Below are 144,179 nucleotides of genomic sequence, written 5' to 3' on the forward strand. Positions count from 1 at the left end.
AAGACACGCACCCTATCAACTTCCCGATGGAGTTGACGCACCACTTCTCCACACACCCTAAAAATTTGAGCTTTCCATGTGTTTTCCAAATATTTTTGGTCGCAACAATTTCCCAACAGAGTTAGCGCACCCTAAAAAATATTTTAATCCACGCATCCACTCCAACTTCCCAAGGAAGTTGATGTACCACTTCTTCAACAAACACACCCGAAAAATTGGTGCTTTTTCCTATGTCGCACCCCGTAAATGTTCCAACAGAGTTGACGCACCCCCACTTACCTAGAAACACCCTTAAAAAAATAATAATTAATTAAAAATATATTTCCCAAATATTTTAAGCCATGCATTCTGTCTGATTCCTGATGGAGCTGAAGCACCGTTTCTTCAACAGTGTTGAAGATGTGTGTGTTGATGTGTGTCAATATACACATCTTAAGAAAAAGGTGCTTTTCGCCACCGTACGCCACCTCTTCCCCAACACACCTTACAGATATATAGAAGGGTGATTTTCCTCAGAATTTAACCCACATCCCCTTTCAACATGCAGATAGTGTTGACATTATGCCCTGGTTTAAGATGATAATTCTGTCAAAGTTGGCGCACTCCCCCCCCCCCCCAGGCACACGTATAAAACTTTACAAACTTATACGCACACCCAATTCAACATCATAATAGAGTTGGTGCAAGCAAATATGCATTTCCTAAATGTTTTCAGCAAACCACTCTCTTGAGTTTGCGCACCCCCTAACCAGCCATGCCTTCTGAATGGAGGCCTTGCCTTAGGTTTAAAGCCATGCACCACCTTCCAAATCCCAACCAAGATGGCGCACCCATCTCCCCACACATACACCATCTAAAAAAGGGTGTTTTCCACAGCCTTTGTGGAACATTTTATGCCATACACTGCCTTCAAAATCCCAAAAGAAAAGGCGCACCACCTTTTCCTCCTTACACTCCACTTGTACTCCGCATGAATTCCTGCTCCTCATGTACCCAATGATGATGACTACGTGAAGCCTTTTGATCGCCTCCAATGCATTATTCATATATCAATTTATCAGTAAAAATCACCAGTGTGAGGCAGAAATAAATAAAAAAAACAGCTCAAAAAGGATATATATGCTTATTTTTCTTCTTCTTATTCCAAGATTGGGCAGAAGAAGGAAGAGGAGGGGCAGTTTGACTGGTGGTGTGCATCCCAATCAATCAGCGGCTGAGTGCTGAGGGCTTCACTGTCTGAATTCAAGTGCACCAAATAGCCTCTAATGCAGCATCGTCAAGGCAGTACAAAGCAAATCCCCGCGCTCGTCTTTTAACTGTAAGCAAAGGCACAATGATTAAAGGTTTTAATGGAGGCGCTCCCTTTGGTAATATAACGCACACCTCTCCTCATGCTGATGCGAGATTGATATGCTCTGATGAAATGAAATAGGATGCCTGCATTTCCCAGGTGTCTGATTATAGCACATGTGAGTTATTACAGGATGGCGGTGTCAGGTGTGATCGTGGTCAAGCTCTAATTCTCCCCAATGTCTCTTTTTTGTTTTTGTTTCCAAGGGGAGTAAATATGACTTTGCTTGCATTGTGTTAAGCAGTAAATTTGGTCTGGCATGAAGTAAGGCATAACTAATAAAAAGCAGTGCAAGCATACCAGATTGTTGGCGCACCCCCTCATTTCCAAACACACCCACACAAAGTGTACTTCCCAAAACATTTTAAAGTGGAAGTCAACCTTATATATTTCTTGACAATAATGTGTTATATGTGACCCCACTAATCATAAACGTGGCATTCTGATTAATATTACATTTGTGAAATAAGAGTTATGAAGCAAAATCCAGCCATTTTTATCCATCTCAGGGGGCGGCCATTTTGTCACTTGCTGTCGACTGAAGATGACATCAATGTTGCTCAGGGCTCAGTCAACGACCAATCACAGCTCACCTGTTTTCTGAAGCTGAGCTGTGATTGGTTGTTACCTCGGACCTGAGCAACATTGACGTTATCTTCGGTCGACAGCAAGTGACAAAATGGCCGCCCCCTGAGATGGATAAAAACGGCTGGATTTTGCTGCTCAACTCATATTCCACTGACACAATATTAACCAGAATACCATGTTTAGACTAGTGGGGCTGCATAGAACACATTATTGTCAAGATTTTTTTTTGGGGGGGGGGTAAACTTTTCCTTTAAGTAAGTCACACCATTCAATTTACAACTCTGTATACAGAGTTGCTGCACCACCTTTCTCCCCAACACAAGGTAATAACTCTATTTTGGGCTCATTCACATCTATTTTGAGTGTAATTTCACTGTCGACCACTAGATAGCAGCACACTATGTAGTTTGAGATGGTAGTTTGTGTTGAAAATTATTCAATATCATCCTCTGTAATCCAGATTTTTACGCCTACGATATGTCGCAAACCGATAGTGTCTTCCCCATGCGCACCCTCCAAGCAGGTCTTCTTTATCAGCTTTCCCCAAAAGTTTAACGCACCCCCTCTAAACTAAACCCCCTGAAAAAAAAAACCTTCCCCACCCTATTCCAAACATTTTAAGTCACACACTATTTTCAACATCCGGGCAAGGTTGGCGCACCACATCTTGTTCACCCTTTTCAACAACTTTCTTATAGAGTTGGCGCACCACTTCTTCCTAACACACACCCTAAAAATATATATATTTCTAGCCCTTTCCTACTTATTTTAAGCCACGTCTTTCTGACAAAAACCTCAATTAGAGTGCCTTTCACATACGCACCACCGTTTGGCACCCGTGCACTCAACATACCCCCACACCTCCTACTGTCGATTTGACCTCGGTCTTCTTTTACCTTAAACGTTGACAGTTAGGGATCCTTTTAAAATACATAGGATTCTTCACATGAATAATAACTTTCTCTAATACCATTTGGGCACGTGTTAAGAAACATGATCTCATTTCACCTTCGAACTCAACTGTCATTCAAATATCATAGAATTTGTTGCTGCGACTCAGACCGCTAATGCAAAAATACTAAAGAACCTCAGTGGACTTCATAGACTTCGAACGGCCATGACATGACACATTTGCACGTACCAGCTGGCTTAATTGTGATGTCTGCGGATCTCACAGAGACCAATTAGTAGAGTAAAGTTTATTCAAAACACATGAGAGCTTTTTAGTGGTTCTTCTTGGCAGTTTAAAGCGGCGAGGTGAGTGTCTTGAATGCAAGCCAGAAAACATCCACTGATGCTTTTTAGGTACTGTGAAATAATACCTGGGCTTCCCCCCCCCCCCCCCCCCTGTATTATCATTGGAATAGTAAACTGCAAATACACTCACTGGTCTCAGAAAATAGTTAAGTGGTCATCAAAATCAGAATAATCTTTAATGGCGAGGAATATTAAAAAAAGCACACACAAGAAATTTGTCTGTGGCACTATGAGCTGAAATAGTATCGCAGTAACAAGCAACTATGACAAACAAAGAATGTGTCTCTTAAATATATCAAGCCTTTATGTAATGTTGGGGTCCCATTTGTGCTGCAGTGCCAACCAATGACGGCTGTTGACGGAAGTTGACTAGCTGCACTCAATACAGTAAAATTGTATCAGTATACACACATGATGTAATGCATTTACACACATATGGAAGAGAAAAATATTAGGGGATATGTGTGAAATATAATTATATATAATTAAATAAAATGACATAATAATTGATGCCAAATATTTAATCAAATAAGACAGAAATATTTAAAAAAAAAAACAAAACAAAAAAAAACATGATTTTCCACGATTTTATAAAATACTGTTTAAAATGTGGATACAATTATTTTTAATTGAATATTATCATTAAATGCATTTGTACACGTACGGCACTGTAATAAACTCTTTCACCCCCTAATAAAGGTGAATTTTAATTCAAGCTCTGGCCTTCCTTTGTGAAGCTTGCATGATCTCCCTGTGGGTTTCCATCTCCCGCTTATGACGGTCTTTGAAATATTCAGAATTGTAGGTGCCCGGTGACCAGTCCAGGGTGTACCCCATTTCTTTCCTAAAGTCAGCTGTGACTCTAAATTGAAGATAAGCAGAATAGAATAATGGCAATAATGTTATGAATAAATATGAAAATGTATTATTTCATCTTCTTTCACTGATGCGCTGCAGTGGACCAACCTCCCCCCCGGACAGCACGCCTGGTCCAGAGGAAAGGCGTCTCCATGGCGACCGAGACAATGACGGGACACATGGGTTCATATAGGAGGGGAAGCTCCGCATGTTAAGAGCGTGTTTGTGTTTAGAAAAGGTGAGAGCACAGCCATCTTTTTTTTTTTGGGTTTTACCTAAATTATACATGCCTATGCAGTGTTATATTAGCCATCTAGTGACTCTAGTGTTATAATGGTTCTTGATTCTTATGACTATGAATAATTTAATAAGGTGTATTATTACACATGTGGATAGAGAACACAGACATTTGTAAAAGATTATGCCCAGTGGTATCCACTGCTGTCATCTGCCATTGCGGTTGTTTACTACTTTACATTTAGAGATAGATAGATAGATAGATAGATAGATAGATAGATAGATAGATAGATAGATAGATAGATAGATAGATAGATAGATAGATAGATAGATAGATAGATAGATAGATAGATAGATAGATAGTTTCACTGTACTAAACAGCCAGTGCTTGCCAGAAATTCCTGACGCTCCTTCAGTGTTGTTGCAATTTTGGAGGGACGTCCAGTTCACATTACAGAATGTTTTTACTCTTGTTTTTCAAGCTGCAACTAGAATAGGAAAATAGAACCTAAACAATAGCCAACAATAGTTAAATTAATCAATATTCATCATACTTATATTTGTAAAAGCAACATTTTGTATTGGCTCACGTTACAATGTGCATTGTGCCTCGTGCTCATGGGCTGTTCATTTACAGTGAAACAGCGACCTCATTTGGAAAAAGGGAGTCATTACAATTTCTTGCCATACACAAGTTATGAAAAATTGTGAAAGCAACTTGCACTTATTGACCCTCACTGTTAGTAAATGTAATAGTGTGCTTTCAAACTATATCCTTGGTGGATAATAAATGATAAAAGAGTTATAGTCTGTTCCATTTTAACACAGGGATGTATTGTTTCCTCTCTTAAAAAAAACTTTATAGCAAAAAGAAGAAAAACAGTTATAAGTAATTTGTTTCTAATTTTAAGAAATTTATATGTCAAGAGAACATTTCTCTTGGCAAGACAACATAGTTTCCTCCATACCGTCACCCTTCCACTACCAAAAATGTCTTAAATATGAAGTTATACTGCACACTATAGAATCACTGCAATTTATAATTAAATCTCAAATTGAAAAAACCCAAACTATGATTTTAAGATTTAAAAATACATCAAAAATGCAAATGTTCTTACACAAAAACTGCCTGGTAAGAAGAAATATTTTTTTGCAAACAAATACAATGTTTCCATGATTTTTAATACTTAATCTTGTTAAGATTTTACTTTTGGCGGTCAAAACATCCGCTGCTTTAATGCGACTCTTTGCAGTTTACCTTTGAATTCAGAGTCATGAACAGAGAGGCGGTGTCATCAGGGATTAGAATAATCCCACCCATTGGTTCGGAGAGGAAGCTTGATTGACTGGTCAGAGGCGTGGACTACATGAGATTTAACCAGCCATACTGTCCCGTGTATGTACTATAATCCACTAGACCTTTTGCCTTTTTAGACACTAAATTGCTTTTTTTTTTTTTTTTTTGCACACCCCCGCAACCCTGCGAGACCTTCCCTCGTACGTTTGACGTGTTTGAGGCCGCGCGGCCAAGCTGCTCTCTGGAGGAGAAGGTAAGAAGATTATGTCTCTGTCTATAAATCGACTTTGCATCGCCCTCTTTTTTTTTAGGCCTGTTTCACTGAAGTGTAGTAAGGATGCATGGTAGTTATTATCAGGGACATTTCAGCATATGATCAAAACATTTTAATAGCAGGTATTTTAATGGCAGGTGTTTCTTTAGCCCACCATTGTCAGAAGCCTGAACTAAACGTGCATCACAGCGCATTGCAATCCTCAAAAATTGACAACAAAAAAAAGCCCCCTAGAGGCCGTAAGCAGCATAAGAGGTGATATCCAGCAATCTGGTTTAACTACTGAAAACCCAAAAGTCATTATAGCACCAGTTAATTCTTTCAGTATAAAACGAATCCCCATTCCATGACAATATGACAATATGATTATGCAGTATACACACCTAACCGTATCTTATGGTACGGTACTGTACCCGTTATACCATATCATGATGTCTTATCGCATTATATTGTATGAAATGCATATGGGATGACATCAGAGTAATCAGAGTGACTATAATACAATATTATTATTATTTTTTATCATTGCATTTGACCATATTCTATTGCATTGTACAGTATTGGATGGCATTGCATCGAATCGTAGGGGATGGTATCACATCATACTGCATTGTTTGTTATTGAATCATGTTGCATCTTGCTATATCGTATCTATCCCTTGCGACAGGCTAAAGAGAGAAGGTGCATCGAATATCACGATGGCTGGTCAGTACGAATACCGCCTTACGACAACACTTGATTATTGTCACCTTCCTAAAATAATGGCCCAAAGTCGTTTTATTCAGTTTTTTTTTTTACGGAACTAAATACTGATTATACTATATGTAATACTGTTTTTTTCTCCATAGGTTTGGCACATTTCTTGAAACTGAAATTACATTTTCAAAATACCATGGACAAATCCCAAAACCGCATTAGAATTGGTGTCAACTGAATGGCATTTCTCATTGCTTTCATCAAATTGCCAATGTCTTAGTACATGTCTCAATTGCCTCAGTAGATCTGTGCAAATGGTTGTGGATATTTACCCTACAGTTAGCACACAATGTGCCCACTTTTAGCACACTTTCCAAATGAATAAATGTTGCAGATCGAACTGGATTAGTTGTTTTTCAGTCTAATGGTTGTCCTCTCCAAAACACGTCAGCAGGATATCAGTGTGTGAGTCATAATATGCAAAATCATCTGATCAATTGTCAAAATTAGTCAAGCATATAATATATAAATCCCATATATGAATTTCATAAAAAAATTGATCAATTCTTGACAGCAATTAATAGTCAGGTAAAAGTAGAACTTGATTTAAAAAAAAAAGAAGAGTTTCTTACATCTCAGTAAACCAATGGGATAATGTGAATTTCCATCTGTTGCTAATGAACTGACGTAAGTCTGTTTAGCCAAATGAGCTTGCAGTTTTGAAAATGTCATTTTAGTTTCAAGAAATGTGCCAAACCTATGGAGAAAAAAACATAATAATACAATTTTCAGGGTAGAATTGAATGATTTGTTTCACTAAAGCATGCAGTGGATTTTGGTGGCCGGCGTCCTGAGGAGATGTCAAAACAAGACTTGGGCCATTATTTTAAGACGTGTTTCTCCTCTCATTCCTTTTTTTTTTTTCTCCTCTCATTCCTATTGCTTGCGCTCGTCTTTAACATCTATTTCGCAGAGCCCAACTTCCCGCCGCTGCCCGGCTTCATTCCGCTCAAGCCTTGCTTCTACCAGGACTTTGAAGAGATCCCCGATCAACACCGCAGCTTGTGCAAGAAAATGTACCACCTGTGGATGCGTGAGTAAATGTTTCAAGAGCTTCATTTAAGAGATTTAATCATCCCGATTTGCTGCCTTCTCCACTCGTGATAAGTGGGAGATGCTTTACAAGTGTACTCCAGAAATAATAGCCTGTCCACACACAGTGCTTTTTTTAAAAAATTTTTTTTTAATGCGCTTCAATTTATTTGTTAACGAGCCACCGGGCTGAGCAGATGGCCTTTTTTGAGCTGGGGAGGTTGGCGGGGGCATTTAAGAATAGAATTATGTAACTTTTTGGGGGGTTTCGCTTTCATCGTTTTTATGACACCACCGTGAACAAGCGGTGCAAAAAGATTGCCTATAAAGCTTTTACGCTGCAGCAATCTGACAGCCTGAGTTACATTTAAAGCTATGCTAAGGCGTTGTTAGTTCTGCGGTGAAAAAATGATGCAACTCTACGTAAGCTTTATACAGTTTGACTCTAAAGATTGAACACTAGCCACACACAAAAACAGCAGAAATGACAGCAGTCCATATTCTGCGATGAATGTTGCAACAAAGCCAAGAAAAATATTCTCGATGAAATGATGTATGCAGTGAAGTCAAAAGTTTTGTCCTGCTTGTCCTGCGTCTTATCTTCTTTAAAGGAGTCAACCTAAAAAAAAAAGTTTTTTTGACAATATGTTCTATGCAGTCCCACTAGTCTTAACATGACATTCTTTTTTTTCTTCTTCTTCTTTTTTTTTTGTATGTGTGCGAGTATGTGCGTGAGTATATGTGCGTGCATGTGAGTGTGTGCTCATTAATTCACCTAAAACCTATTAAAAATCCCATACCGTTCACCTGAACCGAATAATTCCGAATCCAACTAGAGTCGTGAGGTTGTCAGGAGACCCGAGGAAGGATCAAAGAAAATAAAGGAACATCACCAGACATCACCTACTACACACCAGGTTACCAACCAGAATCTTTCACCAACCCATGAAAAATCTAAATTCCAACAAATCAGGGAGACCTCAATAGACCAAAGGAAAGACTAAAGAAAGGAAGGAAGGATAGATGAAGCATCTCAGGTTGATCTCAGGTAACAACCAATCCAAGGCACAGCTTTAGAAAACAGGTGAGCTGTGATTGGTTGTTGCCTTAGCCCTTAGCAACATTTGTCATCTTTAGTTGACAGCAAGTGGCAAAATTGCTGCATTTGAATTCATAACTCATATCCCAAAAACGCAATATTAATCAGAATGTCATGTTTCGACTAGCGAGGTCACATATAACGTATTATATTGTCGAGAAATGTTTAAGGTTGACTTCCTTTTTAATTCCTTTTCAAATTTTTTTTTTAGTCAACAGCGCCACCCTGGCTGTCAATCTCGTGGGCTGCTTCGCATGGATGTTCGGAGGAGGCGGCGTGACCAACTTCGGCCTGTCAATCATATGGCTGCTCATGTTCACGCCCTGCTCATATGTGTGCTGGTTCCGGCCAATTTACAAGGCTTTCAGGTAGAGATGCACTCTTCTGTAGACCGCTGCAAATTAGGACCACATCATCTGAATTGAAACATATGTATGTAATAATATATAAGGTCAGAGGGCGGCACTGCCTCGCATGCCTACCCTGACCGCACATCTCTGGCCGCTTTGACCTTAAAGCCAAAATGCCTACTAGAAGTTGTAGGTCAAAGTGTCCTACTACAGTGAGAAACGTCATGCACTAGTTGAAGGTAGTATAGAGGAAGAATGTTCCTAAAAATACTTTATTATTCTACTAGTACACTTTTGTTGTTCTACTAGTGCATTAGTGCAAGTGATTGGATATCCAGTATATCCAATTCCTACTCATAAGATTTTCAATACTGGTCTTAAAGTGTATCTGCAGTGGGGTGTTAAGCCCGCTGTAGTCCAGTAGGGGACATTCGTGTATAAATTTCAAATTTCAGAAACATATCACAGCAAGTCAGACATGAATGCCATCAGGCGAAAATGTACATATTACACAAATGCACTTGCAACAATAAACCTCTCAATCATATTTCCCCCTCAGGAGTGACAGCTCGTTCAATTACATGCTGTTCTTCTTCGTGTTCATGGCTCAAGTGGGCATCAGCATCATTCAAAGCATCGGCATCCCGGGATGGGGAGTGTGGTAAGAGACGGGAAAAAAGGAACCTGGTTTTAAATTAAATTAACGCCTGAAAAATATAAAAGTAAATATTTGGTGAATAAAAAAAAACTTTTTAAAATTATAATGTATTTGACAACAGTTTATTTAATACTTCTTTTTTTTTTTTACTTTGACTTAAATTATTAATAAATATTTTTTATAATAAAGTTCACATTTAATAATCAGTCATAACCAACAACAACTACTACTACTACTACTTATATTACCGCTTTAACAACTTCTATTACCATTACACTGTATAATGGTAAAATGTGTTTGATTAAAGAACAATAATAAAAATTCAATTGATTGTTCATATATAATGAAATAAAACATATTTTATGATACATAAAAAATTACAATAATAAAAATGTAAAGATACAGGAAAAATATGAACAAAAATAAGCAAAAATTATATTAATAATATGAATATTTTAAAATTACAATTTAAATAAACAAATGATAATTGAGATGATAAACAAAAAACTAAAGACCAAATCACCGGAAGAAAAAGACTGCGATAATTTCAATAAAATAATAATAAATGCCCGATAAATAAATAATAAATAAACCCAAGAGAGCTCAGAGAGTACAAAGTAAAAAAAAAAACTGTACTGCAATAAATGAAGGTAGAAAAAATAGACAAATACTAATTCTTAAATGACAAATCTAAACTTTATTCATTGCGGCCAAAGGGCTTAATGCGATTGCGTGCCGCAAACGTCATCTGAAAATGTATATAGCAGACCCTATAATCTTCTTTCGTGTATGAAACAGGCATTTTCCACAAAGCCTGTCGCCGCCATTAACATGACAGTGATGGACCATTAGGAATTAGCCTGCTAGACGCTTTATGACGGCTGTTATTAGATTTTTAGAGGCTGTTAACGAGCGCTTGACTCGGCCCGACGCCCGCAAATGAATCTCGTGACCACGACAGCCTTCATAAACTTTCGAAATGTCACCACGGGCGCTTTGGATGCACACCTGTATGCACGAAGTGCTGCAAAGTTTTTCATCCGCTGCTACTTTTAAGGCCGCTAAATGATCGGCATTTAATATCCAGATGGCCAAGTGGGTGCTGGCGGTGATAATATTGTCTTATAGCGAACCATGAGTCATTTTTATGAGTGACACATCTTTTTTGTCTCCCTTTTAGCGGCTGGTTGGCCACAATCTCCTTCTTCAGTTACAATATATTCATAGCTCTGGTTATGTTGGTGCCTACCGTCATGTTCACCGCTGTCGCCTCGCTGTCCTTCATCTCCCTGACTAAGGTAGTAACGCGCAACGTTTTTTCAAGCTTTTTTTTTTTTAGATGCATTTTGACATTTTTGTGTTATGAGCAACTGAAATGCTGAAGGGTGCGACAATTATTTATCAGCGCTAAATAAGGACCATGTATTTCCTAACCTACGACAGCGTAATAGGGCTACATATAAATATATATATATTTTTTTTTTATAGCGTGGGGGCAATATTCCGAGAAACAAACTCGTACATTTATAAAGTAGCACAGAGGATCAAGCATTTAAGTTAATTTGTTGAAAGGTATACAGTATTTACTTGTACAGTTATGTTTCCAGAATTATTACTTACATATTCATACATTTTGGTGTTTTTTTTGTACAAGTAGCTAAGTTGATGTGTCGAATCTGCTGCTCTCCGTCATTCATTTGCATTTACCTAAAGTATGCTAGCGTCTGATTGGTTAGTGTTTAGTCAGCTGATCAGGAAGTGTTGTCGCTGCCGTGTATGACGAGTATAGTTTAAATTAAGAATGAATGCATCTCCATCCTGCCTTTTCATTTTATAAACAGTGTCCCGTTAACACCAACGAATCCCCATATTAGACTATAGCTAAGCTACGTGTATTTGTTGTAAGTTTCTGAGTTTTTTACATTTAGTTATTTATCTATATTTTTATTTAAATATATATATATAAATCTTTATAAAGTGGCAAATTTGCGAGTTTTTTTTTCCTTGCAAATTTTCCACTTTGTAAGAGGAAAATTTGTGACTATAAAAATCAGGTTAGTAAGACGGCGTATTAGAGCCACGTATTTTTTTTTTTCAGAGGGGGTGTAATATTCTGAGAAAAATGTGCAAGTTTTCTATGTGCATACTAACCTGACGTATGACAAAAATTCTATTTTAAATAAAGACTAAAAATGAGTGTGTACGTGCTCATTTGGTAAATTTGGTAAATTTTTCACAAAAATCAACTCACTTAAAATTTCAATATTATTGAGGTACTATGTTTGTCTTGCATATCATTCTAAATCCGCCAAAAATGTTTAGGCCTGACATTGTTGTACAGTATAGGGCAGTATAAAACCTAGTGTAAGCGCAACTCAGAGTTTTAAATAGAGTGAGTTTGGCCAATCGTGCTCTGATAGATCACGCTGTGATTGGTCAACTGCTGGTCACATGACATATGGACGCCATCTTGTTACCCTGCCGAAACCGAGTTGGCCAAACTCTCTATATACGGCTCTGGCGCAACTAAGACACGTCTGCCATCTAGAGGTGAATGATGATATTACATCTTAAAACTACAGTCGATCCCTGCACCGGCACCTACGGATCTGCATATTTACAGATTTCTTTCCCATATTTTGGATTTGTCTCCATTTATTGTGGAAAATGCATATTGATTGTGCAACAGCGTTTTATTTTTTTTTTTTAAAGAATTATTTGGGTTTGCAAAAAAAAAAAGAAGAATTATTTAGGTTTGCAAAAAAATAAAATTACTGGTCCAATGTAGCCTAAGAGCCCACGGACCAGCAGTTGCTCAACAATGTGTTATTTATAGCATAGCTCGCAGTCCTGCTTCATTCATGCTTTTGACAAAATACTCCAAGAATCACTTAACTGTTTTGACATGACTTGGTTTTGGATCAGCGGTTCTCTCTCATGCCCATGAGCCACTTCTCCACAGATTCACAACTTCTACCGCGGGAGTGGTGGCAGCATGACCAAAGCGCAGGAAGAGTGGACCACGGGTGCCTGGAAGAACCCTCACGTCCAGCAGGCCGCCCAGCAGGCCGCCATCGGGGCGGCCAGCGGCGCCATGCAGGATCAGTACTCGGCCCCGCAGTACGACAACCAGATGTAAGATGCAGATGACGCAGCGGCGATGCGACCGTCGGGGGCCAAAGTTTGAACAGTAGCCTCGTCCATTAGCTAGCTTGAATTTGAAATGAACGATTTAGCGTGTTTTCAAGCTATTTCATCATTTGGAATAAAAACATTTGTCATCTTTTATAAGGTTCACTGTAATCACAAATAACATACCCCAAAAAAAAGAAAAAAATGCATTATTATATTGATAATTTTACTATTGATTTATGTGTATGACTGGCTGTGAACTTGTAGATATGACATAAACCAAAGAAAAGTTACGATTTAGTAGTATTTTGCACTATATATGGTGAGAAAACGGCTGCAAGATTTTTTTGCTGTTATCTCAGGATGATATCATGTGATTTCTATGCAGTTTGCCACTTTTTTATGCTGTGAAATTAATTAATAGTTCAAAGGAAATATATAGGTCTACACTGAAAATAATCACAATAGCTCAATAATAATGTCACAAAATTATAAGCATGAGGTCATAAAGTCAAACTACTGCAAATCTAATGTTGTAATTGATAGATGAGAATATTTGTAATACTAATAGTAGAGGAAAAGTCACATGTTTAAAAGAAAAAATATTAATATTAAAGATAATGCAAGTCAAACTGAGAGTCAGTTCAAAATATACAAATTAAGTTGTAATATTGTGATAGTTTTTTTTTAATGATAAAAATGACAAAACGGAAGTAAAATATTCAGATTTTTTTTAACTTAAAGTAATGACAAAAATGTTCAAGAAAAAAAATGATAAAGTTGTATTTTTAAATGAATTGACATGATTTTCCCAGTCAAAAGTCACATTTTTACATATAATATTAAGAAAAGTAGTCATATAAAATTAAAACAGTCAATAATCAAGAGAATTAAGTAACACTGAGAAGAACACGAGAATAAACACGTAATATATATATATATATATATATATATATATATATATATATATATATATATATATATATATATATATATATATATATATATATATGTTTATTTATTGTATATGTTGTGTTTAAAAAATATATATATCTCGAGTCAGTTTTATTTTTATGGGTTTTTTGGTAGTAATTTTCAGGGGTTGTGGTCTTTTTGGTGTGGCCCTTTGAACTGTGAACAGTGGGAAGAAAATATGCATTATTGCAGGTGGTGTTTTCAATTAATCCTATTAAGTACATATCTTAAGTAAGCATTTGATGTAGTTCATTACGAAAATCGTGGGATTTTTTTTTTTAATTATTATTTATTATAGTTTGTGATGTATTTTAAAGTCACAGACAGTAGAACAGTGGACCTGCCTCTTGCTATGTGCCTGTTTCACCACAGGGAGGCGCTAAGGGATTTAGTATGAAATAAAATAATAATAAAAAAGCTTGATGAATACAGTTATTTTTATCCTTCACCAGCAAATGTCTCATTGCATGTGATTGCTTTACTTTTCCCGTTTGTTTTCCTCTACTATTTGCATTCTGATGCAGCCCAACCTTGTTTGTAGATTATTTATTCATTTTAGTTTTTTTCCTAATTTTATTATTATTATAATTCTAATTGCATTGGACTGTGCAGGTGTATTTAATGAAGTGTCCACTCATGCACATTACTACACTATTACTACTACTCATACACCCATCAAAGGCTAAAAAAAAAAAATATATATATATATATATATATATATACTGTACTGTGCATTGATTATGTGGGAGTCTCCTCTCTCAGTCTAGTGAAATAATTAAACAACACGGCGATGACATTTTACTGCAGCGGGTATTCCCACAGGAGCCAAGCAGCGCTTTAATTGCCACACACACACACACACACACACACACACACTGAAACCTCCAGAGCCAAATTGATGACAGCTTCAGGTAAACAGGACAGCTTGTCAGTGGGAGAAAATAGTCGCAGATTAATACAAATCAAGAATGCGCAAGTGCATTTCTTTAATGGTTGTCCATTGAGTGGGTGACTTCAACGCACAAGGTGCATTCTTGTTATAACAAAATCCTCATTTAATGTTAAACTCCCTGTAAAGTGGAACTTCTAAATTTGACACAACGGAGTGTTGGTAACCAGTGCCACCATGATGATTAAAAAAAATGAGGCTACAAAAAAAAATCTCGTTATTTCTCCGCTCTCAAACGTGCCGCTGAATGTGAAACCACGCCGCCTGTTGTGAAATATTGATTAATCTTGCTACTTTACTCCCCATACACACGGCCATGTGATTGAGCCATGAAAATATCGGGCCTGTCGTCGCGGAGCTTTGCTAGCCACCAGCTAGCGGCTAGCGAGCTAACACACTTAGCCTAGAAATTCGCAACTGCACCTGCTAACCTAATCACGGATGTGAAGATGGCATTCAAGTTTGTGTACAGTGTGGGATTCCCTTGCAAATCACTGGGCAAAAAAAAAAAAAAAAAAATCAGGAACTGAGTACTTCATAGAAGTTCCCATATGTTTTCAGCAATTATCTTCAAACATGTATAATGTATTTCAGCAAAAAATTCTGAATTCACTTCACGGGGTATTTAATTCTGTAAATCCATGGTGTGTTTTTTTTTTTTTTTATGAAAACATGCTAACACCTGATATGGTAACTGAGCAAGATAGCATCTTAAGTACAAAGCACTAAAATAGGTTTTTACAGAGCCGTATATAAGCTCTGGGTTTTTAAGAACTATTTCTAGTTAGAATTTAAAAAAAATAATAACTTGCTAAAAGTTGGTATGCTATTTTGCTAATATGCTAACAGTTTGTAGGCTATCCTTATAAGTTAGTTTGTTAGTTAGCAGTTCATCTGCTAGCAAGAAAATCAATACAAGACTTGTGCATGAGGAGCAATGGATGACAAGGGTCTTCTGGATTTACCTTTTAGGGAAGGAGATAAGTTTTAGGCAACAACACGCTGAGGATAGTAAAAAAACAGGCCACTGAAGTAAACTAGAGTTTGGAGCATGAAAGTGCAGTATCCAGAGCTAACATAGTAAGCTATCGCTACCATGCACGTTTATCTCTAATGCTAGTATGTAGCGTAGCTGTGTGTCCTCTTGAAAAACAAGTAGTGGTTTCAATATGCCAATCAGCCTTTTTTTTCCACAGCACAATAGTATGATAATGCTTTATTTACATGACAGTGATAGTATTTAGCTAAAGAGTGCTGTAATGTCCACATAGGATCATTTAGAAACACAAGCTAATGTATTGCCAACATTGAGCACACGAAATCCATGGTTTCCATTGATAACCGGCCATAAAAAATTAAATAAAAAATATTTTGGTCTTAAAGAACTCAATGTACATTACTACCCAACTGTGATTCCCAAATGGATGACAGAGGACAATGAAAAATTAGGTTTCGCTAAAGCACTCACTGATGCACTCACATCATGTTGCATCATTAAACTCAATGATACATTTTAAGATTTTAAAAGTTTGGGATATTTTGCAGCATGGTGGATACTCAAAAAATCTACTTCAGAACAACCAGAAGTTCTTTGTACATTGTTAATTCCAACCACTGACAGGGCAGAAGTAGGCCTACCTTCAAAATCAGTTTCCTGTTTTTGCTCTTAATTCCTCTCTGTCAAAGCAAGAACCCTATGATCTTTCAAAGGCACTCATATGTGATTGCTCCACAGGGATGCTACAAAGTCGCCTTGCCACAGTTATTTAGCTCTACTTTTTTGCTTTCAGTACAAAATAAGCCCACATAAGTTGTTGCCTTAATGGAGAGCTCATAAAGTTAATGGGAGTCAACAGTGAGGTAATTATGGTTTTTCGTTTCAATTGCATAGTGGCTGTCAAAGAGTGTTCTTTTCTTCATGATCTGTCAAAAGCAGATTTAAGGAGGCTGGGAGGGAAGGCTACAAAAGGGCAAGGTAAGTAGCGGTAGTGATGGTTCAGGGTATTTTCCCCTTCTAAAATGGTCATGTATGACCTTAAGCTGACAGAGTACAGAGGAGCTTTTTGTTGTTGGTCCCAGGGGAGATGTGGATAGAGTGCTCTTTCATGCGGTTGAACAAACACGCACGTTGCCGTCTGGACAACGTCGGTCGGGTGTGTACCTCACACAGGCATGTATTGAAGCTCTCGTAAGAGTCGCATGTGAGCGCAATGCAGGCCGGCATCCGGTGGGTGACGTGAGTGGTATGAGGAAGACTAGCGCTGTGTCCTCATGCACACGGGAACTTTTTAAATGGAAATTTCTCCCACTCTGCAACCATTTGTGTCCCAATCTATGGCAGCAGTCAGACTTCATCCGACACAGGTCACCACTCAGCTTCAGTAAGATGCTAGCTGTAAAATTGTCAACTGCGTGACCTGCACTTCCAATGGCCCACCATTGGTGACTGATCCCATGACTTGAGGAACTAGCAGGTTATAACATCTAGGGCAGGGGTCACTCCGGTCCTCAAGTGCCCCTATCCTGTGTGTTTTAGATGTTCTCCATAGATACCAATGGGGTATATGCCACGGAGGAGGCGGGACCTTCGACTTCCGGGGTTTCACACATCAGCTTTGTTCCCGGTTCCGGTTTACGACGTGTGGGCCGCATCCCGGTACTTGCGCTTTTGCCTTTGTGTCCATCGGTTGCGCGTTCCTGTCGACGGGTGCGAGTGTGTCTCAGTTGTCTGAAGCATTTCAAAGAGCTGAGACACCCTGGGCGGGAGCGCGCGGTTGGAGGCGCAGAGGTGCGGGTGCGAGTGGCCGGAAACTGCGCTGAAGTGTGAAACCCGGAAGTGGGAAGTCCGTGGCACCTACCCCATAAACCCAATTCTAAAGATTAGGATTGTTATCAGGTTTCTGCAGAACTTGCTAACGAGCTGATTACTGGAATCAGATACTTGCGGGATAGGGGCCTTTGAGGACCTGATCTAGGGTGTCCAGGGATATTTAATGTCTTGGAGAAAATTAAAGGCTGGCAAAATAGTAAATAGTGGCTATCCTGTCAGCCTCACAGTCAGGAGATATCTTTTCTCCCAGTATGCAGATTCCGTGGCCCCAAAACATGCATTTGATGTTTGTTAAAGACTCTGAACTGTCCAAAAGTGTGACTCTGAGTTTATGGTTAAATGGTTTGTTGACATGTTCCTTGCGAACGACTGGCAACTAGTTCCAGAATGTACTCCGCCTTTTGCCGGAAGTCAGCTAGCATAGCCACTGTTTTCTGTTACCAGTGATGTAATGTATCTGAGGAAGACAAGAGCCTTGTCCTCACATAAACAGGTTTGGGGAATCCAGGTCCAGAAAGTGAAAACCCTGCCACAGGTGCTTCTATTCAACTGGCAGGTAAACGAGCTCAACCCCATCTGTTGAGTAGAAGCACCTGTGGCTAAAGCCAAACTACGCTATTTCAGGGTTTTTACTTTCTGGTCCTGGATTGGTGTCCCATCCATTGATACCTTTGCAGGTGTTCCCGAATGACTCATCGCGAAACCCAGCCTGGACTGGTCAGCAGTTAGTCAAATTCCAAATATCAGCTATGTCAATCACTCTCAGAAAACCAAATTATCCTCTTCGTTGGAAAAAGACCAGACTGAACTGACTGTGGACTTGGAGCACAACCAAACTATATCTTCAAAGATGAGTTTCCCCCCCAAAAAATCATATTAGACGAATGATTAAAAACACAGCGGACCTGTAGAACATGAGTGATTTGGCAGTTGAAGTATGGGAGTCTCCCAAGAAAATCAACGTTGGTTGTCAAGTACGCTCTTAATCGTGTTTCCTTACTAGTGCTGGGATTACATTATCGTGAACATCATACAATTCCACAAATCTCTCAAAATTCTGTGCCAGAGTATCTTTACTAAGGAGTGGTGGGGGTGGAAGGGATCTCTGCATGCCGCCAGACGCTAAAGGAGGGCTCGCCCAGCTGTTTGGAAGGGGGCCATGTTAGTCATCCACTGCAAAGAAGGGGTGCCGCTGCCAGCCTGTGTAATCACTGATCTCATGATGAGAGTCGTCCCCCTCTGACAGGAAATGATTCTGGTGAAATACTGTCTTTTCCTGTCAGCGAGTGGTTGGGGTGTTGGAACAGCGGTCCCCGTGGTTGCCTCCATCATCGACACTCCCATTGGAACCTGCGAGTTGCGGATGCTGTTTTTGCCCTCAAAGGATATCCTCCAATCCTCTCTGCTCAGATAGGAGAATCCATTTTGAATCATCCCATCATAAATATCCTTAAAGCAAGGATTCCCCAGCCGGGTGCAAGCACCCTTAGAGGTGTGTGAGTGCCCACTGGGCGTGCGGCATGTTACAAAGGCCATGGTGCCCTGGAATAGTAATTAAATATCTACAGGATAAAAACAGTACCTTGTAAAGTGGTTGGTTGTGAATATTCTCCCCCATTTCATTCTCAGAGCATTGAATCGATCACAACTGGACTGTTCTGGTTTTCTTAGAAGACACGTCACCTCCTGGTCCAACTTGGAGTTTAAATAGTCTGGCTGGTGCAGTCAAACCCCCCCACTAAGAACAGTCTTTGTGATCGATTCTACCTTCCTGAGGGTTGTAACCGAGTGAGTTTTTGTTCTGGACCTCTCAAAGATTCCCACCAGGATGCACGTGCTTGCTCGGGGGCCGCATAAAGTCGAAACCCAAAGGTTGTTGGCTCGATCCTCAGCCCTTGTGACCATGTGGAATTGTCCTTGAGTAAGATTCTGACCGTCCAGTTGCTGCATCATCAGTAGCTTAACTCATTCACTCCCAGCCATTTTCACTGAAGCAACCCCCTTCGCTCCTGGCTGTTTTACTGGATTTCGACTAATTTTTGCAAGGCCCACAGAATATTGTGTTATACTGCTATAAAAACATAGAACATACCAAGAGAAAGATTAGAGTCTCTTCTTTCATCAGGATTTTTTTTTTTTTAGATTTGTATCTGTTTCCGTTTTGCAGCAATTAGCATTAGAGTATAGCTAAGTTTCATTATTATTCGCAAACCTATTAAAAACACTGGGGAAAAGAGCTTGTTGCAACATGGCCCTGGTTGATCTCTTATACTCTGCTGAAACCTGGTAACCATTTTTTTTTAATAACTACCATTGCTTTAAGTGACCTCTTCAGATCAGAAGCTGCATCAAAGCCTTCTGTATGCTCAAGCATAAAAAAAAACATAAAAATATGTTTTTGGGACCATGGCAATTTTAAAATAGAATGTGTTTACACGTTTTTAGGAGCAAATGAATTAATGAGGAGACATTGTTAAAGTGCTTTGTATACCTTAGATAGAAAATGTCGATTAAAATTTACTATTTAGCCCAATTGCAAACAACGGTGAATTTCGGGCAAGTTGAGGCTTCCGGAAAAACAAAACAATTCTAAAAGGGCCTTACTACTGCCTTATGCTAAGGCCCTTGTGACAGAAAATTACCTAATTAGTCAAAAGAACAAAAAACAAAAGTTTGAGATCCGAGTAAATTATGTTAAGAACTTGGAAAGAGAAATGCTGAAACATAATGTGTTAAGACACTCAAAATTTTGTTTTAGTGAACAATAAAATAAGCAACAAGAACCCTGAATAGAAGAAAAATTGCAATAAAATAGAAAATACAATACCCAAAATGCATATTAGCTGCCTTGAAGGAAAAGTGTTTAATTCATAGAATTTATGGCAACTGGAAGACATACTCCATAAAACTGGTGAAGGAGGAAAAAGGAGGGAATTAAGTTGTCTTTGTTATGAGGCCCACCGACTGTCTGGCTGAAGGCGGACACAGCCAGCAGCTCCTACCTCCACCATGCAACGATGAGTTTATTCCTGCAGAAATGGGAGAGTCACTCCTTTGCATCTTTATTCTCATAATTAGGTCGCAAAGCCAAGATGAATGCAGCCAGAAGATGAATTACCTGCGGCCTTGGTCCAGAGCCTCACAGTCTTTAGTTGCAAAAAGTAGCCCTTGAGTCCCGATTTTTATTTTTATTTTTTTGGCAAAGACGAGTACAGAAAATGGAGGGGCAGAGCCCTGATACAAAACTGGAAAAAAAACGGAATTTAGAGACGTAATATCAAAAATTGTCCAAATTCTCGAAATTTCAGCCTCTCAAGTAGTCCTAAAGGAAAACAGACGGATTATCTTTGAACTAAATCAAAATAAGACATTAGCAAATATCTGCTTTAACTTTGGAGCCAATACAAGAGCCCAAACCAGTAACTGAATCGTATTTTTTGGGGGGGACGGGGTTACATTTTGTCAAGAAGGCAAAGTTTGGTGGAGGACCCAGTTGCAGGGCAAGGAGGCAAAGGTGATGTACAAAAAAGGACTTTAATTACTACAAAACAAAAGCGAACTCCAAATGGCAAGAGAAAACAAAACATTGGGGGTCAACAACAAGGCAAAAACTGGTAGCATGACGGGAGGAAAATGACAATGAACTGACACAGACAGAGGGGAGACAGGAGACTAAATACACACACGCTAATGACACAACAAGACACACCTGGGGCAAGACACAAGCGGCTGAGGGCACTGATTGGTTCACACGAGGATGGGCGGGATTACACTTAACAAGACCAAGGGAGACACACAAGGGAAAACAGAACCCAAACATGACACATTTTCTGTTCTGTTTTTGACTAAAGGGATGGCAATTTAAACATATATATATATATATGTATATATATATATATAATTAAATTAATCGACAAATATTCAACACAAGTCGGGTTTCCATCCAATTCTTTCAAAATTTTTAAGCGAATTTACTGAAAATGCGCAAAACGGACATACGAATTATGCCCGTTTCCATCTGTTCTTCTTTTGCAAATATTGAGAGGAGACTCCGCCGCTGTAGGTGGCAGTATACACCATAGATCCACCAGTAATTAAAAAGAAGAAGAAAAACAGGAAGCGACTGCGCCATGCGATGACGTCGTATGAGTTTGCTTTTGTAATTCTTGATCAACTGTAGCATTTCTTTGCTTACTTTATCGTCCGACATTGCTTTGGGACTACAAACGTACGTGTGATGTAATATCCGGTCAAAACGGGCGACGTGTATCAGGTCTTGTTCGCAAAACCTGTTTCCATAGCCCAAAATTTTCCCTTTTTTCGATACCCTTCAAAATCCACCCCCTCGAAGCGTAAAAACTTTGTTTTGCAAATTTTGGGTACTTTTTCAAATTTTTATCGTTTCCATTCAGTTTTATTTTCGCATTTCTGGAAACCCCACTACATTCAGTTATCAAAATAATCATTAGCTGCAGCTCTAATGTAATTGATGACACCACAAAATATTTATAATAGCCTAAAATAATTTAAAGTGTAAATATGTCACAAATTATGATCTCAAAACAGTATATCATTTCAAACTAATCTTAAAAGTAAAGAGTTTATTATTTCCTTTGGTAGCGATGTCATGCTTTCCTTTAGACGGAGATTTGGCGCCATCTTTCGGCAACTTTCAGAAATAGCACAAAAACAACCAAATCTCTAAATTGGGCACTAAGGTACTGCCGGAACACCGTTCCACCTCGTTGTTTCGCCGTGGCTTCGCAATGATTGACAAGCTCGAGTTGGAAAGTAACAGGTGACTCCTCGCGTTCCTCTGATTTTTTTCCTCGCTAACAGAATTCCCGGGCAGTTTGCGCCGTCAGTGACATCCCTGCTGCGGAGGTACGCTTGCGAGATCTAATCAGTCTCGCTTCGCCACTCTTGATCCTCTTTTGCAATTACGCTTGCAGCTGCAAAACGCTTGTTGCTTTACATAGGTTGTCTGAAATGCGGGTGTTGTGGCGACATGTGGCTCGCTGGGGGGGGGGGGGGGGGGATGATTAGTCTCTGAAGATCTGTGGTTTAACAGCAAGCAGATAACATTTCCTACCCAAAGCCAAGAGTATTTAAGCATGTAACAGGAAGGAGTCTGTTGTTGTAGCGTGTGGATTGTTGATTTTGAGCTTAGATTTCTGCTACAATCAGTGGTGAGTTTGTATTTGGGGCAAGTGTATCAGTGCCCCACCAGATGCCGCAGCAAACAGGGGCATCTTGTTCCTAGGTTCCGAGAACAATATCTGATACTGTATCTAATTAGACCAATCTAAGAAGAGATTTCACGTAACGTTGGTGCAAGGATATTTGTAGGTTTTTTTGGAATTGTTTTTCCTCACAGCCCCGGTTATTTGAAACCGGTGAACGTTTACAAGGAGCTCAGCGTACAATCTGTTAACTGCAAATTAGACTTTCTGAAGTTTAGTTAAGACATTTTAGTGGGCAACCAGTTTTGGTTTACATTACGGCTACTGGCATGTGAACATTTTTCAGCTTTGTTTTGACCAAAAAAACAATCAGGTGTTTGCTCTTGCAAAAAAAGACAAAAACTTATGAGCTGTTTGGATTTTACATCTGAAGCTGCCCAGAAGCTGTTGCTACTTGTAACTACTTTGTTTATGTAATTATTAATTAAATTATTTATTTATCTTTATGCTGACCAGTGTTATCGTCATTCGTGTTATGGGTTATGGAGGACCAAAACTGCCAAAATTAAAAATAAATAAATGACTAAATAAATAAATGAATAAAAAAATTTGTAATTATGTTTATTGTTTAAACACAACCTGTGCTACCTTTAACGTAGCCATCCGCTGTCATGCTAAAGGCTCATCTATGGTTAAAATTAATAGTGCGATTAATCTGTGTTAATTCATGATTAATGCAATAATTTTTTGTGATTAATTAATCAGTTACTGCTTTAACTTTGACAGCACTAATATATATATATATATATATGTGTTGTTTTTATTTCCATTTATATTTATTTATATTTTTTATATTTAATTTTTTTAATAAATTTTTTATATCAGTTTTTATTTTCACTTTTATTTATTTAGTCATTTATTCATTTTTTGTGTTGGCAGTTTTGGTCCTCCATAGTGTGTAAGCTTATTTTTTGGACTCATATCGTCACTCTCTTAAAAAGAATTGCCTAAGTCATTTGTTTTGGGCAAAAATAATTGTTTTTGCCAAAATCATCTCTTAATGATGCAGATGGTTAAATTTTTTTGCGTTTCCTGACAAATCAGAAAAAAATACTTTGGCAAATATTTTAAGAAGGTGTCGATATAGAAAAACATTCACCCTCCATGTACGGATAATTTAGTTTGTATCTTTTCCAATCTTAACTGTTATTAATACTGCACAGCATGACGTGCCTTTTTTTGGGACTGTTTTAAAACACAACATTTACACTACGCTTTGATGATAAAAAGTCAGATTGAAAGTGGCCCCATTAGGACTGCAGCATTACCATACGTAAATAAATTGTCCCAGTGGCAATATTCACGCACGTCATATTAATAACAGACAACTAATAAAAGAAAAGTGTAAACATCACTCAGGAGGTATGAAAATACATTTCACTTTTTTTTTTTTTTTTTGGAGAGCTCAGTATTGTTCATTCGGTAATTTTACCGATTTGACATGTCATCATCATTGCTCTCCTTTATTATTTTTTATTTATTTATTTTTATTTTGCATGTAGGTGAGTATGTGTATGTGCGTGTGTGCGTGTGAGTGTGTGTGTATTCATTAGTTCACCTAAAACCTATTAAAAAATCCCGTACCGTTCACCTAAACCGAACACTTCCAGCCAGAGTCGTGAGGCCGTCAGGAGACCCGAGGAAGGACCAAAGAAAAGAAAGGAAAGTGAAATCCAGCACCGACCCAACACCACCCACCAGAGTCCTTCACCAACCCCAGAGACATCTAAATTCCAACAAATCAGGGAGACCTCAAGAGACCAAAGGAGAGACTGAGGAAAGGAAGGAAGGACAGACGAAGCAGAAAATACATTTCAATCTAATCTAAGCAAGAAGAAAAACGGACTCATGTAACTAAATTATGTTCTTGTAGTATTTGTAGGCAGAAGTATGTTATTGACTGCGACAACTATCAATTATAATACGCAGAAGATGTAGAATGTAAATTGTTGTTTTGGCAATGTCGTCTTTGATAAATGTGACTCGCATGGCATGCGGCAAATGTCATACTGCAGCGCCGTCCCAAATCCTGTACAGGCTTGAACCGCTAGTTCAAGCAGGCAAATATCAAAAGGCTCTCCGCATAATCCTCTGGTCGTCTTCGCTCCCGCGTTCAGATTGCAGCGCTGATCTGTACTTCAGGTCTCCCGCTGCTCCAGTTTTCCCAGAGACCACGCTGGCACTGGCATCCCTGGCACTGTGCATTATGTATATCGCGTATCTTTGCAACGCAGTGGGTGTCTGCTGGGTTTTGGCTCTGCACGCGCCTTGGGCAAATTTTCCTTTGCACTTTGCTCAAGCACATGCTGTCCCCTTTCACCCTGCCTTTTGCTACGTTTGCACATGCTGCTAATTTGTTTATACAGCCCAAACTTAAAGGATTCACGTGATGAAAAACAGTTCCCAGTTAATAACGTGTTCTAGAGACTTTCATCGTGGCCTTGACTAACCTTCGCATGGGGATGTTCTGTGTAATCCATTTTGATTCACTACAAGATATGTGTTCAAAAAAGATTACATTTTGCTGCTGTACCTAATGAAGTGTCGAGTGATCAGTGTTGAGAGGGTTACTTTACTTTAAAAACAGTTACTACTAGTACAGTTACTAGTTTAAAAATATAGTCAGTAACAAAATCCAAGTAATTTATTTTTACAGTAATGTAACTTGATTACTTGTAATTGCTTTTGGATTACACTAATGCAAAATATGCTAATGAAGACAAAATAAATATCACTACAATATAGGGTGTCAAAATTAGTGCTCAAATTTTTTGTTAATTTTAAAGTTCCTTTAATGCCACAATTTTTTTTAACGAGTGATTAATGATCGCTCCTTACTTGCAAAGCCTGTACTGGGGGAATTCCAGTCGCAACGCAGCAGACATGTCCACGTCGAATGTAATAATAATTCATATATTTGTGGAGACTGGGGTCAAGTTGTGCAGAATTTCACAAGTTACTTCATGTTAAGGATTAGATAGCAAAAAGATAAATGCACTGAGCTGTCACCAACGTCTTACAAATGCAATTATGCCACCTAGTGACAGAAAAAATGACCTTAACACAAATCAATATCACTCTCATTTTTTGTTGTTGTTTTTTTTACAGTACAGGGCATCTTTTCAATGTTAAATAAATTTGAGTAATTATTATGAAATTAATGTATCAAATGACTAAAAGATGCAGCCATGTTTCTATTAGTTTAACATTTGTTGAGTATGAAAACTTCTATTATTTTATTGTACATTTAGAACAGATATAAAAATTGCGATTAATCGTGAGTTAACTATCGAAGTCATGCGATTAATTACGATTACAAATTTTAATTGCCTAACAAACCGATTACAATATAATATGCTCATACTGCAGGTCAATTCTAATTGTTTTGTCCATATGATATTTTTTCCCTGGAATGTGAACAGTATAATTAAAAAATGTTCGAATTCAACCCACGACTCATTCACATGAGGATGTAAATCAGTATCCGGTTGCCCAAAATGTTAAAATAAATGTACATACGTTATCCCATATTTACTCTTATAGTATTGCAAAGCATTACTCGTGCTATTGCAGGTTTAAAAACAAAGAACTGTGCCCTTAATCACAAGATAGCGGCTGAAACACTTTGCGGATGAACTGTTAAACTTTGACTGTTGAAACCTTCAGCGCCGAAGAAAGACAAGTCCGTATTATTATCCGCACCATGACTCATATCCGTGATGGTTGCTGCTGTGTTTTCCCCCAACTTTTAGAGCAGCAATGACTGTGTAACCAGGGACCGCCCTAAAAGAAATTAAAGGACACGGCTGGGCAGAATGTGCTTCAGAGCGGTAGGAGACTGTAACTGTGCACATCTCTGTCTGTTCTCCTCGTGAGCAAAAAAAATCTAAGTCTGATGTCATCCTTCCTTGTCTGTTGTTTATTAAATGTTCTAGGTTGACTGAACCTGACACAAAACTCTGTTATATTTTTCTCGGTTAACGTTAACCTGACTCAAAACTGAAAAAACAAAACATCAGGGAAACAAGTAACGCTGGTACATGTATTCCGTTCCTCCCCAAACTCAGTTGGAGAGGGAGCAAGAGATGACTTGTCATTGTTTTTTGACGTTCTGCATCACAAATCCTTGTTTGTAGCATTTTATTTTATCCCATGATCGCACACAAATTCTGATAACCCATAAAACACATAGATTCAACAAATGCAATAGTTACAACTGTATCAAAACTAAACCATCATTTAAGTCAGTCATGCATCAGTGGAATATTTGCTTATACATTCTTCCAAAAAAGAAACAAGGCATAGATGACCATATGTGCCACCTGACCAGTGTTGGTAGTTGAAGACAGTGTAAACGCACAACAATCGTGAGCCTTGTTATCGAGAGAGCACCTTCTTTTTAAAACACTGGAATGTGCATGCTAGGCTAGTAACTGATGATGTAAAATAAACCATACACTGCTCACAAATGTACAACTGTTCAATCGATCCCTACATACGGAATCCTAGAGATTGTGTAATGTGCCTTAATAGGTGCTGCTGTTTTGGTTGGCAAAATAAGTTCAAATTGATTATTCAATGTTCACAAATAGTGACCCGGATAGTTTGTTAACTCAACTGCAGATAGACAAAAGTGTCCGAGAACCAAAACTGTACTTAGATGAGCATTTTTGAAACAGTTACTTGAGGAATTTTGATGTCCATAAATCGCACCTTGGCAGAGCAGAAAGTGTTTTAGTTGTAAATGCTTTATTTGTATTATTTTTTTGTATCTAGAAAATCACTACAGTCTATAAACCAATGTCGTGGCAGCTATTTTTTTCCGACTGCCCACCTAAACCATTTTTTCCCCTTTAAATTAGCCTTATGGGCCGTGACAAATATCACTATGACGGCGTATTAGTGCCACATATAAATATCTATTTTTTTAAAGGGCGGGGGCAATATTCAGAGAAAAAAAATAGCAAAAGTCGCAAATTTGCCACTTTATACAGCGGCAAATTTGTGCGAAAAAAACTTGTAAATTTGCGACTTAATAAAGTGGCAAATTTGCGACTTTATACAAAGTAGCAGATTGGCAAGAAATAAACTCAAAAATGGACGAGAAGTACACGTAGCTATAGTCTAATGTGAGGATTCGTTGGTTGTTAATGGGTCACTGTTTATAAAATGAAAAGGCAGGATGGAGACGGATTCATTCTTAATTTAAACTTTACTCGTCATACACGGCAGCTGGAGCGTCAACACTTCCTGATCCCCTATCAGCTGACTAACCAATCAGAAGCTAGCATACTTTAGGTAAATGCAAGTGAATGACGGAGAGCAGCACATTCGACACATCAACTTAGCTACTTGTACAAAAAAAAAAAAAGTATGACTAATATGAATAATAATTCTGGAAACATAAATGTATAAGTAAATATTTATTTTAACAAATTAACTTAAATGCTTGATCCTCAGGGTGTGGACCTTCGTAAAGCGAGGCGTCTTTGTCAGTACCCAACGCTTCAAAGTGCAAATGCTTAACATGATATAGTTAAAGCCATTACTATCTCCATATTTGAAAACCCGACCAAAAAGTATTGGCACAAATATCCGAGTAGTACGCTACGTGTATTTCTCGTAAGTTTCAAATCTGCCACTTTATAAAGTCGCACATTTACGAGTTTCGTTCTTGCATATTTGGCCTTTTACAATATGGCAAATTTGCGGCTTTAGAAAGTGGAAAATTTTTGAGTTTTTTTCTTGGAATATCCTCTAAAAAAATGTATTTATATGTGGCCCTAATACGCTGTCGTACTTTTAATATATGCTGCGGGCCGCTGAAAAATGGATGGCGGGCTGCAAACATCGCCAAAGCCGTTGTTTGGACACCACTGATAAACAGCGATTTTTATTCCTTTGAAGGATAATGCGCCAAATTGTTAAACAATTAATGTAGACACCTACTTGAGGAAATACGGTATGTGTATTTTTGAATCATGCTATCTATAAACTGGTAATTGGAAACAGGGAGTTTTTAATTGCGAGACGGGATCTACTTGAGTAACTACCACAAGTAGGAAAGGACAAATTGATGCATGGACGCTGAAAAATTAAAAGAAGTATCGCCATGACATTTGGCAAGATGAGTTCCACACAATCCCAGTCCAGTCTGACCCACTGTAACAACCCCCCCCCCCCCCCCAAAAAAAAGACAATTTCTAAGCCTATGTGCATCTTTTAGAGACCCAATTTTCACATCATCCTTATTTTCCATCACTGGCCCACTTCATTTTTTATTCATGGTTCAAACAGGAACTCTGCAGGTAGGGAGTGTGACCTGACGGCACACACCTATTAAAATCAATACTTCCACAGAGTCTGGAAGCAAAAATACCAGGATGATATCAGCATGAGGAGTCTGCTGGGATGTGGAAGTTGATTCATAGCATAATAACATTCGTAGCTAACAAAAATGCATTGTACAATATGGTCACTTAAAACAGGTGATTTTTTAAAATTTTTTATGGGTTAAATCAGATTTGGTTATTTATATGTTGTGACACTATGAGATTTTATTTGATTTTAGAATTTGCATGACGTTGACGATCAAATACTCTGTAGGGGGGAGGGGGGGGGGGGGCGCAATGTTGTCCAGGTAGGTTGCCCACCCCTGTCTTAAAACCAACACCAACCTATTGAATCAGTGCCAAAAGCGGATCCCACTTCTTCTCCCCGATGGGTTCCGAAAATTTGAAAAAAATAAAAATAAAACAGCAAAGACAAACAAACAACTACAGCGAGCTGACAAGTCCCATTCACATTCCAATGGAAGAGCAGTCAGGGTCACTTGAGTGCGGTGATTCGTTTGGTCTTCCAGTGCCTGATCAAGACCTGCAAAGGAAGCAGAGGATCCGATCAGTGTGGAGAACATGGACTCATTTCCTTCCTCCATTTCCTTCCTTGGAATGTATTCTTTTATGTTTGGGGGACAAATTGAAAACAAATACCAAACGTGGATGGAATGCCAGAATAGAATGAGACTGAATAAAAACAAAACTTTATGGAGCAACCACCTGTCAGTTTTCATCTTCTCCACATAATGTCTCCTAGGCGCTGCTGTTTTGGTTAGCAACATAGTTGAAACGGGCTTAGCAGTTAATGCTGTAATATCCGCGTATCAACAACGTAGAGACATTTCATATACAGTAGTCAGGTTTTCCAATCAATAGAATGACATTTTTTAAGCCAATTTACTGAAAATGCGCAAAACGGACATGCGACTTATGCCCGTTTCCATCTGTTCTTCTTTTGCAAATATTGAGAGGGGACTCCGCCGCTGTAGGTGGCGCTATACACCACAGAGATGTATCTAAAATAGCATTAATATTCGCTTTTTTAATTAATTCCAAAAATATATTTTTCGTCATCCCGCCGAACATACCTTACACTTTATTGTCCGAAAAAGTACGCGTGACGTAATATCCGGTCAAAACGTACGACACATATCCGGTCTTGCCAGCAGTTATTCGCAAAAAAAAACTTGTTTCCATAGCCAAAATTCGCATTTGCCTTTTTTTTCAATACGCTTCAAAATCCACCCCCTACAAACGTAAAAACTTTTTGGCAAATTTTGGGCCCTTTTTAGAATTTCTAGCCGGCTCGTTCCCATTCAGTTTTATTTTTGGATTTTTTATATTTCTTGAAAATTCTAATAAAAATAGGTGGATGGAAACCCCACTAGTGACCCCAAGTGAGAAACAAGTGGAAGAGATTGAACCTGATAGAACGTCGTTGAGATTTGAGGCTTGCAAAAATTGTGTGAATTTAAACAGCACCCTCTAAAATCAATTGATCATCCAAATTTGAGGGATTATCCAACGACAGCAGTTTGGGGTGGAACATAACATGCTTGTTTGAAATTTTCAGTATGATGCAGCTGAGTAATGTTTCCGTATAGACGTGCAACTTTTGCCACACACGTACTCCGTAAACAAATACAGTGCAGCTGATTGCTGTTAACATGCTTTTGGCAGTACGGTACTTCAAACTTGACAACAGCATCACATGACCGTAATGAATTTGAAGCTGCATTTACAGTGAGGATGTTTCGAATGGTAATTTGTAGCATGAATAATAAATCGACATTTTGTGAATTAGCGTAGACAGGATGACTATAGAAATGACCTCAATTTAAGTAGATGGCTTCACATAAAGAAATTCTCTTTTTTATATAATGGAGGTCATGCCCCGCACATCTGCTTCTGCAATTTTGACTAATTTCTCTGCAAAGTGAGCAATTGCGTCCACTTTTCTTTAATCTAAGACGGGAAATGCTTTAGCGAGCATATTTCTAAGTTTGGCACTTTGTGCATCTTCTGTAGTGCTAATCGAGCTGGAGAAAAGTTCATCACCCCTGCATCTTCCAGGCGGGAAAAGAATGTGTAAAGTTTCAGAGGCCATTAATCTTAATTGAAGAATGAGAACATAATTTGTTAAATCATCAAATAGTTTGGCTGGGGAAGCCATTAAGTTCACTAATAAGTCGTAAGTAATTTGATACACTTTGATGCTCTTCATTGAGCTGCCATAAAATAAGCGCCATTTCTATACTGTGCTTCAGTGGAAGGTGACATGATGTGAAACCTAATTTACAGTCCTCGCTCCCAGGACAAAACATTAGGGATACCATCTGTGGACATCCAATTTAAGTAAAGACAAAAAAAAATAAAAAAATCCATGAAATAACCAGCCCCCTTGAAATTGCTGCAAATTGTGCACGCGTTATTCTCGTTGTTATTCTGAGGCCAAACATATCGCTAATAATACCGCAGTTGTGTTCATCCTGGTGAAAAATTACATCTCATGAATGAACCCTCAAATTGGACTGTTGGCTCCCACCGATCATCCAAATACTTTTTAATTTTACAACATTGCTTTCAATTTGCATATCTACCATGAACTTCAAATTCACTTCACATGAATTGTAACGTGCCAGTGACATTGTTAATGTTATTGTACAAATCAAGACCCTAGTATGTTTCCCCCCCCTCAAGTAATGATGGGTCAACGTATGGCTTCAAGACATTGAGTAAAGTTGATTTTCTGAGTACCGATCAATTTGGACTTACTGCGCAAGCTGGCATTTGGTTGTCGTAACAAAGCGTCCCGTGTAGTGGATGTTACACCTGACCACATTGTTGGTAAAATCCGATTCCATCACCAAAAATTTGGGGTTGACCTTGAGCTAAAAACAAAAAAAACATAAATGAGATTTGAGTTTTAAAAAAAAATGGCGGAGTCCCACTCACTTCTTACCTTTAGTATGTAGTTTCCAGGCTGTATATCCGTGATGTCGATCCATTGACAGTCAATGTCGGCATTGTAAGTATCATAGCAGCCTGGGCTCAGACCCTGAAAAAACAGTCCCTTTGGATGTTAAGTGTAATCGTTATGCTAGCTAAAACTTTTTTTCTCGCTTGTTACGACTTGTTCCGCTAACATCATTAATTGTTATAACAGTTGTTTACGACAATTTGTATCATAATTATCTCTATCATTTGTGTAACGTGCTCCTTTGGATGTTAAGTGTAAGAGTTTTGCTAGCTAAAACTACTGATTAGCCTCAAGTGAAGGTGGTTTGCTAACAGAAGCAACAATTTTTTCGCTTGTTACGACTTGTTCCGCCAACATCATTAATTGTTATAACAGTTGTTTATGACAATTTATATCATAATTATCTCTATCATTTGTGTAACATGCTCCTTTGGATGTTAAGAGCAATAGATTTGCTAGCTAAAACTACTGATTAGCCTCAAGTGAAGGTGGTTTGCTAACAGAAGCAACAATTTTTTCGCTTGTTACGACTTGTTCCGCCAACATCATTAATTGTTATAACAGTTGTTTATGACAATTTATATCATAATTATCTCTATTATTTGTGTAACATGCTCCTTTGGATGTTAAGTGTAATAGTTTTGCTGGCTAAAACTACTGATTAGCCTTAAGTGAAGGTGGTTTTCTAAGAGAAGCAAAAACATTTCTCGCTTGTTCCGACTTGTTCCGCTAGCATCATTAATTGTTATAATAGTTGTTTACAATAATTTGTATTATTATCATTTGTGTAACGTGCTTCTTTAGACGTTAAGTGTAATAGTTAGGCTATAGCATGCTAGCAATAACTACTGAGTAGCCTCAATTGAAGGTGGTTTGCTTGCGCTGAATAAGTGAACTGAATACGGTCATTTATGTAACTTTGGTTACTTGCTTTGTGTTGCTAACAACCACAATAAATTAATTAGTGGTTTATTGGTTTCCCACCTTCTTATGACATCTTTCGACGGAGCCGTCATTTATCTGCGGTTTGATTAACTGCTGCATTACCTGAGTCTGCGAGGTACACGCATAACGCTTCAGGTGTCCGAAGTCGCATGTGGTGTCCTCCAGACAAAAACTGGCCTTGTGTCCTTCTGCCACTTTGCGACCCGAGCTGACCTCCAACAGGTCGTAGTGGCTGAACTCATCCATGCTGTGATAGTGCCTGCGGCAGGAAAAAGAGAGGGGGAAAAAAGAGCGGAGGCAAACAACAGTCATGTGAGTTTGAGTTCGGCTCATTCCAGAGAAACTCTGATGTTTGTGTAAATATCATGAAATCATGTGCTAGTGTTTGTGTGTGTAATGCCGTGCCGTGCCGTGCACACATGAACAGGATCTCTCACGGCCAAGGGAGGTTAATTAATAACAAATCAACACGTTACGTATGTCGCAAATGAAAAATAAGCGTGTATGAGGGAAGCTATTTATTTGTACAAGCTGTACATGTAAATTATACAAGCGGTTTATTTGTGTGTATTTCGGTGAACCAAACTAAAGTTTGATTCTTTAAATCCAAGTCGGCATGTATTACTCTTCTCTCTGTGACTTTGCTTTCCGTTTAGGAAGATTAGCTTGTTACGACTTGTTATATATACATACATATATTATTACTAACTTATTTTTTCACTGTGATGTGATGAAGTTAATTAATTCCCAATCATCCCTAATGAAATTTATTTGCAATGACACTTCAGAGGCCTTCCTAATGTATGAAAGTACGAGGCGCATTGCCAAGTGACATTCGTGTGAGTGAGTAAAAATACCGTTAAATTTCGATACAAAGGGCATTATGGAACACACTGTATGTTTAAAATAAACATGATGCGTAATGAAACAGAATATTTCTTTCAATTTAATTATAACTGTTTTGATTTGTTATAACTATTTAGAATTGGACAAAATTGCTGTGATTTACTCAGTATAGTTTTGTATAATTCTCTGTCACTTTAAATTCCTACTAAGCAAATGTATTGAGACATCATAGTGACCAATGGGGGCGTAGTCATGTGACTTTGGGAGGTAACGTTTTGAAGGACAAAGGATATTAGCCACAAGCGGGGGGCAGGGGAACTGGACAGTCGAGAATTCAAGATGGCGCGGGTGGTTGCCATTTTCTCCTGTCCGGCGATGTCGTGAATAAATGTGAAGAAAATGCCTGAATTCACTGATCTCATGTATGTTTATTAATCAACGGCATGAACACGCAAATGGTAAGAATCCGCCAATTGCAACAGTAATAAAATTGATGTTTATTACTACTTGGCATAATTGCGGTGAGGTAAGTGCTTAGGACTCTTAAAGTCACACAAACTGAGATTGTGAAAATATTATTATTATATTGCATGTTTTTATGGGAACGGTTGTTAATAGACCCAAAGGACGACTTGGAAAGCAAGTCGTAGTCAACGGGGTGACCATTTCTGCACTCAATTTTTCCAATGGTGACCTCCCCGTGTGGTATAAACACGTCCCTTGTTATCAACACGTTGCATGAAATTCTAATGAATGTGTTCCATTGTCGGGTGTCCATAAACCAGCAATAAGCAATCATTTATAGCACGTGAGATGCTACATACAAAGTATTATTTACATATATTGCTTGAAAAAAAACTTATCATTGGAAAGAAGTACCTTGCCTAAAGTGGGTCCCCCTAGGATTCTTGGATCCACTCTCAGACTACATATAAGCTCTGGAAAATGCGACGTTGGAAGGATACGGAGCAGATAGCTTATAATCATAATATACAAAGCATTCAAAGCCCTCATTGTTAGTCATGAGAATGTTTTCCATCGGCAGGTCACAGCTCGGAGGTTGCTTTGACTATTTTTTCTTACCATTGACCTGACACTCCATGCAGCATATGAAGACATACTGTACGTACGTACCAGCGGCCATGAACCCTAAATGTCACATAGCTGCAGGCCACAAGACGCTTGGTGGAAGGAAGATGGAGAATGTTGGTTTTGCTCCGGGGCATCAACTCTCATAGCAAAATTGAACAATAGTGGCACTTTAAATGGAAAAATAATTGGTGATGACTCCTTCCAAAAAGTATTAGTAACAGTGAGGCCAATTACTTTACATTTGAAGGAGACAATAAACATTTCTGTTTTGTTGCCCGTTGTCCCATGACAATGTTTATTCATACACAAAATAATGTTTAATGTTTACGTCACAATCATTTTTCTAGTTTTGCCCGTGAAAACTATATTTAGAGCTGAGAGGTTTTCAACCAAGAAAGCAACAGTTGTAGACAACAGAAATACCCCAAAACAATTAAAAGTAGCAGCTACAACTTCCAGATGTTACACCAAAGGATGCAAACTAACGAGCAAGATGAATGCCAGGCTGGAATTTGCCAAGAAGTACAGCGAGAAAAACCTTCAAAATTCCTTGAGAAAGTTTGATGGACTGACGAGACTATGATAAACTTTTACGAAAAGAGTGGAAAAAGGCTAAAGCTTTCAGCTCATGATCCATAACATACAAGCTTTGAAACCTCAGTGACTTGCTTGGCTCTTTGACTTCTGGGAATGTGCTCACTAATTTTCATTGATGATGTAATACATCAAGGAAACAGCAAAAAGGAACTCAGACGTCTACAGAAACATTTTGTCGGGCAGTACAAAGGCAGATTTAGCTGCCAAACGTTCATCAGCGACAAGAAATGGATTGAGCCAGGCCTTTTTCCAGACTTATAGTGTCTATTTATTTATTTTATTTTATTTTTTTAGCTAAAGGGGAGACTGAAGGGAATGAATCTTCCAATCTAGATTGCCAGGTGATCTAGATTGCCGTAGCCAGTGATGATCATGATATTATCCAGTATGCCTTGCTAATGCTAATTAGCGCGCTACTCGCGGCACTTTTACCACTCAAGAGAACGGCTATTCATACAAAATGCTTCAGGAATGTATACAGAGAAGCATGATAACATTACTCACCGGCATATTATGCTCTTGCTACGCTGCAAAAAAAGCAACTTTTATTGGAATAACTTGTTATGACTTTTTCCTTCTACTCTAATGTGGCTACAACTTAACAGTGTATCAAAATGCACGGAACCACATGCCACTGAGTGGCCAACTCGTGTACAATATGAACAGCGCTCCCAATAAAGGCACACACAAACAAGGGCAAGATAGTATGGAATAATTTAAATCAAATTAATTTGGGGACATTTAAAATCTATTCTGAATCGCACTAAATGATAATCACGATTCTTATGAGAATCAATTTTTGGGGCGCAACCCTAGAAAAATATTCAGGTGCATTGCACACTGTGCGGTTGACACGTGTTATCTAGCTTCAAAAACACTACCAATATTATTATTTAATTTTTTTTCTTTAATGTGAAAAGAAGGCACCCTTCCATCACCAACTCTCTATAAAGACTCAGTCATTCAAAAATTGTAGAAAGCTAAAGCATTTTATCAGTGATATTGTGTTAAGAAACATGCGTGAGAATAAAGTTGCCATCTGGAGAGCTTATTGAATAGAAATGCAGGCCAGCAGAGTTTATAGTAGGAGATTGTGAAAGAGATTCCTTTCATAAGCAAACACTGTGCCCTAGTAACCCACATTCCCGCTGTGGCACTCGAGCAGCTATGTGATCGGGTGTCACGGATTGACAGCAAAAAAAATAAAGTTTTTTTTTTCTCCAAAAAAAAAAAAGATTGATTTGTCAAGTCAGTCAGTGGAATGATTGCCTTGGCTTGCTGCCTCCTGGGAGCCGCCGCCGCCATGTGTCAATGCCGACTGACAAATAAAAAAAACAACAACACTGCCAATCTCTTAATGGCTGCTCGCATTCCTCCTCCGTGAAGACGGTCAGGCAGAGTCTTGGCAAGACCGTCGACGTGGAATATACCGTCATAAAAATGAGAGCAATAACACCCCCCACCCCTCCCCTACCGAATTCACACGGAATTCCTGAGTGACATTCAATTTGTTTCTCCGGGGGCCTCGCCGAGCCAAGTCAAACATTTCCACGGAGGGAGCTAAGGACGCCGGTAATATGTCTTTATTGCACATGGCGTACAGGAATCTGCCTTTGTGTTCTCACACGGGATTTGTAAGGGACTCACCTAGATGTCAAAACAAGAATTCTTTTGATGGTGAGCCAACTACGTTAATGGAGGTAACCACGGTCAAAGCTTCATGGACAGAATGTCACGACCAAGGCATACTTCTCCTATTTTTTTTTAGGATATATGACTCTAGAATCTAGAGTCTAGCTGATGAAAGTAGTCTTTGACAATGATGCCTTGAGATACAGATGAGCCGACTTGTGACTATTTCGAGATAGATAAGAGCGCTGTAAACTCAACTGAAATCGCTTTACAACAAGCAGCAGTTTGGCCGATAATAACTAAACGTGAAACAAAAAGGATTACACACATTTTTAAAACGATCACATAACTTTGCTTTTAAGTCCACTAGCTTAATGCTAATACATAATAGGAAAGCCCACAGAGGGGCTAACGAATAGCATCAATGTGCTGTATGCGGCAGTCTTAGGATTAGTAGTGCAACGGATCACAAAAGTCACGGTTCGGATCGGATCACAAATTTGAGTCACAAATCGGATTGTTTTTCGGATCAGCAAAAAAAAAAAAGAAAGATAAATAGTACTTTTTCTTCATTTATTTCGTAAAATGCTTTTCCCCATTAAAAAACAAATCAATTCAAAATGTTTAATGTAGCCGTTTAGGATTTAGGAACACAACTTTAAGTGCAATATGAGGCAGAAACATTCTTATTTTATAAATGGTCCATGTGTAAAATAACAAGGTACTAAGGACTTAAAGTGTTCCTAAAATCTAAACGGCTATGTTTGACATCTTGAGTTGAACTCGTTGGTAATGCTAACAGCTAGCTGCTAGCCACTTACGTCGAAAACTTCTGCCGTATCTTACAATGACGGTGTAATTAATTAGCGGTTTCTTAGCGTCCTAAATTAGCGATTGAATATGAGTTTGGGATAGCGTTGTGTTGATGTTGGTCACAAACATTATTTATTTTGAAGTTAGCCTGAGCGTAAGCGTTGTGTTGCGTTGAGTACGTTTCAGCTTCCTTGACATGTCTGAATGGTGTCCACTGTGATTGCGCACTTTGTTGTTGTTTCTGCCACCCTTCCAAACGATCCGCGGATCATGTGCAATTCGAACCGTGGGGCCTGATCCGAACAGTGATGACACCAATGCACCACTACTTATGATACTTTGAACAACAAATAAACGTGCTTACTGATGGCAACTGTGCCACTCCCAGGTGTGGTGCGGCCTGTTGGGCATGAAGTCAGCAGTGCCCTTGTTCTTCACCCTCTGCGGGAATCGCAGCAGCACTCGGACATCGTAGTCGTTGGTCTCCGGTGCGTACGCAGAGCTGAAGGATAGTGGAAAGGAAAAAAAATGGTTTATTTGTTTCTCATGACAAGACCTGGTAAGGTTCACAGATGGGATGGCACATAATTCATCGCGCAGACTACATGCATTTCATCGCAAGCCACTCAGATGATATACACTCTTCTTACAAGATTCACAAAAACAACGAGGCGCGACCTCGACCGCGGAAGATCCCAGCCATTCATCTTGCGGCGCTTGTTTCATTGGGAATGTACGGCAAATTACGGCTTCCCATCTGGCGGTGATTGCCGCAAACTCAGACAGGATATGAAAGGGCTTTGAGGGATGGCTGGTGATCTTCCTGTCGTCATCTCACTGGTGTCCTCAGTGGAGAGTCAGGCAAAAGGATGAGCTTTTTGGGTTCACACATGCCATTGACTTAATCAATTAAGAGGCCTAAGCCAATTTTATACATCGACTTTGTGTTTCTTGCTAAAATGCCAAAATTGCAAATTGTCTTGAGACATTGCAAGCATTTTTGTTTAGAAGTAAATGTAATGATATTTAACACAAACATTTTTTACTGGCATATGTTTTCAAAACTACCGGTAGTTATTAATCAATTTGTTGTGTAAATGTGTTATGAGGTGGTCAGACAGACCTCCGAAGGAAACCCAAACTTATCCCAATCTTATCTTATCTTAAGATAAGATAAGATAAGATAAGATATACAGTGGCCCGCGACAAATAAGAATTTGACACCCCTAGCTGAGGCAAAAAAGAGAACACGTTAGAGTAACCCATAAGTCTAGGTCTAGGATAACTGCTTCGAAAAATTGCCCCCCCCCCCACACACACACACACACAATTTTTTTTTTTCCAGGTGTAGCAATTTTTCTTATTAGTTTTGCTGTGTTTTGTTCAACCTCTAAAATGTATACATCCCCGCCACTATAAACACCCTTGCAAAATGTGCGGTAATTTTTTTGTGTCAATTGGCCAAAAACGCCCGAAGACACGCTAAATAACCTAAATAACCATAATCATATTTTTTTTTCCACAGGAGTCGTGATTGTTATTCTGAAATTTGCATTGTAAATGGTTATTTCCGGTTTTGTGATAACACTTTTGTTTTACGTGTGCACTTCCTGTTTAGCGCAGTTTGCGCATAATTTAGATGTCTAGATAATTTATGATGATTAATGTTTATTATTAGAACTTGTGTTGTTACTTGTTTAGTGTAGAATGTGAACGATTTTTACTAATTATCTACATGTTTTTTATTTTTTATTTTATTTTTTTTAAGTTTTACGGTGATACACAGTTTAAAAAAAAGTGTGGATAAACATTAAATTACACACACACACACAGGACATCAATTTACCTCGATAGGCATTTTTCCTCAGCAGCACAGCGCAGTGAGTACATGCGAGCTCTCTGAATGTATGTCGAAGCCTGGACATAGTTGGCATCTGGAACTAGGTCAGGCAAACCTGATGAATGAAGAAAAAGTCACGTATATCAATCAATCAAGAATGTCATGTTTCAAAACATTGTGTGGCTAGAAATACAAGGTCGTAAATGACGGCATCTTGACGTCATGAATTTTTATCATTTATATAAATATATAAAGTTTTGTTGTTTTACCTAATGGTGAGGTAGGAAAATGAGTCAAAACATGAGGGGTAGGACTAGATAAGTTTTTAACTTCTTCCTTTTCTTCCTTCCTATTCTTGTTTTTTAATTTTTTTTTACTCAAATTATATTTCATACTTGTAATGTGTTTTATGTTTTTTTATGTTTATATGCTAAATAAACCAACCAACCAAACAAACACAAAATAACAATCAAAGCCAAAAATGTCAAATACTTTTATGAACATAACACTTTTTAGCCTAATCCAAATAAAACCTCGACCTGCGCTTTACTCTTCATTAATGCCATGCGTTAAACATACTGGCCGCGGGCCAGAACTGGACCTCAGAGGGGGTCCAATGCGGCCCTTGGGAATTATTAAAAAGGGGGCTGGTATGTTTGTTAACTCCGGCTGGGCTTTGCTGTTGTCAGACTGCCTATTTTTTCTCGTTCTACACCAAGACTTGTGTGCAAGCTTTTAATTCATTCCAAAGAGTTGTCAAGTCAACTTTATTTGTATATCCCCTAATAGCAGAAGAGTCTCAAAGGCTCAGAGTTGACAAAGATCGGTGACATCCCCTGATGATTCTGGAACAAATAATTCCAAATTAATAATTAACCTCAATGGGAAAAAGTTGTTTTGAAATCCGAAAAAAATTGGATTATGTTCAACTTTCCACATCTTTCCACAATCTTTCCACATTGATCTTGTACACGTGTATGTATGATAGTTAAAAATGTTAAAAAGCTACTTAGGAAATTGTCTGTAAATGTTTTATGCTGGTGATAGTTTGACTCTGGAACAAATTAATTCAAATTCCTTTACTTTCAATGGGAAAATTGTTTTGAAATCCTCTCAAATTGCAAGTCAACCATCTTCGAGATGCCATTGAAGAAATCAAGGTCTACCGTGACAAGCTATCTGACACGGATCATCTTTTCCAATCTTTCTGCAATCCAGCCCTTTCCGGCCCCATCCTATATTTGTCATCAATTTTTAATTCCCTGGCATTTATGAAAGCGCTGATGGAGGACACGAGGGGGCAACAGCGACGGGGTCAACGGTTCAAGAATGGGTCGCGATGCAGACAGCCTTTGGCCGCTAATTACCGTACATTCCCGATGATTATCACGCGTTTCTAATGAGATGCTCCATCGGCCTTTCCAGACCAAGGGTGAGTTTGGGGTGATTGAGCCAAAGGGTCGGATTTTGTATTTGTGCGTAATATCGTCCCAAAAGGGAACATAACACACACTAAGCCTCTAACTAAATGCAACTTATTATGAATATCAGGCCGATGCGTTATGCAGATGACGTTATGCTGCCTCAGCTAATGTGATGTGATCTTCCCTGATGCTCGTTTTTAAAAGGAACCTGCCACCTGAGGTTAACCTTTAATGAAGCATGTGTAGGTTGATGAGTTCTATCTTCGGGGGGATGAAGCTCTACTTGGAAACATGTAAGCTGGTGTACGTGAGGGCTTATTGCCATTCAGCGTGAGGTTTTCATACTTTAGTCAAGAGCTGCGGGAGAAGAATGAACATGTCGAAGAAAAACAACAGTAATCTCACAGTACTGCTGTCAGTTTTTTGTTTTGTTTTAAAGTGGGCCACTGACAAGTTTGTGTGAATGTTACAACAGCAAAGTTTGATTTGTTTGTCTATCCGAAACTTCAGAGGAGAATAAAACAGTCTTGTGTATTTATTTATATAAAAAGAGACTTTAAGGGGATACTGAGAGGAGCAAGAAAAGTGTAGCTAGCAGTGCTATCTCATCAAAATGGTTTTGGTATGGCACGCTTGAAACACGGCTAACCAGGTACTAAAAACAGTACCTCATAGTCCTGAGTTTTGCCAAAGAAAAAGGTTCCAAACTTGAAACCATAAATGCTTACAAAATAACAGTTGGTATGCTAACATATATAGCAAGATAGCAACCTAAAGAGCAGGCATGTTGTAAAATCCTTATGGATATGCCTTTTCTTTTTCTTTTTTTTTACTGGGGTTGCTATCTTCTTGTATGCTAACAACTGTTAGCATGTTAACATTTAAATCATTCTTGAAACCATAAATGCTAACATAATAACCGTTGGTATGCTAACATATATAGAAAAATAGCAACCTAAAAAAGTGGACATGTAAAATCCTCATGGATCTGCCTTTTCATTTTTTGTGTACTGAGGTTGCTATCTTCTTGTATGCGTGCGTGATTGGCAACGCTGTGATTGGTCAACTGCTGGTCACATGACATACGGACGCCATCTTGTTACCCTGCTGAAACCGAGCCAAACTCTCTCTATATACGGCTGTGCTGTCAGCACATTAACATTTAAACTTCTCATTTGAAACTGTACACAACTTTTTGTATATCATTTTTAATCATGTGATCAGTATTCGTCGGCCAGGAAGAGATAGGTAGGATTTTCTATTCAAACACTCAATAAACACCGAAACAAAACAAAGTGTCAATCTTCAACATGATGGTGCATGACATGGGAAAACTAGCTATACGCTAGCATACCAAATGTTAGCATTTTAACAGCTTTCATTTCTAATAGTACCTACGACAGGGCAAGATGTAAAATCCATTTCTTTCTCTTTGTACTTATGTACTGTAGCTAGCTAGCTAATATAGGGTGACCAATGTCCTCTTTTGTTTTAATTTTTTGGAATAAATAAATTCATGAAAATGACCGTTTTTTATTGTGCGACAAATGGAAGGTGGATTGCACCATGTTATTACTGGTACACATTTTACCAGTACTCTTTGATTATCTATGATGCGTTTTTGCTTTATTTTATTTTTTTTAAAGGTTTATAAAAGCGGTATCTAGACTGACTTAACAAATGTTTGTGGTATGTTTATAGGAACCGCATAAGAAGTTTTGACATGTTGTGTTTGCTCAGTGTTTAGCATGCAGGTGACTTTAAAAGGGCTTTGGCTCGCTCGCTTCTTACGCAAACATCCTTTCTCAGCGCTCACTCGCCGTGTGAGGCCGATGTAGTAGGACAGGGCACACTTCCTGGGGCAGACCATGTAAACATTGTAAGAACCGTGTGAGACCACCACACTTTTGCTTTTTCGCTCTCTCTCCCTCTTTTCCACCCAAGAAAAGACTTTGTTCTCTGCCCCCGCTAATCTTTCGAAATGAGAAATTGGGTCTCTTTTATAGGGATGAAGTGTTTGGAGGGACCAAAGCTGATCGGCTCTCAACAGCATGACAATGCCACATATTACGCTCTAAGTGGGGCACGCTTTGGAGACCTTGCCAGGCATTTTATATACGGAAGAAGTTGTAAAAAGGACGTGCAGGCCTGCCTTTAAGATACTTTTAAGCTAAAGACGATGAGCCGCAGAGAAACGACACATCAGAGTATTTCACATTTATTGAGGTCAAATTAAAGACGAACAAGTGACTCATCGTTTAGCACAGCTTTCACAGCACACTGTGTAGCCTTGTAAATGATAGGAAATAAAATAAGGTTTACTGTTTCAGTAGATGGCATACCAACTGTTTGCATGTCAGGATTTTATCATTTCTCAAATGTACTCAAATTCGACAGCCAGACATGATATAATCTCCTCTTCAATTCACCTTTGTACTTTATTGTAGTCATGATGATGTCCATCTGTTAGCTGCTAACCGATGGACATCATCAATTTGATACAATTCTAAAAATGTTGATATGCTAACAGTTAGCATATCAACATTTTATAATTGTATTAATTCTTATACTAATTCATACTAGGCTATGAGATATGATGAAAAGTAGACAGATTGCTATTTTTATTCTGCTATACGTTGATTTCTTCTTATTAGCATACCAACAGTTAGCCTTTTAGCATTTCATCAATCTCATCACGAAGAAGAAGAAACGGGCGACAATAAGGAAGGTGCGGATATTATTAGAGACTGATGGCATTCATCGATTGCACCTGTGCATTTCAGCGACAGGGACACTCCGTGCCACAGGTGCGAAGGCAGGTGGCAAGCTGGGTTTCTCGCTTATGCTTAAAACCTGTAAAGTTGCATTTTTTGATTGGCTGTTAGATTAATGCTGTGGCGTCGTTGACTGGCGTGTCAAATTTGTTGCACCGGTTTACGACGGTCGGCTACTCATGAAAACTAGTGGCGGGACGGCGCACACTGCATGACATTTCAATCGTCTTGTCTGCAATGCTCTGTATGCAACGGACCTTGGTTAGACATCATCAACCTAGTGTATCATTAGTAGTCCTCTTCTGTACTATCATGTGATAACTAATGAGCCAAATAACATGGAATGCTTTGCAGCAGCCTTAATGAATTAATCAGTGCCAATTATTGTCTCATTATTCTTTGGCATGCTGGCCAGTGGCTTTGTTTATGAATACTTTATTTGAGGAAGTGTAGTGGATAGTGTGTATTTTTAAACACACAAACACAACTTTGCTTATTTTCATTCAGGAACTGAAGTGTTTATGAATTTGATGCTAATATAAAAACACTGATTTGCAATGAGGGTTGGGACTAAATTAAAATATCGAACTGTTATCTTATGCAATTGTCAGATTCAACAGCAACAGATGAACGCTACATTGAAGCAGAAGTCAACCTCCCAAAATAGTATTTACAATACAGTATGTTCCATGAGGTCCTACTAGTCTAAACACGGTATTCTGATTAATCTTGCATTTGTGGATTATTAATGAAATAGCAAAATCTGCCCGTTTTTATCCACCTCAGTAGGCGGCCATTTTGCCACTTGCTCAGGGCTCAGTTAATGACCAATCAAGGCTCATCTTGCAAATGTCACATGACCAAGCTCAGAAAACAGGTGAGTACTTTTTTGGAATACTTGAACCTGAACTTGAACTTTCATTGTGGAATACCCACTTAAGTTGAGTTTGAGACAACTGCTCTAAGTGTTTCTGATAAGCAACACAATTCAATGTTCGCAAAATTGTTGTGTTAAGATGGGGGTATTTGTCTTGGCTAAGCCCGCTACATGTGCCGCACGAACATCCCACCCACATCAACAAGTGTAATTTTTGGACACCTAATGAAGTGCTGCCTCCAAGAGTGAAAAGACATGGTCTTACTCTCATTACGGTTGCGCATTCTATTCTTCACACTGCGGGCTAGTAGTAAGAGCTCTCCTTATCCCAACCCTGTGAGTTGTAGTCTACATTGGCTCTGCTGTATTGGCGGGACAAGCAGTGGCTCATTTGCATGAGTTGGGACTGGAAAGTGATAGTATGTTAAGTGTGCTGGGGACATCTGGGAACTATTTTGAATTGCAAAAAAAAAAGCACAATGTCTCCTTTAATACAAACGCAGCAGACACCCTGTACCTGTCATAATGAGTGTTTTTGATGACTTGGTTTTGATGAGATTTTGTTTTGTCATATTTTCCTTTTTATGTCTTGTCTTGCCTGTTTTTTTCGCTCCAGCTAACACATTTCTTGTCCAAATGTGCGTCAGATTGTCTCGTCAGTTCATTTGTAACTAGCTCTCTAGCCTCTGGTTTCTTTGTCTTTGTGGGTTTCATTGTTTCTCGTTTCTGTTGTTGTCATCAGTCACGTTTGAGTCATGTCGTTTCCTATTGCGGTGAGGTTATACCCAGTTTTCGTTGAATCTTGTTATTACGTTGAATCTTCTTTTTATTTATTTAATTAATTAATTTATTTTTTAAATAAATACATTTGTCTTGAGATTACTCCTCCTTGGTCTTGCCTCCAACACCAAGAAAACCTTCAGTTTGTGACAGTCCCAGCACTATAACAGCATCATTGTTTTCCGCAAAGCAGCAATTACAAGCATAACTCCTCTGTTGCTCCCTTAACCTAACAAACTGGGCCAGAGTGACGACTGAGCTAGCTAAGACATCTGTACGCATGAAGTCATTTAGCGCTGTGAGCTCGTTGGGTGCTGAATGAATGAAGCTTTTGCGAGCATGAGGGAAGACCAGAACAAAAATCTGTAATGTTAATGCTGAGCGTTAACAGCCCTCTGCGTTGAACATATTGGAAATTTCACGTCATATGTGCCTCGGTAGAAAAAACAAGTTTATCTTAAGTACTGTTTGTTGTTCAACTGAAGGCTCTTTTACATCCCAAGACTCTTGCCGGGACTTTCCATATCACCCTTTCTTGTGGGGAGTGGTGATTCGCTGTATAAACCACCCCCTCTCGTCCCAACCCACCCCTTTCGAACCTTGTTTACTCTCTCTTGTCCCCAAATGCAGGAGGGAGCCCCACCTTTCACCAGACGCGATGAGGTCACCATCGCCGTTAGCAAACTGCACGTGAAGCACACAGAACCCCACTCACATGCAAACAGTGCTTCTTGTGTGCTGGGCTTTCTTAAAAAAAAAACGACACAAGCAGCTTGAAATGAATTTGCACCCCATTTTCCTCTTAAAAAAAGTCATGCTGACTCTTACAAAGATTGCTTAAGACATCTGATAAACATGTTCAAAGATGATGATTGCATATTTAAGAGGGCGGAGAGAGCGAGTGCTCAACTTTTGCATCATTCAAATTCCTTTAAGGAATTGCGACGAGAAATGGAAAAATCCCCGCCGTGGCTGCAAGTGAAGTATTAGTCTGCTTGACTCTGAAATATTTAAAAAACTTAAGAGTCTTCTGCAAACCCCTAACTCTCTCTGGAGAGCCAACTTCCAGAACCAGATGTGTATATTAGTCATTTTTGTAAACTATTCCAAGTGCAAAAAAATAAAAAGCAGATTATTTTACCTCTTTGCTCTTGTTGATATACGCTCCCGACGTTTGTTTGCTCAATGGCGGAGTTTGGAGAGATTCTGCCAGGTGGGACAGGCTGCAGGAAGGGAGACTGCGGTCTTGCAAATGGTGGGAACTGCTCATACTGAGGACTCCGTACTGGTGCTTGGCCCGCCGTTCCCGGCTGGTCCACTCTGCTTTCGGGGACAGAGGCGGCGGGGTCCTCGTTGAACAGACTGTGGGTGTATCTGCGGTCCAGGCCATCCGATAACGATGGCTGGGCGGCCTGTGCAGGCACCGCAGGGTTGGACCCGTAGCTGTAAGACTGGTAGAAATGATAACCGTCATCTGTGAATTCAGGTTGCGAGCCAGGCAGTACCGGGCCCGCACCGTACCCCATTCCGGTGTACCCCTGTCCTCCGGCGTACGATCCGCCGGCGTAACCCCCTCCGGGAACTGGTTGAAAGGGCGGCTCATAGCTCCTGTATGGTCCCTCATAACTGGGCTCAAAAGGTAGAGGTTGGTAGACGGGCTGTTGAGGAACGGGATACTGAGGGTAGGACGGTATGTTATACGGCGATGAAGGGTAGGAAGATGAGGAGCCTGTGGATTGTCTGACCCGAGTGCCGGAGGACCCCTGGAAGGGTAATCCACCTGATTGCCTCCAGTTATCAGGCACTTGCCCGAAACCGAAAGGATGCCTGGCTTGTCCGCGGATAGTCTCAGAGGATCCCCGCGAAGGCGCTTGTCTGCGGACGTTTCCACCTTGAGGTCTACGGGATGACCGAGGGCGGGTGTCAGCAACCACTACTCGGTGATCTTGGTCCTCCGTGCCGGTCCCGGCGGGAACGTATTCGGACCCACTGTTAAGCAGGCTGAATACTTGACCGTTGTTCTCCCACTGGATCACCTGCCGCCACGGGGCGGCTGAGCCGTCCTGTCTGGAGGTCCGACTCTGACTCTGGGCCTGCCCCGATCCCGCCAGGACGAACACTAAACAAACAACAGGCAGCATTGTAACTTGTGACTCAAAACACCTGTAGCGCTGTCAAAAAAACATGAGTGTCCTGTTTCCTGGGGTTGGTGTGTCGGCAGCCTTGAGGTGATGCAGGGCTTCTGCTCAGGCACATCTGCAGCTCTTTTCCTGACAAGCGAGAGGAAGGTGAAAGACGTGGTAGTCTGTCCAACGTCAGACGTTCCTGCCTGCCTGCTGCACCGCTGCAAGTTTCTATTTGCCTGATTGCTTACAATGAGCTGTGAAAAAAATCTGAAAAGTTTTTTTTTCTCTTCTCTTTTTTTAAGGAGAGGTCCCACATGGCCCTAGTGCTAGTGATGTTTCCTGGCCTGCAGCAGGCCAGCCCTCCGTGAGGCCTCCAGAATCAACATTACCATCTGCAAAGGCATGTACTGTAAAATACACCTCACTTCTCACAACTTCTTGGACTGTTCACATTGTGGCGTATGGACAGGCATATACACATATGCGAGCAACAGGTGTTTTATATGGCTGCTATTGCTCTATTGCTTTACCTTTTAAACTTATACCACAATAATGACGAGCAGATGTGAGGCTTTAATTGGTAACAGTGAGCATTCTGTCATAGAGAGCGGGTATACTTACACAATGAACACATGGTTGGAGCACGTTGCTAAGGGAAAGGAAACAAGCAGTGAGTCCTTAGGAGTCCTACACGAACAGGACATTTTAAAAATGCACAATTTACTAAGAATGGGCCTTAAAATGCTTTACCTAGTTTGCTTTACATCAACATGTGACACATTTTGCAACATCAAACTCACCTTTAACTGAATATTTTCTATTACAAAAGAAATATTCTGTACATGTGTTGCCAAATGCATCTCTTCAAAATTCCGCTTTTGCCTGCACTCATTTAAATTTGTAGGCACCCAAGACAATAATTGGGCTACAGATTATTAAATGTATGTTTTATTCTCCATCTCTTATTTCTCCTCTTTTCTATTATATGTACTCCTTCTACATAGTGCCCCCTAGTGTTCATAGTGAGGCACCACATAACTGAAATACCTTGTGTTACAGCTAGAAAAACATGCAGTTAAGATATGAAAATGTTTTTAATGACATGTTGTTACTCTTAAAATATTATATTTAAGTAAAACCTGTGGCATGTTCATGAAAAAAAAAAAAAATCCGGGTTTTCATCTCTTTTTTTTTTTAAAGAAAACTAATTTCCATCACAATTTCAGTCATGTAATGCAATCAGTGCTTGCTATCAGCAAGTACTCAAATGTGTATTACTGCCAACGTTATAACATTAACAGTTTTTGGATTTTTGTTATTATTATTTTTTACTTAATAAAATATATTCCATATGAACTTTATTTTTCCTCTAAATTGACTTATTTTCTAATACTATTTATACTTAGAGTTGTTTCCCCCTAAAAAATATTGTATTCATAAAATTAAGAATAGAATATATTTTTAACATTCCCAAATTAACATTTATTAAATGCATATTACAATTTAATTATACAAAGTGCATGAAATGTATTTATTATTATTACGTAAGACATTTTATTTCAGTACAAGTAGATTGCAAATATAACAATAAAATAGAAAAATGTTGTCGTATAGTTATAGTGGATGGGCCCTGTTTAAAGTGGGAAGTGTGTTCTCTCCTCCCATATCCTGACACACAGACAGCAGTGCCACAAAAACTCCTCCACCCCTCAATACCCCCCTATCACAAACATACACACATGCCCACACACACACAAACACACACGTACACAAAAGACCCCCTGAGCCTGTGAGCTGAGACACGGTTGTAGCCCAAAGTGGTACTGCATGCACTCGAAACGTTCATTTGCACAAATGTTCAGAGACGAGTCATTAGTCGGCATGCTCACGTGGGATTGGAAACAAGCTGAAATGCACGCAGGCAGAGAAAAAAAAATACAATCCACTCCTCTGTTATCAAAGTCAGCAGTTTAGAAGGTGTTTTCCTTGGACGCCACTGGCCACACAGCGATGTCACACGCCCAAGAAAGGGCAACATTCCTACAGGCCTTAACATTCCCTTTGTGTCCCATAGAAACGCGGCACTTGAGTGCATTTGGTCAAGGGAAAATAACGTGTTTCGAGCTATGGATAATCTGTATTTAATTACATTTCAATGGTTTTTAATTGGATATTTTTCTGTAGCTGACAAAGACATACAGTAATTAAATAAAAACACTCCCTTTAACAAGTTCAGGCTTGGCAGAGGTAACAAAACATGTAAACTTGAATTCTTGTCTGACGTATAGACATTAATGAACTTTTATGTTTAATTATGTTATATGCAGAATTCAGTCAAGAGAAAATACATACGACTTGAATGACTTTTTACACCAAACATCAACAGTGGTTATTGTGACTGAAGAACCATTGTAGAAAATGGTTAAGGTTATTCAATTTTGCGGCATGTTTTCAATGGCAACAGTGGAGGCTTTTAAAAGGTCATAGTTTTGCATTCAAGCCATAATACAACAGGAGTGACACGTGCTTATTGTTTCAGTTGCAAGACACCCTTGCAGTAAAGATGTGAACTGTCGCTGCATGCTTTGAATGCTTTGGAAAATGTTGCCCCTCCCACCCATCACATACACATTTTTATTTTTTTTTTTTACATACACACAATTATCCATTATCCAAAAGCCACACAAAAATGTGTCAGTTTAGCACAAATTATCCATAGGATCTCTAAATGATTCAAAATGTAGCATTCTAAAGCTCCAATTTTGATTGCCTGTTAGCGCAATACTACGAAAACAACTTGCTAATTATCAAAGTGGTAGTGCTGTGCAATTATAATGTGGTTCTGTATGTTTCTATATAAAGCAAATCAGAGAGACAAGGTGTAAGATTAGCAGAAAATTGGTTTAAATCGTGACAGTTTTCCCACTTCACGTACACGTTCATAAGCCAGATAGCTTCAACAAAGTGTACGCATTTCCTTCGAGCTCGTTTGCATGCATGTCAAAGCCTTGTTTTTCTTTCTCGTTTAGCAATTAATGATACTCAAAGATGTTTTTTTCTGGTGATACAGCTTGGGGCTTTTTATTTCTTTTGCACCCCCCTCCCCTTTTCTCCATGCTTAATTACAGATTGATCCCAGAGGATTTTTCTCCAGCAAAAGAAAACTGCTGTGAGAGACACTGGGAATGTCTTGAGATGCTGTCAGTGGAACATTCCAGTGAGATTTGCAGAGTTTTTTTCCCCTTCTTTTTGTGCGTGTTGCTTCCGCCGCCTCTGCTGCCGTGTGCCTTGTCACGTCGTGCTTCTGAGAAGTACTCTGAAAAGAGCGCTTTTAATGGGAGTGACTGTGCAGAATGGGATGAAAGCCCAGAGTAGGGAAGCCGAATGCGACTATTGTGGAATGTTACTTAAGCTCAAACGTCCTTGAGGTGGCTTGATTTGGGGGCTGGTGCTTTAAGAATAAGTTATTTCTTTGTGTTTTTTTTACAATGTTTACTAGGAAGGACAAAACTTGACAAGGGGTTTTGAAGGAACTCGAAGTGGCTAGCACTAGCAGTTAACGTTAGAGGGCTAATTTCCATACCGACAGTCAACTCCCAGCCTTAAAATGACAGCACGACACTGAAATGCTTTTCCACACAGTCAAGCTTCTACGCTAGTCAGTCAGCTAGCACTAGCAGCTAATTTCAGAAGACTAGCTAGAGTCAAATTTCCGGCGAGATTTGTTTATTTACCTTGATTGGGCATCAAAGTGTAATGATAAAGCACACTTTTACTACAGTAACATGCTATAATCAAAAATAAAACACAAATTAAAGTCCCCTTTAAAAAAAAAAAAAATACAATTATAGCAAATTTCCCCTTCTCTGGCTCATCTCTATACAGCAAGTGTCTAGCATTAGCACTAGCTAAGCATAATCATCCCCGTAGAGACTATTAGTCAATTCCTGGCTCAATAAGGCACTGTAAGTTAGCGGGCTAGTTAGCTGTTGCACAGTCAGCCTGTTGCTAGCGCTAGCAGCTAATGTTAGCCACTAATTCCCATGGCAACCAGGCAGTCAACTGAATGTTGAGTCAGGACTCAAACATGACAGAAGAGCACTGAAATGCTCCTTCGCGCAGTTAGCAAGCGAACTAATTAGTCAGCCATTAGCTAAGACAAGGTAGGGTTAAAGGACTAATTTCCGCGCTGACTAGCAGTGAAATCTTAAACGCAAAGACGCAATGATAAAACGCACGCTATCACTATCACACTAGACAGTGTGCTAGTCAAGCAACCTATGAAGAACCAAGCTAACATTATTAACTATATTCTCATGGCAACAGTCAACGTCGAATGCTGTCTGTTGCACAGACCAAATATACTCCTTTCAACGATTCATAATGCTACACTTCAGACAGCTTTGTGATGAACAAATCTGTGTTTTACATCTGAATTCAGTATGTAATGTATTTTTGTTAACAATCTTCTGAAAATGTCAATTCAAAGACTGGAACCTTGTGCGGCAAACAATATTCAGGTCATGTTTCTTTTATCATTATTAAACTTCAAGTAATATCGTGCCATTAATTGTGAGCCACCATTGAGGTAATCTGTAGGTCATCTTAATTTATGCAACAAAAAAAAAAAATCTGACTTGATTGTTGTAGCAATGGCAGCCAATGTTGCAGATGTTATTCCACACTCAATTCCCTTCTGCAGTGTTCTCTGCTTACCGTTCGGCTTTGATGTGTTACTTTTAGTGACACAATGTTTTTGTTCATGGTATCTTTGCAAGCATAGTGAAAGAATGCAAGAATAGGAATAAAGAATGCAGACATTCAGACGTCCAGACAATTGAATTAAGGCACCATTGCTACGTTAATAACACATACGACTAAAGCAACATTGGCATATTCAAGGACAACATATGCTAAAATCTTATTTCTCTTAACATGCTTGCCAGTAAAAAAGAGGAAAAAAATGAAGTCATCACTTGTCTCAAGGTCGCTTGTTATGAAAGGAGACGGGTGGCAATGGCCGCACCGCAAAAACGCGCGACCTTCCCTTGACTCTTTTCTACTTTCATCTGCTTTGCTCACTGTCGCACCAAATAGCCACTTATTATTACTTCCATCCAGCGTTGCTGCGTCTCAAGCCGCTGATTGCAAACACATTGGGGGCCATTCCGCTCACGTCCGCACCCTTTTGAAGTCCTCACCTGCTTTGCATTAATTTCATTTTCATTCAAGGAGAGTCATCAGGCACCTGCGCTCCGGAGTGCAAACGCCCCTCAGCGCGTAAGATAACTCTAATGTGTTCAAATGGACCTTGTGATCTCTCTTCAACGAGATTTAAAGTGACGGTTTGTTCTGTTGAGAATGAGCGCGGAAAACTGATTTAGTGTTCCAGGTGTGTTTGCAAATCTTCTGAGAGCTGTTGGCCAAGTTACTAACAAAATCAAATATATTATACTTATGTGAGTTGATTTAATGGGCAGCACAGTAGACTAGTGGTTTGCACGTTCTGGTTGCATGTTTGAATCTCTTGTTGAGCATTCCTGTAACATCTCACCGTGCTTCCGTAGATTTTCTGCAAGCGCTGATTAGTATTTAACCAAGGAGCTGCTTGAAAAATGACCGGACGTTCAGGAAACTCTCAAAATTCCGACGGACAGTCTGTTCCTGATGGTGATAACTCAAATAGTATCCAAAGTACTGTTAAACCAAACAGAAAGGCTGGACTTAGACAGACACCCTAGTCTCAGTGAGAGGAGCAATACATTCTGACTTTGACTAGACTTGTGGAGGATTTATAAAATATCCTTTGCGAAATGTTTTATAGTTCAGAAAAAAAGTGAACATCTGGTCACCACAAGGTTAAAATACATTGCAACTTGCTGGACTGTGATTTTAACAGGGAAAATATCTAATATCATGTTATTTGTACATGCCTTACATCACTGTGTTACAACAAAAAGTGAACGTTACTACGGAGATCCTGCTGCCATGATGTCAATATGTGTAATGGCCAGAGTTCAACTTCGGGAAAGGCAGTAAAAGCAGATAAAAGGCTCGGTATGCTGGGAACTCGTAAGAAAAGATAATAACCTGCCCCACTGTACACATTTTTGCAACTGGCCGTGCAAAACCCCAAGACTGACCCCACCCGTACTGCTTTGTACAGTAACCCAATGTTGAGTCAATTAAACTGTGCCTCTGAGAACCACTCCTGGCCCCCAATGCACGATCGAGCCAAGATTGTCCTGATTGTTCCCATGAGATTGTTTTGGACGCATTTCATTGCTTACATCTTTGCTAATCTTACTGGAATCAGATGGATTGTAAAGAAAGGCAGAAATTCAGTTGAAATGTGACTAACACACCATATATTTATTGGAATAGTCTGTAATTGTGGGGAGAATAACAAAAAAAATATGTCAACCTTTATTTGGACATCATACTAAAAAGATTGGAGGGAAAGCAAAAAGGAGGGGCTGCTGACGGCAGTACTTTCCATAGTGCTGTGATAGCCCTGTAGCTTTTTTTTGTTGTCTTGCTGCACTGATATTCACATTTCGTTGATGCCGTTCCAAAAACGCTTGATAGCCTGTCAAAAGTATATTACTTGAGATGCATTTTTTGGGCTAGACTGGACACATGAAACCCATACACATCTAACCGGTAAATAGATATCTAAATGGTGGAAAGGTAAACAACTTTTAAATACATATTCGTGATATCAGGCTCGCGTCGACACGGTATATCTGATCCGTCTGTTATCTGCTAACGTGATGCTGCAGTTACCCGTATCCGCATTTGGAAGAGGCCTAACTTCGATCGGAGGATATCCGTGACGTATATCTGAATAGTTCAAGTGACACAATTCAGTTTTTTTTTTCCCCAAGTGGCCCAATTCGGATATGCATCATGGCAGCATGAGTATATTGAGTCAGATCTTCAGATGGGAATCAGGCCTCTACTAAATGATGTGTCGGACATATGCAAATGTTCAGCATATTCACACAGATCATATGTTCCCGGTCAATTTAAGATGGACGTCACTTGAAGTGCACTGCTTAGTACAGAGGGTCCTCGAGTTACGTCCGAATTTTCGACAACCCCTAGGTGTTATTGTGACCATTTTTTGGCTTTTTGTTGGTTCTGACCAAGCCATTTCAAAATAAAATACTGCCCACGGGTTAAGTTGGATTTCACCGTTTAAGTCGATATTTACATCAAAATATTTAGTGCAGTAATTTTTAAAAATATTTGCACCACAGAGAAAGGCCGCAACCAATATTTCGTGACATTCATTGCTGACGGACGGCAGAGCGAAGCTAATTCAAACTTAAACACGGAAATATGATGCACCTGATGGCGAGCCGACCTGCTCGAAGGACGCCTGTTGCTAGAGGTAGCAACAACACAACTTCAAATAACTTTAAAATGGTGCGATTACTGTGGAAACGAAAAGGAAGGTGCTATGGACGAGGCACTTAAAGTCGAAACGACGTAGGTCACGTACGACAACTCGAGGACTCCCTGTACAAGGTAGATGCCACGGAGTTCCGACTTCCGGGTTTCACACATGAGCGTCGTTTCCGGCCACTGATGGCTGCGTTCCAACACTCGCACCCCCCCTGCCCCCCCCCCCCAACCCCGAGTTCCCGTCCATCTCTGAAATGCTTCGGACAACTGAGACAGAAACACTACACACACGCACTCGTCGACGGGAACGCGCAACCGAGAGGCACAGAGGTGTAAGCGCAAGAACAGGGACGCGGCCCACACGTCGCAAACAGGAAACGGAAACAAAGCTGATGTGTGAAAACCAGGAAGTCCGACGTCCCGCCTCTTCCGTGGCATATACCCTATTGTGCATGTACACTGATACAAACACCTGCTATGAATGTAATTTACAGCAAAATCAAAGTGTTAAATACCGTCTAAATTTGCTGCATTTAAGGTGTGCGTTTCGTTAAATGAACAAAATAATTGCCAATGGTGGACAGTGGACTAATGCCAAGGTTACCCTCATCTAAATCAATTGAGGTAAAGCCTGTATACCATTTGCGGGGCAATCGTTGATGAGTGCTTGCAAAGGCAGAGAATGTTGATTTCTCGTCAGGCTTGGTTCAAGGTTGCAACATTCGCTAAAGATTTTCTAAACATTCTCCATGTTCAAAATCTCCTACTCCTACTAAGCTATTGAAACTGTTGGCGATCTGGAGAACGTTTATCGACCTTGAACAAACTCTGATGAGAAATCAACATTAGCTACCTTCGCAAACTCAATATTTGCCCCTCAGTGGGATATGGGTTCAAGAGTCTAATATTTGTCTTGTTTATGTCTTACTGTATACTTCCACAACCAATCCAGGAAGTGGTCTCCCTGCCACTTGGTGCCCGTTGGGATTGTCTCCAGCAATTAACGACAAGTATGAAAAATGAATAAACGGATGTTTACTTCCACATTGTCACTGCATGATGTTAACATTTGCGGAGTTTGGGTGTCTGCACATGTGGCTTGTTTCATGTGTTCCTTCAGTGGAAACACAGCCACATCAAACAAAAAAATCGGATTTTGGCATTAAATTAGAAGAGAGCACTTGGACCTTCAGTATAAATTCAGCGTTGACATCCACTTCTTTTACATGATATCGCTCGTCTAATGTGTTTGCACGAGTACAGATTTGCGACCAGTAACCCTTAGCTCAGACTCAAACTACAAAGGCAGGGGGCGGGAGGATAGGGGCTAATTTGAGTTTGCCTTCATCATGACAGCATACTCCGATGCAGACGGCTCAACCTCAGGGAAGGACAACGAGGCAATACCCAATCTAAATCGGAGATTATAATGCAAACAGCCCTGCGGGGTTCGCTAATGGCTAAGGTGAACCCGAGAAGCGGCTACGATTCCGATTCAGGAATACCAATTAGGTCTCTCAGGGACGCGGCTATGGATGGCGGGGTAGCGGCTACGGCTGGATTAGTAAAACCTAAAAGAAACGAGGGAAGTCAAGATTAGGGATCTCGTAAAATTCCATTGTCATTTAGCTTTGTGAGGAAAAAGGAGGAAAGTCTGCAAACGTGCCAGTGAGCCCCTTTCATTGAGCTCAGAAAGGGTCCACTCCACAGATGTCCTGTTTCGTCCACGCCCCAGAGAAGTGTGGCCTACCCCCTTGTCCTCCAAGCTGATCACTCCACTCCACTCCCTCCCCATTTTTAAACGTTCTCCAAACGACACAACAAGGTCCTGGTAATCAGATATACCGACAAAGACAGACAACAACCGCATCGAAAATCATCTCACATCTCCGCTTGATAGTGTTCAAGGAGAAAAGAGTCAAACACACAAAAGGAATAGAGTGAATCCGTGGCTATTCACAGTTTACCATTATCGAGCTTAGCCTCTTCATGTTTTTTCAATGAAACATAACATATCTATTCTTGACTGTGTTTATTTTTGTGCTCTTTTTGTCAGTCCCCACAGTGCACTCTAAAAACAGTTGGGTCAAAAATAAACCGACTATGGGTCAAAAAGTGGACTGATCTTCTACTTGGGTCTATTTGACCCAACTTTGCGTTGAGAAATGGATCTTTTAGTGTAAAACAGCTCATAAAAATTTGGTCAGATCCTTTACTTGGGTCAAAAAATTGGGGCATTTTGTATAAAACAACCCATAAAGTGGATCGGTCCATTTTTGATCCATAATTGGGTTACTTTTCACACAACTGTTTTTAGAGTCCCATGTCACAAAATCTCCCTGCAGCACGCTGACTAAGTTTACATGCAGTCAATATTCGGGTTAAGGTTCGACTTCCGGTTTCTGAATCAATCGAGGTAACACGTTTACATGCGTGCCGAAAAGTTACTCCCGTCTACATGCTCATTTGTGCTTGATTGGAATAACCCGTTCGGACCGCGACGCACAAACAACATAATTATGTAAATAACGTAATTTCCGCTTTTAACTTACTATACATTCAATAAAACACATATTTATGTCACTAACCACGCTAAATAAAGTAGTCGGCTTCGGTGGGTTACATGCTAGAAGCACGTACTTATATAATGTATTTACTGTATGTGTATATAGGCACAAACTGTGGCGTTTTCGCCGTAAAGACACAAAATAATGTGAAAACGCAGTGGAGAAATCAATGTATTCAAGGGAGGCTCCTTTAGCAAGTAGGACGGAGCTGCGTGTACAAGTCGTGACTACATAGACCAAGATTCCTTGTGAATCAAATAAGCGAAGAAAAAAAGACGAAGAAGAAAATAGCGAGCATGCTCACAGCAAAAAACTTTGCCCCGATCGATCAAGATATTACGAATGTGTTTTTATGAGCAAAAATTCTGGTTATGGAAAGGAGTACCCAGGGCTGTTATTCAGGGGTTTTAAAAACCCGAATAAGAGCATATTCGGGGTTTTGCGCGTGTTTACATGGCCTTACAAAACCCGAATATTGCCAATATTCGGGTTTTAAAAGGGTTATTGCCTGCATGTTAACGTAGTCTGTGTTAGCGGAGAAGCTAATGAGCGAAGGTTCCAGTAATAGTATTGGTAGTGGCGCTATAAGTGCCTAACTAAAGAAAATTAGGCCTATTTTCGTGCCCAACACAAGACTAGTGTAAAGTCAGTTTAATTTATTTGATTGTTTTCACAAGCTGAAAGGAGTGTTTGCGCTATTCTACACCATTGTGGGATGGAATGCAGCCAATTTACGGCCAAATGAAGCGACTCCCCTCTATCCTATTAAAATCAGGTCGATGGAAGCACACTCATGCTTGACATTGCCTTTTCATGGCGAAACCTTAAAGAGCTCATGAAACTTTGATATTCTGCCCATATTGAATAGCATAGACAAAAAAGCTAGGCAAATTCCCTGTCTAAGATACCTTGGGGTCCACTTGAATGGATTTCTCAGTAGGAGTTTGTCAAAGTACAAGTCCTGGATTTCACCTAAAATGGCTGACTTCCTGTTTAATTTTGGGTGTGGGTGTCCACCCATTTATGGGTTGATTGGTGAAATTGATGTCCAGAGCGTAATTTTTTTAAAAACTTTCCAGAGGGCGCTACTGAGTGAATTTTGGGGGAGAGTGTTTGTGTCCCTTTAAATACAAATATTTTCACAAGGATACACACACACACACACCAAGAGGGTCATTAGACTTCTAATGAGGGGCGCTGTTGTTTTGATCAAGGCATCTCCAAATTCCGGACCCTTCACCAGGGCTAATTTGCTGATCATAGCCTATATTATGCGCAAATGGCCGCCATAATGTTATTCAAATGACTGCGTTGCGCACCGTAACGGATGCGCCATCGTGTTCAAAGTGCTTCTCGCTTTGCATGCTAATTGAAACAAGGGCCAAAAAAGTCCAGCGGTAATTGAGCAACGGGGAATTTAGGGTGGGTGTGCAGAAATAATGAAGAGGTGGGTACATTTTTCGCAGCTGAATATAATTATTGGCAGATGATGATACGTCGATCAACCTGTAAATAAGATGGTTGCCTAACTTTGTGCATCCATTAACAAAAAAAAATACTTATTTTGAGGTTCCATGTTTAAAGTGGTGTAGAAAATGGACTTAACTAAAAGATTGATAAACATGGCAGTTTAACAATGTTTTCCTTAATATGCCGTGATGTGGTACAGTTGCAAACCAAATTCCTTTTTTGGCATTTCAGTTTTGTATCTGGGGACTGCTACGATATGCTGTAATGTGATATAGTCGCAAACTATTTCCTTTTACATTCTCTGGAAACTGCTACAATATGCTGTTATGTGATCACAAACCTATTTGCTTTTGGGGGTCAATGGCAAATCTAATTCTTTGTTTTATCGTTAGTCGCAAACATTGGTTATGTCCTTTCTTCTTTTTTTTTCCTTTTTCTTTTTACAAGGCATTCTTCATTTTGCGTCGCCTCCCCTCATCTAGTCCGCCTCCCTTCTTTAGCCAGACAGAGTGATGAATCTGATACGCCAGCGAGTCAGATTACATTATGCAGTTCTCACAGATAAGAGAAGAGCGAAACAACTATTTTCTTTGGCCTTATCTCCTCCGAGAGGCTGTGTTTCTAAAAGGGGAACCAGCCTCCCCGGCCAGATTTCATTAGTCATTCTGATGCGAGGCCTTCAGTGCTGATTAGACTTTATGGGCTGGGAGATTTCACACCGCCGTACTTGCACTTTTTTTTTTTTCCTCCTCCTTCTTCACACCCTCCCTCAAGGTTATATATACACATGCATGCACGTGGAGCACATACACAACGAGCATGCTAATTGTTTAGTTCAGGTGTCGCACGTGGAGGTCACACTTTAAAAGGTTGGGATATTTTTGCTCGGGCGGCGAGCGTGAATTTAAGCCTCTTTGGTGCAAACCTGCACTGCACTACGGTGCACCGGTCGCCCCCAAAGGGGTTACAGACCTTTCATGTTTACGACGAACGAAATGAAGTCCTATTCCTCCCGACAAAGAAGCCATCACTCAGACTTTCCATGCATCTATAGAACATGTGGACTCCATCTGAAAGAGCAGACCATATGACGTGATGTTTACATTTACGTCGGCGCGCAATCCGTTTGTTTGGATTTTACAGCATAGAAAATGATGGTGATGATGTCATACACGTTTGGATACCAGTGTAGCGAAATTAAATTGCAGATTTCAGATTTTTACGCGACAGGCAAATCTTTTCATCAAAATTTAATCAAAGCTGGCTTTGTAGGGTCCTTTGTTCTTCTATTCATATTTTACATGACAAACAGATTCACTCCTAATAAGCTCAATTTCTGCTAATGCGTGCACATGGTTTACCTGGCCCCAAAAGACAGCCGAATTAGGCTTTAGCTCACCCACAAACGTATTTTTCCCCAAAATTTGGTTGAACTGCAGATCGTGCCACTTTCTGTATGTATTTCATTGTGCAAAAAACACAGTATCTCTAGAATATTCTATACTGTATGGTATATTAATAAAATATTATAATATATATTATTTCAATTCTCATTCATTTAGCTTTTTTTTTCTTTACATAATGACATTATTTATATAATTTTTTTCATGCAAAAATAAATGTGATATATTAGCTTTCTATTTTGTTTAATTTAACATGTTGGGGGAAAACAAACACACACACACACACACACACACACACACACACACACACACACACACGAATGTTCGAGCACTTTTTTTCTGACGGTATCAGTATTAGTATTCAACTGTTGGGTAGTCACAGATGTTGATACCAACTACCGATACCACTAATACTTTTGATACATAAAATTTCCTAAAGAAAAAACAATGACCGATAATTTTAAAGAAAGACCTATATATTCCAATATTTTAAAATTGCATGAAATTAAATGCAATTTTCTATTTTTTTTTTAATCTAATAAAATACCTATTTTGTATTTTATATTAGCTTTCTATTTTGTTTCATTTTACATGTTAGGGAAAACAAACACACACACACACACACGAATGTTCGAGCACTTTTTTTCCTAGACAGTATCAGTATTAGTACTCAACTGTTGGGTAGTCACAGATGTTGATACCAACTACCGATACCACTAATACTTTTGATACATAAAATTTCCCAAAGAAAAAACAATGACTGATAATTTTAAAGAAAGACCTATATATCCCAATATTTTAAAATTGCATGAAATTAAATGCAATTTTCTATTTATTATTATTATTTTTTTAAATCTAATAAAATACCTATTTTGTATTTTATATTAGCTTTCTATTTTGTTTCATTTAACATGTTAGGGAAAACAAACACACACACACACGAATGTTCGGCCGCTTTTTTTCAGACAGTATCAGTATTAGTACTCAACTGTTGGGTAGTCACAGATGTTGATACCAACTACCGATACCACTAATACTTTGGATACATAAAATTTCCTAAAGAAAAAACAATGACCGATAATTTTAAAGAAAGACCTATATATCCCAATATTTTAAAATTGCATGAAATTAATTGCAATTTTCTATTTTATTTATTTATTTAATAAAATACCTATTTTGTATAGAACACACAGTAAAATTGTCATAAATAAATTCAATTAATAATAATTCAGTGACCAGAAACCATCCCAGTACAACATTATTTTTTATAGCATTTAACATTTTGAGTATTTAATAACCCTTATTCATCCATGGACAAACACTAAAAAACTATTTAGTTATGTACCGGTAAATGCCTCCCTCTGATAAATGACTTACCCCTAATAGACATGTGCTACTTTTTGCATTTGAATAAATCCACAATAATATGAGGATTTATAGCATGAGATGTTATTCTGAAGTGCTTGTTGCTAAATGTTGAACTTCAACACTAAAGCACAATTCCGCCATATTGCACAAGTTTAGGGGTGATGAACTTTGGAGATTTCCACTGTTAGGACCTCCCCCAGACACACACACACACACACACACACACACACACATTGTTCTTACATGTGCTGCTTCACGGTCTTATAGGATCTCCTACACCTGCAGCTGTACCACAGCTGGAAGCATCAATGCCTTGCGCCAAAGCACCCCAGCAGTAAATGTAACGCACGTGTTGTGAAGATTCCACAATGACACATGCTGCCCATTCTCTCTGCAAATAACAATGGTGGGTGTTGTGAAAAGGTTTTACCTGAAAACACCCAAAACCTAAACTGAGGGTCAACAAGTTGCTGCCCTCTTGTGGACACCTCACAATAGGTTAAAAGAGGGAAAACATTACTATAATCCCCAGAAGAATGATTTATCTTGATGGTGTCAGCTCAAGCGCATATTAGAGATGATCATGGAGAGCATCTCGCAGGAATTAGAATTGTACAATACAAGCACTTTGAATGAGAGCCATTTTATGTAGGAGGAGTTTAAAAGTATTTTTTCTACAGGATGTTTAGCATTTGAATGATCTGTATTCCATTTCTTGGCCTTCAAAAATATTTAGTTGCTTAATATTTAGTCTCGGGTTAACATGATCAATATTTCATCTCCTAGCCCTTAAAAAATTGCTTATTTCCCATCAAAGAATATGTCTTGTGGTTTACATTTTCCATAGTCCGTTTGTTTACCTTCAAAATATATTGAGTTGCCTTCACAGTATGATTGCACTTTACTCTGAGATCAAGTGATTGAAGAGTAGTTAGTTCTTCTTCACGCACGTCATTAACATGGTTTTGTCTTTTGCTACATTGTGTGGCCCATCCATGCGTGTTTTTTTTAGTTTAACTACCATTGTGGGGACCAACTTGAAATTGTGGTCCCTACAAGTTCAGACCTCTTTTTGGAGGTCAAGACTTGGTTTAAGAGTTTAGGTTTGAATTGGGTAATGGTTGAGGTTAGGGTAAGGAATGGGAATGAGGGTAGGCAATAATTTTTTATGGTTGGGGTTAGGGGCTAGGAAATGCATCAAGTTAATGAGATGTCCCCACGACGATACAAAGACAAGTATGTGTGTGCGTTTGTATATATATATGTATGAGGGGTGGAAATCTTTGAATGTCTCACGATACGATTCCGATTTTTGGGTTTGCGATTCGATTCAGAATCGATTTTTGATTAAGGACTTTTTTTTTTTCTTCAAAATGATTATTTGATTGACTATGATTTTTACTTCAATCCATAGATGTGCAAGGAATTGTAATGATCTACTCCAGTCTGACTCGCTAATGCTAATTAGTGCGCTATTCGCGGCACTTTTATCACTCAAAAGAACGGCTCCACACTGAAAAAAAAAAAAAAAAAAAACTTTTATTGGAATAACTTGATCGTGACTTTTTCCTTCTACTCTCTCATGTGGCTTCAACTTCAACAGTGCATTAGACCGTGTGGAACCACACTGCCCCTCAGTGGCCAAACCGAGTACAACATGGACAGTGCATCAAATAAAGGCACACACAGACAAAGGCAAGACAGTATAATTTAATTTAAATAAAATGGATTTTGGGACATTTAAAATCGATTCTGAATCATACTACATATACATATACATACGATTCTTATGAGAATCGATATTTTGGCACACCCCTAATATATATATATATATATATATATATATATATATATATATATATATATATATATATATATATATATATATATATATATGCTCCGTTCTTATGTGATGGCTTGTAAATACAGAGTGTGCTGCTATATGTAAACATTCAGCATGGGAGGGAGTTCCTGCTTCAGCACTTCTCAATACCTTTTATATCTTTTTCCCAAGTTTTACTGTGCACTTCTTGGCAAGCTTTCGAGCACCTGGAACGCTGACTTGGGATCTGCTTTGCCAGCTTTTTTCTTTCTGTCCCCCTCTCCATCTCTCTTCTAAACTCAATTTGGAGCGCAGGTGAGAATTAAAAAAACTTTTCCGGGCATTTTTGAAAAGCACTTACAACTGAGGTTAAGCACACAAGCTTGTGGCATTTAAAATGGAGGTATTTTACTGATTTAATCAAGGCACCAAATGCACATTTACACATTTGATAACACTGAAGCGTATCGCTAACAGGTATGAGAAAGCATGATGACAAATCTTAAGTCAAGAGGATCAATTTGCAGAATGTGGCCATACAAATGTGTTGATTTTTTAAGCTAAATTAGCATTAATGTTGCACAATGTCCCTCAGTTTCACTTTGTTGATGTACAGTTGAACCTCAAAACAAACACATTTTTCCCATACCAGATAGTGGAAATGGAATTAGCCTCTTTGTGGGTCAAACTGTCACCATCATAGAACTTTTTTTTTTTGCTATATTTTAAAGGGGACATGTACCCTTTAAATAATAATATACGTCCCTAACATAATATGATTAATATCCTGGTTTATGGTTATCATACGTTGTTGTGTGCGAGTGGAAAACACAAAAAGCTAAACTAAAACCAAATCACACTTGACTTTGGTGATACCGCTGTATTGAGGAATCAAGAGAAGGCCTGATTCATTATTCCGGTCAGGCATCAAGCACTATTGGCTTTTTTTTATCAAGTTCCCTCTTGCGCCACTTTGAGGCCAGAGTAGGTTGGATTCTCCTTTTCTTCCCCTAAAAGATCAGCAGACAGCTCAATGGAGTCCCCTACCAAAGATAAATAAATAAAAGTAAATAAATAAATAAAACAGGCTTTTCATGCCACTGTTGAAAATGTCACCGCGGCGTTGCAATAAATCACACAGGCTTTAGCTTGTGATGTGTTTACTTGTGCATCGCTGTATCCGAACGTTCTTATCCGTACTCCGCTGGTCGCTTGTGCAATTCTTTGGCTTGGCTGACATTTTCCCTGGTTGGTTTGTCCCTCGCACCATATGGGGCTAAGCGTCTCGGAGAGCTGCGAACAAGCCTTCCCGACGGTCCACGCCCCTCCCTCACTGAGGCAGAGGTGATGTCGTTACAACTGCCAGGAATACGATACGTTCACTCGATGTAGAGTATAAATCGAATCCCATACAAAACGATTCAGTCTGGTTGCAAATCAATTGGGCTATCATGAACTAATCTTTAAGAATCGATTACTTTACTCCGGTAATCGACCTACACAGACGCCGTTATTTTTCATTCCCATTTCCAACAATAATCACGTCACCTGACACTCACACAGGATCACAGTGTTGATAGTGCAAGCTATGCTAAGCTAAGTTAGCTGGAGAAGCTTTATTCTATATATTTAAAAAATATATATATATTTTTTTATTTATTTATTTTTTTATTAATTTATTTTTTTTAAAAGGAGAGCAATGATGATGTCAAATCGAATGAACAATACTGAGCTCTAAAAAAAAAAAAAAAAAAAAAAAAAAGCTGGAGAAGCTTTAACATGCAGCGAAACACGTGGAGCCCCGACTGTAATGACAAGTTTGCTCTATATTATTTATTTAGTTGTTACTCATTTTCCAAAAATCATTTCCAGTTGAATACAATTTGGTCGTACACTGCCATTGTTATTTACGTCACAACGTGCGGCTTTCTGCCGAGCAATGTGAAACGCTTATAAAGAAAGCAAGGTAAGCCTCGTTCCTAAAGAAACAAACATGCGATCGGGAGAGTCGCCCTCCCCCACGCCGCGCTTTTGTCATTCACCAGACGCATTCAAGAGTTTTGATCGCCACTTTAGGAACGCTACGGAGACTACCTTGCTTTCTTTATGGGCGTTTCACATTGCTCGGCAGAGAGCCTGCCGCCATTTTACGTCACGACGCACTGAATGCGTTGCGACGTAAATAACAATGGCGGCGTACGTCCAAATAAAGTTTCTACAAAATGTATTAAAAAGGAAATGATTTTTGAAAAATGAATCTCATGTTAGTAACAGCCAAATGAATAATACAGAGCAAACTTGTCATTATAACAATTTTTGCGGAAGGTGCTTTGCTCCCGTAAAGTAATGATGGGACGTACTGTGACGAGGCTTTAACTTGTTCAGTTTTAGTTGACTTAAAACCCGCCAAAACGGAGTCATGACCTCAAATAGACATCCGGCCGGCTTGCCGGCATGTACACAACCCAAGCTTTATTTTCTTTGTTTAACAAGACTTCAAAACATGGACATTTTTCTTGCTCCATGGAAGTGTGACGACAAATGGCCGTGCGGTTAACTTGGAAGTGGCAAAATATTACGTACGGGTTTTGCACATATGGTTTGAAAATGATTAATTACAAATTCAAGGCAGAACTGTTTGTGACGATTAATTTATGTTAGCCAATGTTAGCCCAAAAATTTCCCGCCCTATCCTACAATGCAACATGCTAAAATGATTACTATGCGATTTAATTCACTCCAATTGTATTGTGATACTTTTTACACTGGTCTGCATCATGAGAAAATTTGCATGAACAAAGTGACCTACAACATTTTCCAGGTCATTCATTTTTGTCTATATGATCCTATTTTTTTTCTTATTAGATTTTTTTTTTAAAGTATAATTACAATAATTCCCATTCCAGTAGCCACAATTTGAACCAAGAATGCTTGTCAACATAATGTGCATTAACTTGCCAGCTAAACCTCATTAAGTCTAGGATGCATATAACAGATTGTAAACTGAGCCTAAGCCACTGACATTAGTGGGGTTTCCATCTAGCCATTTTTATTCGAATTTTCAAGTAATGTGAAAATAAAACTGAATGGAAACACTAGAAATAAAAAAAAAAATTTAAAAAACGTTTCTACGCTTGGAGGGGGTGGATTTTGAAGCATATCGAAAAAAGAAAAACGTGAATTCAGAGCGAGGAGGCCGAGGTAAAGTCCAAAACAAAAAGGTTTTATTAATTAAACAAAAACAAGATGTTGCACAACGTGTCCACAAAAAACAACAAAGTCTTAAATCAAACCAAACTCAAGTGGCATGACGAGGAACTAGCAAGACTTGGGGGGAAACGACAAAACTTGAGAATGACAACGGACTGACCCAGACAGGACAAACACAACAGACTAAATACACAGACACTGATGAGACACGCCTGGGGAACACAATAGGCTGAGAGCACCGATTGGTCAGACACACTGGGAAGGGAAGAAACACAGGTGGACGTGATCAGACATAACGAGACAAGGGGAGAAATCAGGAACACATGACAAACACCAACCACAGACAAAAACAACAAACATACCCGTAATAAACAAAACCCAACCTCTACAAAACCGAAACATAACATGGTCAAAATAAAACATATTTGGAATTACAGTAAGATTCGATACATTTGACCTAATTAGATGCAGGACCTATGATTTGAAGCAGTGCAAAGAATATTGAATATTTTATGTATTTGCGGTCGGAATATTTCCCGTTTCTGTCCCCTGGGAAATTTCCCTACCAGGCTAACAAATTAGCAGCGGGAATCAAAGGCAACACCCATCGCTCTTCGCATCACGATATGGAAACTCCGGGTTGTGGAACAAAAACTTTCCCCGGGAAGCGCGCATAGCTTTTGTGTTGCTAGTTGGAGGGTGAAAGGAATGTCAAGAAGTTACTCAGACGTTTCCTCAATCAAAAAAACGATCGCTAACTAACTCTGCTGCTGAGCTGCGCTGTCGCAGATTCTGCGGCAATAATAAGCAAGGCGGAAATGTTTGGAAGACGCCCCCTCGCCCCCCCGACAAGAAACACAGAACTGTCGGCGTGATTTGTGCTTACTCTGAAGAGGTTTCGCGGGCGTTACAGTGGGGGGTCCGCGACAGGAAGTGACAGCAGTTTGATGAGAGCAACAGCAGGCAATTACAGTTCACCACCTCAGCGGGGAATTGGAGGCTGTAACCTTTTTTTGTAAGAACAGAGCCATCTTGGGGGAAATGATCGCGCAGTTCTCTTTTACCTTTCACCTGTGCTTTTTTCGGTATTTTGCTTCGACTGATGGATAATTAGTAGGTTCAGCATATTAAAGCATTCAAAACAAAACATTTACATGTATATAATAAACTCATAATCATTTATAGTCACCCGAAGTTTAATGATGCTGGCGCAACCGGCTCACCGGATGTCATAAATAAATAATAAATAAATATGACATAAATACAATCTACCCGTTTTTAGCCATCTCAGGTGGCGGACATTTTGCTACATGCTGTCGACTGAAAATTATGCTCAGGGCTACTAGCAACTAATCACAACTCAGCTTGTAAACATCACATGACCAAACTGACTGAGTCATGATTGGTTGTTATATGAGCCTGTTATGAACATTTTAAGTGTAAAAATATGTTTGCCTACCATGGTAAAAATTTTGGGGGGGGGGACAGATTCCTTTTGGGAAAAATTGTCAACCAGCATCAAAGAATGGATTGTGTTTTAATTTAGAGGTTTTCGTTATATTAACTCATTGACTGCCATTGACGGCTATAGACGTCAAAAATTCATTTGAACTATTTCTATTAGTTTAAATTTTTTCCCCACTTTTGTTAACAAAAGTATGAAAACCTATAACATTTTTTATTGTATTAGAACAGATATAAAATTTTTGATTAATCGTGAGTTAACTGGTGAAGTCATGCGATTAATTACGATTAAAAATTGTAATCGCCTGGCGCCCCTAATTTTTAATAATCTTTTCTTAAAAAAAAAAAAAAAAAAAAAAAGATTATTAAAAAATAATGTTAATTTTTTTTTTGTTTAAAAGAAAAGATTATTAAAAATTAGGGGCATCAGGCGATTAAAATTTGTAATCGTAATTAATCGCATGACCTCACTAGTTAACTCGCGATTAATCACAATTTTTATATCTGTTCTAAATGTACAACTAAAAAATCTAGGTTTTCATACTCTTGTCAACAAAAATGGGGAATTTTTTTTTAAAACTAATTAGAAATAGTTAAAATGTTTTTTTTTCAAAGTTTATAGCTACAGTATCAATGGCAGTGAATGAGTTAAGGACAGACCGATCATCGGCTGGGCCGATTATTGGCGCCTATATTCGGCATTTTGATCGATGTATCGATGTCGGCCTTTAAAAAAAAAAGTGCTGGCCAATAAAAGAGCAATTTAAAACTGTTAACGGCAGGTATGTATTTATTTACATTTTCAGTTAATTTTATAAGAGATGCTGCTGAACCTGGGAAATCTCTACCACTTTTATTTTTGTTTGAAATTATTACAAAGATATGTGAAAGTGTAACATTTTAGTTATTTTTTAGATTTTGGGAACTTAACCATTTACAATTTTTTTTGAAAATACTAATCAATTAAAAAACAATCGGTTGCAATAAAATTGAAATAAAATATTAAGGCTTAATGTTCCATTAATATAACATTGACATTTTGTTTATTTCCATTTATATTTATTTTTTTTATCTAATTTTTAAATTATATATTTTTATTTTCACCCTTAGTCATTTAGTTTATTTATCTAGTCATTTATTTGTTTTTAATTACATTTTCTATTCATGCACTCTTACGTGGCTTGTCTCCACCCAAAGAGAATAATGATGACGATGCAGCGGTGCATGGATTTTTAGCAAAAATGCCCGCGTGTGCTTGAGAGTCACCTGAAAAAATGACAAAATGACAAAGGGGGCCAAAGGGCTCTCGGATTTGTCTAGCATGATGAATGGTCGCCAGCCGACGGCGGATCACTCATGTCGTTATTGTTCCCAAAAAAAAAAAAGGCCCGAGTGTTACTCTCTACCCTTGGGTGGTCATTAGTAGTGCCCGTCCCCCTTCTCCCCTGCCCACCAGTAGATGGCGAGGGCGTTCCTACAGCTCCACGCCCAAAACCAGGGGGGACGCGCTCCCACTGTCCGTATATAATGATGATAATGATGACTTACATAAGAGTGCAGTATCTCCCTCTCAGCAGGCTCTCCGTAAGAAATGATGCTTTAGATCTCACAGCCTGCTTATGTCGTTCTTTTCTCTCTCTTCTTTGCTTCCAGAAAACTTTCTCTCTCTCTCTCCCCCTGTCCCGGCTTTGATCCCAGACCTAATTAGGCAGAAATTGATGAATGCAAACAGCGCGTCAGTTGTAGATTGTATTATGATGTTGTGAGGAAACATCTTGTTCGTAATGCGTTTTTTTTTTACATGCACAAGAATGTTAAAGCAGGAAGAAGGACACGTGGTGGAAAAGCTTTGAATCAGAGCTTGCTCATCGTTTGCATGCATTCTCTCATTGTGCAGTTTGTTTCATGTCCAATGATGACCTAGAGTCAATCTTTCTTGGAACCACAAGTGCCTTTGATTTAAGAACAGTACGTATAACATGTCATAATCTTATCACTAATAAAATATGGTGGGAATGCTGTTTCACGTATGATGCCAGAATGACAACCCTTGACTGTAGCTTTAAGAGGATATCCGACCCCAGGGGGAAGATAAATTAGCTGCGGTCAAAAAGTCCAAATGTCCAGCTCCTTCCTGCCTTCTCTGTAGTACAATTTATTATGTCCAAGTAAGAAGCATATTGATTTTTGCAGCATACTTGGCACATGAGGTAACTGAGGTTAAGTGGAGACATGCTTGTCCTCGCCTTTGTAGCAAATGGAAGTATCCAGTACTGTACAGTAGATTTGAAAGGAATCCAACTCTAAGGAGTGAGGAATTAGCAACACGTGATCTAATTACATGAGCACACATAAGAAATGAAGGTTTAATTGGTATTGATGATTATTAACGATTTTTTACATGTTTATTACATTTTTTTGGGCTAAAACTTGCATAAACAATGCTGCATGATTCAAAGGGAAACTATTAGGGGTGTCAAAATTAGTGCGCTAATTTTGAGTTAATTTAAGTTCCTTTAACGCCACAATTTTTTTTAACGCGCGATAAACGACACCCCTTACTTGGAAAGCCTGTACTGGCGGAATTTCGGTCGCCATGCAGCAGACACGTCTACGTCAAAATTTTGCTAATAAATGTAATAATAATGCAGATATTTGTGGAGACTGGGGTCAAGTTGTATTTAACAATTTTAGAAATGTGCACAATTTCACAAGTTACTTCATGTTAAAGATTCGATAGTTCTTAATATGAAAAGAAAAATCCTGAGCCGTCACCAACATCTTACTAATACAATTATGCCATCTAGTGGCAGAAAAATGACCTCAACACAAATCAATATCACACTCAGTACATCTTTTTAATTTTAACCCAATTTTATGAATTATTATGAAATTACTGTATCAATATTTCTATTAGTTTAACATTTTTCCCCATTTTTGTTAACAAGCGTATAAAACCTTTAAAAAAAAGTACATTTTACTGTACATTTAGAACAGATATAAAATTTACGATTAATCATGAGTTAACTTGAAGTCATCCGATGAATTACAATTTAAAAAATGTCATCGCCTGACACACACACACACACACATATATATATAATATATATATATATATATACATATATATATATATATATATATATATATATATATGTAAATCTGACTATTAATGCCTCACCAGTCAACTGAATGTCACTTGTTTTTAACAGCACCAAAAACTAGCATTGACACTACTTTTGCTAACACAAGAACAAGTGAATTCAATGAAAATGAAACATTTGTTTATTACATGATTGATATGCGCTTATTACATATTTATAGCATTAGTGCCAAAACTAGCATTCAGGGAATTCAGTTTAGAATTGTGTTCTTTTTGGGATGGGGGAGGGGCACTACACGTGCTATACAATCGCCTCTGAGAAAAACTGTTGGGAGATTTGCAACGTGTGACATTCTGAACGGCGCTAAACATTTGTGCCCTCCAAAGTCGTCAGATTACACGCTGTGTGAGCTTGTCGGCTTGATGCTTCCTGACACATTCAGGCCGACCAGGTCACCTTTGAGAAAGCGCGGTATTTTTGACCCGACACACTCCAAAGCCGAGAAGATCAGCAAAAGCGGGCTGCTACTTGAGGACGCGTCGAAGACGTCACACGTTACACCAGCTTGCCTCTGAAGTCAAATGGTCTGGAAAGTGTTTAGCCTGACATTCACAATAATATTCCCCCTAAACACACTTTGGTTGGAGAATATCATGAATTGCTTATTACTATTCTTGAAGTAAATGCACACAATTATTTACACAACACACTAAAATTTGGATGTTAATTTGTGCTAGTAGAGTACTTTACGTTTATTTTGTGTTCATTACTAACACTGAAACTAACATTAACTGTACACTTGCATGATGCACCAACTGAAGTAAATGAATGAATAATCATTTCTGCAGCATACCCTAGAAAATGGATCACAATCGGTGCTTACCTTAGACTTTAATGAGGCAGCTAGTGAAGTAAGAGCACAAGAATATCTTTCCCCCCAACACCTGGCACAAAATTATAATTGACACTATTCAGTGATATTTATTACACATGTATTACATGTTTATTACCACACTTATACTTTTTGTGTAAATTTTTTGGTTGAAGGACTTTATATGCTCTTGCATGGATAGACAATAGACTCCCCCCCAACACATGGCATAAATCATAATTGGTGCTATTTATGTATTACATGTTTATTACCACACATACTTTTTTGTGTGTAAATTATTTGATAGAGGGACTCTATATCCTCTTGTATAGCTAAACAATAGACTTCCCCCCAACACCTGGCACAAAATCATAATTGGCACTATTTAATTATGTTTATTACACATGTATTACATGTTTATTACCACACATTCTTTTCATCAAATTTATTTGATAGAAGGACTTTATATGCTCTTGTATGGATAGACAATGGTGTCCATTGATCGGTCATCGGAGAAATATTACTTCCTCATGACTCGCTCGAAAGGTGATGGGTTTGAATGACAGTTAAGACCCTTCTGTGTGGGCATTTTTCTTTCTCACATTCCCTCTGGCCATGGGTGTGGCCGGGTGAAACCACAATGTTAAATAAGTATTGGCAGGAATGAAAGCAGATGGTGATTAAAAGGAGCATAACATTTTTGGATAGCTGCCGCTGCTGTAAAGCGCGAGAGCGTGGGGAGGTGGCGGAGGTTGAGCGTAGCTTCATCCAAGTTCGACAGTATTACCTCCAGCGTCCCTCATTAGTCTTTGCGCTCGTCTTTGTGTGCGTGCAGCGGGAGGTTTCGCTCCAACAAAGCTTCCATCAGCACGGCTCGCCTGGAAGGCCTTCTCTTGCAGAAATGTTTAACTGCCCAACAGGCTAATTACTTCTCTGGCACATGGCCTCCTCTCCATTACGACCCTGCAAGAGACAGAGCTGCGTCTTCTGCAAAAAATAAAATAAAAAATTTAGTGAGGGGACCTCCTGAGACGCGGAGCCAGCATGAACCGCTGTATTGATCACATGTGATAACGAACCCGGTCGCAGCGTGAACTGACTTTTAACGTGTGACTAGACCTGTGGGGGTCCATTGCCTAAGACGGGTGTGAAAGAAGACACGCTGGCAACAGTAAAGGGTGGAAGCAGTACCATACCAAAAAATCAGCTAAGATTCCAAAGCACTGCATGTGATGTGCGAGGACATACAGCATAGATGGCAGACTGAAAACTTTCAGAACACGTCATCCATTCCACTCCACGATTCCCATTGCCGTACTACTCCCATTCTGGAGGTCATCTACATCACAGGTGTCAGAATCCGGTCCTCAGTGGCCAGAGTCATCCATGTTTTCGAGGTTTCTCTACTCCAACACACCTGATTCAGCGATCAGGATCATTATCAGGCTCCTGCGGAGCTTGCTGATTAGCTTATATATGAATCAGCTGTGTTGAACGTGGGAATCCTCTAAAACATGCAGGACTCAGACCCTCGAGGATCGGATCTACATTAAAAATGATTGTGCATCTGTCAGAGTGAGAGAGAGACACTAGAGTGTGGGAGAGACTAGAGAGAGAGAGAGAGAGAGAGAGAGAGAGAGGCTTGAGCAGGGGTGGCCAAGTTCGGTCCTCGAGAGCCACTGTCCAGCCTGTTTTCCATGTTTCTCTCCACTAACACACACCTGATTCATGATCAGGATCATTATCAGGCTTTTGCAAAGCTTGCTGATTAGCTGATCATGAGCTGATTCAGCTGCGCTGAAGATGGGAGACATGGAAAACAGGCTGGATAGGGGCTCTCGAGGGCTGAACTTGGCTACCCCTGCACTACAGAGAGAGAGAGAGAGAGATTGAGACAGAGAGAGAGGAAAGAGAGAGGGAGACTAGAGTGAGTGATAGACTAGAGAGAGGGAGAGAGAGAGAGAGAAACTAGAGAGGGAGAGAGAGACACTAGAGTGAGTGATAGACTAGAGAGAGGGAGAGAGAGAGAGAAGAGAAACACTAGAGTGAGAGAATAGAGAGTAGAGATGGGGAGACTAGAAAGAGCAGAGAGAGAAAAGTATAGTGAGTGAGAGACTAGAGAGAGAGTGAGGGGAGACAATAGCGAGAGAGAGAGAAGAGAGAGACTAGAGGGAGAGAGAGACACTAGAGTGAGTGTTAGACTAGAGAGAAAGAGAGAGAGAGAGAGAGAGAGAGAGAGAGAGAGAGAGACACTAGAGTGAGAGACTAGAGAGGGAGAGACTAGACAGGAAGAGAGAAACACTATAGTGAGTGAGAGACTAGAGAGAGAGAGAGCGAGGTGAGACACTAGAGATAGATAGAAAGAGAGAGAGACTAGATAGAGAAAGGGGAGATGCAAGAGAGGGAGGAAAGAGAGAGAGAAACTAGAGAGGGAGAGAGAGACACTAGAGTGAGTGATAGACTAGAGAGAGGGAGAGAGAGAGAGAGAAACTAGAGAGGGAGAGAGAGACACTAGAGTGAGTGATAGACTAGAGAGAGGGAGAGAGAGAGAATTAATAAAGGGAGAGACAAGAGGGAGAAAGTCTAGAGAGAGTATAGAGAGGGAGAGACTAGAGAGAGAGAGAGAGAGAGAGAGAGAAAGAGAGAGAGACTTGAGAGAGGGAGAGACTAGACAGGAAGAGAGAGACACTATAGTGAGTGAGAGACTAGAGAGAGAGAGAGCGAAGTGAGACACTAGAGATAGATAGAAAGAGAGAGAGACTAGATAGAGAGAGGGGAGATGCAAGAGAGGGAGGAAAGAGAGAGAGAAACTAGAGAGGGAGAGAGAGACACTAGAGTGAGTGATAGACTAGAGAGAGGGAGAGAGAGAGAATTAATAAAGGGAGAGACAAGAGGGAGAAAGTCTAGAGAGAGTATAGAGAGGGAGAGACTAGAGAGAGAGAGAGAAAGAGAGAGAGACTTGAGAGAGGGAGAGACTAGACAGGAAGAGAGAGACACTATAGTGAGTGAGAGACTAGAGAGAGAGAGAGCGAGGTGAGACACTAGAGATAGATAGAAAGAGAGAGAGACTAGATAGAGAGAGGGGAGATGCAAGAGAGGGAGGAAAGAGAGAGAGAAACTAGAGAGGGAGAGAGAGACACTAGAGTGAGTGATAGACTAGAGAGAGGGAGAGAGAGAGAATTAATAAAGGGAGAGACAAGAGGGAGAAAGTCTAGAGAGAGTATAGAGAGGGAGAGACTAGAGAGAGAGAGAGAAAGAGAGAGAGACTTGAGAGAGGGAGAGACTAGACAGGAAGAGAGAGACACTATAGTGAGTGAGAGACTAGAGAGAGAGAGAGAGCGAGGTGAGACACTAGAGATAGATAGAAAGAGAGAGAGACTAGATAGGGAGAGGGGAGATGCAAGAGAGGGAGGAAAGAGAGAGAGAAACTAGAGAGGGAGAGAGAGACACTAGAGTGAGTGATAGACTAGAGAGAGGGAGAGAGAGAGAATTAATAAAGGGAGAGACAAGAGGGAGAAAGTCTAGAGAGAGTATAGAGAGGGAGAGACTAGAGAGAGAGAGAGAAAGAGAGAGAGACTTGAGAGAGGGAGAGACTAGACAGGAAGAGAGAGACACTATAGTGAGTGAGAGACTAGAGAGAGAGAGAGCGAGGTGAGACACTAGAGATAGATAGAAAGAGAGAGAGACTAGATAGAGAAAGGGGAGATGCAAGAGAGGGAGGAAAGAGAGAGAGAAACTAGAGAGGGAGAGAGAGACACTAGAGTGAGTGATAGACTAGAGAGAGGGAGAGAGAGAGAGAGAAACTAGAGAGGGAGAGAGAGACACTAGAGTGAGTGATAGACTAGAGAGAGGGAGAGAGAGAGAATTAATAAAGGGAGAGACAAGAGGGAGAAAGTCTAGAGAGAGTATAGAGAGGGAGAGACTAGAGAGAGAGAGAGAGAGAGAAAGAGAGAGAGACTTGAGAGAGGGAGAGACTAGACAGGAAGAGAGAGACACTATAGTGAGTGAGAGACTAGAGAGAGAGAGAGCGAAGTGAGACACTAGAGATAGATAGAAAGAGAGAGAGACTAGATAGAGAGAGGGGAGATGCAAGAGAGGGAGGAAAGAGAGAGAGAAACTAGAGAGGGAGAGAGAGACACTAGAGTGAGTGATAGACTAGAGAGAGGGAGAGAGAGAGAATTAATAAAGGGAGAGACAAGAGGGAGAAAGTCTAGAGAGAGTATAGAGAGGGAGAGACTAGAGAGAGAGAGAGAAAGAGAGAGAGACTTGAGAGAGGGAGAGACTAGACAGGAAGAGAGAGACACTATAGTGAGTGAGAGACTAGAGAGAGAGAGAGCGAGGTGAGACACTAGAGATAGATAGAAAGAGAGAGAGACTAGATAGAGAGAGGGGAGATGCAAGAGAGGGAGGAAAGAGAGAGAGAAACTAGAGAGGGAGAGAGAGACACTAGAGTGAGTGATAGACTAGAGAGAGGGAGAGAGAGAGAATTAATAAAGGGAGAGACAAGAGGGAGAAAGTCTAGAGAGAGTATAGAGAGGGAGAGACTAGAGAGAGAGAGAGAAAGAGAGAGAGACTTGAGAGAGGGAGAGACTAGACAGGAAGAGAGAGACACTATAGTGAGTGAGAGACTAGAGAGAGAGAGAGAGCGAGGTGAGACACTAGAGATAGATAGAAAGAGAGAGAGACTAGATAGGGAGAGGGGAGATGCAAGAGAGGGAGGAAAGAGAGAGAGAAACTAGAGAGGGAGAGAGAGACACTAGAGTGAGTGATAGACTAGAGAGAGGGAGAGAGAGAGAATTAATAAAGGGAGAGACAAGAGGGAGAAAGTCTAGAGAGAGTATAGAGAGGGAGAGACTAGAGAGAGAGAGAGAGAGAGAGAGAGAGAAAGAGAGAGAGACTTGAGAGAGGGAGAGACTAGACAGGAAGAGAGAGACACTATAGTGAGTGAGAGACTAGAGAGAGAGAGAGCGAAGTGAGACACTAGAGATAGATAGAAAGAGAGAGAGACTAGATAGAGAGAGGGGAGATGCAAGAGAGGGAGGAAAGAGAGAGAGAAACTAGAGAGGGAGAGAGAGACACTAGAGTGAGTGATAGACTAGAGAGAGGGAGAGAGAGAGAATTAATAAAGGGAGAGACAAGAGGGAGAAAGTCTAGAGAGAGTATAGAGAGGGAGAGACTAGAGAGAGAGAGAGAAAGAGAGAGAGACTTGAGAGAGGGAGAGACTAGACAGGAAGAGAGGGACACTATTGTGAGTGAGAGACTAGAGAGAGAGATGAGAGAGAAAGAGAGAGAGAGGCTTGATACTATTAATGCTACCATAACGTGAAAAGGCGTAGACGTACTAATCAATACAAGCATAGATGATGTTTTTATAAAACTTTTATAGAACTGCTACATTAGTTAGATTTCCATCCAATTGTTTAGAATTTGTTAAGCGAATTTACTGAAAATGTGCAAAACGGACATGCGACTTACGCCCGTTTCAGTAAATTCTTCTTTTGCGAATATTGAGAGGGGACTCGCTGTAGGTGGCGGTATACACCATAGAGATGTGATCCACCAGTTATTTAAAAAAAAAGAAGAAGAACGGGAAACGATTGCGCCGTGCCATGACATCGTCTGAGTTTGCTTTTGTAATTCCTAAAACATAGCGTTTATTTGCTCTTTTCCATGTCCGCCATTCATGCTGTTAGCGTCCGCCATTGCTTTGTGACTACAAACCCACGTGTGACGTAATATCCGGTCAAAACGTGCGAAAAGATGATTGGTCACTCCACTCGCCAATAGTCTGTCATCAAAGCAGGATTTTTTTTTCTGCCTTTTCTATCCCTTGCACGTCTTTTCTGTGAAACTGCACTCTTGACACATTTGTTTATACATACTAGTTTACAAAAATGCTCTGTGAGATTTCATTTTTTTTCATATTCCAGATTGCTATTGGATTTCTGTACATCTTGATATTGACTTTACTGACAACGCACGGGGGGGAATGACAAACAGGTTAATTATTGAATGACTCAATGAAAGTCTTCCATTCACCATGGATTTTCATCTCAGCCAAATGAAGCGCACGTGCCGCGCTGAGGAATTGGAAATAGAAAGAGGGGAAAAACCTTTCAGAAACAACTCGTGCAATTAAGTCAGGCATCCATTAAGGTGAAGCCAAACGAATACGCCGCTTGTAATTATGGGAAATTTTGTTGGCAATTAGCTCGCCGGGAGGTTTGTTGTGTTCATTTGAGATAATAAAATAAAGAGGAGTAAAAACAAATGTTTAGTTGAAAAAGGTCAATTTATGTGTTACTGTATTTCCTCAAATGGACACTGTACAAGACAATTAAAAGTAAAAGAAAGAAAATTTTTTTTGGGGGGGGTTAGTCGATTTATCGATTTAAAAAAAAAAGTCGTTAGTGAGAGCACTAAAACACATCTTAAATTACCACGCTTTTGCCAGTAGAGCACCGCCTGCTGGTTGTGCCGCGCTACTGCCTCACATTTACTCCCATAGAACAACTTGGATCCACCGCATCTCAGATCCATGTAAAAAAAAAAAAAAAACTTTCTCCTCTGCACAGAGGAGCAGAAAGCAAGCTCAGACGTGACACGCATGCAGGCGAAGTTCGCAACAGAGAAGGTTGTGAATTATTGAAAAGCAAACAAGACCTCGGCGAGGGGCCGGGATAACCGTTCATTTAGGTAATGCATGCCGAGGGCACTGTCAAATTCCCCCTGAAAAGCAGCCACGACGCCACCAAAGGAATTGAAAGAGGGGAAAAGCACATTGCGGCATATTCGTGTACTCATTCATCGTGAGTGCTTGCCAAGGACTTTTTGATTCGCTTGCATCCTATTAAAACAAAACAATGGCGGATTTTTGGACTTGAATTACATTACGCTGGGATAATCTCATTTACAAGGCAGTGTGAAGTTATGCGCTATACACTCTTTTTTTTTTCCCCCTCCAAAGGCTTGCAGACAGTTGAATTGAAAATCTTGATGTTTGTGTAACTGACTGAAAAAAGATCTGTAGTATCATATCTCTGCAAATAGTGGGTGAGATTGTTATCTGTCAGGAGTGGATGTGGATGTTTGTCCAATAAACATTTTAGAATAATATTTAACAGTGACATCGGTATCTCACAAAAGGCTTACACCCCTCACATTTCTGCATATATTTAATTTAGGGGAGTCAGGCGTTTACATTTTTTAATCATAATTAATCGCATGATTTCAGTAATTAACTCAAGATTAATCAGAATTTTTATATCTGTTCGAAATGTACAGTAAAATAATTTTAAATTTTCATACTCTTAACATAAAAGTGGAAAAAAATGTTAAACTAATAGAAATATGCCTGCATCTTTAAGTCATTAATACAGTAATTTCACAATAATTCATAAAATTGAGTCAAAATAAAAAATATGTACTCTACTGTAAAAAACGAGTGTGATGTTGATTTGTGTTGAGGTCATTTTTCTGCCACTAGATGGCATCATTGCATTTGTAAAACGTTAGTGGCAGCTCAGTGCATTTTTCTTTTCATATTAAGAGCTTTCTAATATTTAACATGAAGAAATTCTGCACATTTTTTAAATTGTAAAAATCAACTTGACCCCAGTCTCCACAAATATCTGCATTATTATTACATTTATTACAGCTAAATTTTGACGTAGACGCGTCTGCTGAGTTGCGACCGGAATTCCCCCAGTACAGGCTTTCCAATTAATGGGCAGTCATTAATTGCGAATAGTGGTGTTAAAGGAACTTAAAATTAACTAAAAATTAACACACTAATTTTAACACCCCTAATTCAATTGTAAAATATTCATGGGACAATAGTGAAATAATGACACTTTGACACAATTAGTTACTGTTTTGCTTATATCACAGAGTAAACGTATTGTTTCCTTAAAAATAACTAAAAATATCGCCAGCCAACCCCCTGGCTAAATCGAGTACTGAAAACTTTTTTAATAGGTTTTAGGTGAACTAATGAATACACACACGCTCGCATGCACACACGCACATACACATATTCACCCACATACAAAAAAATAAAAGAAAAAAAAAAGGAGAGCAATGATGATGACATGTCAAATCGGTAAAATTACCGAATGAACAATACTGAGCTCTCCAGAAAAAAAAAAGAAGAAAAAAAAAAATATATATTGTGATTTAAAAAAAAGTTAATTCTCAGACTGTTCGGTAAATATTTATTCATACACATACATTTTCTGAGTTTATAAAAACATTTTTGAAAAATAGTTATTTTGTGATCAAAAGCATTGATTTGAATCTTTATCAGGCTGTTTTGTCCAAAAATTTCGAATAAACAAAAAAATACTGAAAATTTTGAATTCAATCCATATCAATATCCATATCAATTTCAAACTACATTTTGGGGGTATTTTTTTAAATTTCATTAAAAAAAATGCAGTAATGTATTGATGTAAGCCCCACCCATTTTTGTTAAGCCTACCTCAGGTTAAACCACGCCCATTTACGGTTTATGCCACGCCCACTCCAAATACAGATCATTTAGATGGTCGAACAGATACAGATAATGCTGTTATTTTTCAAATATGCTGAGGGCCCTAGAAATAGACTGTGGGCCGCAAATGGTTCCCGGGTCTTAGTACATATGACTCGAATAGTGATTTAAAGAATACCCAGCTCTCTGGATGTTTGTTGCAAGTTGAAGGGTTAGTAAATGTAATAGTGCATGTCTGTTCATGTTCCTGTCCAGAGGTGTGAGGCTGTGAGCAATGAGTTTGTTTTTGTCAATGTGCAAAATCTCAAAGTCTCTCGGGATCCCTGTCATAGCTAAAATCTGAGTGACTTTGCTCTATTTTTTTGTGTACATGTCTTCCGCTTCATGCGACATGGCAAGGAACAAGAACATGAAATTTTTTGTCGATCTATATTTGTGTATTTTTGTGTTTGTCTTTACTTGTATTGGCATTTAACTAATTTGCTCCCAAAGACGCATAAATACGTTCTTTTTGAGATATTACCATGGTCCCAAAAACATATTTATGCGTTTTCTTTTTTTAATGCTAGAGCATACAGAAGGCGTTGATGCAGCTTCTGAACTGAAGACAAAGCTTAAAGCAATAGTAGTTATTACAAAAACGGCTAGCAAGTGATAGCAGAGTATAAGAGATCAACCAAGGACATGTTGCAAAAAGACTAATCAGTTAAAATCCAGTAAAACAGCCGGGAGCAAAGGGGATTGCTTCAGTGAAAATGGCTGGGAGGGAATGAGTTAAACTGAGGGCCATTTAGTTTTATGCCTGCCTGCTGCCTCCAAGAACGAACTCCCAAACTCGATTTGCATCGCTTACGGCGCAAATTGGCAAGCGTGAGCGCTGTCATTTCCTCTCATAAGACACGAGTCAACCCGCATTTTCCAAGTGTCACTAAACTAAATCCACTCATTAGGCTTTCCAGTCTTATCAGTTGTTTATGGGATCACAAGAAAGTCCAACTTTATTGGCGGGTGATTCCGCTCCAGGCGTTCTCTCGTCTGGTATCTCTGTATCTTGTGTAAAGCTTACTGTCATCAAGGAGTCCCTTTCTCATCTCCATCCGCTGGAGTTATAAGTGTCGGCCATTAACGCGCCGCATGTGTGGAAAGGCGAGGGAGAAAAAAAACAAAGCACAACCGGCAGCCTCTGACTGATCTTATCGAGGTCATCCCCTGGATAGCAGCGAGGAAAATAAAACAGATAAGCCATCTTCTATAACTTAATTAGCTTTTTATCACACAATGCAATTACAAAATTGTCAAGCTATTGGGTGTCGGGAGACTGCCGCCAATACTTTGACGGAGCGAACAATCACAAAGTGGTCAATGCCACTCAGAGAGTGATGGTTTCTCTAGCGAAGGAGGCCTGTGAAGTCTGCACTAAAAGGCGATGCCGCAGGGAGCAATGTGTTTATTTAGCATCCTTTGAGCAAAGCTACCTCAATGCAGAACACACAATTCAAGGGGCCCGAGACACAGTGGTGTTGCCGATAAGGGAGATTAATGGTGTTGTCCCAGCCGGTCGCACGTGCACCCCGAATGTGTCCGCTATCGAAAAAGCATCGCGGCGGCTGCAGGAGGCGAAAGGACAAGATGTCACATGAATAAATAAAGCCAGGAGAACAGGAAGGGCCGGTTCCCGCACGTTATGGTCAATGCACAAAAATGACATTAAGAAGTGAAAACACGGAGATGTCCACATTTATAAATAAATCATAAGGTTAAGAAGAGGAGTTTTTACAGTCATGGCAAAAAAAAAAAATGGATGTGTGTAAGTGTGCTCCGAAATTTGCATGGATATTGCATTGCATTCGCGTGGCCGTGTTTGTGTCAGCGGAGCTGCGGGTCTATTATCACCTTTGTAATCTTGACGCAGTGGCGCACAATCACGCTTACGTCTGAATGTTTTTGTCAAAGGAAAAGATTTCATGAGCGTTCATGTTGTTGCATGGAGCAAACAGTACCAAGCAATGAATGATCAACTAAGGCTTATTTGCAGACAAAACACACACACACAAAAAAAAAAAAACATCCCTCATTGGTTTAGCATTTCTAATGCAACTTCATTTTCTTCCTTACTTTTGTTTTTCGTTAACATTCTGGGCCTGAATTTCATTCTGGTATCACACCCTAATTACATAAATTGAATTGAATAGATATAAGTATTCCTAACTTATCTTCTATACATTATGCATTGTGAAACACCAACAAAATTATGTTAACAATCACAATTAGCTTGCTAGCGATTACCACTTCAGGTAAATAAACAAGTCTATGCTAAACAGTTAGCAATCGCGATTAGCATTAGCTTGCTAGCGATGACCAATTCAGGTAAACAAGCCATATGCTAAACGGTTAGCAATCGCGATAAGCATTAGCTCGCTAGCGATTACCACTTCAGGTAAACAAGCCTATGCTAAACGGTTAGCAATCGCGATTAGCATTAGCTCGCTAGCGATTACCACTTCAGGTAAACAAGTCTATGCTAAACGGTTAGCAATCACAATTAGCATTAGCACGCTAGCGATTACGACTTAAAGTAAACAAATGCTAACTACAATTTAGTTCGCATATGCACTATTATATCAACATTACACATGTGATAGTGTCTTAAAAGTCACTTACAGATGATGCTTCAACATTATTCCATCAGTAAACAAGTGTAGCACTAGCTGTTAGCTGCATGAGGTGAATGACTTCCTGTTCCTGTCTTCTTCTGGGCATGTTTAGTGCATGACTGCCCTCTACTGGTTAAGTGATAAAACCACCTGATGTATTTCTGTGCATCCTGAAACTGGTGGAGAGCAGCTCGGAAGAATCTACGTAGCAGTCTACATCTTCTTTACTCAGTGTACAAAAACAGTTGGACTCAAATGCAAGCCACCACCAGTCACAAAAGAGCCAAATTAGTCCATTTGTAACAAAAGATGATCAATAGCAACTAAGAGTCCTATCAATAAAATAGCTCAAATGGAATCAGGCAGTGTAAACGTAGCCTAAAACAGGTGAATGAGCCCCTGTAGTACTGCTTGTTCCTATCATGTTTTAAGTTTAAAGCAAGCCGTATCCAAGACATCAATCAATGGGCCGTCCGCTGAGAGGCCTTGATTAACCTGATGCATAATTCATCGTCAGCGCGTGACGGTCTCAGCGTGTGAAGGAGCGGCGGTTTTGATTTAAAGGTTCGGCCAATCTTTGATTGCAGCCTAAGAAGAAGCATGTTGAAATGAAAGTGCCCCCTCTTTTTTTTTTGTGTGTGTGTGTGTTATCTGCAAGGCATTTATCAGCGGGATTGCTCTAATGGGGATGTCACTTGTGGGTTGGGGCGGGGGTGGGGGGCGCTGGGGCGTCTCCCTTGGGCTTCAGAAGAGGCGCCGTGATGGAGATGAAGAGCCATGTAAAGATTAGCCATATCTCCAAATGAGACCTCCAGTCATATTAGGAGACGCGGAATTGTGCTCTTTAATCTACGTGCTATTTATCATGGTGCAATGATGTCAGCATGCGGCCAGACATATAAGCTGAAGTAGTATCAACATCTCAGTAGGTCACAGATCTGGGCAAGGACCCAATGAGCATAGTAGGGCCCGGCCGATTAATCAGCTGCCGATTATAATCGGACGATTATTGCCCTTCAAACGCCGGCCAAAACAATCGTCTAATTGGGCCGAATGTCTTATTATTTTCCCCTTAAAACGTTATAATCGAAGAAACCCGAAGTTTCCGACATTGTGAAAAGTACCCCGAATGCACCATTTTTGCTTACGTAGCAACTAGCAAGTGTGTAACATGTTCTGGTTATTCTATTCCTAAGTGTCCTTTAAGCCGTTTTTAAAACATTGTTAGCCTAGCGCTAAAAGCAAAGGGAGGATCCCATTCAAATGCTAACAGGACGTTAGCATCGACTTCGGGAATGTTTTTCCTTCAAATAACGAATATTCACTCACGAATGCTGTGGGAACCCACAGGTAAGAGAAGACTACGCAAAGGCAGTCCAGTCCAGTAACTTTTTTCTGTACTCACTTTAAGTGTGTACACAATGGATGCACGGCACCACACTGCCCCCAAAAGGCCAAAACGCACAGGAACAGTCAGTATTTGTTCGTACTGTTTTTTCAGTTGCTATTATCTTAGGTTATTCTATTCTCATTTCACTTTCTTGTTTTATTTTGTCATTGTCCTTCCAAGTTATATTTAAAGTTGATATGGCAAAGATTCAAAGACTTTGTTTTCTCAAAATTCAAGGGTGCAAACATCCAAGGATTTTATTTTTTTTGTCTTAACACACATAACATAGCACGAAATACAGTCCCCAGAGTTTTGAGAGGCAAAATCTAGAATTATTTGACTTTAGGAGCGTTTAACTTCACAGATACCACTGTACTATGGAACACATTATTAAGGTGTATGAAACTGAAAAAACAAACATCCATTCATCCATTTTCCGAACCACCGCTTTCAATGCTCAAAGTAACTGAAACGGTAAGAAATAGCGGCCAAATTTTTTCACGGAATAGATGATTTAACTTTTGATGAATTCATTCAGTTTTTGGTACTTCTTGATGCAAAAAGCAATCGCCCCTTTAAACTTGACTAAAACAGCTGAACATCCCATTTTCCGCTTGGCTGAGCTGGCTCTAATGATCTCTTGATAATGGGCTTGACTGGAATCTCAATGCCGTGACCAGACCTCCTCCTCTGCCTTTTTGTTTTGGGACTTTTGGGTTGAGTGCAAAATGTTGCTTCATGTTACTGAATGCTTGCTTTTAAAGGCTCATCTACTTTTAGGATTGGCTCTGTAAAAATAATATCCACGGCAAAGCATGGAAGGGCTTAGTCGACAAGTAGTATTTAGAAAAGTCAAAAGTATGTGTTGATTGATTTTTTTTTTTGACCAAAACAAAAAGTTAACCTTATAACAATGTAATAAATGTGTAATAAATGTGTAATAAACATGTAATGGGTTTAAATGATTGGGGCACATTTCTCTCTGTTAAGAGAATAATTATTGGTATGAAATTACGTTTTTGGTGCGTGAACATTTTGCGTAATTCACGTTTTAGTATACATCAGGGTTTGCAAACATTTTCTAGTTTAGAGTTTGTTGATCTTTTACAAGGGAGAAAGGAATTCCCTCTTAATCCTAACACCAATTAAACATGACTACTATACCTAAATGCCATAGAAACTGAAAAAAATGCTTAGAACTCTGACACTGTAACCATGGCAAGTCCGCAACATTATCATTTTTTTTGCCATATCCTGGAACACTGTCCTTAAATTAGGTTTACTGAAGGAAGTAGTGATTTGAAGGCAGCAGTGGTGGCGGCCCCTGCGGTCCGTGACATTGCTCGCAATGTTTAATTAAGCCACATCTACTCTTGATGGTGCAAGTTGCTAGTCACGAGCCCCCCGAGGACTGGCGAACGGCTGAGTGAAGCACATTCATGTTGTTCCTAAGATTGTTTTCTGCCGTTAAAGGAACAGTACAACCCCAAGAAGTTAAGGGAAAAAGAGCACGTCCCAATTCTTCCGCAAAACATGTCACCGCGGAGGATTATACCGCTATAATATTGTCGACGTTAACACAGTGGAAATTAGAGACTTTTGGCGCGGCGCTCTCTCTCAAATCGCAAATGACTCTTTTGTCTGGAGCAAATCCTTCCACTCAGTCTGAGTGGATGGGAATCAGATTTGTACCCTTCTGTACGAATGCAACGCTTCAGAGACTTCAGTCATAATCATAATAAACTTTCATACTTGTAGGTCAGGTGTATTCAGCTACATTTTAAAAAAAAGGCCTATAAGAAAATGTCTTGAAGCAAATGTCCAAAAGATCATAATGTCTAGGATCTGGATCACAGTCTGCCAGTTAGTGACCTCAGTTCTAGGTCCTCGCACCGTGGATTACAGGTTAGAACGATAAATTGAAATCACTTATTTGGTTGTCGTTTGACTGATAATTTTGATGCCGCACTAGCTTTTTATTAGAAAAATAGCTTCTCTGATCTTCAAGATTTATGTTAATAAATGTGTAATTAATGTGTAACAACCCACTAGTGATTATCATCTGCGACAACCTCTGTTAACTTCTTGCTTTGGTCACTTGTGATGTCGATTCTCATTTCAGAACAAATAAACATTAACATGTAATGAGCATCATTGAATAGCACCAAACCCAATTTTAATATAGGGTTAGGAATAATAGTGTGCTTTTGCTTCACTAGTCATTACATCATTTACCAAGTGTTGTGCTACTAGTCAATGCTAGTTTTGAAGAATAACATGTTAAAAGCATGTAATAAAGACATTGATTAAATTTATTATCACCAGTTGCGAACCAAATATGATAGTTCACTAGCTTGTGCATCAGTGTAATGTTAAAGCTAGAGTTAAAGCTAGAGTTGGCACGCAAGCATGTAATAACCATGTAATAAACTGTAATCAGTTAGTAAATATCACTAGGTAGCGCCAATTATGAATTATATGATTTTTTTTAAATCAAATGTCCAAACCAAAAGATCATAATGTCTAGGATCTGGACTACAGTCGGCCAGTTTGTGACATCTGTTCTAGGTCCCGCCCCTTGGATTACAGATTAGAAATATGAAATTAAATCAAAACACTTTTGATAGTAACACATTTGGTTGTGATTTGAAAATAGTTTGAAAGAGTTTTGATGGCGCACTTGCTTGTTATAAGAAAAGCTTCTCTGATCCTCAAGATTTGTGTAAATGTGTAATTAATATGTAATAACCACTAGTGATTACCACCTACGACAACCTCTGTTAAATTCTCTTTTGTGTTTAATTGTCTTGTTGTATATAACGTGTTAGCATCTTGCTTCATTCACTTGTGATGTCGATTCTTGCTTTAGAACAAATAAAAAATAATGTAATGAGCGTCACTAAATAACACCAATCCCAATTTTAATGTTCATTGCAGGAATAATAGTGTGCTTTTACTTCACTAGTCATTACATTATTTATCAAGCGATTTAGCCAATGCTAGTTTTGAAGACTAGCATGTTATAAGCATGTAATAAAGACATTGATCAAATTAATTATCACCAGTTGCGAACCAAATATGTTAGACGTTCACTAGCATGTGCATCAGTGTAACGTTAAAGCTAGAGTTGGCACTAGCATAAGAAGCATGTAATAACCATGTAATAAACATCACTGGGTAGCGCCAATTACTGTACTGTGCATTTACGTCACTGCATTGCATCATTCAAGTAGTGCTGGGGATCGTTTCTGTGCTAATAAAAAACATAGAAATGTAATACACATGTAATATACGTCATGCAGTAGGACCAATCATAAATACAATAACCATTCTTGTGAATTAACATCTTCAGGCATTGCATCATTCAAGCATAGCATTGACACTCTTCTTTGTGCAAAAAAAATGTACTAAACATGTAGTAAATGTGTAATAAACTGAATAGTACCAATTAAATAACCCACACATTAATAAGACTACAGCAGCAGGTGCAAATTTTAATAGACGTTGATGGATTATTATTATTTTTATTTTAAGAACACACAAATAGGAAACGCAAGCTGTAGGTTACAGAGTCCATCCTCGTATCAAAGAAGTAACAATCCTCAGTCTCTAGGCTCTAGGAAAATATTTCATTTTAGTTGGTCTTCAAAAACTGCCTGTATGAAATGTAAATGATTTTGCTGTTAAATTAAAACACAAAGTCATGCATAAAAAGTTTGCATGGTTAGTTATGTGCAAAGTGTTTTTGATATACGATCATGCAGAAACTAATAATATGAATGAGGGATGTGTTTTACACACTAACTTTTTAATTATTTGCCAGTCTCATATCCCGGTTTACCCTCAAAAATAATAATGACAGCAATATATGATAAAGCCATAAACATGTCTCCAGATCCAACTTTATGACCAATAAGTCATTGCTTGATTACTTTCTTTCAAACAACACACACTCGCACACACACAAACGTGTGTGTGTGCGAGTGTAAAGTGTTACGTCTGCAGGAAGCAAAAATAATATATATAATCACTTTTATTCCCCGAAGGGCCCCCACTTTTGCTTTTTCATAAATTATCGGGAAATATTTCAGTTAGCACTCTGTCTGTGGAATATTCAAGGCTGAGCACCCGAGAGGCAACAGTGAATACTTCTAAAACACACACAGATACCTTCATAACAGCGGATGTGGCTTCAAGAAATATGAAATAAGACAAACAATCGGCCAATTGGGCCAAATGGCCGATTATTTTCCCCTTAAAACGTTATAATCACAGAAAAACAAACTTTCCAATGCTAGGAAAGTACCCTGAATGCACCGTTTTGCTTGTGTGGCATTAGCAACTAGCAAGTGTGTAGCGTGTTATTCTGTTGTCTCAAAGTGTCCTTTAAGTTGTTTAATGACACCCCAGTTAAGAGTTTACTGTTAAACTAAACTAAGTTTCGTTTTTAAAACATTGTTAGCCTAGCGCTAAAGCTAAAAGCGAAGGGAGGATTACATTCAAATGCTAACCGGAAGTTAGCATCGACTTGGCCAGTGTTTTTCTTTCAATTAACGAATATTCACACACACAAATGTCGTGGGAACAAATACCCGCAGGTAAGAGAACAAATTCTTCCCAATGTGTGAAAAACGAGTTGTTTTAATATAATCCAAACGTAACGCCATGGATTCACGGCAGCACACTGCCCCCAAGAGGCCAAAACGCACAGGAACAGACACTATTTTTTTCAGTTGCTATTATTTTATATTTCTATTCTTTTTTCACTTTCTTACAGTTTTATTTTGTCATTGTCTTTTCAATTTATATTTATAGTTGATATTTCAAGGATGCAAACATCCAAGTATTTTTTTTTTTTTGCCTTAACACACATTTCCACATGAAATGGCACAGAACGAGCACAGTAAGTCCCAAGACTCGTGAAAAGAACACAAGATAAAAAATATCTAAAAGTAAATGTGAATACTTAGAATGAAAATGAGTATTTTCACACAATATTTACAACATAATTTGTGCTTGACAAAAGCAATAATGTTCAACTGTTCAAAATGAAGCGATGAATGGACATGACGCTACGATGACACTTTGCAGCTCTAGCAGTATAAATTTTCATGAAATTTGTTAAGGTCATACTATGGACTTGAAAAGGAATGGGGGGGGGGGGGGGGTTAATTTTATGCATTATATAAAAATTTTAAAATATTTGGCAGATTAATCGGTAATCTGTATTTTTTTCTGCCAAAAATCCGTATTGGCCTCAATATCGGTCGGGCCCTATATGTGAGTATCGAAAACTTTATCCGTCCATCCATTTCCGATAGCGTCTGTCCTCACTCGGGTGTTCCGGAGCCCATCAAAAATGACTTTGGACGAAAGTCGGTGTCACACCCTCGGCTGGTCACCGGCCAAATGTACACACAAGACTTGCTGCTGTGATTGTTATCTCCAGCGGTGTCTGCTTACTGCCAACGCACTCACTCAAACATGACTGTCTTTTAGCTTTATGGACCCGCAGCACATCACAATCAGTGTAAATATCGTTTGTGAATGTAGCCGCTTGACATTTGCAGTTATGGTCGCCTTTGCGTATCATTGCCGCTAATGTGACTATTGAATGCGTAATGTGATGCCCATCCGCTCGTTAAAAAACGTTTTTAATTCTTTTAAAGCGACAAGCCACTTAAAGAAGGAATTTGCTTCCATGTTTGTGTCGAGGGGGTCTTTGCTTAAGCTCCTTCGACTTGAATTCTGGGGCTTTGATGGCAATAATATTTAGTGATGTGATGTGTCGACGCCGCAGAATTATCTGTGAGATATTTAGAACAAATCCACAGCGGCAAGATTATTGACTGCTTGAGATACTATTGTATTAATTGAGTGACACTTAGTAATAGAGAGAGTCCTGGATATTGGTCAATGACGGGTTATTATGCTTGCCAGGTAACTTCTATATTCCAAAACGTATTGTCGAGTTTGTACCAAAAAATTATTTTCACAAAATATTTCTTTTTTTGCCCCATCAGGGAGTTTCCAAAATGGCAGGTGCATTTTCGGGTCGTTCCCCCGCCCCCGTCAACCACTATTAATTGTCGCATGTAGGGATGGGTATCAATTCTAATTTCCTCAATCGATTCGATTTCGATTCATAAGAGTTCAGATCATTTCGACTGATGTTGATTAATTATGTATCAAGAAACATTTTTGGCAAATATTTTAGTTTATTAAACGAAGTAACACGTATTCACTTAATTGTTGATTAAGATGAAATTAAAATATTTTTCACAATTCAAATTTAATAGTAAATAAATGAAAATGATTCTGAATCGTTTTAAAGTGTAATAAATCAGGAATTTCATAAATGTAAGAAAATATTTTTAAATTCATGCGAACAGTACATTTAAAAAAAAAAACTTAAGATACAAAAAAATCAATCATGGTTTAATGAATCCATATCAGGCTTGAAAATGAAAATCGATCCAATATTGATTATTTGATTTCTTTAAACCCAGCCCTAGTCGCATGTCCCCGACAAACAGGATTTGTTTTGCCGACGCCCAGGCCCAGTTTTGTTCTCAGTCAAGGTTAAAGGTCAAAGGACCGCTGATTGTCACGCCCATCTAAGTGTGGTGAAATTTGTTCTCTGCATTTGACCCATACTCTGAAGGAGCGGTGAGCAGCAGCAAGAGCTTGCGCTCAGTGATCATTTGGTGATCTAACCCCCCAATTCCAACCTGTAATGCTGAGTGTCAAGCAGGGAGGCAAATGGGTCCCATTTTCATAGTGTTTGGTATGACATGGCCGGGGACTGACCAACTTGAGGACTCCCTATAGACTCTTCTAGTAAGACGTCCATGCTGGAGGACAGGCCGCCATCGTGAGTGAATGAGAAATCAGTTAGTGAGACATCGAAAATAGGCGAAACAGTTTCTTAACCCCTAGGCGTTATTGTGACCATTTTTTGGCTTTTTGTTGGTTCTGACCAAGCCATTTCAAAATAAAATACTGCCCATGGGGTAATCTGCGACAAATGCAATGGTAAACTTCTGCACGGACTACGGTTGCTTTAATCGGAGAAACAGAGATATGAAATCGTTCTTTTGGCTACCGGCATTGATTTTAAACCAGGGGGAAAAATTAACAAATGGGACATGTTATTTTTAGCAATCAAACACACTGTGACACAAACACATGCACCCAATGTTGAAATATTCAACATGTATTTTTTTATAATATATTTTTCGCATTTATTTAATATCATAGAACATTTTTCGTTCAAATCAAATTAAAAATTAATCAAAATAAGACATTTACAAACATCTGTTTTTACTTTGGAAAACAATAACCGAACCAGTAACATAGTACAACATCATTCCAGATTTTTTTAAATCACTATCTGAATACAAAATACGAAATAACCACCAATCACTGGTTAATAAACAGTAATCAAGTAAAAAAAAAAAAAAGAAAATGAATCTGATTAGTCGATTAATTGGTTAAATAATTGATAGATTTATGGATTCTAAAAATATTCGATAGTGACAGCACTAGCTGTGTTTGTAACTGGACTACTGTAGCTCAGGTTTTATTGTGAAGTTGGTCTTCATGCTATTTTACTACTTTTTTTTTTTCTGGAGAGCTCAGTATTGTTCATTCGGTAATTTTAACGATTTGACATGTCATCATCATTGCTCTCTTTTTTATTTATTTAAATTTTTAATTATTTATTTTTTTGTATGTGGGTGAGTATGTGTGCGTGTGTATTCATTAGTTCACCTCAAACCTATTAAAAAATCCCATACCGTTCACCTAAACCGAACACTTCAGAATCCAGCCAGAGTCGTGAGGCCGTCAGGAGACCCGAGGAAGGATCAAAGAAAAGAAAGGAAAGTGAAATCCAGCACCGACCAGACATTACCTTCTACCCACCGGGTTACCAACCAGAGTCTTTCACCAACCCCAGAAACATCTAAATTCCAACAAATTAGGGAGACCTCAAGAGACCAAAGGAAAGACTAAGGAAAGGAAGGAAGGATAGATGAAGCAGAGTGAGATCCACAGACATCAGCCTCCACCGATTCAACGACCAGAGGAAGAAGCAGATTGTGTTTGAGTTTCGATAGATGTTGGTGTGGTGGATCTGGCATGCATGTATTCTACTTTACTACTAATGACTCCAACCTTCCCCTTTCTCCAAAATATCACTCATGTGCTACTAGCTTTGGTTTCGCCATAAAAATGATGAGTTTATACTGTGTAATACGGCGAGTTATCTTTGAATGACTTGAAAGCATTTTTGCAATACCTACAGTATCAATTTTCCTTGAGGACAAAGAGAGAGTGTTTTCTGACCAAAGACTTTACAATAGCTTAGAGGACAGCACGTTGAAGGATTCCAGCTGGATTCTATGATTTATTCACCATTGTGAGGAAATGGGATGCTGTTATATATATATTTTTTTACCCGTCCGTGTTAGACAATGAGATGAATGGTTGCATTAAAAGATAAAAGTTTTAGCGTAAGAATAGAATACAAAGAACACAAGCTCAGTTCCACAGATATGAACTATAATTCATTTCATTAGGCAAGCACTGACCTGTGATAGCGTTCTGTCTCTCGCCATTGTGGCAAGGGATTGTGGGATTTTTTCCTCAACGGGATCCCAGACTGTCACACGGGGCACGGAATGCATCAAAAGTGGAAAACACTCCCTCCCGTTTCAAGTACAGCACCGCCAGCCGGGCCATTGTTCCGTTGTCGTTTGTGCGTCACTGTGTTTTCTTGGTCCCCGTCCTCCAAAAAAATACTTTGGCGGTGCCAATTAGAGCGAGAAAATAAAAAATGATGCAAGTGTCAGCAATGCTCCTTTGGCTTATTGAAAGCTTTTGAAGAGGATTATTCAGAAAACTTTGACGGATTAATTTGTCAGATCTTTTTCATCCCCGACTCGACATTGTGTCAAATCGTGTCTTCGTTTGGAAATTTGTCATGTGTTGATCACTTTAAGTGACGCGCTCCGCTCCCGTCACATCTTTTCTTGCACTGTTGCCAGTTTTTTTTTTTTCTTGAAAACGATCCGTATCTTGTCTGCTTCACCTCCATAATTCCAAAACACTGCAGATTTAATTAGAGAACATGGAAGATAAAGTCACAGATGAGAAGAGCCGGGGCCATTTTACTTACCATCATCATTATGTTGTCACTGTGTTGTATTGCGATAATCATCGTTAGAAGATTCACTTATCTTTTCCCCGCTTCGCACAGATTAGCAACATTGACTGCTCGATCACCAGCGTCCTCATCAGCGCTGATTGGTGTGAAATATAACTCGTGTATGACAGATTCATTTCAAGTTTGCATCTGTAAAATCAGCAACCCCCAATTGTAAATTGAGACAGTCCACAACTTTCAGTACACTTAAAAATAATGTACCGACTTTTGGCAGAATTTTTTTTAATTTAAATCTATATATAATGCATGAAATTATTCCCCCCTCCCCCTATAAAAAAAAATAAAAACTTTTCAATGGGTGTCACTTAGGCACAAACTTTCGCAATTAAGATGCTTTGAATGACAAATCCCTAATAGTGTGACCTTATCAACAAATTTCATGAAGTATACAAGGTTATTGTATAGATTTACATTTCAATAAAAAAACAAAAAAACATTACTTACTTGTTTGCATATTTATACACTCTAAAAAAAGTTGGGTCAAAAATAACCCAACTATGTCAACTTAACATTTCATATTTCAAATGGAAACAAAGACAAATTCGACAATGTTACTCAAAACAACTTTGCGTTCATATGCAGACGCATCGCATACATATTTGATTCATAGAGAAGAAGAAGAAATCGGAATTTTAGCTTATTGTTCACACTGCATGAAAAAAAAAACAGACACATGTTGGATAGGGGCAAAAAAAATCGAAATTGGGCTGCATTGTGAACATGGTCTGGAGTTCTTGGTTTTTATTTCCATTGGCTCTCTTATACTTTAATTTATCAGTAGATGTTTTGGCTTTTATTACACATTCCCTAATCATCTATTTATCCGTTTTGTTAGACTACTTATCAATTATACTTAATCTATCACTATTATTTGTTAAACCAAGTTTACTTCAATAAATAATTAAAAAAAATTTTTTTTTATTGATAACAGGAACACACATTGGCAATGTAAATTCATCTTTCCCTTGTGTGTAAAATTAATTTGATGATTTTGCTAATTTCATTTTACAGTCTGGTATTATGTATTTACTGGACCAAATATCAGGTCCAATATTTATACAGTATTACTTTTAAACTCTATGTCTTATATGTACTGTATATATTATAGATAATTTTCTAGCGTGTTAAAAAAGAACACACAGTGAAAATATATCTATAAATAAGCTCTAAAATTTTGGGGTTGCTATTCACATTTTTTGAAGCACCCCCAAAAATGGGCTAAATACACACGTATGCCGGAAACCGCAAATTAATTACTGTATGCTACACCTTTTGTCAACCAGGAGGAGTGGCCTATTAGAAGTGTTGGGTAAATTACAGGTGACCTATTTTTAGAAGAGTCCCGCAGGCTACTCATGTGACCCTTGGGGGCTACCTGGTGTCCACGGGCACCACGTTGGGGACCCCTGATTTAGATTATTTTGTGTTTTTGTAATGGTTGAAAAGGTTGGAATACCCACAGAAACCGCACAGTAGAATGGAGAAACTCGGTGTGGGTTGGAAGCCATTATTATTTGACGTCACAAGCCTCTTACAGGCACAATTTCAGAAATAAGCAGCTAACAAAATGCTTACGTGGTTGTTAAATTTCACTCGATGGATTGGCAGGCACTCTACAGAGCCTGGTATTTGTATAGAAGCATTTTCTATAATGCGGCCCAATATAGTTAATCTCAACATGAAATGCAACAACAATATGATTTTTTGTTTTGTTTTGTTTTTTGAGGAATATTTGCCACTCCCCACTTGATATGGTTCAATGTGTTTGATTGTTATGGAAAAACCTCTACATTATACGATGATTTGTATCCATGACTGCTTTGAGGTTGCTGTTGTGTGTTCCCATCCCCTTTAGAACAGCAACTGCTATGTAACTAGGGAATATCCAATAAAAAGAGAGGGGAACGGCAAAGTGTGTCCACACTCTCTGTCCGTTCTCCTCTCGAGCAAAAATAATTTAAACCTCTTGTCTTTCTTTCTGATCTGTTGCTTACTAAATGTTTTAGGTTGCCTGAACATAAAAAGTACGGTCATTTATTCTTCGGTACAAAACAAGAAAATGTTTTACTATAAAAAATATTAAGACCAATAAAATTCTTTGAAACACTATAATTATGCAATTTCCTTTTGGATGAAAATTTGTCATTTGAAAATAACATAAAAAGGTGCAAATGTATAAATTTAAACAACTCAAAATTTGTATTAATAATCTTTTTTTATTTTTATGATTCTGCCGATTTTGTAGTTGTGGAGTGTAATAATTGAAATTGTAATTGCGTTTGAATTTAATTGCACAGCCCCAATTGCTACCCCAAACAAACACCGTACTGTCCCGGTTTCTATACCTTTCTGTTTCGTTCCATTCCAGAGCACCGCATTAAACAAATGGCTGTGTGCCCTATGCCATCAATATGCCTGTATTGATCTTGACAGTAACTCTGTGCCTTTGTGGCGGTCCCGTCACCTTGAGTCATGCCTGGAGATGGGCCAGGCTACTTGTAGCCAATTTGCGTCACACTAACAGCACACAGTGTTTTCTTAATAGGATTGTCACCATGCTCGAATAGGGTCCGTGCGCACTGTGCTTTCCTGAACTGCTTATTACTCTTAGAAAGTAGCTCCTAATGTCTTCACTTATCAGCAGTAAAGTAGAAGCCACAGCACACGGAGCGAAACACGCTCATTAGTCTCCCCGTTTGCCTGCGAACCCCCTCCCACACCACCCCAACGCCAGCGACGGCCATATGACGCAATGAAAAATTCACTCCCTTTGCACGTGGGGCTTCATCGATTTCAACATTTTTGCAATCTGGGTCATGCGCAAGCCTTGCCATCGCACATCCTCGAATCACGGTTAATGATCGAGGGGGTTCTTTTGTTACTGCAGCAAGACATGGATAAACAAACTTTATCACTAGCTATGATTTAAGTAACGCCATTGAAAGGATGTCAGCGGTAGAAAATGGTGTCATGGAGGAAATCATAGAGGTGCCCTAGAACACATCTGCTCTTAACGCAGCATTTCACCATGTATAATGAAATTACGCTGTACATATGGTGGGTGGATGCAAAATGGAAGTAAACACGATCGTTTGTTTTTCCCATCTGCTTTTGTTTTATTTTGTATGCAGCGCGTTGTTTATTTATAAGTCCAGGGAAATTGTGTCTAGAAATGCAATTTCTATCTATAGGCTGAACCCATACTGTAAATTTCCTATGTACACCAAAGCTGCATTGAGAATCCAGTGGCATTTTGCACGCTTGTGTGCACTGTCACCAAAGTGCATCACTTATTTATATGCTATAACTGGCAGGTTTTCAATCGCAGCCACAAGTCGTCAAGCAGAGTCAAGACCTAAAAATGACATTTTCAAGCGCAGCTGTCAAATTGGGTATAAAACCAATGCAATGATCAACAGAACAAAATGAAACAGTGATCTGATTCAGTCTTGTTAACCCATTAAGGCCTAAAGCACCTGGCAAAACATGCTACTAAAACCTATGGGTGACTTTTGAGTCACCCCCAAAAACCTGACGTTTTCCTGGAAGTTCAACATTATTGTAAATGCCTACTAAATGATTGATACCTCAGCTCCTGAAGCAGATGGAAACATAATTCCAAAAACATTTCTGATCTTACACCTGTGGCGTTCACACAAAAAATATATTTTTTTAGAAAATTCAACAGGCGGCACGGTGGATGACTGGTCAGCACGTCCGCCTCCCAGTGCAGAGGACGTGAGATCGAGTCCGGGCTTCGGCCTTCCTGGTTGGAGTTTGCATGTTCTCCCCGTGCTTGCGTGGGTTCAATTTCCTCCCACATTCCAAAGACATGCATGGCAGGTTGATTGAACACTCCAAATTGTCCATAGGTGTGATTGTGAGTGTGGATGGTTGTTCGTCTCTGCGTGCTCTGCGATTGGCTGGCAACGAGTTCAGGTACCCTCCCTACTGCCCAAAGCCAGCTGGGATTGGCTCCAGCAACCCCCGCAACCCTTGTGAGGACAAGAGGTTAAGAAAATGGATGGATGGATAGAAAATACAACAGACAACTGTGTCACATCTGTGGGTATATTTCCCTTCAACACTGGAGCACAGTTGTAAGAACCTCGGGGAATCGAGTGGGCATTATTCGTCATCCATGTCGCTGTCGACAGGTTACACTGATTCGAAGTCCTCCTGTCGTCAATCGACGTCATTTATTTCATAACTCCCGCGAATCTGCATCAGCCACGAATGCTCGAATAAAATTCCAAGACATGCTACGAGGCCCACGTCACCCTCTCGTGTATATTCTGATGAATTCGTCGGTTAAGAGACCAAGAATTGATCAAAACCAAACAAAATGGCGTATCCGCTCCCTCGGCTTTAAAGGTAGAAGAGCGCAAGAGCGCTCCCGGCTCTCGTGGTAGAAACGCGGTAATGCGCTCCCGGCCTTAATGGGTTAAAGTAAGGGAGCAGTCTCCTTACTGCTCCATGATGCACTTTGCTTGCAGGTTAAAAGTAGCAACTGGTGTTGCCATGTGTCTGAAAGGTAACAGATGGTGATTCATTTAGCTGTCACACTAAATGTAAAAATGGTTCAACAGCTAAAATGGCACCCAGAAGATGGTGGATGTCAAATTTGATTCAGTACCAAATTCCACACTTTGATATTGACCAACCTCTTGCAATAGGAATGTATATACGTTTGCAGATCAAGGATTTTAGTAACTTTTTTAGTACTATTTTTACAGAAAAACTCTTAATATATGAATTTACTTCAGCATTCTGTGTAAGCTTCACAGGAGGAAAAAAAAAACAGAAAATGCTGTATCTACTCTATTTATGCAAGTGACATCTGTGTTGTAAAGAAATGTTACGAGAATGTGTTTGTCCTTGGTATCATCCAAAAGAAACTTAGTTGGCGGATGTACTGTATGGGTGTAAAATGTGTTATTCGCAAGTAATGCTATCATAGTGGAATTGTTTGCATGTCTGCTTCACAATCAGGACTCGGGTTCATGTGGAGTTTTTATGTTCTCCCTGTGCTTTTGTGGGCATTTTGCAGTCTTTACCAATGTGTTTGGGACCTGGTCCCCAAGCACATTAGTTAAGACTGAAGGTGTGAATGTGACTGTGAAAGATTGAGGTCTGCACGTGTCCTGCGATTGACCAGTGACAAGCACAGTATGGATTTTGTTACCATGTTATCATCGTGATCAGTAGGGGTGGAGCTAGGGGATTGTGGGAAGGCAAGAAGCCTTGCCTCTATATGTGGAAGTGGGAACCCAGAGTGTAAAAAATGAAGCAAGCGCCCATAAAAGCTTTGATCGCATTTTCACTCATGGAAGCAGCGCTTCATCACCAGTCTGATTTGCTGATCCTTATTTATGGCTCATACAAGTGAGACATTGCCGAACACAAATATGCCCCTCCCCCATTGAGCCCTGTCTGTGAAACTGTGAAGAGTGAATTCTCTGCAAGTTAAAAACCAAGACCTGGGATAGCCATCCATTCGTTTTCTATAGTACAGTACTTGTACTCATTACGGCTCATTGCCTAATCTGGCATTGGGCGAGATGCTAGGCACATTCTGGACGGCTTGCCAGCCAATCCCAGGGCACAGAGATATGTATTAATGTTAAAATTTGCAGCTATGGACGTTAATTTAGAGTCTTCAATGAATCATGTGATGTCATAATTTGGCAAAACTCCAAATAAAATCTTTACTGAACCGATATTCTAGCCACTCACACACCATGCGGCCTACCTGAGATATATAACTGTTGGGATTCTGTGGATTTTTTTATCCCCCTCTTAAATAAGCACTAGACCTGAATAAATAGTTCTAAAATCAGAGGTTATGGATAATTCAAAGTGACACTTGAACCAAGCATGTAAATGGATCACAAGGGTGTAATGTTTCGAGATGCGTGGGCAGGGCGTGCATTAGTTCACCCTTTTATTGTGCCGGAGGTGAAGTGATGAGCTTCACAATGGGATATGCTGCAAAAATATAAATGGATAGGAAAGGCATCTAAATCGTCACAGTGGAACCGGGTACCTGATGCAATTTGTCGAACGCAAAATTCAATTCATTTGGTTGCTCACAGCGCAATTCTGCCTTGTTGTTTCATCTCATATTGGGAGATTTGTGTATAGATTCATATAGCAAAGCAATAAAGAAAGGCGCTCCGTAAATGACTATATGTCTATATCCCCCTGAGACCCTGCGCTACTATCGCTCCTACCTTGTTTTAATGCTGACATTTGTAGCTGCTGGAACAACTCCTTTCCTGCAAAGTACAGCAGGCCATTGGGACTTTACACTCCCGAGGGCCATCGAAACATATTACATCACTCTTTAATATATGATGAAGCCCCGTAGAATTTGTTTCATGGGCCACCGATTCTCAAGCCCAAGTCATGACCTCATTATGAAACAATATGAACCTGTCCTCAACTAAAACAAATGGTGAGCGTATTTTGAGTGTATTAGCTCCACTGCAGAACTTGTTTTCAGGTAACCAGACATCTGTTTTTCGCCTGCAACATCTCTTTTTAGGAACTAAAAATCATTAATGTTTGTAGTCTTCCACTGGACTGTGGTTGCTTCTGTCTCAGTCTTTTTGCAAATGTTGGCTAGTCTACATATTTATCAGTAATGGCAACAGCCATGATTTAACGGATTGGTCACCTAGTGTTCCTGCAGTCCTTGGTTGGTTTGCATGTTAATCATTACTGGCCATACCACTGATTGATTGTCTTCATGCAGATTTGGTCAACCAGAGAACTGACTGATTGGTCACCTAGTTTACCTAGTCATTCATTAATTTAAATGAAAACCATAAATGACACAACTGCTGAGTGGTCGGTTCTTTCCCACAGTCCTTCTGCGGTCAATGGTAATCCAACATGTCAATCAAAGCAGGCAAAACCACTAATGGTCCTTGCTTATCTTCTAGTCGTCATGCAGACGTTGATTCGTCTCTCTAGAATGCAGACTAATCACTTTGTGAACCAAATGAATAGGACTCATTCTGGAACCAAAAAGAAGAAGACGACAAACAGAAATCCTTTCCAAGGTCCATTGGGTCTAAGGAACAAAACTTTTACTGAGCTTTTGAGGAATACTTTTTTATTATTGTTGACATTTAACTGTTTCAATTGATATTTTAACTGTTTTGAATTTAGTTATACATGTGTAGAAATAGATATTATTATGTTAACTCAATCACCAGATGTATTGAGGATGTGATAATGATTTCTTTGATCTCTGTTTGAACTCCGTCCTCTCTCTTTCCGTTAGAAAGGAGTGGGCTAAAAGGTTTCTGTTGACTCATCTAAAGAGGATGTTTAAAATACTATCAGCGTTCCTGGTCATCAGGTCATCCTGTCGTAAAATCTAATAGGGTTCAGAGGGCAAGAGCCTGTCTACATCAAAAACTCCAAAGTCGGGAAGTAACTAAGATATGGACTGTACCTGTTTTATGTCACAACTCTGCTAAGAATTCAAAGGAGGGCGGGGGCAGGTCCCAATGGAAGACCTTTTTGTATAAAGATGCTAAAGATTCACAATCCAACACACACTGGGAGCTAATCACCAACTTTCGAGTGAGCTTGATTCTGTGTCTTTTAAAAGCTTTTAAAATAAAAACGTGCAAGGAACTTCTTCATCGATCTCATTTATGATTTATTTGAACACGCAATAGATTACAAAATTCATGTAATCTATCATTATGACCAAATAAAATTTTGCATAAATGAAATGAAGGAAACCCTACATGTAGCTTCTACACTAATTGTTCTTACAGTCCTTGGTTTGTCCAAATGTCAATCATTCCAGACAGCTTTGCTGATTGGTAGGTTGTGCCACCCCATTTTCATTTAGTCGTTAGTTAATCGACATTTCCATCGTTATTACTCAAGTGTCTGCTTTTGTGTTACATAGTCTTCATTGTGCAGATTTTGGTTGGCCTACATCAGTCATTACAGGTAGCACTCCTAACTGGGCATTTCTTTCTCACATTGGTTTTCTTTGTCTCAGTCATTCCAGGTATAATTGAATATTGATTATTGTGTTACTCAGTATTCACACAGCCATTGGTTACTCTACATGTCCATCATTATTGCAGTTATTAGTGACTGATTGCTTCTGTTAAAGACAACATGTCCGTCCTTACCGACAAGGCAATATGACCAATTGGTTGGTTCTGTCATCTACATTGCTATTCATATCCAAGTGATAAACCTCAGCACTGTTTTCCCATTTCCCTGAAATAGACGAGATGGGCATTTAGTGGCCAAAATGTAAAAGTCATAAAAGTGTATGTTTTTACCAACTGACATTTTCGTTTTATTTTAGTTTGTGGATACACTTGGCCTCAAGGTATTTCTTTAACTCACAACCCTGACACAAAATCTTCTTTTGTTAATCTATGTCTGTTTAGCAGCATTAAAAAACACAACAAAAAACAACAACCATGCCTGTATTAAAGAGTAAATACTAGAAGCTTGACACCACATAGTCTAGAGTAGGGTTTCCAAAAGTCCCAGATTAGGGGAACCCTGGCCCAGCTTCAAAAGTGCTGTCCATTTTGATGTAGGGCTACAAGATGAGAGGGCCAACCTATCAGATAAACATTAATCTAAAAGACAGAGCAGTTTTAAGACTCCAGCCACTCGGACATGATGTGTAAAGGGATCGGAGATTTATATTTTCCTCTATCGAGTGACGGCTGGATTTATGTCACAGGGAAGCATCATTCACTGCGCACATAATCAGTTTTGTCGCCCGTTGACACGTCCTCTCCGACAGCGTCACGACACAAAAACGGAAGCGTTCATTCCGCTACTTCATAAATACTGCGGGAAGGGAAAATGGGAGTATCTTGTGCGGGAGAGCTTGATTCCGCCCGGCTGTATTAAAATAATCAATCTCATTACAAACCTTCCATTTGCACCAACGGAGAGAGAATGAGAACGGGAGAGGAGGGGGGAAAAGGCGCAAACATCAATGGGATTTTGAAAATATATTTACAGAGAGCGAGGCAGGGAGCGTATCGACAAATATTGGATTTTGCAGCGAGCAGAGCAAATGGGTCAGGGCAACACTGGGGGAAACAATGACACAGCGAGAACAAAGGAAAACATCTGATAAATAAGAAGCGAAATAAGTCACATATCACTGGAGAAAGTAACACGGAGAACACGACGTACTGTGCGGGTGACAGCACAAAAACTTTCTGTTGGCTGCCAGGCTTTGCTCTTTGAGTCAAAAGCCACAAATGAACTCAACACGTAATTGTCATTTATTCAGGACAAGTGAAATTTGACTGACAAGAAATGTTACAATGTGCCGTACCAGATAAGCTAGCAGTTAGCCTAGCTTTCTGTATTGCCTCTTTGTCTTCTTTGTTGTCTTCTTCTGTTACTACTGCTACTACTACGACGACAATGACTACTGCTACTACTAGAAGTTGTAGTAGTGTTAGTAGTAGTAGTAGTAGTAGTAGTACTAATAGTAGTAGTAGTAGTAGTAGTGTTTTTTTCTTCTGTCGCCACTGAACTGTGCTAATCGCCGGATGTCTGAGCCACATCTATGCTCTGGAAGCCCACCTGGGTGTCATTGTTTTGGCGTAGAAACATGGGTTAAAAAAAGATATTTAACTGACCAACTGTTCATCATCAATTTACTATCCATCCATCCATTTTCTTAACCGCTTATTCCTCACAAGGGTCGCGGGGTCGCTGGAGCCTATCCCAGCTGGTTTCGGGCAGTAGGCGGGGTACACCCTGAACTGGTTGCCAGACAATCCAGGGCACACACAGAAGAAACAAACATTCACACTCACAATCACACCTAGGGACAATTTAGAGTGTTCAATTAACCTGCCTTTTGCATGTCTTTGGAATGTGGGAGGAAACCGGAGTACCCGGAGAAAACCCACACTGGCACGGGGAGAACATGCAAACTCCACCCAGGATGGCCAAAGTCCGGACTCAATCTCACGTCCTTTGCATTGGGAGGCGGACGTGCTAACCAGTCAATCACCGTGCCGCCATTAATGTACTAATTGAGGATATTTCTGTCAATTCTCCATCCACACTGATTCCTGAAACAGTTTCAAAGCAGGTCAATGTTGAAAGCTGTGCTATACATGAAGGCATGCCTGTAAACTAGTAGGACAATAGCAATTAGTGGCACAGTGGAGTCCTGGGCCAATATGGCAGGTAAAGGAGTCCCTTCGCCCACAAATTTAAGGCTGTAATTATGTATAATTGTACATTTTTTAATCATTTTTGTTGGTGGCCTCTGAGCTGCTCGAAGCACCTTGTTCCTCTCAAACGAGTCCTGAGGGACTTGCTTTCATTTCCCTCGCTCAGCACTTTCACACCCTCTGATGGAGCCCTCCGACTCATTATTATCAGGTGTGTGTGCTTCATTATTTGCCGACTCCGCTGTTGCTCCGCACACCGTCACTTCACTTTGATTACATTTACAAGTTGTCCATGCATGGATACACATACTGCACTATTCTTTTCAGTATTTTCCACCTTTTTTCAGCATCGGACGGTCGTATCAAAGCCACAACAGAGGCAGAAACAAACATTTATCTAGGCCAGAATAGGCCTTAAAGGGACACTTGACTCATTGAGCCATTTGCAGCAATAAAAAGTTAATAATTAGTCAAGAATTAATTTGATAACTTAATTATATTTCACGTAGAATAAATACCTTAAAAAACTATTTTTTTCATTTTCTGTCGACTGAAGATGACATCACCTGTGCTGAGGAAATAAGTAACGACCAATCATGGCTCACCTGTTTTCTGGAGTTTGGTCAGCAAACTGAGCCATGATTGGTTGATACCTACTTCCTCAGCACAGGTGATGTCATCATCAGTTGACAGATATTAATTGTACATGGAAAAATAATGAAGTTATCAAATAAATTCTGGATCCCCCTTAATGCTGAGACATGTGGAATTTTGTCCCAGTCATCTCAAAATCTAATTATCTGGTTGTGCGATACCGTGAAAAAGACTAAAGTCACCCAAAAATTATTTGGCTTCCAGCCAACGACAGGTGACCACATTTTCAAAATTAAAAACGGGGACACTACCATTTAGCTGAAAATGAAATATACAATAAAGTCTCACCAGGAGCAATTTATAACAAATGTAATCACTTGTCAATCTGGTTGTGTTATTACTTTAGCTAATGCTAAATGCTATTTTGGTTGACAGTTCAACAGCCTGTAAATAAGTTAGTACACTCACCATTTTCCAACCTTATTAGCTCGGTCCTGGCAGCTATTGGAAGCTGGCTGTGCCGTTTACTTTTTCTGCATAGTAACACTGAAAATATGCCGGCAGAAAAGCTCAGCTTGCGTTGGGTCTGACCAGCAACCGCAGCCTTAGGCTAGTAGGGCTACATTTCCCATGATTCTTATACATGGAAGCAGGAAGTAGTTCTTGTTTCAATATGATGAAAAGAGCTTTTCACAAGGATCTGACGGGACTGTGTCAGTTTTCAGTCAGTCGTGCGTGATGTAACAAAAGCTCAGTTTAGCTAGCGTCAAAAGATTAACAATGTTTCTCTGTACACGTGTATGTCAGTTAATACCGAGAGAAAAAAAAAGAAAGAGAGAGAGATGCATGAGGTGCATCTCCACAATTACACTTTACATGCTACATGTCAAAAAGTCATGAATAAAACACTTCCTACATTGCTGTTTTGTAAAGAGGCCCGGGCCGTCCAAACATGTCATTTCAACAACCCAGCTTAGTCAACATATTCTGTGGCACCTAATGAGGGAATGCCACCTTGCACTGCACTTCATCCCCCTCTCACGTCGCGTACGCTCGTGTTTCCGGGTGCTCGCTTCGAGGCAGAGTTACGCACCTGGGACAAGTCTCCTCCACCTAATAGGATTGATATGTCACCTGAGACTTGTAGCAATTTGCTGAGTAAATGCTTTGCCAGATTGTCTATTTGTTGCTTTACTCTCCCATTTCACTTCCCTGAGGTGATGTCTCACATGCAGAGAAGTTGAATTTCAAATGAGTTTGTTTCTGCGACATACCTGCTGGAGACAAACAAACATCCATTTTGTTGAATTTAATGAAACGGTGAGACTGAAATGTTGACATTTTTCATGAACCACTGGCGCTTTTAAAGAGATTTTTTAACAGTGATCTTATATACACTTTGTAATACTACTGCATGTTGGCCATTTGATTTAAATTATAATTCAATGTCACAGTATGAAGCAATAGCTGGATAAAAAGAACTTCAATATCCTGGCATCCAGTAGAGCTAAAATTTCTGACAAGAAGAGGTAAACAACATTAACATATTTTCTTTATTTGTCTGTTTGTTCGTTAGCACTTAGCAGGCTACTTCCTGGTTGATGGATGATTTTGTTTCTATTTTGGATTGATAGCAAAAATACATTCTCTTTCTACATGGCCCATCTACTAACAAACTAGCACTTAAGAATCAGTTACTAACATATTTCTGTTTTTAGTTTTTAATGATATACATAACAAGAGATTTACAATGACATTGTATTACTATTTTACCTAGCCATCAGATTTTGAAATCAGATTGAGTGCAGCGAGACCTCGCAGAAATGAACAGAGCCAGAACTGTTTATTATAATGAGCATAATTAATCAAAAATGTAATTACAAAGTTAAATGAGGATTCCTTCAGTACATTTAGAGGTAGACGTGCATATATCGAAATTGTACAACCTTGCTGCCTCCAATGTACCGTAGGATTTTATCCCCAGTATCATGGATCCTAAGTGAGCGGTGGTCTTTGTAAATAACTTCAATGTGATCAAAAGTAAGATGAACCGCTGCAAACAACGTCCCAACTTTGTATTTAACTTTAACCCAACTAGTTGAGAACACTGCCTTTGGAGAGAGAGAATTAGCCTGTTACTGTTGACCAGTCTCTTCGGTGAGTGAAAATGACTTCATGGGCTCGAACCCCTTTTGTTTGAATGTCAGTGCTTCTCAGTGATAAGCGATGAGGAGGAGGAAAATGGCGCTGATTTGTCGCTCTCAAACTGGAGAAGTGCAGGCGCAAAGGCGGAGTTAATCCAACACTTTGTAGAGTTAATCTAATTCAAGGTGATCGACTCATTTTGGATACTCCGAAAATGTTAACTCTTTTACTGCCAAATGTGTTTTGGGATTTCACAAACCACAATCACAAACCGGCGTTGCACAAGATGTTACACTGCCCATTGGAAAAAGAAAAAAAACGTGAATTAACGTTTTTGGCGGCATTCATTAGGATTTTAGTATAAGTCATTATTTTGGCGGTAAAAAGGTGCTGAATGTTGGCGGGGATTATACAAGTCAGAATGGTCATAAAGCTGACTTACTGGGGTTGTCGTAGGACAGTGACAGTATGCCACTTCATGTCCCTTACAGCAAAGAAAGTACAGCAGAGAGTGTGGTTGATTTGAGAAGTCCATCGGCAGCCGAGTTGCGGCAGAGCTGGATCCCCGTGGTGTGAACATCGAGTTTGTTCCACCCTGCTGCCACCTCGTGAGCCTGGAGGTGGACGCCTCCATTTTTTCCCCTCAATGGTTCATGCTTTCTTTCATGCCATCTGTGCCTGGATACCGGACATGGCTGTCAAGCAGAGCACAGAGGAGACACGGCTCTGATACCCGCTTTCAGAAAGGATTAAAAGCTTTCATTTTTTTTGGTGAGCAAACCTTGGGCAACGGCACAAACAGATGTGACCTCAGCATCGACAATCGGGCTGGTCATGGATTTGCCTTTTTTTGTCGCTAATACCATTAAAAATAAATAAATATAAAAAGAACAGCAGGAGATTTCTGATACCAGCTGCCAACGTTTCTCACAAAGGTTCAATGTCTCAGTTTTAAAATATGCAAGCCGCTTTTCAACAAATCGATTGTGATGGTATGACATTGGTGGATGACAACTCGAATGTCACATTTTTCTTTTGGCTTTTCAGGAGTAAAAGTACACAAGCAACCATTATCAAAATAAATCTCTACGCAAGACGACCTGGTCTCTTGAGCAGACAATATACAATATGTATCTACCCTGCTAATCATCATGTCAACCAGCGACTTAGCTTTTCCTAACTTTCAAATTCCCTACTTTCAGGTCTGGACTACGTGCTTTCCTCCTCCTTCTGTGTATGAACACATTTTTCCACCTGTCCTCTATCTTCGACCCACCCTCGCAGAATTTCTACCAGCGCCCTTAACGGCACCGATGGTGGCCACCGTTAATTGAGGCCGTGACCGATTGGCTATGGAATTCTTACAGTGAACACTCATAATTCTTTGGCAAAGTTTTAAGCTGATTACCCCGTCTGATGCAACCCTCTGCAATTACTCGGGCTTGGGACTGGCCTACAGATTGCACTGGTTTGTGCCCCCCTAAAGGCTGCATTAAGGCAGATTTATTTGTATAGCACATTTCATACACAAGGTAACACCATCTGCTTTATATGATGAAAAGTGCATTTAAAAACAAAGCAAAAAATGAAAAGAGTGCTTAATAAAACAACGTACAGTGCAAGAAAGTGATTATTTAAAATTATTATTTTAAACATGCTTTAAAATAGCTTTTTTTTTAAACCTGGAAATGTGGACTTAAAAGATTCAGACTTGTAGCTGACTTCAATTCTGTTCTGTGCAGCATAGCAACTAAATGCTGTGTCACCATGTTTGCTTTTAACTCTGGGCTCCCCTAAGTGACCCAAGTTTGCAGACCTCAGAGCCCTACTGGGTTTATATCTCAATATAATTTTGTTAACTAAACCATTCATTGATTTATAGACCGGTAGCAGAACTTTACATTTTATCCTATAGTTGACTGAGAGCCATTTTAAATCCCTGACCCCTTTAGTAAATGATTTTAGCTTTTTTCAAGGGAACTTGGTTTTCTTAAACAAAATAAGGGCAATAGGCTCTTGTCTTGACCATCTTGAGCATGGTTGTCAAACATACGGATCAGGCCCGCATAGGGTTTTAATCCGGCCCACGAGACAATTTTGTAAAGCAAAAAACAAAAAATTGTAATCAGCCGGCCACAATCAAAACATATAAATTCATAATTGTACACAGAATTGTCCTGGTTGTCATTATTTTACACAAAATCTAAAGTTACGGTTTGTTAAAAAAAAAATCATAAACCGACATAAATGTGTTAAATACGACACAAATTCAACTACCGGTATAATAAACATATGATAAGGATTAACATCCTTATAAAAGCACCACACAATGCATTCTGGGAACAATATATATACAAAACGGATAGATATAACATGTCCGGAACTCTTTCAGGCAAAGTGTTGTCATGTTCAATTTGCATTTGTGTTATTTTTTTGAACAATTTGATTACAGTTGAGCTCTGAAATTCCGGGCTGGCCCACAAATAGCGAAAATCTGCGTATAATTGACGGCAATTGTTTTTAAATGATATACCATTATTTTACTGATCCGGCCCACTTATTAATATATTTTGCTCCATGCGGCCCATGAGCTTATATGAGTTTGGCGCCCCTGATCTTGAGTCTTTGCTCATCTTCAAAACAACCTGAATGCGAGCGATGTGGTCATAGGCGGTAATTCTGGTTTGGAAGGACAGGAAGTTCTAAAATATGGCGTTTTGAATTGCGACGGGCATGGAGATGGTTTAGTAAAATAAAATTAATTGGCTTGCTTTTTGCACTATTTTGTCTTTACAATCTTTGCTCATCGCTCAAAACAAAACAAACGAGATTGTTTAGATACACACTTGTGATAGTATTTTATTTTATGATTAAAGTGGAGATACAAGGTTTTCATCAGAAAACACATTACATGGTAGATACAAACCAAAACCAACACTCTTACAAAAGAAGAGCCAAAAGCTCTCCTTTGGCAACATCTCCCACGGCTGTCATTTTCTTTTAATCCAACAATAACAGTCAGTATGCGGCCCCAAGTTTCCTTTTCATCTCATGCTCAGGCAAAATAGGATGGCCGCCAGCTACTTGTGTTTCTTGCATCCCGAGATCAGCTTGAGTCTCACTAATCTGGAAGAAATCAAAGATTAGCATTTTGGAGAGGTTTGCATTTGCCTCAGAGACCGCTGACTCAGATGTTCCCTCAGCCCTCCAGAGACAAATCTGTCTGGCACATATCATATTCCACAGTGTAAAGATTAAAAAAAAATAAAAAAATAAAAAACATTTTTAACTGAGTATGTACATTTGCGCTGACGTATGCCGAAATGGAATTGATGGGGACACCACCTCGGCGCGAATAGGGGCATGACCGATGAAACAATTGACTGTGCAGTGAATATTTCAAAGTCATGAAAATCCTTCTTTATGGCAGAGCGTTTCAACACGACTTAATCAACCAAAACAAATCCCCCTGCTCCCGTTTTCGTGGTAAAATAAGATGAATCACTGCTCAAAAGGTCTTTGAAAAAAAAGTGGAACCTCTAAAGCAGAACTTTGTAAATCAAGTCAAATTTGGCAGTTTACGATTATCTGGAAAAATATGCCTTTTCTCAAATAATTATCACGTGTGATGTCAACAAATCCTCATACACTTCAGCTCAGTGACTCTGTGTTTAGCATTTTCCTTTATTTAATTTTTTTAATACTAAAGAAATTTTCCACAACATTGGAAAGGATCTGGCTACTAGCTACGATATTAGCAATTAGTTAAATATTAAATACATACAACTTTATTTGGCCAAGTAAATTCTCATGTAAATAGCATTTAGAGGTGTCAAAATTAAGGTGCATTGTGCCGTTTCAAAATGTAATATTAACTATTTACTTTGGAAAATAATGACCGAACCAGGAACTGAATTATTTTCCAAAGTGTTGGTGAGTACATGAATTCCACATGTGGTATTGCTTGTTGTTTAGTTGTTGTTTTTAAGTCACTAAAGAATATCAAATAAACAACAAACAATACACATAATACATTTCAATGTGAAATAAAATATAATTTAATGGAATGTAAAAATATTCAATAGTGACAGATCTGTTGTTAACAAACTGGGGAAAAAACGTTTTTACATTTCCTTTAAAATATTTTTTAGGCCATATTTCCTATTACATGTTTTTGTTTTGCATTTAGGCCTTTCATCTACAAGCATACATCTTTTGTTTTGCTTTAAAAACTAAGATTTTGGAAAACTTCCATCTTTGTGCAGTTTGTCACTTTTTTACTCGTGACTGCCACCTCTGGCCCAAAATGTAACTGCAGCATCAGTGTCAGGCTCATTCATGGTGCGCGTGCGAGTACGTGCACGAGCTTAAAGCGACAGCCACAATTGACAAACGAAAACCTGACTTCAAAGGAAAAAAATCAACTAAAATCAAATAACCAACAAACAATACACTTAAAAGTAACACTTTAATGCAAAATAAAGTTTTATTCAGTGGAATGATCAATTGAATAATCAATTGATCAAATATTAAATAGTGACAGCTCTATTTGCTAACAGTGGGGGGGGGGGGGGGGGGGTAATATGCTTTCCATTTCCCTTATAAACAATTCATAGGCAGCATTTACATGTACTGTTTCTGTACATATTTCCTATTAGGCCTCCATGTTTTCTTTTGCATTTTTTCATCCACAAGCATGCGTCTTTCGTTTTGCTTTGATAAAAATCAGAACAACTTGGAAATCAACCAGCTGATGTTGGCTTGAGCAGTTGAAATCATAGCCCGCCCCCCTTCGACCTATATCGCATGATTTCAAAATTCTGCTGATTTTCTAACAATGTGTAATTAAGTACAATTCCCCCACCTTGCACATCAGTGCCCCTGACGGTTTCAGAAATGGCTGCTGAGTCAGATGTGGGTGGCCCTGGACATCTAGCAGCACAATTTTAGCGCCCATCCTCAGCGCGTGTGCCAGTTTCCTGCCAGAGGCCCAACCTCATTAGCTGCATTACCGAGATCAAACAGAAAGGCCGAGCAGCGGAAGAAAGCGAATCTGCTGTCCCCTCTCCAAGAGGAAGTGATGAAAGGCAGACGTTTAGCAAAATGGGGGCGGCAGAAGACATTGTGCAACTGGTTTGGAGTTTGAAGGGCGCGTGCTTTGATACTGTGGCTATTTAAAAAAGAAATACATGTAGCGCTTTGATGGCACCCACGAGGCCTTGTCAAGCACAACCCCGGCAAAAAAAGAAAAAGCAACACGGTTCATCGCTCTGCGGTTTCCACACCTCCTGCAGGGTAAGATATTCAGGTTGGGTGCATCGTCACAAGGCGAGGCGGCGGCTGTGGGGGGGTTTGGGGGGGGGGATGACTTTGGCCCGCTGAGCCCTGAGATGGCAAATTGGTTGTCGGGATGTGGAACCCTACCGCGTTGTTGGCGACAGCAGCTGTGGAAGATGGAGCAACAGCAGCGTGATTGAACTGGACTCACCTCTATGCGCATCAATGAGTAAAATTCTTTGCAGCGACTTTGTAGGGTAAAAGGCAGTGGGCAGGCAAGGCAGGGGAGCACCAGCATGATGACTTTCCACCTTGAAATGACATGTTATTCGGGGAACCTTCTCACTGTGTAAAAATGGCAAACAATATTAAAAAGGTGACTTTTATCCAAATAGTCTGGGCTGCCTACCCACAAATCAAGTCTAAAATTACACAATTAACCCCTAGGCGTTATTGTGACCCGTTTTTGGCTTTTTGTTGGTTCTGACAAAGCCATTTCAAAATAAAATACTGCCCACGGGTTAAGAACAGTAAACGCCCACAAAAATGATAGTGAACCATAAATACAGCACTATCCCATGAATAACTCACACTCTGTCATGTCACAGTGAGGTGGTCTTGTTTTTTTTGTCATGTCTTGTCATTTTTCGGTTTTATTTTGAAAGTCTAACCCTCCTCTCGTTTCAGGTCACTTGCGCTTCCCCATGTGGCGTCTGTGTCCGCCCCATCCCTTGATTGTGTCTACCTGTTCCCAATCACCCTCATGTGTTAAATAGTCTGCGTCTCCCTTGTCTTGTTGCCAAAGTGTCACGACCTGTGCATGGAAGCCGGATTTCACCGCTAAAGTCGATAGTTACATCAAAATACTTTGTACAGTATTTTTAAAAACATATTTGCGTGACCCGGAAGAGAATACCCGAATACATAGAATACTGGAACCAATATTTCGTGTTTACGCACGGACATTCATTGCTGACGGACAGCAGAGCTTAAACACGGAAATGTGACGCACCTGACGGTGAGCCGACTTGCTCGATGGACGTTTGTTGCTGGAGGTAACAACAACACAATTTTAAATAACTTTAAAATGGCCGGATTACTGTGGGAAATTATTGAAAAAGAAGGTGCTACGGACAAGGCACGGGCGCCGTTAAGTCGAACTGACGTAGGTCGCGTACGACGCAACTCGAGTACTCCCTGTACGTTCTATTTTAGATATTACAATGCTCCCAAAGACATATTTATACGTTATTTATGTTTTTTTTTGTGTTTTTTTTTAATGCTAGAGCATACAGAAGGCTTTGATGCAGCCTCTGAACTGAAGAGAATGAAGAGAAGCAATGGTAGTTATTACAAAAATATAATGGTAGTTATTTCAAAAACGGCCAGCAGGTGGCAGCAGAGCAAAAGAGATAAACCAGGGCCATGTTGCAAAAAAGGTCTTTTACCCACTATTTTAAACAGATTGGTGAATAATGATGAAAATTAGCTAAATTCTAATTCTAATTACTGCAAAACTGAAACAGATAGAAATATATATATATATATATGGTTCGGGAACACGCGACATGAGAACCTCGCCTATGTCGTCTGCTGTAAGAATTCCATTAATACTCAAAAATATTATGTGACTTTTTTATATTAACGGTTGCATATATATATATATATATATATATATATATATATTTCTATCTGTTTCAATTTTGCAGTAATTACAATTACTATAATATAAAAATAATAATAATAATAAAATATATATATATATATATATATATATAAGAAGAGACTCTAATCTTTCCATGTTTTTAGAGCAATAGAAGACAACATTCTGTGGGCCCTGCAAAATCAGTCAAAATCCAGTAAAACAGCTGGGAGCGAAAGGGGTTACTTCAGTGAAAATGGCTGGCAGTGAATGAGTTAAAAATCATTTGTACATTTGTAAGGTATGTATAAGTGAATAATATGAATGAATACAAATTCAAAGCATACCAATAAAGTGTAAATGCTTTTAAATTTGTCCAAAAAAAAGCTGATCACATATTTTAAACAATATCTCCTCCAAATCTCCTTGCTGTGACACGTGTGCCTCTCAAGTGATATTGTATTCCGTCCGTGAGCTAACTAGTTTGGCTTCCTCGGGCCGTGCAGCCCCGAGCCGACAAGCACACCCTGGAAGCTCTCCAGTAAGAAGAAGCCCCGTTGAAAAATAGTGAATAGATTTCCAGAGCATCATCCGCATTGATAGAGAGGCTTTAGTTGAGCAGCGGGGTGGACAGCAGCAGCTTTGGAGTAGGATTTCATTAGGGCAATATGGTGATGCGGACCTCTGGGATCGGGGTGAAGAACACACTGGACTGCATCATCACTTGTGGCCTTGACAGCTTTGGACTCCAGCATCTTACTACTATAGACACTCGTTTAATTAAGTCCTCCCTTGCTTTGAGAAACTCAATTGATGAGATAATTGGCTAGTGGATGGGGTCTCTGGGCTAAATGACTCCTTTTAAGTTGCCCCCCCCCCCTCCCCCATACGGGGTGGGTGAAACGATAGCAGTTATAAAGTCTCTGATGCGAAGAATCATCAAATCAATTCATACATGTTTTCAAGGGGAATGTGCAAGCTCATCAGACTTAAACGGAGAAAAAAATGTCTTTGCAGAACTGTCCATTAAAACGCAGCATTAAAGGAAATGTGCTTAGCTCACGATGGAGCTCAAGTTCATTGTCATTTAGACTTAGTTTATTGCCCTTCTTTTTTTTCTGTAGATAATAGTGAAATAACTATGAACTCTTCATATCTCTCCTTAGTTGCAATTTTGATGAAAGATTCTCCTTCTATTACTGGAAGTGAAGTTCTGTATCTGGATGTATTATTATTGTAAAAAAAAAAAAAAAGAAGTGAAATCTTTGACAAATCAATGTTTTCTCAGCGGCAACATCAAACCCTGCCTCAAATTATATTCCCCCAGCCCCCCATTCACTTTGTTCAATTTTGCTGAAGTTAATGTTAAATATGAATCCAATATCAGTGGTTCTCATTCTGGGTATCCCTGAACCACAAGTAGCAGGAAAGTAGCGGCATCGCGTTAATGGGCTACAACGGCGAGGAGGGCAAAAGCGTTTATCCCTCAACTTTCCGCCCAAGAGCATTAACAGTCACAAAGGACATGATATATATGCGCGAGGTGGACAAGTTGGATTGCCGATGAAGTGTCAGGAGGTTTTTTTTTTTCCAACTTGGCGAGGCTCCTAGCGTGGAATTACCTCCTCTCTTGCCGGTGAGTGCTTTCAAATCTGATCATACAAAGGTTTTACAAATTTGTACAATCTGGATTTATTTGGCCTTTATGTGTGGTCAAAATGCCATCCAAGTTAGCAGTTTCACACATTTCTTGGCAGTGTTATTTATGTATGTTAGCAACTTAGCTGCTAAATCGGCCGCGGCCGCCGTCATTTATACCATAAGAAGTCTTCTTTTTGGTGTTGGTCAGTTATTAAAATCAACTGTATAATATCTATTAAACCATAGTAGCACAAATTAATGAAACTGATGATTTCCCCCACATTTTGCGTGCGGTAACAATTAGCATCTGCTGACTTAGCCATCATGTACAAAGTGCAACATTGGTTACGCATTGGTTTATCTCTTGGTAGCCTGGAGCATGCCTGATCCTTTTTTTTTTGCCTCTTTTCATTGTGGCAACTGGTCCACAGCTGTCAATCAGTGTTGAATCAGCGTTTGGCGTTTAATTAAAGTGGCAGACGCATTTTCTATGCTGCCAAAATGGTTGCGCTAACGGCCATTTTGGGACTCGTGATGTCAACGTCTGGATCTCTGGGGGACTGCAAAATTGTTTTTAAATGTAATTTCATTTAAAAACATGCATATGTAAAAGTACATATGTGGACTGGCGCATCTATAAAGTAAACATGACTCCTTTCTACCTTGAGTTTTGGCTAATTAAAACCTTTGTTCTGATTGTGACGTATAGCATACGTCCCCGCACAAATAAAGGTTTTTGGGGCTGGACTTGCTCCTAAAATAGTCATTCTCTAATCAGGCCGACGTCAGTGAACAAATTGTATTGGTAATTTAAAAGGCCTATGACTTATTTCCCCAAAAATAAATAACATTTGACCTACATAATAACCAGTAGTGCAGTAGCTAGCCGCAGAGACGATAGATATATTAGCAATAGATAGATGTTTGGCTTCAATAGAAATCATGGATTTTTAATTTTTAGCAATTTTGCTGCAGATTAGTTTGGTATAAACATCAGACATGCAGCTATGACACAAGACAAATGTGTCATTTTATAATCGGGGCTTTAAGACCATGGTGGGACTTGCTTAACACGGCAGCCACTCAGATGGGAGGATCTATGTATTGATATCTATGCGGAAAACTCTCAGCAGCTCTGTTTTTATGCTCTTATCCACTTACTATAAATCTTTTCATGGTTCTAGTTGAATCGCTAGGTCTGATCACTTCGAGAGTTGGGCTGAACAATATTTCACACGTTGCCACGTTTGTTTAAGAAATAGAAGAGAAAGAGTAATAAACTTGTCTTTTTTAGTTTTGTACATAGTTAAACATTAATGATATCACGTAACCTTTCATTATTCATGTCCTTGTGTCTATAGCATTAGCAAATAGCGATAACACAAAGACCGAAAACGATCTTAGAGGAGAGTATCTTTCTTTTAAAAAAATCCAGATCTCATGCGCTGAAAAAAGGCTGCAAAATGTAGTTGTGGAGTGTCAAATCATAAATACTGCGCAGTCCTGGTTGCGACTGTAAATCCTGATGAATTTCACACATAACTAGGTCACGCATCAGAGCTGCACACTCGACACACTGAGTCAGCATCCCTTAAAATTGCCTGAAACTTCCCAACCGATCAAAGTGTAGCAAATCAATCCAGACATGAAAAAAAAAAAAAAAATCCATCTTTATTCATGTCACATAATGCGCCCACTTTTGGCCGATTCTTATTACTGTTACTAATGCGCAATCTTGGCACAGGTTTTTAACCCCACTGTTATATTCAAACACCCCCTTTGCATATTTCAAAGAGCCAGGCGTAGTTATTCAAATACGGATGCGACGGAAACGCAAATGCACCAGCATGCTTCCGCACCTAAGGCCACAAAGCCGTATTCTGTTTCAACAGCGGAACTGCTCGTGCTCCCTTGTGTGTTATTGCAGCGATGGAACCGTACAATGATCCTAATGCTATATTACACAACACAGCATGGCGGCAATAGCGTTTGTCGGTTTGCTGTTGACACAACATTAGCGTTACATCACGATGAAAAACACTTCGATGAAAAATGTGCTGGCTAATGGGTTCCTGGTAAATTATAAATAAGGTTCTTTTAAAACTTTTTTTTTTTTGTCATATAAAAGTGTTTTTCCAACTTGTGTATTGTTGAAGCTCAATGTAAAAACATGGACAAAACTGTTGGCGACTTCCATTAAATGGTTTGTCCAATTTGGCAAAAACAAGCACACGTCTGAATATGAAATAAAGCTTAGTTTATGAAGTGCTCTTATATTTATTCAATAGTGACTGCATTTCTTCATTTTGCACCACTGAGCTTTGCCATTTCTGCATTTTTCTACAGAGCCAACCGTGATGATTTTTTTTTGTCGGAATTCTTGCATTGGCAAATGAGCTCATTTTAAACATGGGACTAGCATTTAAATCTTTTTTCCCAATTCACCAAGCCTACTTTTCAGACCTCACTGATTTAATAAGTAATCTACCTTACTTGTCACCAGAAATTTCTCCTTTTCCGTGTCTATGCTGACCTTTTTGCTCAGCATTTGCTATTCACGGAAGGAATCTCATCAGCACACACAAATGCATGTACCCGAGAGGTGCTTCTAACCGGAAATATAAAAAAAAGGCAGACTTTTTTTTTTTTGAAAAACACGTTTTTGCCTTGCACTGAAAGAAGAGCAGGGACATACTACATGAATGAGAAATAAACATTCTCAGGGGAAAAACTCTTCTTGTAAAGAGGTTAAAAACACAAAATCACCACAAGGGAAAAAGCAACATAAATCTCAATTTGAGAAACAGGCTGGAGAGCAACTAGAAAGCAGGGTTGAATGATCTTGGGGCAAAAATCGTCTGGCATAGGTGGAGCGTTTGGAGCCGTCTTAAGAAGCCGGCTGATTGCTGATTTCCTGCAGGTGTGCAGAGCGAGCCCTGCTCTTCAGCGGCTCTGCCCCGCCCATTCACACTGCCATGGTGAATAGAGAAGGGTGTTCACAAAAAACACAACCACAACAACCAAATTTGCTTTAGGACACTAAACTTGCTTCTGCTTCTTAAGATGTATAAGTAACCTTAAGTACGTTTTTTTGTTTTGAAACCTTACCACGAATGAACCTGCAATGTGTTTTGCTTGGATAAGGGGTTGCAAAGGATGTATTAATATTTTAACCAACTCTGATCACACTTACAGTCTGGTACTCTGACTGGGAAAAAAAATTAAAAAAGAACTATCGATTTTGCACATTCCTAAAAACAAAAGAGTTAGGCTATTGCATATACACTTTTTTATTGCTTGTATTTCATTTTAAATGGCTTTTCTTTTTTTTTTTTTTAGTTGTACACGCCAATACAAAATAATGTTGACCACCAAAGATGGCACAGATGAAGCAGTTCCCATTTACAGGCCTTGATGGCACCATTCAGCAATATGTAAATATCCTTTCCTGTGCATGCAGAAATGTATGCATGGTTCAATGACTGTGGAAAACATGATTAATGGTATCCTTCCTGGAACATTTCCATTCCGGCTGAGATCGTATCTTGCCATGAATTATTATTGTTTTTTTAACTTGCATTTGTATGTTACACACTAATCCGTATTCAGTGTATGTCATAGCAACATATCTTTGCTTTATATTGACTTTGGCAATGGAGCATACGGCAGGATGCAGATTATTCAAACATGCCTTCATTAAAGAGAAAAATGAACCCATATGTAAAATAGGCCGTTGATCATTGTGCCAACGAACGTGACAAGATATGATTTGCAATTGAACAAGCACACTTCCAAAGTTACCAACTTGCAACAAAACAAACAACACATGGCTGAACGGACTCTTGCTTCACCAGTTTTTGTGACTTTTCTACCCCTTTTCTCATCTCTGCATGGCTAAACTATTGACTCTGTAGCAATAGTAGCTACTTCTAGTCGTAGTATGGTCAGTTGGGGGTCCGTAAATTCCGGATCGATACTTGAGTGACGGAAAAAGCTGCTCTTTTTTTTTTTTTTGCGTATTCGTCAAAGTCACGTCATTGTAACATTTAAGATAACAGGGCTGAGCTTTAGCGCTCGTCAATGGCGACTAAAAACCGCGCAGGGCAAACTCAGTTTACGGTACCATTCGCCAGATTGGCGACCTGAAAATTATTAAGAGTGGAAGAGTAAACACAGACTCGTGACAGCACGCGCTATAAAACCACGTTCATTTGGTACTGAATCAAAAGAAGACGGGACCGTTAGTTAGCATTTAGCAATGCTCAAACACCATGATTTCATGACGAGTATCGCGAGACCTCTTACATACTTTCGCTTTTCCCATCCGAGTGTGCAACGAGTGTGCTATTAGCTCGCGTTCACTGTGGCTTTTAGCATAGCATGCAACTTTGTTGGGATCCAATCACGGCAGATAAAAGCCTTCGATCACTGCAAATAGTCTTAAATTGGGAGGGTGTCGCTGTCTGTGCTTGTAGCGGACATTGGGTTCGACTATCTGTACAGTATTCTCAGTAATAAGTCCTCTATTCTTGTTTGATCAGTCAGTGCACGATGCTAAAATCCATTCATCATCCGTGACTTTCTTCTTCGGCTGTCTCAGTGAAGTACGTTTTTAGGTGGGTGCCACCCGGTGTTCAAATTGCGACACCACAGGTTGTGTTGAACTCCAGATAAATGTGAGATATTGTACTAAACATTCTTGAAGCACTCATTGTTGTATTGAATGTAATTTAATTCCTTGCACTTGCCTTAAAAGAGCTTATATAACCATACGACTTTTTATGGGCACTAGATATTTTTCTTTCTTTGTGACAATACGACTTGAAAAGAATGAGGGTCGGACTACCTCAATTTCCTATGTTAGGAACCTGGCTGACTCCTGAGCCTGGCTGGCTAAATCTCAGGCCTAAGATAATAAGCTAACAATGGAACACACATGCTAAAGCTAGCGTATCTGTTTGCTGTTTCTCTGGCCTTGATGTGCCAGTATTTTTTTTTTCTTGTTCCCCTCCAACTTGTCTTGATAAAAGCTGCGTAAATACAGGAGAACCTCCTTCTCCTCTATTGTTAGTGAGCGTGTCCTAGATTAGCATGATGCGCCGCGGTTTTCACAGTTTCCCCGCTGTGCTGTTTTAAAATGGAAAACTGACCACCCCAAACAGTCCCATCTGTTAGGAATGTGACGTTACACTGACACTAACTTGACCATCACCACACGGTAACAGGGTCACTATTTACCGCTAATGAGACACGATGCATTTGTGATGTCATTCCCTCAGGTGGGAATATGAAGTTAAAGATTTAAACAATGCCTCACTATGTTCAAGCTGTACATACCAGAATTCCCCTTTCTTACATGCACCATATTGTACAGTTATTTGTTTAGTGATATTTGAAAAGTAATTGTAGTCTGAAAAAGTATCACATAAAATTTTGCCGTAACGTGTTACGATCACATTTCTGTGTTCGGTATTTGGGATACTTATAGTAGCTTAGCTAGATAAGCGCAACTATTCATCAATATAATGCATTCAGACATAAGCCAATCTGCCTGTTGCCATCATCAGCATTCAGTACAGTATCTCGTGTACACGTGTGTTATTTGCTGTATTAAAGCCCAGGTAGAGCAGAGCAATTGCTGTCCTTTCAGACTTAATCCCTTTGATCCGAGGAAGGAGAGTTGATGGGATGTCAGGGGGATGAACAGAGCTGTGACAGGTGAAAGAGAAAAGAGGGAGGGGCGAGAGAGAATGAGCCGCTCTGCCAATCAAAGTTAGTCGGAGAAAAGCTCAATCTCTGCGTTTTATTGAATGACCCGGTGTCCCAATTTAGAGGACGAGCGTGTAAGACCGCACTTGGCATTTGTCCGCTCGCACGAAGAGACAAGGAGAATAGAAGAAGATGGAGAGGGAACATTTGTCCCTGCGTTTCATTGTTGGCTTGGTTCAGATCCAAGATAAGGGAGTGAAATAATAATAATGCTCATTTTGGTGACAAAACACAAAGTCTACATTTGGACAGAAGTAACGCAGGTATAAGATGACATGATGTTATGACATCAACATTAACTCATTTACTCCCACCCACTTTCACTGAAGCAACGAAGATCATCAACGATTTTGACTGATTTTGAAAGGCCCACAGAATATTGTGTTCTATTGCTATAAAAACATGGAACCACCTACCAAAAAAAAAAAAATTTGAGTCTCTTCTTTCATCAGGAAAAAAAGCATATTTCTAGCTGAATACTATAATACAGTTAAGTTTCATCAATTTTCAGATTCCTGGTGAAAATAATGTCAAAAAGAGCTTGTTGCAACATCGCTGATCTCTTATACGCTGCTGCCACCTGCTGGCCGTTTTATGTAATAATTACCATTGCTTTAAACCACCTCTTCATGTCGGAAGCTAAATATAAAGCCTTCTGTATGCTCTTGCATACAAAAAAACAAAAACGTATAAATACATAGGTAAGTATTACACAACATATTTGCACGTTTCTAAGTTGGAATGAGTTAAAAGCATACATTATTGTCGTGTCGCTGTGTGAAAAAAAAATTTGTTTAAGCTTCAGTTTCAAGACAACGTTGTCAATTTGATACTTAAATGTTAGATTCTCATCGACTTTGTACTTTTAAGTGGGGACCTTTTTAATTTCGATCCTTTCTGCAGTTCAGAATGATCTATTGTCTGGAAGTCTGTTCCCATTTGAGAAAAGCATATTCTTTGACTTGTCAGCATTTAACACAATCCCAAAAAAATTGGGCCAGGTGGGATTGAACAATATCAGAGACAAATTGAAAAAATAACATCGTTTGCCTAGGCAAGCATACTCGTGCTTACTGATGATCAGCAGCGTTTGACAGGTTGTTAAAATCTGAGCTTCATCCACGCAGAACTCTGCAATGGCGCATAAGGCAGCATTATTTTGCTTAAAATGACTGGCGTGGAAAGAGAACATTCAGAACGCTCCAATTCCATGAATGTCGGGTTTGCAGTCATCTGTTGCCTAAAAAAACAATAAAAATAAAATTAAAAATTAAAAAATAAATAAATAAATAAAAAATCTCACCTTTACCCCAAATTCAACTACAATAAAATCTAGATGTCCATGTACAGTAAGAACCGCTGTTTGCATGATACTAATATGTCACTTACACAATCAAGTCATCTCCATAATACTGAATGATGTCACACGCCATATGAGCATGTGCTTAAAGCGCCCGTGGCGATCTATCATCCGACCATCCTCCGGGGCCTTTCCAGCAAAGGGACCGGAGTGAGGCTCACTTCTAGATAATGAACAGAGGCCACGGCTTGATGGTTCAGCCTGGCCTCACTCTGTCACCTTTCCCCTTAAGCTGCAAAAGTCACTTCCCGTGGGCAGCGCAGCGCTCCAGTGGTTGTGCCTCTAAAACTTTTGCCCTTTTGCCAAAATGAGCACGCAGACAGGAGGATGGGGGTGTGGGAGGCGGCTGGGGGAGAGTGAGCGAGAGCAGTGTACATAAAAATTGCGCTAGCAGTACAGTGGAACCTGGATGCAATCTATCGCAGGAGGCAGCCATTTTGCCACCTGGTGTCCACTGAAAATGACTTCACATTGACTAAGGGCTCAGGTAACGACCAATCACGCCTTGTTTGTTTTTTGAGTTTGGTCATGTGACATTCCCAAGCTAAGCCATGACTGGTCTTTACCACTGCAATGTTATTTCCAATCGAGAGCAAGTGGCAAAATGGCCGCCCCCAGTGATGGATAAAACTGGGTGGATTTTACTGCTTAATTCATATCCAACAAATGCAATAATAATCAGAATACCGTGTTTGCACTAGTGGGGCAGCATAGAACACATTATTATTAAGAACATTTTTTGGTTGAACTCCCTTTTAAGGAACACATTTTCCCATAATAATGGACGTTGAATTATTAATTTTTTTAAAGAAAAGATTCTTAAAAGCTGGGGGCGTCAGGCGAAGCACGAACCTTCCTGGTTTTGAATGATCTTCGACATGAGATATTGAATGTATTCCAAATTAACTCATTCACTGCCATTGATGGCTATAGACGTCCAAAATTCATTTGAACTAGTTCTATTAGTTTGACATTTTTTCCCATTTCTGGAGTATGAAAACCTAGAAATGTTGATTTTTTTGTACATTTAGAACAGATATAAATTTTGTGATTAATCGTGAGTGAACTAGTGAAGTCATGCGATTAATTACGATTAAAAATTTTAATTTTTTTGACGCCCCTGATTTTTAATAGTCTTTTCTTAAAAATAATATATATATTTTTTTAAATACATTTTTTCAATATATATTTTTAAGAAAAGATTATATTACAATCTTTAATCGTAATTAATCGCATGACTTCACTATGGCAGTAAATGAGTTAAGCTATCCTCCATTACTATGCTACACATTCTGCACACAACCCCCGCCCCACCTCCCCCGCATAAAGTCCATTGACTACAATGCAATCGCACCACCGGAAAACACCTCCCCCACTGTTGGTCCGAACGTAGCATTAGCGTTAGGTTGGGCTTAGGTGACAATGACAGGCCTAACAAATGCTATGACAAGTATTTTTTTATAGTTCAAATTGCAAACGCCACCTTTAAATCGTACTGTTAACAAGAAACGTATTTATTGTTGCTTTCGCCACATTGTACTGAGCAGTCTGGCAGAATTATAACACTATATCACTTACTATGCTACTGCTATAATACAACCGATTCTATTTTGGGTTGTCGTCATACAGCCACGTTACCATCATTGTTGCAAAAAAGAAGAAAAATGAAAAAGCATAATACTTTGGAAATAAATTCTTTCAGAGCTAAAGTTGTCAACATTTCAGTAACTTTATAACATTTTGTGTGTTCTCCCGATGCTTGTGTGGGTTTTGATGTGATTGTGAGTGTTGTTTGTCTGTATATCCCCTGCAATTGGCTGGCAACAGCCCAGGGTGCACCCCCCGCCGCACGATCATCTGCGATGGACTGCAGCTCATCCCTAAGCGGAATTGAAAATGGACGACTAGATAATCTACTCACCCTACAGCGAAATTGCACTGAACGTTTAGGAGAGTTCCATTTTCCTATCCTAACAACCAAGGGAAATCTTTGAGATTCCAAGTTTTGCATTTTTCCAGATATTTCAAATTCCGAAATGAATGACTTGCGGCGCATTCCACCATGTATGCCCTTGATCTAAATGCACCAGAAGAACAAACATGCATGCGACGTTTCGCATATTCTGAATGCAATCCACATTAAACCGGTGCACATTAGTCATATCATATTAAACTCGATTTGTCACGGGGCCAGGAATAATAAATGACACCATTTGAAAAGCGTATGGCGACCCGAGACACGTCAAATTTTCAATCTCCTCCAGTGGGAGGACAAATCGCCTGAGAGGTTGGATTAGGCTTGTGAGTCACGGCTGGAATAAAAAAAAAAAGAAAAGAAAAAAGAATCCTTGCTTGCTTTTGTAATTGTCTCGGCAATATTTACAAGGAAAAAATGGAAATCTTTTGTTGGGTTTTGGCGCCAGTATTGCTCCCCTTTGAGTCAGTGCAAATGTTAAATATTCATGTTAGCATTTTTTTTACGCGGGGAAAGCAGCATTTATGCCCGCAAAAAAAGGCACGGATTAGGAGAGGTGACAGGCTAGATGAATACAAACATTTAGAAGATTATGTTTCTGATTGGGAGAATGCAGAATGCGGGCAGATTTATTCGATTCATTTCCACCCCCAACTCATAATCCGTACAAAATTCTTACTTGCACACCGGCTCAGTGGTGGAGTCTCACTCAGTTTTTCCATGGCCGAGAGGGAATTGATCCACAAGGTGACAACCAGTGTAAGGACTGTCAATGGAAGGTCAGGCGCTTTCCACTACCGAGCACACCGAGCGCACGCTAAGCCTCCTGTGCCGCCATGCTGCGTCGATCAATCTCATATGAGAAGGTTGTAAACATCCAGATGAATCCACCGCCCCCGTCACAGATTTGCCATTGCACAAAACAACACCCGCAAAGCACTGGCTGTTTGTTGACTATTGTTGTGGGGGGGGGGGGGGTCTAACTGTGCTGTGTTGAAGGCCTGAAAGGGGATATCTTATGGAAAACTGTCTTTTTAATTATTGTTTATGTAAAAGTAGTTGGTCTCTGAGCACCTTCAGGGTTATAATAGTTTTGGGGTTTTCCTTATAGTTAGTTTTTATTCAGTTTTTACTTTTAAATACATTTAATTTGAGGTTTGATTTTATTTTTTCAAAAATACGTAGTTTTAGTTTTAGTTTTAGTTTTATTTTATTTAATTTTTTTATTTTATTATATATATATATATATATATATATATATATATATATATATATATATATATATATATATATATATATATATATATATATGGAATATTTGTCGAGTGCAAGATTTTAAAAAAGGTCACTTAAGTAATTTGTAATAAACTGCAATTATTCAATCTACGTTTCACATTCCTTCTTCTGTACAGTCGTACAGCATTACCCAAAAAAGTAAAAATGCATTTAAGATGAACCTCTTGGATGAAAACTCATATAAATTGGCAATATATATAATTATTTAATTTTAGTTTTAATTTTTATGCATTTTTGTTTTATTTTAATTGAAATATATTTTTCAATTTTAGTTTTCGTTATTTTGTAAGTTTTTGTTCACTATAATAACATTGCCCAGCCGTCAAATGTTAAATTTCCTTCAGTTAAGAGTTTTTAGTATCTGCTTAATGCTCCTTGCCAGTGCCTTCATTTTGCATTTCTGATTCTTTCTGCTTTTTCTGCAAATCTAAAGCCTGATTGTAATACTGATTTTTTTTGCTGGCAAGAAAAAAAAATAGACCAAGCAACCACTTGTAACTTGAAAAATTTATAAATTGGGCATTTCTAAGTCAAGGGTTTTGAGTGAGCAGGAACCTTTCCAGCTGATTTGCCAGTCAATTGCAGGGCACTTTTTTCCTCTCTCAAATATAATAATTGATCTCAATCGGAAATGTTTTAAAAGAAGTCGACCAACTGTAAGCCTGACCAGCGCTAATCAAGGCGATAGCTTTCATGTGACAGAAATAACATCTTCAAGAAAGACCAAATTCTTTGTCACGTTTCCTTGTCAGAGTCAGCCAGCGAACAAAGAGACACACAGACGATTGGTACACACACGCCCGCCGACAGAAAGGGAAAAACTTCAAGAGATGAATTTCTGTTCTTAGTGTTTAACTTTGATCTGCTTTATTTGATGTGCACTACAGAAAGAATATGTTTCTTACGTTCCATCACTTTTTTATTCTTCATCTGCTTCCTTTTCTGACATCAAATGCATCCTGTTGTGTACAGCAGATTGAAAGTTCGACAAGTTCTATTAGGTCTCAATTCTTGTAAAATGTCCTGCTTCTGTTCGGAGAATTGTCATATTCCGCCTTTATGCTGAATGCTTTGTTTTGGTAGTGGGGGAGGTAGTATTGATTTCTTGGTTGGTGTGGATGGATGCTATATTTTGAACTGTAAACAATCTGGATGGTGCTTTTTGTTTGAAATGTGGGCTCGTCAGACCACAGCACACTTTTCCACTTTCAGTCAGTCCATCTCAGATGAGCTGGCCCCAGAGTGCGGACGTTCAATATGTCTCCTGCCATAAATGAATTTTCCTCATTGTTGATTTATAAAGAAAATGTAGTAAACCTTCCATTCTAGTATGTGCCTGATGCCAAATTTACAGTACAACAGAGTCTTCTTCAAATGTGGATAATTGGATGGATGTTCAATTATTTAACTCATTCACTCCCGGCCATATTGTGTTCTATTGCTATAAAAACATGGAACCTATCAAAACAAAGATTAGAGTCTCTTCTTTCATCAGGAAAAAAATGGATATTTGTATCTGTTTCTGTTTTGCAGCAATTAGCATTAGAATATAGCTAAGTTTCATCATGATTCACAAATCGGTGGTGGTGGAGGGGAAAGAGCTTTTTACAACATGGCTCTGGTTGATCTCTTATACTCTGCTGCCACCTGCTGGCCGTTTTTGTGATAACTACCATTGTTTCAAGCATTCTCTTCAGTTCTAAGGCTGCATCAAAGTCTTCTGTATACTTAAGCGTAATAAAAAAAAAAAACATTTAAAAAACGTATAAATACGTCTTTGGGAACATGGTAAAATAATAGAATGTATTAATAGGTTTTTGGAGGCTAATGAGTTAATAATAATTTGAGGCACGAACCAGGGACCATTTGCATACATGGTGAGCACACTAACCGGGGGGTGGGTCCGCACCTGATGACGTCATAGTGTGAGTACCCACTCGTTTTCTCGGGTTAGGAGGGGCTGGTGCTTGGAGAGCAGAATGGCCTACGCATAGAGGGGCGAATGGAAGAAAACACCACTTTGTGAGGAATTAGCATTTTAACATGGCTAAAAACTCCAAAAAGTTGTTTTTTATGTTACTGTAATTTTTTACACAATGTCCCAACTTTATTGGAATTTAGGTTTTTGTATAGTTTTGTGCAGCATTAGATGTATTAAAATATATAATAATCTTATTAAAATTATAATTATGGCGTCATGATAACACTAATCCACAGTTTGATTCATTAGTAATATTCCTCAGAGTTCAATTTATCCGGAGGCCACTTTCCCCAGAGATAGAGTGATGGCCTCTCATACAAATATCCTGTGACAGTCTCCAGACCTCTCACGCCACCAATAAGCGACGGCGATGAGCACATAATAATCACATCCGGGCGGCCCCGATGCCCAAAGTTGCATCTCCTTTCCGTGTCAAAGCCGCGACTTTGTCGGGGATGAAGTGGAAGAATCCCCCCTGGTCATTAACTCCTCCGAGTTGGATGTCAGCAAATAATGTCATCCACTCTGCTGGGTCAGCTATGACTACACTTGTTATTATTTCTTGGGACACTGGGACATTTCATAGCAGTTTTATCACTTTGTTTTGGTGTATTGTCACACAATTTAAATGTCAGTGAGTCCTCGCCGTGATTAAACAACAGGAAGTCAATAACGCATGCAGTCATTCTCACGTTTATTTGTCATTGGCGGCATCACCATTTTCTATTCGTATAGGTCAGCGAAAGGGACCGTTTGGGCCTTTATTGTCTTTGCTCTTGTATTATTTAGAACCCCGAGGAGCTTCTTTGCTCTTTTTATATGGCTCACCTAATAAGATTACTTTGACACTCTTTGCCCCGTGAGCGACTTTTGATGCAGTGCAAATCATTTTTTATTTCCACGCGAGCCTCGCCCAGCTGATTGGTGAAGTGCTCGTTAATTGGTTTAAACTTTGCTCTCACCGCTGGAGGATCAGCATGCTTAATTTCGGCGAAAGGTCAGTATCAATATAAATCCGATGGCTCGCTTAAGGGGAGGGAGGCGGACGGCTGGAAATAAAAATGGCGAGGAGTGACCACCGGGAGGGAGGACGGGAGGTGACCTTGCTAACACCGGAGCAACGGAGAAGATTAGATATTGAAGCCCGGCCTCTTGTCAGGTGTTTATTGCATGTGATCTCTGCTAGATGAGGTCACATTTCATATTATGGCAAAGCAACTGCTTAAACACAAATGATTGCGGTATATTCAACAAGAGATCAATGAAATGGCCCGAAGGGAAGATGCTGGAAAGATTTCGAAAGGTACTTTCAAAAGTAATCTGGGTTTGTACTTTGTTTCCCTTGTGCTTCAATTTCAGGCTTTTACAAACCCAAACCACATAATGTGGTTTTGTATGGATGGCATGAGCGATTATTTGACCCGTTCGCAATTCTGATGATTGTAGCGAGGCCGTTGTTGGTTCATCGTATGTTCAAACAATTGAGGCAAAATGGAGTAAACATCTGTGGTTCACAATGATCAAATAGAGTATTTTTATTTAACAGCGAAAGAAGAAACCACAATGAACACAGGAGATAAAAGTGCTAAAAGTGCTGTGACCAGCCATCGCTATTTTCTACTTCCTCTCCGCTGCTCCCTGCTGTTCTACAACACGCTAGTAGAGACAGACGACACTCCCAGTCCCAATCTACACTTGCTGCTTCTCTTCTTCTACAACAAGATCCTTGCGTGATACTGGCTGATCTTATACTTGCTGCCACCTGCTGGCCGTTTCTTTTAACCCTGGAGAAACCAAGAACCCTTTTCTTCTTTGGAAAATTATCAATTATACATTAAATGACTGCTATAAGTTCACTGAACACCAAAATATATGTTTTTTCAATTTTAACCTTTTTTTTAACTAGCAGAGTTGCTAATTTATCAATATATATATATATATATAACATACTCCTTGGCATTCTGCAACATGATATGAAATAGATTAACAAAAAAAAAAAAAAATTTGCCATCTGATGGTTTGCTGAGAAGATGGTTTTGTTTGGATTGATTTCCAGCTCAACAAAACAGCATGTTGCCAGCCATCTTGTCACCACCACTCTGGCTCATGTAAGTGCAATATTCATCCACTAGATGGCCCCATGCAGGGGTCAGAAGTGGGACTCTGGACTTTTGAAGTTAAATTTGTAAAAAAAAAAAAAAAAGAAGGTCTTTGTTATTTGAGTAGCAGAATTTATAGGGGCCATATTTGACCCCGTGGGTTCTCCACGGTTAGATAACATTGCAATCAAGCCTAATTCTTCAGTCAGAAGCTGCGCCAGACCCTCCTGTACACTCTTGTATCAAAAAAGAAGAAGCTTATGACATATTGATAGATCATATGTATTGAGAGAGTTAAAAAAGAGGCCGGCCCACCAGGTTTCTACCCTGTATGCCAGATGGACAGTCCTGCCCTGCTTGTGGCAAGCAAATAGCAAATCGGTGGAGGTTGACTGCATTTTAATACAGACATTTAAAAAGACAATTATTCATTGTATGTCCAGTTTAAGAAGAGAAAAATATAGAAACTTTAATGGACAGCGATGATGTGGAAAATCAACCGCACATCAGCATACCGCATAGTTGTTGAGAAAAATTACTTCACTTTTATAATTTTTTTTATCATTAGGCCCGCACCGGAGTTCAATTACCGTGTTCGCACCTGCCTAAAAAGAACCAAGAATAAGTCTAAATTGAAAAGAGTTCAATTAAAGCAGGACAAAAAATAAATAAGTGCAGCCGTAAGTGAAGAGGCACTGGAGCAAAGTGGAAGAGACTGCGGAAGATTGCAGTCCGGAACGCATGCAGTGAAGAGAGATTTGACAGAGACTCTCCTCTGTGGGGGACGTCCTTATTTCATCAGACCTTCTTTCTTTTTCTGGCACAAGCGTTACTCGCCTCTGCAGAAGCTGGCATGAGAGGCTTTGGCACTCGAGACCCCGGGGGGGTCATCCGCAGCCCACACTTGCCCCACGGGACTTCACTCACCCAAATGGAGATATGAACAGCATCGCTGATTACATGTCTAATACGTTCTATGGCTCATCACTCTCTGATGTCCACATGGAGTACTCACACACACACGCAGTGACACACGAGCACGCGCGCGCACACACACACACACACGCATTGCATCATCATGACCCAGAAGCGTTTGATCCATCAAGGGATTATGGTGACTGTCAATCAGATTTGAGAGCGATGCTCAATCAGACAGTGTGTGAATATGAAATTAGAATAGAAAACTGAACCTATTATTGTGCGTTATTGCTCACATGTATTCTATGACCTTGTATAATGTATGTACAACTGTGTATGTGTGATTTTTTTTTACTCATTCACTGCCATTGACGGCTATAGACGTAAAAAAATTTCATTTGAACTATTTCTAGTTAAACATTTTTTCCCACTTTTGTTAACAAAAGTATAAAAGCCTAGAATTTTTTTTTGTATTAGAACAGATATAACATTTTTGATTAATCGTGAGTTAACTAGTGAAGTCATGCGATTAATTACGTTTAAAAATTGTAATCGCTCGACGCCCCAAATTATTAATACATTTTTCTTTAAAAAAAAAAAACATTAAAAATAAAAAAAAAGATAAGAGCTAAGAGCAATCTTTTAGCTCATAAGATGTGGAATTAAAAAATATATATAAATAAGTCCGAAGAAGTCCACTTGAACATTTCTATAAATTAAATGTACACATATAACATATTGTAGTTATGACTGGAGGCTGATCGATACATTTTAATTTAGAAATGAGTATGATTTATTGTTCCAATTTGGTGATGATCACAATTGTAATTTGATCAATCCATTGTTACAGTCCATGAAGATGTACTGTATTGCATAGGAGTAGAAAATTTACCTTTTTTTTTTTTGCTCTTACGAGGATTATATCATGGAATTCGTACCATTTTATTGTATATTATAAATGTATTTTTTTTCTCTTTTTTTATGACATTGTTAAATGTTTGCTGTTCGGCCATTGTGCTCAAGGAAAAAGAAAACATGCTCAGGATAAATCATCTATTTTTCATAATAACACGGAATGTAGCATAAAGGCATGCCGAGTTATTATAGTAACATAGATTAGCCCGTGTTTTGTACAAATCATTTTTAATTGTCATGAATTTGTCATCTGTGCTCTTTTGTTGCCTACAAATGGATAACCATAATAATCTGGTGCTATGGCTACAACATTTCCGGGTGAGTTTCGTAGTGATATACAGCAAGTGATTTGTTGTTGTTGTTGTTGTTATGTTTGTTTGGTACGAGGCTCTTTTTTTGCTTTAAAAATAATAATAATAATTAACAGACTGTGATCGCATTTCAGCCCCGAACGTCTTTTGTCATTTTAATGAGCCTTGCCACGCGAAATGAAGTGTCATGGCCAATGCTGTACTTTTGTTGCCATTTTGGGAAGAAATTGTATCTGAAGCTAATGATTTTGTAATGCTTCTGCCATAACAAGCTCGGAGCAGAAAATATAGCCATTATTCTCGTCAGGCTGCCTGCTGCGTTTATTTAGTTCACAGCTCTCAATGAACAGCCGCTGTCTTCTGTGTGTGCGTGCGTGTGTGCGAAGTTCAAACCCGAGAGAGTTTAAACACAAAAAAAAAAAACTGTGCTGCCTGACATCAAGCTGTTTTTTTTTTTTAACATGAATAAAGTTTTGACAGCAAGAAAAATACAGCACTTGGGCTTTTATAATAAAAATGCCTTAAATCAAATCTAGGTAACATAGCAAAAATCGTCCCATTTAAGATCCTTCTGATGTATTTGAAATTGTAGACTACATCATTTTTATTTGTTAAATGAATATATAAAGGAAGTAAGGATGGACGATCGAGAGCCAACTTAAAAATGTTGTTCTACTAACGTAACACTGTTCATAAAATAACGATTCAGAAAATATCCCAGAGGATTTGATTTACCACAAAAGTGCATTAATCAAAAATCCCTTTGACAAGAATTGCTCTTGATTGATGATGAAATAAATGACAACGCTGATGATAGACAACTTAAATATTGACCGTTTTTATGGCCTTAAATTTGTCAAACTGGATTAATAAATTAATGGCGAGTACCGAATTAGGTCGTGTGTTATGCATTGTTAATTCTTTGAGCCTTTATGGCAATAGAGGCAAAATGGTGAGTGGCTATTTTGATAATACACCAAACATTTGAATCTGTAACACATCAATGTGAATATTAGTAAAATAAAAGGAATTTTTAATTTTGAAAGAGATTAAATCTGGTCCTGTTTACACAAAACTTAAGTAGGGTTTCATTTTGTTCGGATACTGTGAAAATACCTCACCCAGGTCGGACAAAGAAGTTGAGCGTACATGCTCGTCGTCACATGCAGAAATTCTTTGGAAAATAGACATAAAGTTGTGCTTGAAAGCACAAAAGCTAAACCTCACTTGACATAATATGATATGATTCGTCACCAAAATTCACAAATTCAAAATGCACATCACTACTCATATATCAACTTCTATGGAGGACTAAAACTGCCAAAATTCAAAATAAATAAATCACTAAATAAATAAATGACTAAAAGTGAAAATAAAAACAGATATAAAAAAATAGAATTCAAAAATTAAATCCCCCCCAAAAAAATATAAATGGAAATAAAAATAAATATCCATAAATAAATAAATAAAAGAAAAAATATGTACAAAAATAAAAAACGAGATTTAATTTTTTTTTTTTTATATAAATATTGAAATAAATACAGAAATAAATATATAAATATAATTAAATATCAATCAATAAATGAAAACGCTCTGCTCTCACCTTTAGTTATTTCATGCTGCAGACACTCTGCCAGGACAAAATGTTATTCAAATGAGGGGGCGGTCCTAAGCGTGTCTAGGGTTGGACTCCGCCATTGCAAACTGCCTTGTAGAGCTCCAGCAATGGACGACCATCTTGACCACTGTCACCTTGACTTGTTGTCGAGCAACCCAAGTTGCAAGTTGCGGTGACAGTGGACAAGAAAGTCGTCCATTGCTGGAGCTCTCCAATGCAAGCCGGTGAGACTTCCTTGTTCACCGAGCCGCACAAGTTTACATAAACATGTGAGTGGTGTACTCGCCTTTGTGAGATACTGTATGCGGTATTAATAATTCATTTTTAGTTGTTCATGATATCACAATGACATCACTCAGAATCACCTCACTTAAGAAGAAAGATCTCAACCTATCCTCATACAACCTCTACATTTCCAACTAAAAGTGCAGCATTATACGGCGTCTCAGCACAAACGATTGACTGGAAGCCGGCAAGACCTGCAAAAATGTGACCTTTCAACATCAAGGCGTCGAGAATCTTCTCTGAGCAGCCTCGCGCCAACGACTCCCCGCTATAATGGTAATGCAGTCGGTAAGGCCGTGAGACAGCTGTGTTATGTTCACTTCTCTCCAGCTGACTGGACCTTAGCCTTAAACCAACTGCAGCAGTTATTCCAAACTAATGGACACAGAAGAAATTAGCCTATCACCCAGCGCTTGCCTCTTGGTACATCACTTGATGAGCGCGTCATGAAAGCATGAAGGAGACGGGGACTTTGCTCATAAACAGAGTGGCGCACAGACAATAGGAAGGATTTGGCATCAAGCTGCGACAATAATCCACACTTACTTTTTCACTACCTATTCAAAAGCCATTTCATTGACGTTAGCCATTCAATGTTAGTTGATACTGCTGGAGGCTCAGGGGGTAAAACCTCAGGCTTACGCTTCTTTTCGACTGCGCTGTATTTACTCATGGTGCACCACTTGGCTGCGACCAGACGGGGCGCTGTTGAGTCAGTCTACATTTTGAATCAGTTTGCCATCTAAAGAATTCAACTCAAATTCCGATACAAGGCCTTCAAGGCGATACATATCCTGATATTTTACATTACTTTACATGCATTTTTTCACGATTGGGTTGTGTTTGTTGGACCCCAAAAGAAAAGGGCAGACCCAGCCAGGGTGAAAGTCACTCAATTTTAATGAAGCATTAAAAGGCGCACAACACGTGGACAAAAGGTTGCTTAACAAAAGAAAACGACAACAAAAAGGTGTACGTCGTGGGTAAAAACAAGAAAACACGAAATCACGCCGGAGGGCGGAAAAAACAGAGAGGAGTGAATCACACAAAGTTGATTTACGAAAAACGCTACTAGTCTAATTACTAGTGGTGTCCACTAGAGATGGGACAATGAAGCCTTGTGACGCTTTTGAGGCTTTCGGCTGATTGCTTTAGAAAAAGAGTCGAAGTTTCAAAGCCCCATAAGATGGATCGTACCGGTGACATCTGGTGGTCAGCTGGAGTCATAGCACCTATAATCTTCAAAGTGAATGGCAAAACAATTTTCGTCTTGTATTTTTAGCAGCACTTCCGGTTTACCGGCTGTGCTATGCCTTGTCGAAATTTGCGCAAACCGCAGTGAGGAGCAGCTTTCAGAGACGCACCGGGAAACTTGATGAATGAATGGGAAATGTTCATTCTTTTTTTTAACCTAATTCTGGTTACTTAATTCTGTCTGTTAGCGAGAGCCACTACATACACATGCACACATGCACATACACATACTCACCCACATACAAAAAAAAATTATATATATATATATATATATATATATATATATATGTGTGTATATATATATATATATATATATATATATATATATATATATATATATATATATATATATATATATATATATATATATATATATATTTTATAAATTAAAATAAAAAAAATGAGAAAAAAAATTTTTTTCATTTATTTTTATTTTTTTAAAAGGAGAGCAATGATGATGTCAAATCGAATAAGGAACAATACTGAGCTCTCCTTAGAAAAAAAAAAAAAAAAAAGGGAAATGTTCATTCTCCAGATGCCTCCGTGTCGATATGTGCATTGAAAAGAGGGCTGCAATTATTCCTATATCGATATTTTCAGCACACCACTAGTAAGTACATCCTCAGAATCTAACTAGAGGTTGAAAAATCTGCCCATTTTGTATCAGTTTAACAAATTGAAGACAGAGTCCATATGACAGATGATGAATAGCAAAGTACCCCCCCCCCACCACCGGTAAAGGCAACATCCCTAAAAAAAAAAGCTTTAACAAAATAGGAGACTTGAGCGGTGGGGCGCGAGATGCAAATTGTTTTCCTCCAACCGAGAATCTGATTGAAGTCGGCGAGGAGGCGGCCGAGCTGAACGGAGACCTCACAAGCTCATCATGCCGGCCTTGGGCTCCATGGCTCGTAGCGAGATCAACTCCCCGTGTCCGAGCAAACACAGATGTGTCCGCCTCATTTAAATGCCTTCCTCTGAGGGGAGGGGGGTTGGGGGGGGGGACGCTGCGATGGCCGCGTTCCCCTTCGGTTGGCAAGGGAAATCTCCTGAGGAAAGCACATTTTTAGTAGGAAGAGAAATTGCCTGACGTGCGTTGGTCAAGCTGGCTTGAAATAAGCTTGACTGACTGCGAAGACATTCAACCTCAGTGCACTTGGTGTGATGGAGTGCTTGTTCTTTCTATAAGATTCTGCCAGGTGGATTCCTGTGTTGAAGACAATGCCCAGTTCCAAGCCCCCAAGGAACCTCCGCGCTGCTTTTTAAGCAGCTTGCCTCCCTTTTGTTGACCATGCACTCAGCTCATTACGTGTATTATTTCCCAGGGCTTTAAAACTCTAACCGTAATAAGATGATTAGCATAATGCGCCGCTGAATGGGCAATCGGTGGCACCGCAACAAACGGTATTACTGTAACGAAAAAAGACTAAATTTGTTGTTTGCAGCGACATAGCCTTAAGTTATATAAACCTCAACCCTCAACATAAAGGCTCTACACACTACTTACATTTAAATGAGCTAAAATTTGTATCACATCATTTTTAATACATGTATGGCCTTTGACAAGATTAAAAAAAATCCATACCATCCACCCCATGTTATGAATCCCACTCACGCTCGAGGCAGGACACGCCCCCACGGTTCCGCCACATCATGATTGGCTGCAGTACATGCGCTGCTGCAATATGGCTGGCTGCTGGCGTTATTATGAATCCCACTAACCCAAACGTGCCCTAATTCCAATCCTAAACCTCTTGGATGCAACAGCCAATCATATTGCAGCAGGGCGTGTCGTGTCTAGAAGTAGTAGTTAGTTATAATAGTTTTGGATTTTTTGTTTTTTAAATTTAGTCAATTAAATGCATTTTTAAGCAAGTTTGTACGTTTTTATTTATTTATTTTGAAAATGCTTCATTTTAGATTAGTTTTAAGGTTTCTGCATGGAGTGATTGACGTACAATGAGTGACATTGAAACTAATCACTAGGGGTCTATAATGATTAACGTGTAGATTGCCCAATGACTACAATGAGGAATAAAAAGTTACAGTGTGTCAAGACTTGAAGTAAATAGAAACACGGCTTGCAGTACATTGGAAAAATCAGGACTCTAAACTAACTTTTGTACTGGTGCTACCAACTTTTTCAATTGGTCGCACCACACAGTTTTTTTTTGGGGGGGGGGGGGGGGGGGGTGGGGGGGTGAGGGGTAGATAGAGATCTGCTGATGAAAACATTTGCTGTAACAAGATTTGTCAGCAATAAAACAGGTCCATTATTTTATATTACTTTAAAATAATTTGGGGGGAAAATGTTTTGTTTTTGTGAACATTAGTTAGTTCAATGTTTGTTTAAAGGGGACTATTGTAAAGGTGCACCTATTTTTGATGGTAAATGTTATAAGAATTATATATAAGAAAGGCAGGTTTATTCTTTATTTTCGATTCATTGAAATACTAACTAGAATGGAGGATGCGAGCCTAGTAGATGATTTGGTATTATAAACAGAAGTGACTAGTTCGACCATTGATTATAATTAAGTTAAAAAAAAATTGATTTCACACCCATCATTCTTCTTCATGTATGCCAGATTTTATAGATTGATAGAAAGCCTACATTGTTTAGATATTTGCATTTATTAACGGTTAATGCATTGATGGACTTTTTTCTGTCTGAGTTGGAAATGTCCGACAGTATTTGAATGCAGCTCGCCGAACGCTGTCAATTTTTACGCTCCTGTTAGCGGCTAGTTGCTAACGCCGGAGACTTGCGCCGTATCATGCAATGACAGACTAATTAACATTCCTAGTGTCCTTCATTGGCAGTTGAATATAATTTCGAAGGTGGCGTTGTGTTGAAGTCGACAGTCGCGTGAGCCGCCTTGATCCGTCTTCCACGCGATGCATGGGTCAATTTCAAGTTGGCCTCCGCAGCGCGATCCGCGGACTATATGTACGACCCGAACCGCAAAGATGAGCCGTTGCACCACTCATTAAAATATGCGCCTGGATTAAAAAAAAATTACTAGCACAGGCTGTAGAGTTGGCCGTAATTGCGGGTGAATTGGTCGCAGTGTCGAGCCCTGCATACTAAAAACAAAACACACTTTATTATGAATACAGACGCTCCCCACCTTACGAACGAGTTACGTTCCGGACGATCGTTCGTAAGGTGAATTTGTTCGTAAGTTGCTTCAGTGCTATATTTTGTATTATAATTTATGTTTAAAGCCTATATAAGTATATTGAAGGTTTATATAAGTATGTTTAAGGCTTGTACAAGTAACCTGCATTGGTTTGTACTGAAAAAAACTTTTAATAAAATAGAGAGAATACGTACAGTACTGTACTGTACTACGTATGTTAGAGAGAGAGAGCGAGAGACACACACAGTATGTACATGAACGTAATAAGATAAATAAAATGAAGTTTAACTTACTTTTGGAAGATGTACTTGATGCTTAAGGAGATGATGGAGGAGGAGGAAGAGGAGGATTTTATATCATGAGAGATTCTTCGTCGTCGCTGGAATCGGCTTCAAAAGTTATTTCCTGCTTCATGGGGACCGGCGTTTCTTCCTCCTCCTCCTCGCCACGTTGCTCAGCCTCCAATGAGCTCTCACAGCGCCAATCGTCGGTATTAGCGGCGGAAAGAAGCACTACGCGCAATACAAAATCTAATTTACAGCATCTCTTTCCGAACATTTTTCGACATACTGTACGCGCAGAAATGTTCGTATGTACCGTTGTTCGTAACTCGAATGTTCGTAAGTAGGGGAGCGTCTGTACCTCACATTACTGCTATTACATAGATTTCAGTCAGTAGGCAAATCATTTCTCACAAGAGATGAACGCACTAAAGCGAACTTTGCCACAAACTAGAAAGGAAGCAAGTACGGGGATTATTGTAATGTGAAGGACGCATGTTGACTTTAATAGGACCTTTGCCAAGGATCAAATATATGTCTAAGGGAATTTTACTCAACGACGACTACCCTGCTATCAGGCGAGCAATGCCTTTTCCCAGTTCTTATTGACTTTGACCCTTCTCTCAGCACCCGGCCACTAGTCATTTACTGTAACAATTGGTTGTATAGTGACCCGCAGTGAGAATTTATAGAAAGTATATCATCCCTGTCTGAGCTTGAAATAACTGGATGGGCAACATGGCTGGAGGGCATTGAGGCTTGTGTTATGTCAAGAGAGAGCCAACATTTCTTGCAGACAAGTACAGTTGTTGAATTACTTCCACATGAGAGAATGTAATTGACTTGTATTTTCGCTGCGGTTCGAAGACATCATACTCAATCCAGATTATTCGTGTTCTCCTGTTCAAACCATGTAGCTAAGCAACCAATGAACGTATATTTTCACACAAACATACCATACCTCCTTTAAACACAGACTTCCCAACAAGATAAGAGTCAACCAACCGTTGGAAGACTTTTTGATCACAATAAAGGTTTTACTATAGCTGTGTTCAAATTCGGAGACTGGGTCCTTCGAAGGTTACGACTCCCTCAAGGAACCTCCGTGGACTGCTTAAATTGTGGCGACTTTGGACGGTCCTTAAGTGCAGAGCTTGGTCAAAACCGTTGTTGTATCGGCCCGTCATTGACAGATTCCCACCTTTCGGGCGAGCAGAGATGGGAAGTACCCAATTACAAATACTTAGTACTTTCCTGAGTATTTAGTTTTTAGACTACTTTTTACTTTTATCCGTTACATTTTAACATGTACTTTTTACTTGATAAATTTTCAAAACAAGGTCGTTACTTTTGTTTTTAAATGCATGAAAACGATTAAAATACTTATCCTGGCTCTGCCAATCATATGAAGCATTTCACATGGTCCCATACATCCCTGCCTGTGATTGGCTCTACGATACGCGATCACATGACGTGCAATTGGCTAGATTATAACAACCCGTAAATATGAGTGTAATTTCTGCTCCATTCGCTAATATCTTTTCAATTGAGAAGGAAACATGCGGTAAAATACTTTTTACTACTACTCGTCAAGTATAATTAAGAGTCAGTACTTTACTTGAGTAATTATTTGAGTGAGTACTTTTACTTTTACCAAAGTTATTTTTTGCACAAGTAACTGTACTTTTACTCAAATAGAGAACGTCAGTACTTTTCCCACGTCTGTCGACGTGAAGCCTCATAGAAATACTGTACATGGTGTAACAACAGCTCTGTTTATAAGATTACATACATAAAACTTACTTACATTTTAAAGTAACTTTGCCAAGTCCGAATGCGGGGTGCCTTCGGGTGCCTCTATGTTTTAAGTGTAGAAGAAGAATGGCGTAAAGAAGAGCGGAGCAATGTAGACTACTAGTGAGCCTTTGCTCAGTGCTCGTCTCCATGGAGACAAAGGCCAGATTTGAATGACGTGAGTATTTGGACAACGGCGTGCGGTCGTATGGTCGAGTTACTTCACGTCGCCGACAAATTCGGTCTTTGGACACGGACTTATATATGAATGGACTATCATTAGGCCTTTTGTGGCTGAAGCCAGAGAGCAGCCATCTTGGGCGGCGTGTGCCATTGTGACCATTTTGAAGTATCCTCGAGCAAGAGGTAGGTGACTGAGTAGTCAAATGTAAAGCGCTTTGAGGGCCTTGTAAGGTGGAAAAGCACTACATAAATGAAGTACCATTAACCATCTTATGTTGCCACTTTTCCTAAAAACTTCTGTTTCTATGTTCTATTTTTTCCTGATGGGGTTTGCTTTAATTTGATTGTTGATCATGTTAGACATTATTAACATTTTAATTCTTTATTTCATATATTAACCATGTTGAAATGTTTTATAGATGTGTAGAGTAAGTGAAATAGTGTTGAACTCAGTGTAATTCCACCTTAACCTAAGCTGGTAAATTGTTTGGTCTAAAATTCCTTCTCAGTGTTGCGCACACACATTTTTGTTCTTGAGAACAGAATCTGCTTTGAGAGAGCACACAGACACACACTCTGTTTGCGCCATCGCTCACGGCCACTCTAAATCTAGTTCAACTTGTTTGTGAGATATTGTTTTGAGAAAAAGTACCCAGAGAGTATATTTTGTCTAAAAATGAAAAACAGGTGCAGTCTGTGTACGAGGGTAATATTGTGTGACATGTTGAGTGAGAGCCAATCTGTTCTGCTCATTCTTGGTAGGAGGAGAAGGGGCGTTTTGCTTTCGAAACGATACTATAAGAAGCCCTCTTCCGCAAGGGAGGGGGCACAATGGGCACTCTGAAAATTCCACCTGCTACGTGATGTTCAGGGTTGTCCCGATGTCCGGAGATCTCTGTTTTAATAAATCATCCTTGCAAGGTGTTTTTTCTTACAATAAATCTGTCTTCAAGTTTTTTGGAACACGCAAAAGAGGACAAATAATTAGCCTCTTTCAATCATTCTGACAGCATAATGCACACGAACCTTTGAGTAGCACTCGGAGTTATATTACCAAAACCTAAATTCATATTCTTAGCGATGAAATGTGCATGTAGCACTTTTCCCAGACTTATTGGTACAACCATACGCATACAGGGTGGCATTTTTGCCAAAGACAAAGGAAATAATGTGAAAACACAGCAAAGAAATTCAAATTAGGCGGGCTTATCCAGTGGCAACATAAGATGGCCGCCAGTGGCTTCACTTCTCCTGATGGTAAGTAAACGGCATTGTGTTGAAATTAGTGGGGGGGGAATCATAACGGACATTCTATGGTGTGATTGCTTCTATTTCTGGCTTCTTCTTTTTAAATGTTAATACTACCACTTCCACCTTTGTCATTTTTGTTCTCACGAAATGTATGCTGATTAATTGCTAAGCGCTCACTTCCACACAATGGAAGTATAACCACAAGGACATGAGCTATTTTCATTCAAATAGGGGAGCATAAATGAGCTTTAGGAAGACAAAATCCAAGGATTTCATACCCCTCACTTTTTCAAATTTCACTTGGTATTTTCAGATGGATACTGTACATTGAACAGACAAATGAGATAAACAAACAGACAGCGAGACAATCAGTTAGACGGATCCGCTCATAAGAATTTACAGCTAGCTGGGCAAAATGAACCGCCAGAAAGAATTTGTGGGTATTTCCACATGCGCCTTTTGTTTGAGGATGGCTATATCCGTGAGTGACATTCAAGTAGAGGTGTCAGTGAAAAATGAGTTCATCCCACTCAAATATAAAACTTGGCTATTACCTCAGTTGCGATTCTCTTGATTGTGCACATTTGTCATTTTGTGTGACAAGAACTTAAATAACTTGTCGTTTCCTGCCGACAATTTGACCCAAAAACGACACTGCCTGCGCTTTTGTTGGGAACCATTTTTACATGTCAATATATGGACTGATTGATCGAGGCAATAAAGCAATCCCCCCCCCGTCGCAAGCCTCTCGAAGGGTAACCGCTCTATACGGCCGCAAAGTTGCCCAAAGTGTGTCGCGCCAGGTGTAATTTTAGCAGCATCCCTCGGAGCTCTGCCACTTTGTGTTTGGAGGTCTGTCTGAGAAAATCAGTCTCCACATGGACAGGGATGATATAGTTAGTCCTCCTAGGCCTACCCTCGTACTCTAATCGGCTTTGAGAATAGCGATGGTTAAAGGACATCATTGTCTGCTGCTTGGTGTTTCAGCCCTTAAGGTCTCGGTGCCTCTACCGAGGCCAAGCATCCCTGGCCCTCGTGCTTTTGTTTTTTTCGCCTCGCGGGGCTAGCAATTGCCGTCAGCTCACCAAGTTTATGAACTCCTTCCAAACATGCAACGTGTCTGGAAGTATCCCAGCCTCGGAGATATCTCAGCATAGGCATCTGTGGAGGGTCGCCTGAGGATGCTTTGCATTTACTCCCCCCCCCCCCCCCCCACACACACACACACACCCTCCTCAATTCCAACTATTCCATCGATGTGCATTTCTATCCTTCTCGCTTTAAATTCCGCATGGCTCCAATTAAGTGTCGCATAAAACGTCCGCTTAAATTGTCCTGAAAGCATATGCAAATGTTTGCGGATTTAGCCATTTAACTCTGCATCATCAATTCCCCTGCATCCCAGTGTGTGCCAGCTTAAAAGTAACACAATCTCACTATATTGAGCAAGTGCAAATTCAACGCCAAATCCCATTAGGACACGGGGAAACAAACAAACGTCTGTGTCCTTATCCGGTTAATTTACTGCGTTCTCTGTCAGATTGTCTGTTATGTCACCTCCTATTGGGGACTTGCATTAAATTGTCCCAGTTTGTGGTCTGATTTTCCCCTTGATTACATTTGTGACCTGTTGTTTTTCATTTTTAAATCTAAGTGCAAGTTTAATCTTTTCACCAATCCATCATGCTTCTGCATAGGCGGGGTTCTAAATTGAATGAGTATCACTGAAATGTACACGCTCATTTAACGGCAAACTCGCTGTGAGGGTCCCTGCCTTTCAATTGTTTGGAAGTGTGTGTTGACTTTTCATGTTAGTTTACAGCAATGAGTGTGGTTAGCTGC

At 39.3% G+C, this 144,179-nt stretch overlaps 2 protein-coding genes across 11 annotated transcripts; one reads left to right on the forward strand and one right to left on the reverse strand.

The window, feature by feature from the left end:
- Window positions 1-5,611: 5,611 nt before the first annotated feature.
- On the forward strand, window positions 5,612-14,295 carry LOC144049926 (secretory carrier-associated membrane protein 5-like). The gene is made up of 7 exons (XM_077562663.1): window positions 5,612-5,841; window positions 6,530-6,567; window positions 7,532-7,651; window positions 8,961-9,117; window positions 9,659-9,760; window positions 10,938-11,055; window positions 12,720-14,295. The coding sequence occupies exons 2-7, from the start codon at window positions 6,561-6,563 to the stop codon at window positions 12,894-12,896; spliced, it is 681 nt and encodes a 226-aa protein (XP_077418789.1). The 5' UTR covers window positions 5,612-5,841; window positions 6,530-6,560; the 3' UTR covers window positions 12,897-14,295.
- A 12,716-nt stretch (window positions 14,296-27,011) lies between these two features.
- Window positions 27,012-93,899, reverse strand: loxl1 (lysyl oxidase-like 1). 10 transcript variants are annotated; one of them, XM_077564074.1, is made up of 12 exons: window positions 83,792-83,873; window positions 73,427-73,626; window positions 70,213-70,364; window positions 48,572-48,599; window positions 47,570-48,094; window positions 46,966-47,482; window positions 39,976-40,084; window positions 38,494-38,631; window positions 33,252-33,408; window positions 32,187-32,282; window positions 32,000-32,115; window positions 27,012-29,762 (listed from the first exon to the last, which is right to left on the reverse strand). In XM_077564074.1, the coding sequence occupies exons 5-12, from the start codon at window positions 47,963-47,965 to the stop codon at window positions 29,756-29,758; spliced, it is 1,536 nt and encodes a 511-aa protein (XP_077420200.1). In that variant the 5' UTR covers window positions 47,966-48,094; window positions 48,572-48,599; window positions 70,213-70,364; window positions 73,427-73,626; window positions 83,792-83,873; the 3' UTR covers window positions 27,012-29,755. The 10 variants fall into 10 exon arrangements, with proteins under 10 accessions (XP_077420200.1, XP_077420193.1, XP_077420191.1 ...); XM_077564067.1 differs by adding an exon at window positions 53,505-53,647 and having other exon boundaries at window positions 46,966-48,094; XM_077564065.1 differs by adding an exon at window positions 72,652-72,712 and having other exon boundaries at window positions 46,966-48,094.
- Between the last annotated feature and the right edge of the window lie 50,280 nt (window positions 93,900-144,179).

The sequence above is a fragment of the Vanacampus margaritifer genome, chromosome 4 (genome assembly GCF_051991255.1).
Source record: "Vanacampus margaritifer isolate UIUO_Vmar chromosome 4, RoL_Vmar_1.0, whole genome shotgun sequence".
Taxonomy (NCBI): Eukaryota; Metazoa; Chordata; class Actinopteri; order Syngnathiformes; family Syngnathidae; genus Vanacampus; species Vanacampus margaritifer.

Excerpts from the sequence above, each read along its gene's own strand:
- loxl1 (XM_077564066.1), bottom strand. The coding sequence starts at position 47,965 with ATGCTGCCTGTTGTTTGTTTAGTGTTCGTCCTGGCGGGATCGGGGCAG. Across the intron at positions 40,085-46,965 it reads ATATCAACAAGAGCAAAGAG|GTTTGCCTGACCTAGTTCCA; the intron begins GTAAAATAATCT and ends TTCATTCATCAG. Across the intron at positions 38,632-39,975 it reads GAGGAAAAATGCCTATCGAG|CTCTGCGTACGCACCGGAGA; the intron begins GTAAATTGATGT and ends ACTATCCTTCAG.
- LOC144049926 (XM_077562663.1), top strand. Across the intron at positions 7,652-8,960 it reads AATGTACCACCTGTGGATGC|TCAACAGCGCCACCCTGGCT; the intron begins GTGAGTAAATGT and ends TTTTTTTTTTAG. Across the intron at positions 9,761-10,937 it reads ATCCCGGGATGGGGAGTGTG|CGGCTGGTTGGCCACAATCT; the intron begins GTAAGAGACGGG and ends TCTCCCTTTTAG.